At 45.1% G+C, this 144,179-nt stretch overlaps 3 protein-coding genes across 9 annotated transcripts; 1 reads left to right on the top strand and 2 right to left on the bottom strand.

Moving 5' to 3' along the window:
• Window positions 1-65,327: 65,327 nt before the first annotated feature.
• On the top strand, window positions 65,328-127,277 carry LOC109865791 (trinucleotide repeat-containing gene 6C protein-like). 5 transcript variants are annotated; one of them, XM_020454234.2, is made up of 21 exons: window positions 65,328-66,097; window positions 76,907-76,997; window positions 79,074-79,095; window positions 87,007-87,369; window positions 97,966-100,806; window positions 102,501-102,710; window positions 103,238-103,515; window positions 103,768-103,825; window positions 103,939-104,084; window positions 104,384-104,527; window positions 105,504-105,644; window positions 105,808-105,927; window positions 106,811-106,894; window positions 112,654-112,885; window positions 113,092-113,256; window positions 117,888-118,085; window positions 118,303-118,452; window positions 118,781-118,897; window positions 119,544-119,765; window positions 120,459-120,672; window positions 121,070-127,277. In XM_020454234.2, exons 2-21 carry the CDS (start codon window positions 76,944-76,946, stop codon window positions 121,443-121,445), a joined length of 6,135 nt encoding a protein of 2,044 aa, XP_020309823.1. In that variant the 5' UTR covers window positions 65,328-66,097; window positions 76,907-76,943; the 3' UTR covers window positions 121,446-127,277. The 5 variants fall into 5 exon arrangements, with proteins under 5 accessions (XP_020309823.1, XP_020309824.1, XP_020309826.1 ...); XM_020454235.2 differs by having other exon boundaries at window positions 103,268-103,515; window positions 121,070-121,445; XM_020454237.2 differs by lacking the exon at window positions 118,781-118,897 and having other exon boundaries at window positions 103,268-103,515; window positions 121,070-122,534.
• A 3,138-nt stretch (window positions 127,278-130,415) lies between these two features.
• Window positions 130,416-133,962, bottom strand: LOC109865998 (uncharacterized). 2 transcript variants are annotated; one of them, XM_020454527.2, is made up of 5 exons: window positions 133,708-133,962; window positions 132,654-133,010; window positions 132,025-132,390; window positions 131,464-131,567; window positions 130,416-130,946 (listed from the first exon to the last, which is right to left on the bottom strand). In XM_020454527.2, exons 1-5 carry the CDS (start codon window positions 133,760-133,762, stop codon window positions 130,698-130,700), a joined length of 1,131 nt encoding a protein of 376 aa, XP_020310116.1. In that variant the 5' UTR covers window positions 133,763-133,962; the 3' UTR covers window positions 130,416-130,697. The 2 variants fall into 2 exon arrangements, with proteins under 2 accessions (XP_020310116.1, XP_020310117.1); XM_020454528.2 differs by having other exon boundaries at window positions 132,025-132,387; window positions 133,708-133,945.
• Window positions 133,963-137,667: 3,705 nt separating this feature from the next.
• LOC109865789 (BUB3-interacting and GLEBS motif-containing protein ZNF207) lies at window positions 137,668-143,870 on the bottom strand. Of its 2 annotated transcripts, XM_031798806.1 has the most exons (11): window positions 143,665-143,846; window positions 143,011-143,137; window positions 142,771-142,906; window positions 142,457-142,648; window positions 142,139-142,220; window positions 141,884-141,948; window positions 141,170-141,303; window positions 139,864-139,962; window positions 139,043-139,267; window positions 138,662-138,818; window positions 138,124-138,513 (listed from the first exon to the last, which is right to left on the bottom strand). In XM_031798806.1, exons 1-11 carry the CDS (start codon window positions 143,703-143,705, stop codon window positions 138,368-138,370), a joined length of 1,404 nt encoding a protein of 467 aa, XP_031654666.1. In that variant the 5' UTR covers window positions 143,706-143,846; the 3' UTR covers window positions 138,124-138,367. The 2 variants fall into 2 exon arrangements, with proteins under 2 accessions (XP_031654667.1, XP_031654666.1); XM_031798807.1 differs by lacking the exon at window positions 139,864-139,962 and having other exon boundaries at window positions 137,668-138,513; window positions 143,665-143,870.
• Window positions 143,871-144,179: the final 309 nt, after the last annotated feature.

Raw genomic sequence — 144,179 nt, 5'->3', positions numbered from 1 at the left:
TTTATTTTTTAAACGTGTCAGTTTGTCACTAATACGAGGTTGGAGTAATAACATGTTCAGCTACTTAAGACATTGGCTCGCATTAACAACTAAGGAAGAATTATTTACTTCTCTCATTGACTTCTCAAACCCCAAACCCCGGCCTGGTCTGTTTCGCAAGCATTCCAGGAAGTCTCGCAATGTTGCGCATCTGGGTTGAGAAACTCTGTGGTACGACCTTACATAAAAACTGTGGATGGAAATGAAGTTAATGTAATACAATGTATTCTATTTGCGTGCTTTCTAACACACTATTATTGTGCTCAGAACAAGACACTTCTTAATCAACCAGGAACGTCCATCCTTCACTACAAACGGGCTTAGTTGACTGAGGGCCAAAGCCTGCGTGGGCTTACTGGGCTAGTAACATCCTCCACTGAGCGTTCCTTTCCCTTTCAATACTGTCATCTCTACAGTTCTACATTCAGATGGCTAAATAGACTCCTGGAAGGAGATGAAAAGTACATCTTCGTCTCCCTCTAGAGATTTTAGTTGACCCTGGAAGAGGATGAAAATAACTGAACTCATCCTAGAATATATGAAGAGACTATTAGACCTACCTGAACGTCTTCCCTTCTCTTCCTTTCCTCTCAGTGGAGTATAAAAACTGGGGATGAGCTCCTAAAGGCCAAAAGTACACGATCGCTCATTATGGATGAAATAAATATGTTGACTTGAAAGTCCTCCATTTGGTCTCTAGAGAGGGAGAGAGTTGGGGGGATGAGAGTGAGAGAGAAAAATAGATAGTTGGAGAGACACAATCAATAACAATCGGTTGTATTCCTTTCCAAATTGGACCAATGTTACAAAGTGAAATATTACTATGACCACTGGTGCTGCTGTTATCATTGAAGTGTGTATGGAAAGTGGCAGGAGAGAATATCGATTCACTCGTCAAATGCTGTTTGGTCTGTCCTTGTTGAAACGGGGCCCATCCCACTGGGTACAATTTGTGGGAAAACATCTAGGCCCTCTCTATTTTTCTGGGTCTTTGGTTATGGTTCATTCGCCAGATAGTTTTTGTGTGTGTGTGCTTTCAAGTTTAATTGTGTGTGTATGTACGTGTACAGACTGAGTGCTGCTGCAGTCTCAAGTGTTGCCCAGGGAGTGTTCAGTAGTAGCAGCCCTGTTTGTCTTCCAGTGCAGCTCAAACAATGCCTCCCCACGGGCCTCCTCTCAGGGCTAATTGAGAGACTACATAGAGAGGCCTGATAGAGCCACGCTCACACAGGCTCAATTACACAGAGGGAGACACTGACACACACACACACACACACACACACACACACACACACACACACACACAAGCACACAGACACACAATTACATAACCTCACACTATAATCACACCTTTGGAGATGACTGCACTTGATACGACATCAGTGAGTACTCAGGTGTTGGGGTAACCAAATAGTCGATGCATTGTTGTGTGGTGTCGCTGTACCTTCTCCTTCTTCAGTCTGACGAAGGCACTATATATCTGTGCCTTGGGGAAGTGAGTGGATCTGATGTCTTGTGTGTGCATGATGTGTGTGCCGGTTGGCATGCTTTTGTGTTGTGTGCGTGTGTGTGTGTGCGCGTGTGTGTGGGTGTGTGCGAGCGCTCTCGCTATACAGTATATCTCTATCCTCAGCACTCCATAGCCATTAGTCTTGAGGAGAGCTAGTCTACTATCAGGAGAATAATTGGTAGAAACAAGTGGATTAGGACTCATAACAAGGACAGGCAATAACCTCTGATGGATGACAGCGTTCATATTGAAGCCGTTAGGATCCATGGCTTATATTTTCTTCCTTTCGCTGCCGTTGTGTGACTGTGTGTGACTGTGTGTGACTGTGTGTGTGTGTGTGACTTTTACATTACAGTAATAGCATTCCATCCGTTTTGATACTGCTCTGCTCTATGGGATCCAGACTCCTCCTCCTAAAGCAGAGAGGACCGGTCTGGAAATGTCAAGAAATATTTCCTACCTCCAGTGCATTCTGGATTATTGAAAGACACACACGCGCGCATGCACAAACACACATGCCGCTAGAACAGACTTGTTGTCGAGGTTTCATTGCTTCAGTCGTCGCTTCGGAACAATGGCGCCCCGAAAGAAAGACTGTTTAATCAATGGGGCCTTTTTACAAGCCATTTAAGGGGGGAAAAAGCCTGTCCTTTTCACGGGCGACACCCGTGTCAATGCTTACTGTGTTTCAAAGGTGCTTCAGGGCCATTTACGACCTGGTGGCACCGCGGCGTAGCTCTTTGATTAAAACCGCTTCAGTTGAAAAAGGAGCGGGAGCTGTGACACTCCACTGTTAAGTGAATATGGAAATGACCTCCCTGGATTTGTCATTTGCACCCACCACTATAGCACACTGCACGCCAAACAGAGAGTGTGTGTGTGTGTGTGTGTGTGTGTGTGTGTGTGTGTGTGTGTGTGTGTGTGTGTGTGTGTGTGTGTGTGTGTGTGTGCGCGAGCGAGCGCATGCAGTGTATATGAATAGCCTATGTGTGTGTGCAGAGATGGGAGTGAGAAAAGAGGGGGAGCGATGGGATGATGAGCCCTGTGGAGTGGCTTCGCTCTGATTCAAGTGTCCTGTTTTGATTAATTAATCGTCCTCCACAGGCTGGGGCTGGCCCCCCTAACGCACTGCCTCTCCTTATCTCTCAGCTCATCAGGAGAACAGTTAATACCTACAGCTACTGCATGGATAACACACTGGAGGCTGGGCTCATATACACACACACACACACACACACATATTAAGACACACACACTTACATACACCTATACACACGTACTGCAAAGGCACATACAAATTCTGTACACACCACAGATACAGATTCTGTACACACACATACACATTCTGCACACGCACATCACAAACCAACCCGTCAATAACACAAAATGCATCTCTGCATGTCTGTAGGTGCAGTAGGTGAGCTAACTCATTAGCATGTGTGCTTTGTAACGTGTCATTGGCACTCGGATGAACAGTGTCCTCATGACGAGAGCTGCTCATTAACCCCAACAAAACTATTGTCATGCAGTAATGGACCTAATTGTTAAGCTTATCATCATGTTTCTTTCTTGTGTATTAAAAATATATTAATATGGCTTGGTGTCATTAATCAAATAATTGTCTGGCTTAAATTGGTGGGAGTCTTATTTGGAGAGATACTGTAAGATATATTTATTGTATTGGATAGTTAATTATCTGCTGTTGATAAGCATCATAATTTGAATGGATGCTTCATTGGTTGTCACTGTTGGTTTACAGAAGTGTCATTTCAGTACACAACTTAACACGACCATAGAGTTCTTTTGTAATTGTGTAAAACCATTTACTGGTTTTAGATCACAACAGAATCACAACAAAATATAAATACATATTGTAGAAAATAGTAAAAATAAAGAAAAACCTTGGAATGGGTAGGTGTGTCAACTTTTGACGTGTTTGTGTGTGTGTGTACACAGTATCAGTCACTATGAAATAACACATGGAATCATGAAGTAACCAAAAAAGTGTTAAACAAATCAAAGTAGCCACCCTTTACCTCGATGACAGCTTTGCACACTCTTGGCATTCTCTCAACCAGGTGTGCCTTGGCATTCTCTCAACCAGGTGTGCCTTGGCATTCTCTCAACCAGGTGTGCCTTGGCATTCTCTCAACCAGGTGTGCCTTGGCATTCTCTCAACCAGGTGGCCTTGGGATTCTCTCAATTAACAGGTGTGCCTTGTTAAAAGTTAATTTGTAGAATTTCTTTCCTTCTTAACGCATTTGAGCCAATCAGTTGTGATGTGACAAGGTAGGGGTGGTATAAAGAAGATAGCCCTATTTGGTAAAAGACCAAGTCCATATTATGGCAAGAACAGCTCAAATAAGCAAAGAGAAACGACAGTGTCACGACTCCCGCCGAAGTCGTCTCCTCTTCTTGTTCGTTCGGCGTTCGACGTCGCCGCCTTTCTAGCCATCGCCGCTTCATTTTTCATGTATCCATTTGTTTTGTCTTGTTCCCTGCACACCTGGTTTTCATTCCCCAATCAATTTAATGTATTTATTCCTCTGTTCCCCATCATGTCTTTGTGTGAGTTTGTTTGTGTTACGTGGGTATTGTTGATGCGCCAGACTGGATTGTTTGTTCCGTGTTATTTTTCACGAAGATGTTTATTGTTAAACATAATTCTTGTGACTCTTTTGCACGTTTTGCACTTTTGCCTAAATAAAGTGTGCACCTGTTCACACATCTCTGCTCTCCTGCACCTGACTTCGCTACCAGTACGCACACACTTGACAGAGAGTCCATCATTACTTTAAGACATGAAGGTCAGTCAATCTGGAAAATGTCAAGAACTTTGAATGTTTCTTCAAGTGCAGTCGCAAAAAACAGCAAGTGCTATGATGAAACTTGCTCTCATGAAGACCGCCACAGGAAAGGAAGACCCAGAGTAACCTCTGCTGCAGAGGATAAGTTCATTAGAGTTAACTGCACCTCAGATTGCAGCCCAAATAAATGCTTCAGAGTTCAAGTAACAGACACATCTCAACATCGGCTGTTCAGAGGAGAATCAGGTCTTCATGGTTGATGGTCTTCATGGTTGAATTACTGCAAAGAAACCACTGGTAAAGGACAATAAGAAGAGACTTAGGCCAAAGAAACAAGCGCAATGGACATTCGACTGGTGGAAATCTGTCCTTTGGTCTGATAATTCTAAATTTGCGATTTTTGGTTCCAACAGCCGTGTCTTTGTGAGACGCAGAGTAGGTGAATGGATGATCTCTGCATGTGTGGTTCCCACCATGAAGCATGGAGGAGGAGGTGTGGGGGTGCTTTGCTGGTGACACTGTCAGTGATGTATTAAGAATTCAACAGCACACTTAACCAGCATGGCTACCACAGTATTCTGCAGCGATACGCCATCCCATCTGGTTTGCACTTAGTCCCACTATCATTAGTTTTTCCACGGGACAATAACCCAAAACACACCTCCAGGCTGAGTAAGGGCTATTTGACCAAGAAGGAGAGTGATGGAGTGCTGCATCAGATGACCTGGTCTCCCCAATCACCTGACCATAAACCAATATTGGGATGGTTTGGGATGAGTTTGACCCCAGAGGGAAGGAAAAGCAGCCAACAAGTGCTCAGCATACAGTATGTGGGAACTCCTTCAAGTGTTGGAAAAGCATTCCAGCATTGAAGCTGGTTGAGAGAATGCCAAGAGTGTGCAACGCTGTCATCAAGGCAAACAGTGGCTACATTGAAGAATCTCCAATATATATATATATTTTTAATTGTATTTTTTTGTTTAACACTTTTTTGGTTACTACATGATTCCATATGTGTTATTTCATATTGATTTCATTTGATGTCTTCACTATTATTCTACAATGTAGAAAATAGTAAAAATACAGAAAAACCCTGGAATGAGAAGGTGTCCAAACTTTTGACTGGTCCTGTACACACACAGACACACACACACAAATGCTGTGTTTATTTATATATATGGCAAAAGCAAGGTCTTTGTTTGCCGTTTGCTTTGGCAGTGGACATGTATCTGAATGATTGTTTTCATTTATGTACTTGTTGGTTAAATCTCATATGCGCAGTGTTGGCATCCCTATCTGCATTGCGTTTTCACCGTCTTTGCATGCATAACACACCCACACGCAGACACACACCCACTCATGCATGCAAATAGTCATTTGGTGTCGTGTTCTGTGAGTTATCATTTCCATACTATAGATTTCAATAATTGTTTGTTTCCAATTGCTTATTTGTGGTGCCAGCGGTTTAAGCCAGTTTTCTAGTAATCTGTTTAAGTGCAGTTATTCTCAGAATGCTGAAGAGGATTCAAGGAGCGGTGCATGAGGGGTTTGAGGACTGGGCAGGAATATACTATATGGGTGTGGTTAGCCCTGCTCTCCCATCTGTTACACTAGCAACTTGGTGTGATGTCACGGATGTATTTTGACTGTATTATAGTGTTTATGAGAAGTATTCCCTCCAGAGTAGAGTGTTGATTGTCTCTGATGTTTTTCTAGATATTTCCTCCCAGTCCTCTTGGGTTATCAGTAAATACAGCTCATCTTCCCAATTGGTTACCGCTATAATAGTCTCATCTTTTGTTTCTTTCATCGATAATTCTGTATACTGTATGTGCCCCGGCACATTCTTGGCATTTACATTGTTATATGCCTTTGCTATATCTAATTGAAAGGATGTTTATCATTAAGCGTTTTTATTAGGTCCCACTGCTTTTGGGGGAGAGAATCTGCAATAGGCTAAGTAGCAATCATAAAAGCACTCAAAGCTGCATCCATTTTCCAATATGAATCCACAAGAACAAATAAGAATCGCTGATAAACAGCGGAGAGGCCAGGTACATCATTGCGCATGAAAGAACTGTGAAGACAGAAGACACCCATCTCAAAAAGCTCCCGTCTTGATCTTGTTTAGGCACAATCCAAGTTTCCTACCCAGACTAGCCTTCAACACCGGACTAGCCTTCAACACCGGACTAGCCTTCAACATTCTACTCCAGGCTCCAGTGAAAATGGAATTTGAATAACGGGGTTGTAAGCCCTGTGATTTGAATGTTTCATTCTGTTTGGATCAGTCGTGGGTCTATTCTCCACACTTTATAAGGTCTAGAAAGGCACAGTAGCAGGCCAGTCTGGCTGTATTTTTACATCTTATGTCGGATAGTAAATGTCACGACATCATGAGAAAGGGTGGTGAAAGTGCACGTTGACGAGCTTGGAGCTCTCTTATTCTGGTGACATGAAGATTGATCCTGCCAGATCAAAATGATCTTGCACTTTTGTCCAGCCTTCAGAGCACACGTGACAATACCAGTAGCTACACCTAGGCAACATTTATACTGACAAAATCATCAGTGGGTCTAGAGTGGAAAATGTGGTGGAAACCCATTTTAACTTGTACTTTTTATTCTCTTACATGGGAATTGAACTGTTATTTTTATGTGCACTAAGTATTTACGCACACTTTTAGTCCGCAACAAGCCAATTTGATGGAAAACACTCTGATTTGGAAAATGCACATATTGTTTTTATGCAGATTTATTTAGTATTTGCATGAAAATCTGTCGCCAATTGGATTGAAACCTAGCTACAGACACCCTAACAACTCTGGTAAGTGGGCTAGTCCAGTGTCACATCCATTATGCCTCCACATCATGGTTCACCAGCAGCCCCAAACATCTAAAGAATAAGCTACAGACCAACCCAACAAGCTTGTAAGATTTGTACTTAAACTCCCCATCGTACTCATCTGTAGGTTGAGCATTTTAAGTCTGTATCTCTGTTATGTGTCTGTATCTCTATAATGTGTCAGTATCTCTGTAATGTGTCAGTATCTCTGTAATGTGTCTGTATCTCTGTAATTCTAAATGTATTTATGTAAAAAACAATAGGGACCACAATGAAAATAAGTCAACGACTTTATTGTGCACTTGAAAAAAATCTTTACTTTGTGTGTGTATTTTTTAAAATTTGACAAATAAAATCAATCATTCCAAACAGCGTCCATTTGATGAATGGAAAGTGACTTCTGTTACAACACAATTCGATATTGGGTATGCCTACAAGGTAGGGATGTCTTTTCTGTTTGTCCAGATTGACATCATCTATTTATTGTGGTGTTGAAAATGCAAACCATGACATTGAAGTTCCCGAAGTTGGTATGCTTTGTTTATTGGTTGTGAGGTGCATTGGCATAGAAGCATGTTGGTGGAAAATGTGTTGCATATATTTTATATCATTATAAATACGGCATCAAAATGTTTAAAATCTGATTTCCCCCCAGCTGGTCATTGTCTGCAGCCGGCTCTGATCTCAGTGTAATGAAACTGGCAGAGAGAGTGAGCTCCTCCGTGGTGGTCAGTGACCCCTCAACCTTTTGGTCCGTAGCCCTGCGTGGCATCGACTGTGCCACAAAAGAATGCTGAAGTGGCAAGTATGAGTTATTATTTGTGGTTGTAAACATTATTCTATGAGGGGGGGGAGCGTGTCCAGTAAATGATGAACTGTCACTTAGTAAGATAACTTCTTGTAGAAGTTATTTGATAGATTCTCAAATGTATCTAGCCCCTTCTCTCTCTGTGAACATCTGATACCTGGTCAGTCCTTTTTTTTAGGCCAAAGTTTTAAATGTATCGTGAATTGGCTTAAAGTCGATAACAATTTATCGCAGGTAGATCAGGCCTTTTTGGATGCATTCTGTTTTGGTGATATTTGTCCAAACCTTTATGCTGTTATTGATGCAGGTATTTCCTATCTTCCTAGTGTGTGTATTGGTTGTCCTCATAAATATAGTTGTACTTATTGGTTTTTCCATTAGTTGGATTTCCATCGGTCTCCATTTAGGTGGTTGATGCCGGGTTCATCCATTCAATAATTGATTTTAGTTGGCCGGCTAGGTAATAATTAGATTCGATAGTGCTAGTCCCCCCTGCTTGTTTACATCGTTTGATTGTTTTACGTTTCACACAGGCTTTTCTTCCTCCCCAGATACATTTACTCAGGAGTTTGTCCCACTGTTTAAACGTGTTTAGAGGAATAGTTATTGGTCGATTTTGGAACAGGAATACAAATCTTGGGAGGACATCTATTTGAATAGTTTCAATTCTTCCTGTTATTGTTAAAGGTACTAATTTCCATCTTTGAAGGTCCTGTTAAAACTGGTTGTCCAGTGTTCTAAAGCAATACTGATGTAGTTTCGTCAGATCTTGAAGGATAGTAAATTCATAAGTATAAAAGGAGTTTTGATGTCTTGGGGATGTTGGTTGACCTTCCGTCATGCTTTTCCAATATTTATTCTGTACCCAGATACAACACGGTATTGTTTCATCTCATCCATAGAGGCGGGCACTGACTGAGGTATGTTTGTTAGGTAGATAATCACGTCATCTGCCTACATTGCTAATTTGTTGTTTTTCCTGGTCGATCTGTAGACCTTGTATTTGCCAATTTTGTTTCTTATATTTTGAATTAAAGATGACAGACGTTCTCCCCGTCATGCCCCCCTAAAGGCATCCGCATGCTTCCCATCCGAAACAGTCCATATATTATGCATATATTATGATGATTTTGTTAGTTATTGGTCTTCAGCAAAGGTTTTTTTTAGCCGAATTTTGGTAGCCGAACGATACAGTACGTCTCTTTGTGGGTCAGTGATCAACAGTAGGGTTTCTTCATTTAAGTGTTTGTTGTATTTCAATGATAGACTGGTTTTCATTTTTTTTTTATCACTATAGAATACTGCACCAAACAACTTAGTTAAATGTAAAATTGCGAGACTAAGATCTCCTTGGCAAAAACGTAAAACTGCCATAAATTTTCATGTTTTCTTGAGTTATCTCAGATTTATTTTGAGGAAGAGTATACTGGCAACGGCGTCTCGAGATGGACAAACAGTACTATTGCCAACTTTTTTCTAATTTTTCAATCTTAGGTCTTATAATTTATTTAAGGGAGTTATATGAGCACACCTGTTCGGTTCACCTAGCCGTGTTAGGCTGGGCGCCAGCTGAACCCGATTCATGCGGAAGCCTTAAGGAGGTCAAATAGAGCGCGAAATTGTACCATTATCCTTGTTCTGCCATTTGGTGTATTGTACATCATTTGCAGCCAGTTCAGGAAAGTTTCACAAAAGTACAATTTCTTTGCATGTTTCAATGGTGAAAGGCCATGACACCCTGTCAAAGGTGAAAGGCCATGACACCCTGTCAAAGGTGAAAGGCCATGACACCCTGTCAAAGGCTTTATCTGCATCGAGAGTTAGCATAGGTTTCTTCTTCTTGAGCGCGTTGCATTACATTAAACGTTGAGTTAACATTATCACTCAGGAGTCTGCTGGACACAACCCGTTTGGTCGGAGTTTATGATATCTGGAATTATATTGCTTCATTTCTGTTAGATTCTTGACCTCTGGAAAATATCGTTTTTGGTAGTATCAGGTAGTATCAGGTAGTATCAGGTAGTATCAGGTAGTATCAGGTAGTATCAGGTAGTATCAGGTAGTATCAGGTAGTATCAGGTAGTATCAGGTAGTATCAGGCAAATTCATTAGCTATTTAGATTATTTTCGTGAGGAATTTAGTTATTTTGAATTCCTAGAATGTTGGCCCCTTTACTTTGTTTTCTCAGTCTAAATGTTAGTAGTTCCTGGGCCTTTGGGCCACTATCATAATATTTCTGTTTAGTAAATACCGCGACTAAAAAAATCAACATTTTCTGACTTAATTTGGTATTTAAAAATAAATAAAAAAGTTTCGTTTTGGATCAGTCGGTTTCCATTTTTCACATGGATCCTAGAAGAAATTGGAACCCTTCCCTTGGAAATATATTTTTGTGGAAAAAAAATATCCCTGAAAGCATGAATTCCTTTCAAATTAGACAATACACGTAATAATGTAAGCAATTCATACAAAAAGAGAATAACTTTTAACCAGGAGCAGTCAGTAGAAATGAAGTACTGAAGCAAACGGATATTATTGAAGATGCCAGTAATGACGATATGTAGGAAGAGAAGTAATACCAATACCAATAATGAGGATTATGTTCATTGTAGTATTAACGTCACTAAAAGTAATAATATTATTAGGTTATTATAATAATACATTATGGTAACCATAATGTATAGTACAGATTATCATAGCATTCATAATGGCTAAGAGGATTTGGTGTAGGACATATTGCCCGTCCTATACAGTCCTTATCATCACCCAACACGGCGACTGTGGGATGCATACACGCACACGCCCCCACCCGCACAGGTCCAATTCAGCTCTGATTCATACACAGCCTTATGTATTTTTAATCACATAGCCCTGAGCTTATTGGGACGCTTAAAGCGCTTAGATGATATCCCTATATAATGTTGTATGGCTTCCTACAATTGGCGGCTGGTGGTTCTTTAATTTGGGAGAACAGGCTCATAGTAATGGCTGGAACGGATTTAGTGGAATGGTATCACACATCAAACTCAGGATTTCTATGCGTTTGATACCACACCCTTCCAGCCATTATTATGAGCCGTCCTCCCCTCACCAGCCTCCTGTGCTCCCTACGTGGTAGTAGACATTCAGTCTAAGCTAAAAGCTCCCGTTGGTTTTTGTATTGAGCCGGCTAGCCAGGCTGGGCTACTTTACACTGTACAAACCCAGTGCATTAATAAAAATAACAATAAAAAAAGTAATCAAATCTGTAAAAACAATATCTACTTAATGTTGGGGCCCAGGATCCACTGCTAAAAGCCCACCTGATCAAACTGCAAATTAGTCGCCGTGGTAACTTTATTACGGCCAGCCTCAGCGACGGGCACCCATGAATAATTCAACTGCACTACTGTCTGGGAGCTACCATGATTTAATTCTGGTAGAGAATGGTGCGAGAGTGCGTGTTTGTGTATGTCTGTGCACGTTTGTGTGTGTGTGTGTTTCTGACAGTGTGTGTGAAACAAGAGTTTCTCTAACCGCTCTCTCATTGGCAGGCGACCAGTGCAGCGCTAGCAGCACACACGCCACCGCAGCATATTCCTCCCCATCAGGTACAGCACCATGGCAACCCGCTCACTCACCACATCAATCACCCAGTGCCTGTGCCCTTAGAGCAGAGCGGAGAGGAGGAGGGGAGTCGGGAGAGGGAGAGAGCCGGGAGAAAGGGAGAATGATGAAAAGAGGGGAGAGGGTAGTATCCAAGGGCAGAGCTTGTTTCCCCATTACAGGGTCTGTTTTTCTGTGTCTCGGTCCAAAACCAGTGACAGACACACCGTACAAAATGGTGCCAGAGGACAGATGAAGAATGTCTTTAAATGTCATCTCTACACCTGTCATAGTTCTTCATTAACCAAGTAGAAGTGTGTCCTGGAAGTTCCCAGGTTTGAGGGATGTGTGTCAAATGTCCTTTACTTTATAAAACATTGGAGGGAGGATGATTTGCATACAGTGCAGTACATGTTGTATGCAGTGAGATCCTCCTGTGTCATTTACTTCACAGCAATGTAAACTGACCTGGGTACTGTGCACGAGTGTGTGTGTGTGCGTGTGTATACAGGCTACATTATAAGTGTGTGGTGGTGTACTCTACACTCCTATGCTTCCTGACATCTATACCTTGTTTACTGTGTGTGTGTGTGTGTGTGTGTGTGTGTGTGTGTGTGTGTGTGTGTGTGTGTGTGTGTGTGTGTGTGTGTGTGTGTATGCGTGTGTGTGTGGCGGGGGGTTGCTGAGGGTTGCACCCACCGTATCTTGCCAATAATTGAGAAGTGGAATGAGAAAAGGCGGAGGGAGGAGAAAATAGAGGTGGTGGGGTGAGGGGGGTGGGGTGAGGGAATGAAATGGCTTTTCCGCGGCTGTGTCAGTCAGACGTGTGTGTGTGTATTAGGCTTTCTGTGTGTGTGTGTGGTGGGCAAGCGGGGCTGATGTGACAGTAGTGGCAGTGCGTGGGCTGAGTGATGTAACGCCAGGGCAATATCAGTGGCAATATTGTGGGGCTTAGGAGGGCAGGGGACCTGGGGGAGTTAATGGAGCAGCACTGGGTTACGCCACAGCCGCTCGGCAACGCACGCCTCGCTGGGCGCTCGCAATCAGTTCCGCCATACTGACATTCCAACTTCCAACCGGCTCCTGCCTCCCCTCGCCTTCCCCCTCGATAAGGGCAATATTACTCGGGGATAACGCCGGAATTAGTTATCCGCGATAAAATGATGAAAAACGGAGGATCTCAAGACGTGATGGAGAGCCTGGTGCAGGAAGGAGGAGAGGAAGAGACTGTGGGCATTACTGGGGATTGTGATGATCTTAGATATGCAGTAGCTGCTGTGGAGAATGAATGGCCAACGGACAATGCCCTCCTAAACCGGGCTGCCCAGACCCAGCACTGCAAAACCCCTTTACTTTCATTTCATACCTCTTTCCTCATTTTCCCCCATCTGTCCTGAAATGAGAGAGTGATTTGTAAACGACCAGGTCTGATAGGATCCCAAGCGGACAGGCAGCCTGGGTTATTTTATGGCTCTGTGGCACAATCTCCGGGGGTGGCCAAACTCCCCACTGTATGCTTTTATTTTGGACCAATAGACCTTCTATTGAGCCTGCTGCTGAATTCAGGCTTCACTTTACAGACAATCGGGCTTGCTTCCTCCTGATTTAACCACATCTGTGGCATAGTCGTGGGTTTTGTTCAGGTGTTGACTATTGCTTTTATTCCTCATCCACCGTGATAGAGCTACTACTTGGAGGGGGGTGCAATTCAAAGTAGGCTATTATAGACTAGTCCAGCACATGGTAGAATACAGAATAGTTGAGAAAGAGACTGATAAAGGAGAATATTGATGAGACTGCACCTTATGGGATCCCAACCCCAGCTTTGGACCCTGGATTCAATGCAAGCTGAAATGGCACCCTATAGGATGCCATTTCAAGACTAGTGGGACACAGCCCGTACATTTCTGGGAGAAAGGCCCTAGCCCTCACCCTCTGATCCAACAGGTCCCAGACGTTCTCAATCGGATTGAGATCCGGGCTCTTCGCTGGCCATGGCAGAACACTGACATTCCTGTCTTGCAGGAAACCACGCACAGAACGAGCAGTATGGCTGGTGACATTGTCATGCTGGAGGGTCATGTCAGGATGAGCACATTTTTTGTCCATTAAAATAACATTAAATTGATCAGAAATACAGTGTAGACATTGTTAATGTTGTAAATGACTATTGGAGCTGGAAACGGCAGATTATAATGGAATATCTACATAGGCATACAGGAGCAAATTATCAGCCGCTGATACATAGGTGTACAGCACAAACTGCCTCTAACCAGAATAGAAAGAGGGGTGGGAGGCCCCGGTGCACAACTGAGCAAGAGGACAAGTACATTAATGTCTAGTTTGAGAAACAGACGCCTCACAAGTCCTCAACTGGCAGCTTCATTAAATAGTACCCGCATGCTGGTACTCCGGGATGCTGGCCTTCTAGGCAGAGTTGCAAAGAAAAGCCATATCTCAGACTTGCCAATAAAAATAAAATATTAAGATGGGCAAAAGAACACAGACACTGGACAGAGGAACTCTGCCTAGAAGGCAAGCATCCCGGAGTCGCCTCTTCACTGTTGACGTTGAGACTGCTGTTTTGCGGGTACTATTTAATGAAGGTGCCAGTTGAGGACTGTGAAGGGAGTAGTACACAGCGTTGTAGGAGATCTTCAGTTTCTTGGCAATTTCTCGCATGGAATAGCCTTAATTTCTCAGAACAAGAATAGACTAACGAGTTTCAGAAGAAAGTCTTTGTTTCTGGCCATTTTGAGTCTGTAATCGAAGCCACAAACGCTGATGCTCCAGATACTCAACTAGTCTAAAGAAGTCCAGTTTTATTGTTTCTTTAATCAGAACAACAGTTTTCAGCTGTGCTAGCATAATTGCAAAAGGGTGTTCTAATGATCAATTAGCCTTTTAAAATGATCAACTTGGATTAGCTCACACAACGTGCCATTGGAACACATGACTGATGGTTTCTGATAATTTGCTCCTGTATGCCTATGGAGATATTCCATTACAAATCAGCCGTTTCCATCTACAATAGTCATTTACAACATTAACAAGGTCTACACTGTATTTCTGATCAATTTTATGTTATTTTTATGGACAAAAAATGTGATTTTCTTTAAAATAAAATAAAACTTTTGAACGGTAGTGTATATATATTTAAATTGTTGGACATAAGACTGTACAAACACCAGCATATCAGCTCCAAGTGATTTTGATTTTGGAAATCTGTTCCAAAGTTTTCCCACGCACAATAGAGCGATATACACTACTGGTCAAAAGTTTTAGAACACCTACTCATTCAAGGGTTTTTCTTTATTTGAGCTATTTTCAACATTGTAGAATAATAGTGAAGTCGTCAAAAAAAGTGTTCAACAAATCAAAATGTATTTTAGATTTGAGATTCTTCAAATAGCCACACTTTGCCTTGATAACAGCTTTGCACACTCTTGGCATTCTCTCAACCAGCTTCATGATGTAGTCATCTGGAATGCATTTCAATTAACAGGTGTGCCTTCTTAAAAGTGAATTTGTGGAATTTCTTACCGTCTTAATGCATTTCAGGAAATCAGTTCTGTTGTGACAAGGTAGATGGGTAAACAGAAGATAGCCCTATTTGGTAAAAGACCAAGTCCATATTATGCCAAGAACAGCTCAAATAAGCCGAGAGAAACGACAGTCCATCATTACTTTAAGACATGAAGGTCAGTCAATATGGAAAATGTCAAAAAACTTTGGAAGTAAAACCCTTGAATGAGTAGGTGTTCTAAAACATTTGACCCGTAGTGTATGTGATCGTATACAAAAAGATTTGAAATGATTGTTTTTAGTCAAATATTATATATATTTGGCATCTTGTGTTAAATGTGCAGGCTACACATTTTTGTATTATGTTTCGGCCCCCTGACCATCCTCTCAAGAAAAAACAAGCCATATATATATTCCAGGATCTGAAACATTGATGAGACTCAGCACTGTTCCTTGAGGGACCCCACTGCCAGCTATGTGGCACTGTGGTAGAGTAGTGCTTCATCATACTCAGGGATAATTGAAGCGTGAGAGCGGGTCCGGGGGGCCCCGGGGCAACTCAGAGAGGCCCGAGGTAACACCTCACCCAGGCCAGGACCTCCCATGACGCCTCCTCCCAGACCTCATCTGGAGAAGGTGGTGGTGCTGGTCTCCCAGTTGGTCAGGAGGATTTATTGACCATCATTTATCCTCCTAATGCTGCTAACACCTCTCTGGTGGAGCAGGGCTTCAACATTAGTTAGGATTGGGGACCCGGAGGGGACAACAGAGATTTGTCTTCTCCTTGTACCCCTGTGTATCTGCCCCCTCTGCATTGGTACTAGGCGCATGTAGCCTGGACGCCCTAAGAAAAACAGAGAATGTCTGTCTAGAGACTGTCAATCTTGTTCATTCCCGTCTTACAAAAAATGGACTGTACGCTTGTCTTAGTACCCCCAAGTTATTTCTATTATTTTCATATATATATATATATATATATATATATATATATATATATATATATTTTTTTTTTTTCTCAATTCACCCTCAGGTTATATGCCGAGCTTTCATCAACACTCAGTCACTCACTACTGCTCTCTGAAAACACGATGTCATTCTAATTCAAACATTTAGCATATCCCCTCCCAACGGACCCAGCCATGGTATAATGACCATATTGTGAAACGTGTTAGCCTGTGCCATGCAACCAGCTATGCAACCAGCTATGCAGGCACAGAGCATGGGGGCTTGCCAGTTGGCAGAGAGGCGCTTCACGCTGTGACAGCAGTAATCAGCCAGGTCAATCGAGGGATGGAGGAAGGAGGTAGGGGGAAGAGACCTGTGTTCTGTGTCACTCTGTTACACACTCACTTTTTAAATCTGTTAATTAGCGCTCTCTCCATGAGATTGACAAGCGTGTTGCCATGAGATGGCTTATTGGCTGCTAATTAAGAGGGGTTCTTGGGGGTGTGTGTGTGTGTGTGTATGCGGATATATGTGTGTGCATTGAAGGGTACATGAGGTGAAAGCTGTCGGTACTCTGTGAAACAAGCGTGAAAGGTTGAAGAAGAAATAGTTATTTTCTATAATTACCTCATTGTGTCACCGACTGTCACTGATTGCTTTGTTTATTGAGGAGAGGCAGGGAAATGATCTCCTAGCCGGCTCACCGCTCTCTAGACCTCGTGTTTCTATATTTGTCATGATGCATGATCAACAGCCTGAACCTGTTTGTTTTCCTACAGTAAGGGTTCAGTTCAGTTCAGTAGCCCTGACAAGGCGTTTGTTTATGTACAACAAGGGTTCAGCTGATCATGGGAAGTAGAACCGCCTGGTAGTCCTGACAGTGCGGAAAATGTTTCGTAACGACACCAAATTGGTTGGTTATCGCTTATTTTTTTATTTTACCTTTATTTAACTAGGCAAGTCAGTTAAGAACAAATTCTTATTTTCAATGACGGCCTAGGAACAGTGGGTTAACTGCCTTGTTCAGGGGCAGAACGAGAGATTTTTACCTTGTCGGCTCGGGGATTCAATCTTGCAACCTTTCGTTTACTAGTCCAACGCTCTAACCACTAGCCTACCTATCGCCCCAATTTACTCCAGGGTAAATTGAATGGATTGAAAAGGAAGACGACATATGGGAAAAGGAGATTACTTACCAGAAGTCATATACAGTTGCCATATTTAAAATGTCCCTGCTGTTGCATACCCACGCTAAACATGATAGCACGTTTAGCGTGGGTCCTACAGGACCTAGTTTTGTCGCACCTTGACTACTGTTCAGTCGTGTGGTCAGGTGCAATTGGCTCAGAACAGGGCAGCACGGCTGGCACTTGGATGTACACAGAGAGCAAACCTTAATAATATGCATGTCAATCTCTCCTGGCTCAAAGTGGAGGAGAGATTGACTGTATCACTACTTGTACTTATGAGAGGTATTGATATGTTGAATGCACCTGTCTGTTTAAACTACTGGCATAGAGCTCGGACACCCATGCATACCCCACAAGACATGCCACAAGAGGTCTCTTCACAGTCCCCAAGTCTAGAACAGACTATGGACGGCACACAGTACTACATAGAGCCATGACTACATGGAACTCTATTCCACATCAAGTAACTGATGCAAGCAATAAAATTAGATTTAAAAAACAGATAAGAAAACACCTTAGCAACACAAACATAGGCACAGACACATGCATACACACACACACACACACGATAGCATACGCACTATACACACACATACACAGAATTAGTACTGTGGATATGTGGTAGTGGCGGAGTAGGGGCCTGAGGGCAGACGGTGTGTTGTGAAATCTGTGAATGTATTGTAATGTTTTGAAAATGGTATAAACTGCCTTAATTTTGCTGGACCCCAGGAAGAGTAGCTGCTGCTTTGGCAAAATACATACAAATAGCAAGTAGCAATTCAATTTGACCTAGGCACAAATCCACCCTAATCAAAGTTGCAAACGCACCCTTGCCATTGACGACATCACTGTCTCTCCCTGCCCCCACGCGTGCAACCTTGGACAACCCTGGACTCCACCCTCTCCATCGACCACCACATAAGACAGACAGTCGAATCCTAATTCTTCCACCTTCCATACACTTGACACATCACACTTTTTCCCATCTCCTTCTCTTTGTTAAATGTTTTTGTTAAGTCTGATGTTGCTACAATTTAAGTTTTTTCCCCCCAACAATTATAAAGTGACTTTGGGTCCTTGAAAAGCTCCTATCTGTTTGAATTACTATTATTAATCAACCAATTCCCGAAATTAAAAAAGGCTGTCTAACCATAGAGAAATACTCCAAAGAGCCCTCAAACTCAACTCTAGACCTCGAATCCAGTGCCACTGCTTGTTTTGATTGTTCCCTTTTAATCAGGGACTGATTTAGACCTAACACACCAGGTGGGTGCAATTAATCATCAGGTAGAACAGAAAACCAGCGTGCTCTCTCGGACCTCGTAGGGTAAGAGTTGAATACCCCTGCCATAGAGAAACCTCATTGACTCTCAGTCATGTTGGCGTAGGACTAGCTACTCTAGCAGTGTGAGGGCTACATCGCGCCCCTTTTGTCCAGAGGATCACTACTCCGCTGACAGATTCTCCATGGAGACAGAGGCTTTAGCACTATAGCCCTCCAGAGTAGCAGTGTGCTAATTATCAGAGAACGAAAGGCCAGTTTATAATTCAACACAATAGTCAGTGACTTGTGCTTGAGAGCCCCAATGGAAAAGTCTTGACACTAAGATCATGTACTCTAGCTCTCATTCACACACTGATATGGATGCATTTTGAGACATTGCTGTATCGGTGTAAACCGGTGCATTTCTGCCTTGGGGGCTATACGCAGTTTTATAACGGAACCATTTTTTATGGGAAATACTGTAGTCTCCTACACGTGACTGTGAAGAGACTGTCAAATCCATAATTATTTTTTTCTTTCTCGCTCTCTTCCTCCCCACTATGTCCACTCGTACACACACACACACACACACACACACACACACACACACACACACACACACACACACACACACACACACACCATGTGTAATGGATGACCTCTCTCTCTCTCAAGATGGAAAGAAGGGTAGAGAAACAGAAGGGGGAGGTGAAGAACAGTTGGGTGGAAGATGGAGAGAAGGGGTGAGGATTGGTAGAAATGGAGGGGGTGGAATTCAGAGAAGGGAAGAGACCAGGAACGAGGGGGTTGCAGAGATGGAGGGAGCGAGAAATGAGAGGATGAGGCAGGCATGGGTGTCCATGGGGCGGCTGGTGATTAATTAAAACAGAGGACTATAAGCTCAAATGAAGAAGAAGAGGAGGAGCGAGGGGAATGGAGATAGATGGACTAGGCTGCTGCAGCACTGAGATATGAAAGGAGGGAATGAGGCGGGGGGGGTGACTGCAATCTAACCAACTCAATTAGCCGCCGTGCATAAAACAAACTCCTCTTAATCTGGTCTGTCAGACAGATGCACATAGGCAGACGGGCCGCTTCTCGTGCGAGGCAGACACCAGTCACTGGGCTTCTCCGTCTCACTCTCTCATCTCTGAATTGAACACCAGTCACTGGGCTTCTCCGTCTCACTCTCTCATCTCTGAATTGAACACCAGTCACTGGGCTTCTCCGTCTCACTCTCTCATCTCTGAATTGAACACCAGTCACTGGGCTTCTCCGTCTCACTCTCTCATCTCTGAATTGAACACCAGTCACTGGGCTTCTCCGTCTCACTCTCTCATCTCTGAATTGAACACCAGTCACTGGGCTTCTCCGTCTCACTCTCTCATCTCTGAATTGAACACCAGTCACTGGGCTTCTCCGTCTCACTCTCTCATCTCTGAATTGAACACCAGTCACTGGGCTTCTCCGTCTCACTCTCTCATCTCTGAATTGAACACCAGTCACTGGGCTTCTCCGTCTCACTCTCTCATCTCTGAATTGAACACCAGTCACTGGGCTTCTCCGTCTCACTCTCTCATCTCTGAATTTAACACCAGCTCTGGTTTCTAAAGGAACCATTTTATTGCGTCCTCTTCTCTGTTTCTTTCACTCTCTTTCCCCGTCTCTTGACCTTTCTTTCTATGGTACGATACAATATAAAGAAGTGGTGTAATTCTTAATATTAGCATCTGTTGTCCCCAAGTAGAGGTAGAATCTTTGGGCTCGTCTTATCGTCATGCCGGCGTGACGTCTCCCCACTGCCCTGCGTGGCATGAGTGGTGGCCCGTAATGATTGGCAGTGGCCCCGGAGTTTAATTACCCTACAAGAGAGCCAGGCTGGCTAATTAACACGTAAACGAGCAGACTTGCTGACTGGCTACATCTCCGTGACTGTGAGAGAGAGTGGCTGACTGCCCCCCCCCCGACAGGGTTGATGTTGATGAAGTGTTTTGGAGTAACCCTTTGTTCTGCCAACCCCCTTAGTTCCTCATGTCTCAGTGAGGCCCATGAGGAGGAAGGCTGGCGCCGCCATAGATCAGGTTTGGCACCAGCCAGGAGCCATCCCACTCCCTGCCATGCACAACCAGCCATGCCCTACCACAGCACAGAAACCGACCGGGGTTAACCCGTGGCAGTAATGTGGGGCATTGGTGCAGACTTGGCACAGTGATAGAAGCTCATCTAGTCCTAGATAGATGGGCACACCCACAACCCTCCCACTGAGAGGACCAGCCTGCCAGTCTCTCCCCTCTTTCCACTCTCCCCTTTCATCAGAAACCACTTACAGCGACTGGCCTCTCATTGACCTTGCTGCTATAAAGCAATCTCCAGTTAGAAGTTACCCCTAGGCACAGATTTAGAATCATCTCTACCAGGGGGTAAAACGCCAAACTGACTTTAGATCAATGTCATGGGGCAGATTCACCCTACTCCCTATTCTAACCCATACTAGTAGTTCAATTAGATCCACTAGCACCAGTGGCTTGGTCTTAGACCCATTGCAGTGTGGAGCCATCGGGAGCCACACAGAGGATCACGCCTGTCGAACAGCTCCTCTTCCCCCTAAAATAATCTATTACGTCTATTACAGCTGATTTATTACTATGTCATACGCTACAACTAGGGTCCGGAGTTGGTTAGGTTAGCCTACTACCAGATCAGGAAAAACTCTGGGCCCCAGGAAAACAATTTGGGGAATTTTTTCAAATGTATTTAAAATAAAAAACTGAAATCACATTTACGTAAGTATTCAGACCCTTTACTCAGTACTTTGTTGAAGCACCTTTGGCAGCAATTACAGCCTTGAGTCTTCTTGGGTATGACGCTGCAAGCTTGGCACACCTGTATTTGGGGAGTTTCTCCCATTCTCTGCAGATCCTCTCCAGCTCTGTCAGGTTGGATGGGGAGTGTCGCTGCACAGCCATTTTCAGGTCTCTCCAGAGATGTTAGACCGGCTTCAAGTCCGGCCTCTGGCTGGGCTACTCAAGGACATTCAGAGACTTGTCCTTAAGCCTTGGCAGTGTGCTTAGGGTCGTTGTCCTGTTGGAAGGTGAACCTTCGCCCCAGTCTGAGGTCCTGAGCGCTCTGGAGCAGCTTTTCATCAAGGAGCTCTCTGTACTTTGCTCTGTTCATTATTCCCTCGGTTCTGACTAGTCTCCCAGTCCCTGCCATTGAAAAACATCACACAGAATGATGCTGCCACCACCATGCTTCACCTTTGGGATAGTGCCAGGTTTCTTCCTGATGTGAGGTTCTTGGTCACCTCCCTGACCAAGGCCCTTCTCCCTTGATTGCTCAGTTTGGCCGGGCGGCCAGCTCTAGGAAGAGTCTTGGTGGATCCAAACTTCTTCCATTTAAGAATGATGGAGGCCAGACAGCTGTGCCTTTCCAAATCATGTCCAATCAATTGAATTTACCACAGGTGGACTCCAATCAAGTTGTAGAAACATCTCAAGGATGATCAATGGAAACAGGATGCACCTGATCTCTATTTCGAATCTCATCGCAATATTTTAAATATTTTATACATTTGCAAAAATCTCTAAAAACCTGTTTTTGCTTGATCATTATAGGGTATTGTGTGTAGATTGATGACAAAAAGAAAACATTTCTATAATACATTTTAGAATAAGGCTGTAACGTAACAAAATGTGGAAACAGGGAAGGGGTCTGAGTACTTTCCGAATGCTCTGTACATTTGGGTGGGGATGGGCTTCCATAGTTTTACGTGGCTCTGTGCAGCCGGCAGCTACTGCGATCATTCCCCACTGTGACAGGCTGTTACTGCAATTTCAGGTAAAAACGAAATAAAACAAGTCTCAAATATATTAGGAACATTTCTACATTTCCGCTGTTTCAAAAACATCACTCTACCATTACCATTTATACTGTAGGACTGTTGGCTCAAGGAGACAGTTCTATTTACACTGCCCTGCTTCAAGGGGGGCAACTGTCAGGTAAGTGTCGGGGCGAGTGTTGTGCGTTACCTCCTGGCAGTAGCAGTTGAGACATAACAAGTACACAAGTTTACATTTGAGTAATATGTGTAGCCACTTGGTCCTAGGGGCTTCTCTCTGGTTCTTCTAATGATGTACAGGAGGAGGAGGAAGCTTCTGGCTTAATGACTGGGAACACTGGGAATATTCAGCACTGCTCTGTCTGGAGTGCTACACACTAATGAGAGAAGGAGACTGAAGCAGCATCTAAAATGGCTCCCCATTTCCAATATAGTGCATTGGCCTCGGGTCAAAATTAGTGCACTGTTTAGGAAATGGGATGCCATTTTAGACAGCACACTGAGCCTGTTCCTCCAGCTCTATGAGGTCTACGTAGGACTGTGGTTGCTGTGTGCCTGAGTGCATGCGTGTTGGAGGTTTGCGTGTCAAGACTGATGTTCATTCACACTCGTGTTGGATGTTTTGCGTTGGCTGTCTCCATGTGTGCAGACTATAATGCATGTAGCTCCCCTGCCCTCTGTGTTAGTTCTCTCTCACTCTCTCGCTCTGTTTATTCATTCTCCTCACGCTACCCAAAGCTCAGGGCCCAGCCACTGTGCCTCCATTGTTGTCAAGACAACAGCACTCTGCAGCACTGTGTGTGTTTATGCCTGCGTACCAGCAGACCTGTGTTTATGCGTACCTTGACGGAGTGTGTTCTCGTATGGTAGCCCTGTATTTCACTCCAATCAGGTTACACTAACAGGGGATGGTTTGATTGCTGGATCATTGGTATGTCACCTCAACGTAACCTCAACGTGTACCTCTAATGACAAATCCATGCTATATTTCTGTAGTTGGATAGATACTGTTAGGTTCTGAACTAACAGAGTAAGAAATCAATCGGATGACTAGGAAAAGCTCAAACCAAGTTTATTCCCCTACATACAGCTGCAAATGGAAGGTATGATTACACAAGCATATATATTTATAACCTCCTACTAGGCGGGGTCAATTCCTTTCACATCTAGACAGCCAAAACACCTCTGTTGCTAGGCAGAAACTGAATTGGCTCTTCTCACTGGTGTAGTCATGGCCCTGCCTGATGCTAGAACCTTCGTGGGCGTGGCTGTATATGTGTGTGAGATAGGACTGTAGTAGGAGGGTCGTTTGGCTCCCCTCCCAGAGGTTTCTTCTCACTTCATCTGTTGACTTGACCTCGAGCCGAATTCATCACTCCGCCCTCGTTCCACAGCTGGCCTGCCTTTTCAGGAACTGAAGCTAGACTGTTGCCCTTTGCCTCCCTCCTTAGCAACATTGATATTCAACAATAACTTGTTTGAACAGAATATGAACTTTCTGTCTCGGCCAGTAACTTTCCATACACCAAGTTCTCATCCACCCTGTATTTTCAATTAATTGCGTCGTTGTGCGCTCGTGCCTCCAATGGCAGCCTCCAGCTTTGTGTGTGACCCTTAATTGTAATCATTACCCATGAAACATGCCCAGTGCCTCTGAGTGTTCAATTGTACACTGGGCTTAATTATGGGAACCAAGTTAAAAGCTGCATTACTCAACAGTCTAATAGAGCAGATACTGGAGTGACTGGCGAAAGCGGCAACAGCAATTACTCACGTGTGTGTGTGTGTGTGTGTGCGCGCGGCGATTCAATAGAGCCTGTGCATCATTTACAGAGGGGACATGTGAAGATGAAAGCACGTAAAGAAACAGCCGCAAACACACACACACGTACACACAAACAGATCTGAGCTCAGGCATTAGGAACAAAGGTCATTGGTGCCACAGGGGGATGGATAAAAAGCAATTATTCCAGATGGGGCTTCAGTACCTGGGGCCAGAGCCTCGCCTCTCCTCCACAGTAAGTAAGGCTGTGTGTGATCACACTGCAGACCCAGGGAGGGGTACACACACACACACAGAGCCAATGACACACAGGCTGCAGCAAAAAGAGCTGCCTCTGCTCTCTCACTCCCTCCCTCCCTCTCACTTGCTAACACTCTTTCTCTCCCCCCCCTTCACTCTCTGCTCCCCCTCTCTCTTTCCTTTTCTCCCCTCTCTCGTTCTCTCGCTCCTACCTCTCTCTCTGTCCATCTCCTCTCTGTCAGCGCCATGAAAGTCAGGCAGGCCAATTTGACTTGAAGAGAGAGGATCGCTCCACGATTGTTTACTTGTCAGCGAGTCCCAGGCCTGGCTGATATAAATCTTAATATCCTATTTAGGGCTTGTATTCATCATCCAGGCTGATTTATTAGCAGGACTTCCCCTTAGATTTATCAAAATAAATAAGAAGCTGAGGGGCTGTAGCCCGCTGAGCAAATTAAAGCAAACATTAGATGATGCATCCCAAATGGCAACCTGTTCCATATAAAGTGCACTACCTTTGACTGGAGCCCAGTAGGCCTTGGTCAAGCGAAGTGCACCATAATGGGAATAGGGTGCCATTTGGAACGAATCCTAGATAAGTCAGGGTGGTGTTGTGGTGGCAGAGGGACAGGGTGAGAGGAGGAGACGAGAGACTCTTAGTTTACCTCCTCTCCATCTCTATCTCTCCAATCTAGCCCTTGACAGGCAGGTGCACCTGTTTAAAGGTTTAAATGGCTACTAGGTCTCTGGGAACACATTAAAACAGTAGACCGAAAGAGGAGGAATGTGAAAGGCAAAGAGGTAGAGAGAGAGAGCGGTTTGTGAGATCTGCAAATTTGTTTAGGGATTTTCCTTTGTTGGGAAGAGGTACTGAATCCTTAATCCACTCAGAGGTAGATGTGTGGGGACGGGTAGGGAGGAGTGTGTGTTTGTGTGTGTATTGATTTGCAACACGCACTGTGTGTGTGTGTGTGTGTGTGTAGGAGACTGTAAGCGCACTAATATTCCAGTATCACACATAAAGGTGGGAACCTTGCTGGGAGGGCTGTGCTGTTTACACTTTAATCCTTAGAGGACCCTTTGGGGAGGAAGCGATCGCCTGTGGGGAGCTCACACTCTCAGATCCATGAAAGCACAGATGATACACCTTTCAAAGCCAATCGGACATACAGTATGAACCAGCCCACACCACTCTCTGGGGAGCCCTCTGTGTGTTTGACTGCAGATTGCAAGCAGGCGCACAGCCCTGGAAAGGAGGGAGGCAGGTGGAGGGAGAAAATGAAGGGGAGAGATGGAGAAGGAGAAAGCATTCAAATGGGAGAGAAGGATACAGAGAGAGAAGGGAAAAGAGAAAGAAAGGGAGTGGGAGCAAAAGGGAGAGAATGGAGAGAGAGAGAGAGAGAGAGGGGTGAGATGAGATCAGGCTTATCAATCGCCGGCGGAGCTGCAGGGGAAATGAGCTGGGAGAGACGAGGCCAGTGAAGAGGAAAGGCAGCAGTAATCACACTGGACCAGACGCTCAGGGCTAACAGGGGAGGGACACACATACTGGGCAATACGCAAACACACACACACACATACACTCTGGCACACAGATGCATGCACGCCAATACACAGTGCCACACTCACATGCACACTTTCTGCCCTGACAGTGTTCCTCTCTGCCAGTGGGCCGTGAAGCTTCAGAGCTGAGGTTATTCTGATTCCTCTCTGCTTTCTGCAGTCTATAACACAAGATCCTATCACAGTGGACATGAAGAAGGCAGGCAAGACTCATGAAGGATGGCTAGCTGTTACTCACTAGCCAGAGAAGACTTGCAATATCTCCAATACCACATCAATTCTGTTTTTACAAACCAATAGAGGACCATTACATTTTCGTATAGTATTAGAGATTGTATAACATTATTTTTTAAAGCTATGGCCTCAAAGCATCAAGAGCATTCTTCTGGATGGTAGGCAAGAGACAAGAGGTGTTAGATCCAAATACGTCCATTTGTCACAAATCTGTTCATTTGCAATGGAGATCAAACACTACTAATCAGGAATCAGATGCTCGTTTGTTGGGGCCAGCTGCTATATATCGATTGGTCAGTTGGTCAGTCTGCAGTCTATCAATCCGTTTGCAATGAGGTGATCAACATCCAATTGGAGCGAGCCAGACTGGGTCCCTAACCCTTGACCTCTAATCTATGACCCCTGTCCTGGTTTGGTCCTGTGGGAGTCTGGCGTGGGGGCACGAGACTTAATCAATGGTGGGTTAGGAGGGGACAGTGTCTGGACCAATTGGGCTCCCTAGCTAGGATCCCCAAAAAACATTGGACTGACCCGAATGGCGAGACAGCCTGTCAGTCAATCTATCTCTCGCACTCCATATCCTCGTGTACCAGTTCACTACAAATGTGTTCTCATTTGCGGTTCAGTGTGGAAGTAAGACTATAAATATAGACACAGCTGACGTGACCGGTTCTGCAAAACACATCTTTACCTGGTATCCAGATCTGTCAGTAGAAAACCAGCTCTCATTTACAATATTGGTTCCACAGTAACGACAGAATGAATAAGGAGCACTGAGTAAAGGAAGTGCCATTGAGAGCCGTCCTCGAGTCCATTTGTGTATTATAGCTTCAGCTAGGGAAGAAGAAGAGAGAGGTCAACTTCACCTCGCCGCTCTCCTACGTCTAGGGATCTAACCTTTCGCCCCCATTCTTTCCCATCGTCCTCACCCACATTCTGTGGTCCCCCGCCTCCCCCAGTTGGGTCAGCTCCGTTCAGCTCTCCCCTCTCCTCCCTCTGAGGATCAAACCTGTCATCCCCTCCTCACCCCCTCTCCCCCTCTCCCAGCCTCCATTGTTTCATCTGTCTTGGAGGTGACAGGCATCTGTCTCCCCCCCCCTGGTCTAATGAGCCACTAACACAGGGGGTCAGATCCTTTATGGAGATGAGCTGACCCAGGGGTGAAGAGGTGAAGGACCGTGCTAATAGGATTTGCTCCTGACCTCCCCCTCCTATCTTTTCTATCGCTCCATTCATCCCTCCATCACCTCCCCCATCAGCGTAGACCTGCCTAATGAAGGGGCCAATATGCAAAGTAGGGCGGGCCACTGAGGACGTCTACTCATCTCATCCCTCCTCTCCTTTTCTGTTTCTTTTCATCCTGGAACCGTTTGAAGGTCTCTCCCCCATTTTCTGTTTCTTTTCATCCTGGAACCGTTTGAAGGTCTCTCCCCCATTTTCTGTTTCTTTTCATCCTGGAACCGTTTGAAGGTCTCTCCCTCATTTTCTGTTTCTTTTCATCCTGGAACCGTTTGAAGGTCTCTCCCCCATTTTCTGTTTCTTTTCATCCTGGAACCGTTTGAAGGTCTCTCCCCCATTTTCTGTTTCTTTTCATCCTGGAACCGTTTGTAGCTCTCTCCCTCATTTTCTTGCTCCTTTCGCCACCTCTCGTCACCTCTTCCGCCGCGTGGCCGCTATCGGAGCCGTCTATCTCCCCACCTGGTCACAAAGTTTGTTCCTCTGTATCCCCCATCAAATGTCCTGGCTCTCCTTCAGCTCTGCTCTGCATCAGCCAGTCATCTATTCCATGTCCAGCTTTGAAATGCAGGCAGATGTTGATGGCCCAGGGTCTAAGACGAAGCCACCATTTTGTCTCTGCTTTTAAAGCTTTAAAGAGTGTGTCTGAAGTGGAAGTACCAGTCAAAAGTTTGGACACCTTCTCATTCCAGGGTTTTTCTGTATTTTTACTATTTTCTACATTGTAGAATAATAGTGAAGACTTCAAATGAAATCAATATGAAATAACACATATGGAATCATGTAGTAACCAAAAAAAGTGTTAAACAAATCAAAATACATTTTAGATTTTGGATTCTTCAAAGTAGCCACCCTTTGCCTTGATGACAGCTTTGCACGCTCTTGGCATTCTCTCAACCAGCTTCAATGCTGTAAGGCTTTTCCAGCAGTCTTGAAAGAGTTCCCACATATGCTGAAGAAACTTTAAAATGTGGAAAGTAGTAAAAATAAAGAAAAACCTTTGAATGAGTAGGTGTGTCCAAGCTTTTGTGTTGATGTTTTATTGTCACATACACGTATAGGTGCAGTGAGATGTGTTGTTGGAGCACATCAACAAACATTTGTTTTACCTTGTCGGCTCAGGTATTCGAACCTTGTCGGCTCAGGTATACTAGCCCAAGGCTCTAACCATCAGGCTACCTCTCGTCACACCGTACGACCACACACACACACACTCTCTCTCTCTCTCTCTCTCTCTCTCTCTCTCTCTCTCTCTCTCTCTCTCTCTCTCTCTCTCTCTCTCTGTCTCTCTCTCTCTCTGTCTCTCTGTCTCTCTGTCTCTCTGTCTCTCTCTCTCTCTGTCTCTCTCTCTCTCTCTCTGTCTCTGTCTCTCTCTCTCTCTCTCTCTCTCTCTCTGTCTCTCTCTCTCTCTGTCTCTCTCTCTCTCTCTCTCTCTCTCTCTCTCTGTCTCTCTGTCTCTCTGTCTCTCTGTCTCTCTCTCTCTCTGTCTCTCTCTCTCTCTCTCTCTCTCTGTCTCTCTCTCTCTCTCTCTCTCTCTGTCTCTCTCTCTCTCTCTCTCTCTCTGTCTCTGTCTCTCTCTCTCTCTCTCTCTCTCTCTCTCTCTCTCTGTCTCTCTCTCTCTGTCTCTCTCTCTCTGTCTCTCTCTCTCTCTATGTCTCTCTGTCTCTCTGTCTCTCTGTCTCTCTGTCTCTCTCTCTCTCTCTCTCTCTGTCTCTCTGTCTCTCTCTCTCTGTCTCTCTGTCTCTCTCTCTCTCTCTCTCTCTCTCTCTCTGTCTCTCTCTCTCTGTCTCTCTCTCTCTATGTCTCTCTCTCTCTCTCTCTCTCTGTCTCTCTCTCTGTCTCTGTCTCTCTGTCTGTCTCTGTCTGTCTCTGTCTCTCGGCGGTGCGTACGATACCAGCGGCCCGTTGTAGAACGACGGGTCAACCTCTCTGGGTAGCAGCTCATTTAAAAAGTAAAATGGCTGTGAAACATGCCTCGTTAGCTGACATATTTTATCATTTAGTCAAAGCCCAGGATGATTTTTACCTTCAATGTCAGAGGAAAGCTTTTGGGACTTTCTGTTGCTAGGTAAAATACAGTGATTGAAAAAGAGAGAATGGGAACTCTTCATTGGTCCAATAATATGCAGAGGTACTGACTGTATAATACCAGTTTGCGAAACGTCCTATGTAAACTGCTCCGGTTTAGGGGATTCCCAACCCATTTACAGCATCCCAAATATGCCCCCTGATTAGCTCCTGTTAGCAATGTAGCCTCATTCACAGCCTGTGCTAATCCCTTAGCATTACGCTAATGGCCCAGGAAACACAGCTAATGACTTTCAATGCAGATTAGCATCCGCTACTGGCAGATGTTTATCACACACGCTGGGGGTATGTAGACGATTATAAAACTTGTATGCACACATGAGTAGCAGTTTTTGTGTAGCATAATGTATGGAGATGTGTTATGTGCTCACCAGTAATGTTAGCATGAAGTCATCAATCCCAAAGCAGCGTATCAATTGTGGCTTTTGAACAGTGGAATCCAATCCTAACTGCAGAAAGCAGTTTCCTTATCCATTTTTGTCATCCGTACAGACAGGGCTTGGAATGGAATGATTGGCAGATGTAAGAAGGCCTAATCAGAGGTGTGTGTGTGTGTACACTTTAATGTGCATGTGTGCTGGAGCAGACAGGCGGGTTTATGATGGCTAGTCTGTGATGTGTGTGTTCTAAAGGCGAGGGTGTGTTCTTTGTCCGACAGCCATGGCATGTGTGTGTGTGACAGATAGTGTGTGTGTGTGTGTGTGTGTGTGTGTGTGTGTGCAGGCCTCCCACAGGGCTGTGGAGAGGAGGCCACGGGAGGGGGGCATGTTCTTGTTTGAAGTCAGCCTCTCTTAGACCCCTGTGTGTGTGCTCCCCTGCATGCAGCGTGCTGCCTGGTGATAGATAGTCGCTGAAGCCAGCTCTGACGTCCCCATGGGATCACTGATTATACAGCTGCTCCTCCGGGTGCGTTGTCCCTCGGACCAGACGATCAGAACCCCTCAGATCCAAAGACCGATTTATTTATTTTTCTCAGAAACTCTTTATACCCCTTCACTTATTCCACATGTTTGTTGTGTGACAGCCTGCATTTTAAATGGATTACTTTGAGAATACCCCACAATTAAAGTGTTTATAATAAAAAATATATATATTTTTACTTTTTGAAAATGTATTGAAAATGAAAAGACAGAAATATCTCATTTACATTTAGTATTCACAGCCCTGAGTCAATACTTTGTAGAAGCACCTTTGGGAATGATTACAGCTGTGAATCTTTCTGGGTCTCTAAGAGCTTTCCACACCTGGATTGTGTAAGATTTGCTCATTATTCCTTTCAAAATTCTTCAAGCCCTGTCAAATTGGTTGTTAATAATTGCTAGACAGTCATTTCCAGGTCTTGCTGTCAATGTGTGATGTGGGGTGGGCATTCTATGTTTTGTTTTCTATGTTCTCTTTATTTCTATGTTTTGGCCGGGTATGGTTCTCAATCAGGGACAGCTGTCTATCGTTGTCTCTGATTGGGAATCATACTTAGGTAGCCCTTTTTCCCTCCGTTCTGCGTGGGTAGTTATCTTTGTTAGTGGCACTATAGCCCTGTAAGCTTCACAGTTGTTAATTTTGTTTGTTGTTTTGTTGGCGTCATTCCATAATAAAGGAAAATGTACGCTCACCACGCTGCACTTTGGTCTACTTCTTTCCAACGGCCGTGACAGAACTACCCACCACAAAAGGACCAAGCAGCGTGGTAAAAAGGAGGACTGGACATGGGATGACATCGTGGACCGCAAAGGATCCTGGACATGGGAGGAGATCCTGGTCGGAAGGGATCGCCTTCCATGGAAGCAGGTGGAAGCAGCCAGGAAGGAGGAGGCAGCTGGTAAAGGGGCCCATCATTACGAGGGAACACGGCGAGCAAGGAAGCCCGAGAGGCAGCCCCCAAAAATGTTTTTGGGGGGCACACGGGGAGGCTGAGTCAGGTTGGAGACCTGAGCGAACTCCCCGTGCTTACCTTGGCGAGCGTCGTACTGGTCAGGCACCGTGTTATGCGTTGGAGCGCACGGTGTCTCCAGTGCGCGTTCACAGCCCGGTGCGCTACCTTCCAGCTCCCCGAATCGGCCGGGCTAGAGTGGGCAACCAGCCAGGTCGGAGGGTGCCGGCTCAGCGCATCTGGCCGCAAGTACGTCTCTACGGCCCAGGATATCCTGCGCCGGCTCTGCGCACTGTGTCTCTGGTGCGTCTGCACAGCCCAGTGCGTCCTGTGCCTGCGCCCCGCACGTGCCGGGCCATAGTAACCATCCAGCCAGGACGGGTTGTGCAGGCTCTACGCTCGAGACCTCCAGTGCGCCTCCACGGCCCAGTGTATCCTGTGCCCGCTCCCAGAGCTAGGCCTCCTGTATGTCTTCCCAGCCTGGTGAGTCCTGTGCCTGCTCCCAGAGCCAGGCCCTCCTGTGTGTCTCTACAGCCCAGTGATGATTCATGACAAGAAGCCTCCAGTGATGATACATGGCAAGAAGCCTCCAGTGATGATCCATGGCAAGAAGCCTCCAGTGATGATACATGGCAAGAAGCCTCCAGTGATGATCCATGGCAAGAAGCCTCTAGTGATGATCCATGGCACGATGCCTCCTGTGATGAAAAGCTCCCCAGTCCTTAATGATTACAAGCATACCCATAACATGATGCAGCCACCACTATGCTTGAAAATATGGAGAGTGGTACTCAGTAATGTATTCTATTGGATTTGCCCCAAACATAATACTTTGTATTCAGGACAAAAAGTGAATTACTTTGCCACATTTGTTTGCAATATTACTTTAATGCAATGTTACAAACAGGATGCATGTTTTGGAATAATTTTTTTCTCTACAGGCTTCCTTCTTTTAACTGTGTCAGGTAGGTTAGTATTGTGGACTAACTACAATGTTGTTGATTCATCCTCAATTTTCTCAGCCATTAAACTCTGTAACTGTTTTAAAGTCCCCATTTGTCTCATGGTGAAGTCCCTGAACGGTTTCCTTCCTCTCCGGCAAATGAGTTAGGACGGACGCCTGTATCTTTTCAGTGACTGGGTGTATTGATAGACCATCCAAAGTGTAATTAATAACTTCACCTTGCTCAAAGGGATGTTCAATGTCTGCTTTTCAACCCCTCTACCAATAGATGCTGTTCTTTGCAATGCATTGGAAAGCCTCCCTGGTCTTTGTGGTTGAATCTGTGTTTGAAATTCACTGCTCGACTGAGGGACATTACAGATAATTGTATGTGTGGAGTACAGAGATGAGGTAGTCATTTTAAAAAAAGCATCTTGAACGAGTGAGTTCATGCAACTTATTATGTGACTTGTTAAGCAGATGTTTACTCCTATACGTGTTTAGCCTGTAACAAAGGGGTTGAATACTTATTGATTCAAACCATTACGACTTTACAGTTGTAATTATTTTGTAAAAATGTTGAAAAACATGATTACACTTTGACGTGCTTGTGCGTGTGTAGGACAGTGACAAAACATTTCAATTGAATCCATTTTAAATTTAGGCTGTAACACAACAAAATGTGGGAAAGGTCAAGGGGTGTGAGCACTTTCTGAAGGCACTGTGTACATCCTTTTGTTTCTATCTAAAAGGTGTATATGGACCGTTCTCACAACCAAAGACACCCTATTGGTTGGACTGACAGCGTCAGTCCTCTGTCTCTTCAACTGAAGAAAACATCATCTAATACAATTTCATGATATACACATGATACATGATTTACCCTTATACAAATATACATTGAAGTGCTGAATGATAGGCTTATGGGAGTAAAAGCAGTGCTCCGTGGGTAAGCTCTGAGGAGGACTATTGTAGCACGGCCACAGTTTGGGCCAGAGCAGGGGTGTCCTGGGAGACGCCGTCAGGGATCCACATCCCCACACGTTTCAGATGAGCCTCTGTAGAGAAATATCATTCATGTTCACCCAAACGGTTGTGAACATTTCAGTGAATTACGTGGCTCTTCTATCCAGGGCTGTTTGTCTTTCCTCTGATTGTAATGCTGCCATGATACGCTCCACATGATCACCTGTGCCGTTGTGTGTCATCAAGTACAGAGTTCAGTCTGTTTTTTTTTTATGCCGGAGGATTCAGTTGTGAGGATGATCAAGAAGAAAAACTCTGACTGATTGTCCACCAGTGAGCCTCTGGCCCAGCATGGGTCACCTCTTTCAGACCAACTACACAGAAACACACTGGGCTTCGTGATCAGAGCAGGCCAGGGCTGTGTGTGTGTGTGTGTGTGTGTGTGTGTGTGTGTGTGTGTGTGTGTGTGTGTGTGTGTGTGTGTGTGTGTGTGTGTGTGTGTGTGTGTGTGTGTGTGTGTGTGTGTGTGTTTTAATGTCTCGGTGTGTGTTGGCCTGTGTGCTCTCCTATGTTTTTTTAGTTAGCCCTTCATTACCCTTTTTTACTATACCTAATAAATCAAGGTGGGTGGGGTATATCTCTGGGTGTGTTGGCCTGTGTTATTTGTCCGTTCTCCCATGTTTTTGAGTTAGCACTTTTCTAGTACCTCTCTGTACAATTCCCAATGGGGAGTTTTGGGTGCTCTGTAATGACCATCCAGATGGACAGATCCAACCCAGGTGAATAGCTCCATGAAATAGAGCTCCCAAACAGCCGTCATAGAGGTAAATGCCCTAGTCCAATCACAGGGCCTGATTTCACTCCATTTTAGGCTTGTCATGTATAACTCCCCTCGGTGGCGTCCTGATTGTGGCCCAGTTTCTACAGGCCTCAGTACTTAGTCCTGACACAAAGCAGACATGATTGTTAATGGAAGAAAGACTAGCTAGCTGCCTTCAATGGAATTTGTTGGAAGGCCATGAATAGCTTCTACAATCACCCCATTTTTAACATTTCCCCTCCAGTCGTTTTCAGGGAAATAGGAGGGAGAAAATGGCGGAATGAAGGGATGATTTTAGAAGCCAAAGTGGGGTTGTTGTATTCATAAGTGCTTGGTAATAACGTGGAGATGGGATGTTGGGTCGCTAATGCACCTTGGGTAATTGCTCTATCCACACTAGAAGAGCGTGCATGAAGCCTTTTTGACGAAATCCTATTGTAAACCTATCTACTCTCTAGCTAGCGTGTCAGTATTGGGTTCAAGCCACATTTGACATCTTTCAAGAACTTTGAGTGTTTTCCCTAGCCTGCTTGGAGTGTTAGATGGGTGGGGTTTGTGGCTATTCTATCAGTCCATTTAAGCCAGGCAATCTCAATCAAGCACAAAATAAAGCATTTTAGATTAATATTTTAAAATAGTATTTGAAGCCAAGTGGGTTGAGAGAAATGAATATTCCTTGAGGGTAAGGACACTGAGAGAACGTCACTGCCGGGTGTTTCTTTATAATGATGCCTGAGTAGGTCTTATTTGTTTAGCGTTCAACCTCATACATCCTCAATACACACAATATAATTGCACTAGACTAGAGCTCTCCACTCTACAACACACACACACACACACACACACACACACACACACACACACACACACACACACACACGTGTGTCCTTCTGCGCTCCTGTTCACGATGGAACCAGGACAATAGTGCTGATTATTAGTGAGTCCGGCTGGTCTGGGAGAGAGAGGCTCAGAAGGGCCCTATACACCCAGCTAAATGGGCTCTTCTCTCATCTCTCTGTCTTTTTGTTTCCTGCCTCAAGAGCTCTGTTTACCTTCCCTCGTTCCACAGAGAGAGAGCAGGAAGAGATGTGGAAAATAGGAGATGACTGGTTGGCACTCAAGTGCTAATGCTAGTGTGTGTGCGTGTGTGACGTGCATACGTGTGTTTATTTTGTGAAGAACAAAATATTTTAAGACCACTCTTCATTCTTGTTTTTTATGCCGCAGTGGATAAAATTGTTTTGTGATGTAATGGGAACCCATTTACTTGTCTGCAATTCTGAACACTGCACCGAAATTAGCCTGAGAATGTAGTCTTGCATTTTTGCGTAACAACTGCCGGTTGTTGTCTAGGTAATTAAAAATATATTTTCATACTGTATATATATATATTTTTTATCCATCAATTTCAAAACTATACACCAAAGGTATATTACTGTCAAAACAAATATTTTTCTCTTTCAAATATTGCAGCTAATATTTGTTGTTGTCACATCATAACTACCAGACTGGGTAATGCTTGAGGTTTTGTACTTAATGTCAGAAACCCTGGTTCCCCCTAGAGGATGATTCTAGGCTTGTTTAATTAGTTGACTGTGTTCTAATTGGTGTCTAGAGTGCAGAAAACAGTTCCACTCTTTCTGTATGAGCTAATCTCTCGGAGCTTCTCTCTCTCTCTGTCTCTCTCTGTCTCTCTCTATGTATGTCTCTGTGTGTGTGTGTGTGTGTGTGTGTGTGTGTGTGTGTGTGTGTGTGTGTGTGTGTGTGTGTGTGTGTGTGTGTGTGTGTGTGTGTGTGTGTGTGTGTGTGTGTGTGTGAGCTCATCATTGAGAGAAACATGCATTTAGCGAAACACTTGTTTTCTGTGTGTTCGAGGAAGTGGGTAAGTAATATGATTTTTTTCAAATATGCAATATAAGTCTGAAGATTGACATATTTCAGTGTGCCTTTCAGCAGGTTAACACTGTGTTTGAATAGCAACTAGATATAGTCAGAGCTACACCCAGTGCCTTCGGAAAGTATTCAAGCCCCTTGACTTTTTCCCCATTGAGTTACATTACAGCCTTATTCTAAAATGGATTAAAAAACAACAATTTGTCAGCAATCTACACACAATACCCCAAAATGACAAAGCGAAAACTGTTTTTTAGAAATGTTTGCAAATGTATTACAAAGAACTGAAATATCTTATTTACATAAGTCTTCAGACCCTTTGCTATGAGACTCGAAATTGAGCTCATGTGCATCCTGTTTCCATTGATCATTCTTGAGATGTTTCTACAACCTGATTTGGAGTCCACCCATGGTAAATTCAATTAATTGGATATGATTTGGAGTGGCACACACCGGTCTATATTAGAGGTCGACCGATTATGATTTTTCAACGCCGATACTGATACCGATGATTGGAGGACCAAAAAAAGCCGATACCCATTTTTAAATTGTATTTATTTGTAATAATGACAATTACAACAATATTTATTTATTTTATTTTAACTTAATATAATACATCAAGAAAATCAATTTAGCCTCAAATAAATAATGAAACATGTTCAATTTTGTTTAAATCATGCAAAAACAAAGTGTTGGAGAAGAAAGTAAAAGTGCAATATGTGCCATGTAAGAAAGCTAATGTTTAAGATCCTTTCTCAGAACATGAGAACATATGAAAGCTGGTGGTTCCTTTTAACGTGAGTCTTCAATATTCCCAGGTAAGAAGTTTTAGATTGTAGTTATTATAGGAATTATAGGACTATTTCTCTCTATGCCATTTGTATTTCATATACCTTTGACTATTAGATGTTCTTATAGGCACTTTAGTATTGCCAGTGTAACAGTATAGCTCCGTCCCTCTCCTCGCCCCTACCTGGGCTCGAACCAGGAACACATCGACAACAGCCACCCTCGAAGCAGCGTTACCCATGCAGAGCAGGGTGATAACTACTCCAAGTCTCAGAGCGAGTGACGTTTGAAACGCTATTAGCGCGCACCCCACTAACTAGCTAGCCATTTCACATTGTTTACACCAGCCTAATCTCGGGAGTTGATGGGCTTGAAGTCATAAACAGCGCAATGCTTGAAGCACAGCAAAGAGCTGCTGGCAAAACGCACGAAAGGGCTGTTTGAATGAATGCTTACGAGCCTGCTGGTGACTACCGTCGCTCAGTCAGACTGCTCTATCAAATCATAGACTTAATTATAACATAATAACACGCAGAAATACGAACCTTAGGTCATTAATATGGTAGAATCCGGAAACTATCATCTCGAAAACAAGACGTTTATTCTTATCTAACGGGTGGCATCCATAAGTCTAAATATTCCTGTTACATTGCACAACCTTCAATGTTATGTCATAATTACGTAAATTTCTGGCAAATTAGGCGGCCCAAACTGTTGCATATACCCTGACTCTGCGTGCAATGAACGCAAGAAGTGACACAATTTCACCTGGATAATATTGCCTGCTAACCTGAATTTCTTTTAGCTAAATATGCAGGTTTAAAAATGTATACTTCTGTGTATTGATTTTAAGAAAGGCATTGATGTTTATGGTTAGGTACACATTGGAGCAAGGACAGTCCTTTTTCGCGAATACGCACCGCATCGATTATATGCAACGCAGGAACGCTAGATAAACTAGTAATATCATCAACCATGTGTCGTTAACCTCTTGAGTGTAGGGGGCAGTATTTTGATGTTTGGATGAAAAACATACCCAAATTAAACTGCCTATTTCTCAGGCCCAGAATCTAGAATATGCATATAATTGTCAGATTGGGATAGAAAACACTCTAACGTTTCCAAAATTGTCAAAATATTATCTGTGAGTATAACAGAACTGATATTGCAGGCAAAAACCTGAGGAAAATCCAAACCGAAAGTGTTGTTTTTCCTGAAAGCTCTCTGTTCCATAGCATGCTTTCGCTCCATTTAAAGGGATATCAAACAGATTCCTTTTCCTATGGCTTCCCCATGGTGTGAACAGTCTTCAGGCATAGTTTCAGGCTTTCTTTTGAAAAAATGAGCGAGAAAGATCACATTGCATTGTATGGCTGGGTGCCAGCAGCGTTTTGCATGCGCAACAGCTTGGAGCAGACATTTCTCTCTCTCTCCTATTGAAGAAGCTACAGTCCCGGTTGATATAATATCGATTATATATTGTAAAAACAACCTGAGGATTGATTATAAAAAACATTTGACATGTTTCTACGAACATTCCGGATACTATTTGGAATTTTCGTCTGCGATGTCGTGACCGCTCGAGCCTGTGGATTTCTGAACATAACGCACCAACCAAATGTAGGTATTTTGGATATAAAAATAATCTTTATGGAACAAAAGGAACATTTATTGTGTAACTGGGAGTCTTGTGAGTGCAAACATCCGAAGATCATCAAAGGTAAGCAATTCATTTTATTGCTTTTCTGACTTTCGTGACCAATCTACTTGGCTGCTAGCTGTTTGTAATATTTTGTCTACTGAGAGAGATGTCCTTACATAAACGCTTGGTATGCTTTCGCCGAAAAGCTTTATTGAAATCTGACACGCCAGGTGGATTAATTAACAATAAGCTAAGTTGTGTTTTGCTATATTGCACTTGTGATTTCATGAAAATGTAATATTTTACGTAATTTAATTTGAATTTGGCGCGCTGCAAATCAACGGATGTTGACGAAAATGATCCCGCTAAAGGGATGGGTGCATCAAGGGGTTTTAACTAGTGATTATGATTGATTGGTTGTTTTTTATAAGATACGTTTAATGCTAGCTAGCAACCTACCTTGGCTTACTGCATTCGCGTAACAGGCAGGCTCCTTGTGGAGTGCAATGAGGCAGGTGGTTAGAGCGTTGGACTAGTTAACTGTAAGGTTGCAAGATTGAATCCCCGAGCTGACAAGGTAAAAATCTGTCGTTCTGCCCCTGAACAAGGCAGTTAACCCACCTTTCCTAGGCCGTCGTTGAAAATAAGAATGTGTTCTTAACTGACTTGCCGTTAAATAAAGATTAAATAAAGGTGTAAAAAAATTGGGGGCCAAAACGGTGTCTAAAAATACCGATTTACGATTGTTCTGAAAACTTTAAATCGGCCATTCCGATTAATCGGTCGACCTCTAGTCTATAGAAGGTCCCACAGTTGACAGTGCATGTCAGAGCATAAACCAAGCCATGAGATCGAAGTAATTGTCTGTAGAACTCTGAAACAGGATTGTGTCGAGGCACAGATCTGGATAAGGGTACAGCATTGAAGGTCCCCAAGAACACAGTGGCCTCCATCTTTCTTAAATGGAAGAAGTTTGGAACCACCAAGACTCTTCCTAGAGCTGGCCGCCCAGCCAAACGGGGGAGAAGGGCCTTGGTCAGTGAGGTGAACAAGAACCCGATGGTCACTCTGACAGAGCTCTAGAGTACCTCTGTGGAGATGGGAGAACCTTCCAGGACAATTATCTCTGCAGCTCTCCACCAATCAGGCCTTTATGGTAGTGGTCAGACAGAAGCCACTCCTCAGTAACATGCACACAAGACTCTCAGACCATGAGAAACAATATTCTCTTGTCTGATGAAACTAAGATTGAACTCTTTGGCCTAAATGCTAAGCGTCACGTCTTTAAGAAACCCGGCACCATCTCTACCGTGAAGCATGGTGGTGGCAGCATCATGCTGTGGGGATGTTTTTCAGTGGCAGGGACTGGGAGACTAGTCAGGATCAAGGCAAAGATGAACAGAGCAAAGTACAGATATCCTTTATGATAACTTGCTCCAGAGCGCTCAGGACCTCAGACTGGGGTGAAGGTTCACCTTCCAACAGGACAACAACCCTAAGCACACAGCCAGACAATGCACGAGTGGCTTCAGGACAAGTCTCTGAATGTCCTTGAGTGGCCCAGCCAGAGCCCAGACTTTTCCCTGATCAAACATCTCTGGAGAGACCAGAAAATAGCTGTGCATTGACGTTCCCCATCCAACCTGACAGAGTTTGAGAGGATCTACAGAGAAGAATGGGAGAAACTCCCCAAATACACCAGAGCCCCTGTTCAGGGTACCCAGTTGAGTTAGGGGGGATAGAGAGGAGGACGTTACAGGTCTGTGCTCTAGCTGTGAAATGGGGCTGCCCCATGAGGCCTCCGTGATCACCCAGCCGTAGCTGTGTAAACACACACAACACACTACCTTTCCTCCCTAGTCCCAACACAATCACACATGGGTTTCTCAGGCCATTATCACGACAACAGCGATCAAAAGGCACCGGGAGCACGGAGGGGGTCTCCCTAATGCGCTTTCCCCCCCAGCAGGGAGCTGCCTCGGCTGCATGCCTTGCCTACCCCCTCCCCTGTAGGCGTCCACCAACACATTGCGCTAATTGGATTAGCGGTGATAGTAATGCACTGCTGGGCCTTAGCGCAAACTCGCTAATAAACTGTGCGGGAGAGAGGGTAAATTAGCCCAATTTGTGAAAGGCAGATTAATAGAGATTATGAGTGGATGAATTAAGTAAATCTAGCTAAGACCCCCTGTGTGACGAGAGGGGTTTCTCACCTTGATATACTGAAAGGGAAGAGTACTCTAGCAACGGACTGTGCGCGATGCTTGTGATTATGACAATGATAATCAGGATTATATCAATCACGTTAGCGTCGTAGCCTAATCAAATCGTGTGTACTGTGTATGTGATTCATTCTGAGATGATATATTTGCATATGTTTGAACGCGTTTATGGTTTAATGTGATTCAATGTCATTATCGCGCCATGTGTTAGTTTTGATTGTCGTTCATGTAAAGCGGATGTTTTGTTGAGATTGACTCCTGCCGTGGGATTGTTTGGCTCAGTCTCTCTCTGGCTTTCATTCTCTTTCGGTCTGTCACTCTCTTGCTCACTGTCACTCCTGTCTCTCACTGCTCTCTCACTGTTTTCATACCTATCCAATGTGCAGGCACATTTCATTATCCTTCTCTCGCAGCAGACGTTCCTATTCAGAGTGGTGTTCCCAGAGCCCAGCCTTGTCAACAGACAGAACAGACGTTCCTATTCAGAGTGGTGTTCCCAGAGCCCAGCCTTGTCAACAGACAGAACAGACATTCCTATTCAGAGTGGTGTTCCCAGATCCCAGCCTTGTCAACAGACAGAACAGACGTTCCTATTCAGAGTGGTGTTCCCAGAGCCCAGCCTTGTCAACAGACAGAACAGACATTCCTATTCAGAGTGGTGTTTCCAGAGCCCAGCCTTGTCAACAGACAGAACAGACGTTCCTATTCAGTGGTGTTCCCAGAGCCCAGCCTTGTCAACAGACAGAACAGACATTCCTATTCAGAGTGGTGTTCCCAGAGCCCAGCCTTGTCAACAGACAGAACAGACATTCCTATTCAGAGTGGTGTTTCCAGAGCCCAGCCTTGTCAACAGACAGAACAGACGTTCCTATTCAGTGGTGTTCCCAGAGCCCAGCCTTTTCAACAGACAGAACAGACATTCCTATTCAGAGTGGTGTTCCCAGAGCCCAGCCTTGTCAACAGACAGAACAGACGTTCCTATTCAGTGGTGTTCCCAGAGCCCAGCCTTGTCAACAGACAGAACCAGGTTTCCCCAACTCTGCTTTCACTTCCATTCTCTCCATCCATTATATAATTGTTTTATACACTAGTCAACCTTTTTCTCTCCATATCCTCCTTCCCTTCTTTCTCCTTGACATTTTCTGGTCACCTTGGTTGCTTGTCCTTTACCTTTAGTTTCGGCTCAAGGTAATATCTCACGTTCTGGCTGGGTGATTTATTTATGATTCATGTTTGTGCCTCTTACACACACATACATGTGACGTGCGCGCGCACACACTCTTTCTCAAGGGCACACTTGCATACAGACATTCAAGCACACAAACACATTACACACACACACATTTTCCCTCAGTCTAGAGTCTACAGTGCCTCAGTCTGGCTATGCACACACACACACACACACACACACGTGTGTTTCAGACACTGGCTCCAGGTCATTTGGAGGGGTCCAGGCTGGGTCTTCTGAATGTTGCGAGTCTGTCTGGCCTCCAACCCTCCCCTCTCCCAGCCCGCCTCCCCTCTCCCACCCTGCCTCCCCCTCACTCCCCCCTGCCTACCGCTCACCCCCATTCCCCATCATTAGTCAGCATGGCCAGGAGTAAATGAGAAGGGATTGAGCGAGGGGGAAAGACGTGGAGTAGGATATAAGGGGACAGGTTAATGTCACGTAATGACTTTGTCAGAGGTCTGCCGTGACAGGTGGCCCAGAGCAGCAGGCCATCTCAAATGACTCCATTGGATTACTGCTACTCCATTTTCACTCATGTCTACGGTATGTTGAGGAATTGCCACGCTTTATTTGTGTTGTTGAGGTTGAAGAAGGTGAGGAGTCTTTTTGCTAAAGGCTCTTGTTAGCATTGTGAGAACAAAGTCCTTAGTCAGTGCAGGCTTAGCGAGTTTGCTGTAGATGGCAGCATGTCTCATACCAGCTGCACTTCTAACTTTACTTTTCCTCATTCTAATACACCTGAGTACCTTCATAGACAAGTACATAGACAAGTGCATAGTACATTTGGGAGTTAGCATTACGTATCTGCCTAAAGAACGCCACAATACCCAAAAGCCCTATGGAGGGAACACATATATAAACTTCAATTAGTGATTGGTCCAGTGACAAAATTATGTAGGGATCCCTCTCTCTCTCTCACACACACACACACACACACCACCACCACCACATCCCCCACAACAACATCATGAGCTCGCTCTCCCTTCATCAACATTATTCTCCCTTGTGTGTGATGAAATAGCCATCTGTCACAAAACCCAGGTGAATCCCACTTCAAAAAGCCATGGGAAAAAAATGAACGGAGAGACATCCTGCCTCCAGGCTACCAGCAGCTCAGACAAACTCAGATCTTATAGAAACTGAAATTGCCTTTTTAATTAATTTTTCTTCTTACTCATCCTTTTCCTTGTTCTTTGAAGATATCATTGCAAACTAGTTAAGCAGAGAGGGAGAGCATGTCGACTATGAGACAATATTAAATTGTGTTACGTCGTGCCTAAGAACAGCCCTTAACCGTGGTATATTGGCAATATACCACACCCCCCCGGGTCTTATTGCTTAAATGTGTCTGCCTTTCTAACATCTATTTGTCTTCTTCGTTGTGATCCTTTTCTGTTATCTATCATGTGTGCTGTGTAGAGATCCCACATGTGAACACCCAGACACAAAGGGGCGGCACGTAGCCTAGTGGTTAGACCGTTGAACTAGTAACTGAACCGTTGCGAGATCGAATCCCCGAGCCGACGAGGTAAAAATCTGATGTTCTGCCCCTGAACAAGGCAGTTAACCCACTGTTCCTAGGCCGTCATTGAAAATAAGAATTTGTTCTTAACTGACTTGCCTAGTCACTGTTTTCTCCAGCAATGGTCTCCTCCAAACCTTGAATGAATCATTGTCTATTCCAGTGAGTGCCAAGGGTCAAGGAACCTCAGATGGTGGTAGGGGTGAGGGGGTTTTGGGAGACATTAATTCAGTATTATCTCATCACTCCTGCTGTATAGATCAATAGAACACACACACTCCCCTCCGCATGGTCTGTACATTTTATAGTCACACCATGATGGACCTAACTCTCTTCCACAATCAGCACTTGCCACATGGTAGGAGATCAATGTTTTGATTACCCACAGAATGGTTCTCTCTCTCTCTCTCGATTTCTCCCTCTATCCTGTTCTCTCTCACTCTCGCTATCCCCCGCTACTCCCTCCGACCTTATCTCACAAGCATAATCAAATTGCCAGTCGAGGTGGCAGGTGGTGGTGGGGAAAGCAGCGAGAGAGCGAGATGTGGGAGGCAGAGAGTGGGAGAGAGAAAGAAAGGGAGAGAGAGTTAGGTGAGACTTCCACACAGACAGCAGGCTCTCTTCTCCAGAGGGAAAGGTGTTATAATGGATGTAGACAGACGTTCCCTGTCAGCGTTGTGCTCTCTCTCCGAATCCAGCCAGACTCTCATCTCTGCATTTAACACTCCTCCCTCCCTCCCCATCCCTCTCGCCATCCTCCCTGCCTTTCTTTGCCTGTTGTCTACCTCTTCCCCCTCCACTGCACCAGCCTGCCTCCCTCCACCACTGCCTCTCTCCTCTAGATCTACATATTCTCCTGTAATTGACATTTTCCATTTGGCAGCTTCTATATCGGCTGCCAGCCGTGAAATGCCCGTTGCCTTGGTAACCGTGCTAGTGAAGACCCTCGGTGCTTGGCAAGAGAGGTCTAGCTGCCCTGCCTCCCTATGTAGTGCACTACTTTTGACCAGAGCTCTATAGGGAATGAGGTTCCATTTGGGACACAGCCCCTTCCCTAACCTGTCAGAACCAGAGGCACGCAGGCGGCGGCCCACTTAGGGAATACTTAAGTTCCAAATAATCATGAAAGGTATTATCAAATAAGGGCATATAAGCTAGGGTGACCAGACATCCCAATTTTCCGGAGACAGTCCCCGTTTTTAGTGGCCTGTCCCCGGCTGGAGCTGTCCCCAGAAATGTCCCCGTTTTTAACTGCGTTAAAGATATCATTAAAGATATCATTAACTGCGTTAAAAACAGACTGAAAAGTGAAATAATATTTTACGTGGCAAGAAAGACAGGGCAGCAGAGTCTACCGGTTGACGTCTCAATCGCGTTGTGCTTGTTTTGTCCAGCGGAGGGGGCTGCTCGCTATAGCAGCTTCATTCACTCTTCTTCTTCTACTAACTACTTGCTCGCGATAGTTTTAGAAAAAACTGCTGTGGAAAACTCGGCCAGAAGCTGTCAAGTGAATCGACAACATCACCACAAACGTTTTTTTCAAGCCAGGTAAATTACACTCGTTTGAGATACTAGCTAATGATGTTATTATATAGATAGATGCTCTGCTTTATAAGGTTTTAAATAGGTTATGCTAGCTAACATTAGCTATGTCGACTAAGTTATCTAGCTAGGTTAGCTAGCTACTGTCATGGTAGCTAGGTTAAAAAACGTTCACATGTAAACATGCAGTGGACGGGCTATTTTGAAAATATGATTATATTAAATGAATGCACAATTGTGATTTATATTTATTTGTAGATTACAATTTGAATGGTTTGGCATAAGTAGTGTGAAAATATATTTTGACATTTTCATGGATAACATTAGCATAATGTTTAGCATTAGCATGTTTTCTGTTAGAGAGTGGAGGAAGGAGAGGAGGAAGACTGGATAGGAAGAAGAGTAAAAGAGAGGAGGTGGAGTGGAGTGGAGGAAAGATAAAGATATGATTACAGAGCCTGCCAATTTATTATTCCAAACAATGTTTTTGAGATAAAATACAAAAATGAGGCAAGCAATGGGAATCTGTTAAAATATTTTGGTTATCTAATAGTGTACTATTTATTATTAAAGATTGGAGAAGAAGAAGGAAAAATTAAGGGAGTGAAAAGAGGGAAGCGAGGAGAGTGAGGTGGAAAGGAAGAAAGATCAGGAAGACGATTGGAGGAGAATGAAAAAGTTGAGAGTAAGAAGAGTGACACAAGGAGAGTGAAGAAGAGCAGACACAACGACTCTTTCCAAGAAACGGAAATGCCATTTTAATGACAACATGATGAGAGAATTTCCATTTATACGCTCAGGTCAAGACGATAGAATGGTTAACTGCACCCTTTGTAATTCCTCTCTTTCAATTGGCAGCTGGGGAAGAACGGCAGCGGTAGAACATCAGCAGACTAAAAAGCATAAAGCCTCTCTGATTGGCCGTGTTGGTTTGCCCTCTGTCACCACATTCTTCATGAAGGTAGAGCCTTCCCAAGAAGAATATGATTTAGCTGTGCAGGAGGGTGTCTTTGCATACCACACTATGCAACACAATCATAGTTACAGATCTATGGACTGCACAGCACAACTGACACAAAAGCTTTATGAGCCGAAGTTTACATATGCTAGGACAAAATGTGACGCCACAGTGAGTAACGTGTTAGCACCATGGGCAACTACTTTGGTAACACAGGACCTTGACCAGGTTGAATTTGTGTCCCTGTCCATTGATGCGTCCAATCATAGACATGTAAAGCTGCTGCCAATAGTAGTCAGATATATGGTGGCAACACATCTGTGGAAACATGCTTGATTGTGTTGAATTGAAAGGAGAAACAGCAGAGGAGATTGCAGCTAAGGTCCTGGTGGTCATCCAAAAATGTAACCAGCAAAACAAAGTCGTGGCATTCTCTGCCGACAACACACATACCAACTTTGGAGGACTGAATAGGCTGGGGAGGGTCAATGTCCATACCAAAGTAAACAATGCTCTGCAGTGGGAGGTGATTGGCTGAGGTTGTCCTGCCCACATCATTCATAACACAGCTGTTCACAAATGCTCTCCATCCAACCTCACTGAGCTCGAGCTGTTTTGCAAGGAGGAATGGGAAAAAAATTCAGTCTCTCGATGTGCAAAACTGATAGAGACATACCCCAAGCGACTTACAGCTGTAATCGCAGCAAAAGGTGGCGCTACAAAGTATTAACTTAAGGGGGCTGAATAATTTTGCACGCCCAATTTTTCAGTTTTTGATTTGTTAAAAAAGTTTGAAATATCCAATAAATGTCGTTCCACTTCATGATTGTGTCCCACTTGTTGTTGATTCTTCACAAAAAAAATACAGTTTTATATCTTTATGTTTGAAGCCTGAAATGTGGCAAAAGGTCGCAAAGTTCAAGGTGGCCGAATACTTTCGCAAGGCACTGTAGTTGTTTTCTCTGTCACAGTGTGCCTGTTAGACTAAATACACAAAACCGGAATTGTCCCCCTGTTTTTTTATCATAGATAATAACATTGGATATTTTAATGATATATTGACCACCGAACTGGAAATGTCCCCGGTTTTAATTTCAGAAATCTGGTCACCTTAATATAAGCTAATTCAAGGAATTAATGAGCTCTCTATGAGCCCAGAGGGCATGGGGGGAGAGTGTGTGTGCAGTGTGGAATGTTAGCATATAATCCATCTATATGCACTCAATAGCCTATAAATGACCTTAGATGTAGTGCAGTTGGTTGGATTGTCCTGGCTAAATCTGTCTTTGTTAGCTTGAAGGTAGCTTTAGGATGCATATACATTGAGATACAGCTCAGATGCCTATATTGTTTCTCTTACACTGGTTGTCTTTTGTCCTTATCTTGGTTCAAGGTTGTCCATAATTGTAATCTCCATATCCCCTCAGTTTCTCACTCCCTCTCTCTCGCTCTCTCCATCCCCAGTGTTTGGAACAGAGAAAATCAATAGCATCGCAGAGCTCATCTGTGGCTTTAATTACACTAATACCAATGAATGGCAGCTCAGCCAGCCAGTCAGTCATTCCATAGCCAGCTAGCCAGCCTCAACCATGCTGTGCTTCCTTCCAGTTACAGGCTTCGTACCAATGTCCATACTAGCATAACACTAAGAACACCACTTAGGAGGATTTACTGATAGATCTGAGTAATTAATCCTGCCGACTACGCCAATGTATGCCCTATACATTCTTAAGTGGTATGGTATTTTTTTGTGGATTTTGTCAGATAGACATAGACTCTCAGGTCTCCCAAATCCTCCAGACTCAAGGCATTAGTTCCAAATGAAGATTAATGTACCCAGCAGTGGTAGAAAAAGTACCCAACTGTCATACTTGAGTAAAAGTAAAGATACCCTTAAAATAAAATGACTCAAGTAAAAGTGAAAGTCACCCAGTAAAATCCTGCTTGAGTAAAAGTTTAAGTATTTGGTTTTATATATACTTAATTATAAAAAATAAATGTAATTGCTCAAATATACTTAAGTATCAAAAGTAAAAGAATAAATAATTTAAAATTCTTTATATTAAGCAAACCAGATGGCACAATTTTCTTGTTTTTTAAATTTATGGATAGCCAGGGGCACTCTCCAACACTCAGACATAATGTACGAACTAAGCATGTGTTTAGGACGTTCTCTTGATAAGTGTGTGAATTAGACCATTAGAGTACGTTTGGGTGTCAGGGAGAATCTATGGATTAAAAAGTACATTATTTTCTTTAGAAATGTAGTGAAGAAAAGTTGTCAAAAATATAAATAGTAAAGTACAAATACCCCAAAAAACTACCTAAGTATTTTTACTTCAGTACTTTACACCACTGGTGCCCAGTGTGGGGCGGACCGGAGACACTCCCTGTGTCATAAACAGTAGTGGTAGTGTTGTGGTGACATCACGCTCAGCACGCCACGCCAGCAAGAGAAATGACCGTAAGTGGGAGGAGTCCATCACATTTCACACTGACATAGTCGAGGTTTCTCTTTCATTTATTCTATCCCTTTCTCTCTTTCCCCCTCATTTTCTTATCGATCAAAGAGATTCCTGTAAATCCCTCTGAGTTCGATATAGTTTCATGATAGTAAAACACTTTTTACTACAGTGATTATCGATTATATGTTAACTTGGAATATCATCCAATATCATTTTTCTCAGCATAGTGTACCGTCAGAGTAATCCCAGCTAACGTTACCTTTCTAAATTCTGTAAAAATACAGTTGCTATCATAAATGAAGTTTTATCAGGTCAAAATAGTGTAACGGTAGGGCTTATACTGTAACCCTTGCCTTGCACCTTGGTATCACACTGAAAACTCTGGGTCTAGCCTTATCACAAGACTAGACCCACTTCCCCCCACCCCAGATATCCCTCCATCCCAGGGACTCAACTGTTCAAACCTATCCTAACCGGGACAATTTGATGTCTGTCACCTCCTTCCGGTTCCCCTCTGTTCAATTTGCCGGTGTGAGAGGCGGACACGGCAAGATGTGGAGGTGAGGGGGATTGAAAAAGGAGATAGTCAGCGGGACCGGAACACGCCGACATCTCCGTGCCGCTCGGCTAAATTGAAACTGGGAGATTGCCATCAGCGCAGAGCAGGGCCGCATACATACAACCAGCTGATGCAGATTCCCATCCCGTTGGGGGATATGTGCGGAGTGAGTTTCTCCAATATGCACACACACACACACTCTTGTCATATCCTGTTCAAAAAGCTTCCCATTGACTAACACTGCAAGAGACACGTACCATCTTGCGAATAGACTGCTGGTATAGTAAAGTGAAGGTGAGAATGAATGTTTAGTTGCGCAAAGGGATTCGTTCTGCAGGATGAAGGATTGCATGTTTTTCTGACCACGGGGAGTCAAGGAATCGAGCTCCCGATAATTAGTTCAGCGAGGTTCTTTTGTGTCGGTCACCAGCGTTCGTTTCTACCCCTCTTACCTCACATTCCCATCAGACCTACCATTTCTCTAATCAACTTCTCATTCAGTTCAATTAAAAGTGCCACCTGTCAGTCTCTACCCCCAGGTGATATTTAGGTTGGTTGAACTAACAGTGGAGATTTAACTACCAACGGATTTGGCTTCAATCAGGCTATTCATATAGTATGTTCCAAATGGCACCCTTTTCCTTTAATGGTGCACTTCTTTTGACCAAAGCCACAATGGGCCCTGCTCAAAAGTAGTGCACTACAAAGGGAATAGGGTACCATTTGTGATGCCATTATACTCTCTCTATACCCTAACAATCCCCCAGCCTCGTTCACTCACAACATTGGATACACACACCACCCATAACTCATTCCCTCTCCCTCTCCTCCCCCCACCCTCGTATCCCTCTTTAATTAGCCGTGGATTAAATTAAAGGCTATATGTTCTCGTTAATTGATTTATCTTGAGAGTCTATAATTACAGGTTCTCAATGGAGAGATTTCCACGGTGTCGCTGCGAGCAGAGTGTCTCGTGTGTGTGTGTGTGCACTTTGTGTTCGTGTACGTGTGTGCTCTGATCACCAGCAAAAGAATAGTATGCATTGTTTGAGGCACTCGGAGGTTAGCAGCCCACACAACACTTGAAGTGGAGAGAATAAAAGGAGGCCGCAAATAGATGTCGCTGCCGCGTGCGTCGTAATGAAACACAATTATGGCTTTATTAAAGGATGTAATTGCTTTGTTGGAGCGTCTCAATTATGTCCTTTGTTGTGTGCCATTCACCCACTCTAATATTCAATGCTCTGTTTTAACCTCTGTTGACCCCTCCCATCTATCAGGTATTGTAGTAGGATCCGTAGGTGGAAATGTAGTCATTGTTTTGTTTGGAGAGCGGGGTAGACTTCACTGGTTCAGGGACAGGGTGGTTTGTTGTTGTACAGTGAGAACTCTATAGGGAAGTGTCACTGGCGTAGACCACCATGGAGGGGTGGGGGGGTGGGGTGGGTTTAAAGGGGTTAAAGAAAGGGGGTGATGAAGGGATGCAGCTCTGATGCTAAATGTTTTACGCCACTGGTTTCTCACTGCGGAGAAATTGCAGGATTTCCTCTACTAGCCTCTACTGTGGAAGTGAATTTTCCCCCCTGCCCGTCTCCCCTCACCTCTGTCCCTTCCTCTCTCCATGCCTACTCCCTCGTCTCTTCTCTGTTTTCTGACAGAGCAGTGGTGGTTTTCTGTTGCAGGTCCATCCTCAGAACTCTTAGCAATAGAGACATGTAGTGAGCATATCCAGTGCTACTGCCCATATCTAATCCCCCTTCCAGCTTTCATCCCTTGCCCAGATCAGTGCCCAGAAACTGGGCATGGCAAGGGATCTCAGCAGCCAGCTACACCCTCATGGTCTGGTCCCTGATCTGTTATTGCTATGCTATCTGTTATTGCTCGCCAAGTTGGCAAGAAGGCACAAACAGATCTGGGACCAGGCTATAACCCCCTCACCATCCTGTCAAGGAGAAACACCCAGCTCTCTTCGATTTTACACTTTGCCAATTTCCCTCCATCTGTCTCTACCTCTTTCCTCTGTCGACGGACGGACAGATTACAATTTGTGATAATTTCCCCCACCCTTCTCTCCTCTCTCTCCGTTGACGGACAGATTACACTGTGCGAATTTCCTCATCCTACTCTCTGCTTCCATCCTTCCCTCGGCGGACGGACAGATTAGGACGTCTTTAACAGCATGTCGTTATCCGTCTGCTAAGTGACCGGTGATTAATTGTCAGTTATTAACGTAACTGGGGGATTGTTCTCCAGATACGCGCAGCATCAATGTCTGATTCAACTTTAATAGGCCTCCACTTCCTGCGCATGGATAATGTGTCATTTGCAAAATAACCCCTCCTAGACCATTCATGTAGACTATTCACGTTTTTCTGGAAAATCCCAGACGAATGTGGAATTGGGGCAACGTGCCAGGGAATAAGGAAAGATTGACCAGAGAAGGCAGGATTTTCTCAACGCTCTGATAAGACGCCTTAAGGAAAAGAGGGAATCTCACAGTTCACGTATGTGTGAAATCCTTTTCTTGGCGTCATTTCTGGCATAATCTCCAGGGATATTCCATGGAATCATGGAATTTTCAGGTATCGTGAGTTCTGAGGTGGTCATGGCAATCCATGTTGGCGATTACATTCATTTGTAGATCACAAACTGGCTGTCTCTTTCCCTTAAATCATGGGGAAAAGGCAAGGCACCATATAGATATAATGGTGAGAAAATATGGATAAAAATAGTCCCCGGATTCAACTGGTCCCCCTGGTTCAATAAAAGTATCTTGGTAGCACTGCTTAATCCCATTGATGGCCTTGGGAGGGACGCTCTCGGTTTCTAAGTTGTCAAACCCCTCCCCCCCTCACCCAAACTCCCTCCCTGTACAGTATCCCCTCTCCACAGGAGGTTGCTGAGGGGAGGATGTCTCATCATAATGGCTGGAACGGAGTGGTTGGAAATGGCATGTTTGATGTATTTGATACCATTCCACACCTCCATGCATCCACCACCCAGCCGACCCACCCCAGACATCCATGTTGCCTCATGCTACTCTACTCCCACATCTCTCCTCATAAGCTTTCTATCCAACCCACCCCACCCAGACAACCACATAGCTCTGTCTACCCCACCCCTCTCCTCATCACCCTTACCTCCATCTTCCCACCCAGACATTCACACCGCTCCATCCCCACCATCCTTCTCCCTCGGGGGGCTTCTCTCTACTACCAGGGCTCTCTGCTAGCCAGCAGTCTGTCGTTCTGAGAAGCAGTGGAGATTATCTCTGTTACTGCGTGGAGGAGCTGCTCTACAAACAAAGGTAGCCATGCGGCCCTGGCTCTGGTTGACTCCCAAATGGTAACCTATTCCCTATTTAGTGCACAACTTTTGACCAGGGTCCCCAAAAGGGAATAGGGTGCCATTTGGGACTCAGCCGACATCTCTGCTCTGCAGTGGAGGCTGTAAACAGTGTGCCACTAAAAATGGAAACCCTCACCGGCTCCTGTCTTTGAAAATCCAACTGCTGCCAACAATTAGCGGCGGACAAACCTATCAGGGGTGTTGCTTGCCATGTTACTGGGAAGAAGAGAATGTATTGTAGTCCTGTAGTGCTACAAGATACACACCTTCGCAACTAATGTTTATGACTGCTTAGATAGCCATAGCCACAACAGGCATTTAGTAATGCATTTTTGACATTTGCACAGGTGGAAATATGTCAACGTACATCTGCATCTCACATGAATTGCTTATTCTATTGTTGTGCAATTACGGCAAATTAGCAGACGCTTCAATCAGGGGAAGAGGGAGGGTCGTTAAGAGGCGTCGTGTTGTGCAAATGGTAAACAAGTGTTACCTTTACGCATGCAAATAAAGGTGTTTTTATGCCCTCCTCTTGCCCTTGTACTGGGTATGTATTAGTGACCACAGCGAGGCATTTGTCTCCTCGTAGCGAGGCATCGATGCAGAGCTGCTAAAGGGGACGTGGTTTGTCATGCTGCTGCTGGCTGATGCTAAATGTTTCTTTTTTTTTTATTCCTCCTCGGCAGCTCAGATGTGGCGGGCGGCGGTTTATTATGCAGCTGGGTTATTATCTGGAGATGGATGCCCATGCCACCGTGCTGTCACTCTCTGACCGGGGGATGGAGGGAGGGAGAGAGAGAGAGGGTGTAGTCAGTGGAGGAAGGGTGATAGGATAGTTTTTTTTTTAAGAGAGCTAGGCAGGAAATGTGCAGCTGGAAGAGGCAGGAGCAGAGGCGTGAAATTGGCACTGCCCCCTCCATTTGCCCCCTCTCTCTCCGCTTGCCAAGGAGCTGCTGACTGACTGGAGGTCTGACTGACTGGAAGGACCGTAGATGGCTGGCTGGCTGGCTTACTGGCTGGCTTACTGGCCGGCTGGGCTGGGCTGCAGCGGTGAGGTTGTTGCTGTGCTGCTGATGGGATGCATCCCCCTCTCACCCCCTTCCCCCACCACTACAGCCTGGCAATAACTCACCCTAATTGCATTTCGTAGGTGGTGCTCAAACACAGAGCGCATGGCAGAGCAGTGTGTGTGATGTGCAAAGAGTTTAATACAGCAGGATTTGTGGGAGCCGTAATGGAAAGAAGGGCAGAGGTCCAGCAGGGACACATTACTGACCTTTTAGGGTTGCATCCCACAGGGCACCCTATTCCCTATATAGTGCACTACTTTGGACCCTCCAAATGCACTGGTATTTACGACACACACACATAACCCTTTATCTAACCTGTTTGCCAAAGACCTTGAAGTGTACCCTCCTCTAGGGCAAGAGTGGTGCCTTGTGTCTTGAGTATATATGGCACATACTGTATATCAGGACCTTGTAAAAACAACGTAATGTCATTATTTCTCTCTTTCTCTCTTTTTCCCTTTCTTTCTTTCTCTCTTTCTTTTTCTCTGCATGTATGGGGACCTTGCAACCTCAGTGACCTCTTTCTATCGTTTTATCACACATACTTTGACTTCTGGACAGCCTTCTTAATCAGTGTCAGTGTAAATCAGGAGCGGCGGTGTAATAAGCTCATCTGGGCTGTGAGGTGACATATTCTCCATGCCTTGACGCCTCCCGTGTGTTTTTCCTCATAATTAACGCATCTAATCCATCCCTCCTCCTACCATGAGTACATCATGCACACACTAGACCTCAGCTCTCCCAGGGTGCATTGCTGCTCCCACGTTGACTAATGTTCCCAAGATATTTTCTCTCTCAAAAACCCAGTGAACCGGAATGAATCTACTGTTAAGCATTTAAGCATACTATGCATGTATTATATGACGTGAATTATGTGACATCACAGGGTTAAAAATATTCAGCATTTATTAAGAATTTATCACGTGTAAGTTACACATTTATTACACTATACATATTAAGTACGTGTTTAATCACACCACACACACACAAGCTCCTTTTATTATCATAGGGATCGATATCTTCAGCAGTGTTTCGCTCAGACCATGCCCCAGCCAATTGACTTTGCATTGATGCCTGGAGCGCGAAAGAGAAGAACAAACCTTTTTCTTTTGTTATCTCCTCTCTTCCTCAGTTGTTTTCTTTGGTCCAAGGTGTGGTGGATTCAGACCCCTGTGAAGCCCGTACTTCTGCAAACCTACAATTTGTCTTTGACTATATATCTCTCTCTCTCTCTCTCTCTCTCTCTCTTCCCTCTCCATCTCCCCTTCTCATCTATCTTCCCTTCCCCTTTCTGTCACTCTTGCTATCCCGCCCTTCTCTCCCTCTTTTCCCCATCTCTCTCCCTCCCTCTCTCTCTCTCGCCATCCCTCCCTCCCTCTTTCTCGCCTGGCATAAGGTGATGGAGGCGGGGTGTGTGTGTGGGTCTCGGGGGAGCACGCCTCAGGGATTATACAGAGTGATGCCATGAAAGATTCATGACGATCCGGAGTGTGTGTGTGTGCGCCGACTGGAAAAAGAGAGCAGGGAGAGAAGAAAGGCGAGAGGGGGAGGGGGAGAGAGAAGTGAGAGACAAATTGATGGTGCACAGCAGGACTGGCTTCCAGGCTGAGATTACAGGCTTCTCCTTTGACCACAGTTGGAGGTGGCCATCTTGGTTGGACAGGCCTGCGGTTCACTGCACTGGCCACTGAACCCCTCACACACAAAAAAAACACACGTACACATCAAACGCATGCAAGGGTCGCACACGCACACTACTGACTCACATAACCTATATGCCCTCTTTCTGTCAGCTATTGTTACTGAAGCATTGTCTCTAATGGGCTTTCAAAATAGACCGTAGGCCATAGAACTCCATGCTTCTCTGATGGACCAGTATTGAATTCAGAGCAGACGGAGAGAGCAGAGGGCGTCTGCTGTACTAACATGTGCTGTGATAATGATGGCGTTAATCAGGCTGGCACACTCTCTGTGCCCGTGCGCCTGTCTGGTCCATTGTGCGTCCCAAATTGCACCCTATTCCCTTTATAGTGCACTACCTTTGAAGGACTATAAAGGGAATATGTTGCCATTTGGGACGCATCCTATGAGGTCTGTGCCAAGCCGGGGCAGACTGAGACTTTGGTTGCTAAGAGCTGCCATAGCCAAAGGAAGCATGGTGACAGAGCCAAGCCAACACAACTCTATTCATAAGATTGTGACATCACTCTGGTAGTCATCTGGGAATGGGTATGAGAAAGGAGGAGGAGGAGGAGGAGGAGGAGGACTCGTGTTGTGTCTTTGAAGCAAACATAGAATGTTGATGTGTCGGTGTCCATTTAGGATGTGCTTGTATTCTTGTGTGGTTGTAAGCAGGCTGTATGTGTGTTTGTATTTGTGTGTGCCAGTATGTGTCTTCGGGAGTCTATTTGTCACTGGTGTAGAGAGCAGTAGGCAGGAGGCAGTCGCAGGTTTAGAACTACTGAATTTATTTAAGCACCATAGACCAAAGTGGAACAAAACCCAAACGTTGTTGTGCTCAAAATATATCTTCATAAACAAAAAGCCACAGGGACCCAAAGTGCAAAATATAAAGTGCTCAGGAAATAGTAGGAGAGATTCCTCTCAGGAAAACAAGTAACATTTACGATGACCGACAAAGACAAATGGCAGAGGGAGTATATATACAGTGATAGAGTGGGGATTGGAACCAGGTGTGTGTAATGATGAAGAGACAAGTCCGGGCTTGATGAGTGAAGGGCGTTTGCCAGCAGTAGGCCGGCGACACCAAACTGGATAGGAGGGGGAGACCAAGCGAAGGCTGGTGTGACGGGTGTGCGTGGTGTTCCATACCACCTCGGCGCCAGAACCAATCGTCCACCGCAGAAGCCTCTATCTGACTCTGGTGCCTGGGCCGGCTGATAGCGTAGAACACACTGAAAGGGTGTGAGGTTAGTGGAGGAGGGACAGAGAGAGTTTTGTGCGCAATTCTTCCCAAGGCAGAAACGCAACCCACTCCCCCGGCCGGTCCTGACAGTAACTACGAAGGTACCTACCCAGTTCCTGATTTACCCTTTCCACCTGCCCATTAGATTGGGGACGGTACCCGGAGGTGAGGCTGACCGTGATCCCCAGTCGTTCCATGAAGGCCTTCCAGACACGGGAGGTGAACTGAGGATCCTCTGGGATCCCGTAGTGCCGGAAGACGTGAGAGAAGAGAGCCTCAGCGATCTGCAGGGCTGTAGGATAGGGACGTGGGTGGCCTGGTCCAGACTTTCCACGGAGGTGTCACATATTGACACAGAGAGACACCACCCATGACACTCCTGCGACCATCCCAACAACCTCCTCTCTGTCCACGACATACTGGGGTTATGCAACTCTGGGTCTTTCTTTCCTGTGGCGGTCCTCATGAGAGCCAGTCTCATCATAGCACTGGATTCAAAGTTCTTGACATTTTCCGCATTGACTGACCTTCATGTCTTAAAGTAATGATGGACTGTCATTTCTCTTTGCTTATTTGAGCTATTCTTGCCATAATACGGACTTGGTCTTTTACCAAATAGGGCTATCTTCTGTTTACCACCCCTACCTTGTCACATCCCAACTGATTGGCTCAAACGAATTAAGAAGGAAAGAAATTCCACAAAGGTACATCTGTTAATTTAGAGTGTGCGAAGCAGTCAAGGCAAAGGGTGGCTACTTTGAAGAATCTCAAATATAAAATATATCATTAGGCTTCTCTCTCTAGCCTCTTGAAACACAATTGTATTACGGACAGTTTTGATTACATTTCAGATTAGAGCCACAGCCACCGCGGAGAGCACAGCTTTCACCAGGGAGTGAATTATGCCGCCGTTACCCTCCTCCAGTTCGTGGGGGGGGGGGCGTCCCACTATTCCTGTGACCGCAAAGGAAAGCAGCATTAATCAAAATGACATGGTGGTGGGCAGAGAGGCAAAGAGAGAAAGAGGGGAAAGGGATGATATTGCTCACCACAAACCCCTCTCCCTTTCCATCTTCTCTGCATCCCTCCCTTCTCTCTCTGTGCCCTGAAGCCCTGGGGTTCCTGGTGCTGCAAACAGTGAATTAACCCATCTCAGACCTCTGTTAATGGACTCCTGAATATCAGCCCTAGCCTTTGGATATGCCACCTACATTTATATGGGAGCGGGAATGACTTGGCTGCCTTTTGGCGGATAAAAGCCGTGTTGTTATTGATTTGCTTGCCCCTCGCATTGTTGTTTTGTTTGTGTGTGGGTTACTTTAGTTAAATGTTTATGGAGATGTGGTTTGTCTTTGTGTGCGTAATATGATTTCCATCCATAGCCATAACATTGTAACTCTGCCAGCTATTGTGAAACCACAGCACGTCCCACCAACATTGTGTACAGTATGTGCCCTCAAGTCAAAGGTCAAGCCACTAAGCCCACAAAAAAATTCATCTCTCCTCCCTCCACCGCCATCGCTCCTATTCCAAAACACCCACACTCTCCCTCCACACCAGCCAGGCAGCCAGTGAAAATTAAAGTCAACAGCTGTGTGTGTGTGTGTGTGTGTGTGTGTGTGTGTGTGTGTGTGTGTGTGTGTGTGTGTGTGTGTGTGTGTGTGTGTGTGTGTGTGTGTGTGTGTGTGTGTGTGTGTGTGTGTGTGTGTGTGTGTGTGTGTGTGTGTGTACAATACACACGGCAGTTCTGTGGCTCTGTGTCAGTCAATACAGGCTGATCGATGACGATGGGGCCCTGCTGGGGGAAGGTGTGTGTGCGTGCAGGAGCCCTGGCTGGGTTAATATGTGGACAGTCCTCTGCAATGATGATGCTATTGATCTGGTGGTAGATCATATGAAGGTTAGGATATGTTGTCTGTTTGTGGAGGCCCAGGTAGTAATACACAGTAATACACATTGGCTTTCATTGGACAAGTGCCACCTTTTCTAATAGAAAGCTTGGAGCGTTTTGGGGAGTCCAATGAGGACAAAGACGTAGAGCGTGCGTGCAGACACACACACTTAATTTTCCCCTCTGTTGTAAATCTGTTAGTGGTTGAATCAGTTGTCTATTCCTATAATCATAGATTTCTAAACCAGAAGCCATGTTTGCATACAAAACAAATGAATCCAATCCCATTTGAAATACATCTAATAGGCTACATTTGGCTAATTTCATTGGTAGTTAGAGGAACATGGTATTCTATAAGAGTAGATATTGTTGAGTTGAACCTTAGTTGATTGACAGCTCTCCTGTCCCATCCCCAGGTCATTATCATCGTTCCAGTGGTTTGCCTCTGCAGGTTGATGAAACAGATACAACGCTTGTGAGTACTTCATTATTCATTTGAATCCATAAATGCAATTAATTAAGCTTAAGTGTGCAATAAATCTGATTAGCCAGTCGGTTCCCAGAACACCATAAAATCCACACAGGTCTTATTCCCTTTAATTAATTTGTGGAGAGGGCGGGGGCAAATACCCATGCATACGTTAATGTATGCACACAAACACACACATAGTGCTTGACTATGACTGAAATAGGTCCCAGTACTCATTTTGGGTGCCGGTACAGTTTATATTTAGGTACAGGTGCTCCACAATAATATTCTATAACAGGAACAAGAGCTCTAGCAGTACTCTGCTCCAGTGAGCTCCTACCCAAGTCAAGCACTGTACACACACCCACTCTCACACACACAAACAGAACGGTATACACACATTCACATGTACACACACACACACACACACACACACACACACACACACGTACACACACACACACGTACACACACACGCACACAATATGCAAAGAGCTATTCATTGGGGATGAAAGATAAGCTGGGATTAATGTATGCTAATATTAAGGGGCACCACGAACAACAAAATATGCAAGGTCATCAGTAAACCTGAAGTGTAATTAATAGATGGAATTAGCAACGAAAACAATAGGGCACTTCAACTGCTTATTGATAAAAATGACACGTTGGAAAGGAGAATAGAAATGGGCTTATTAAATGTGTTGACAGCAGTTGTCCCAAAAATAAAGCTTGAAAAGAGTTTTTAATGATGCTGTGCGTTGGATGAACCTTCCTTTCCTCTCTTTTGCCACTCTTTCCATTACTCCCGTCTATGCTGTTTTGTATGATCCTTCATTATTTCTGAACACACTCCCTCTCTCTTCCTCCCTCCTTTCCTCTTCCACTCCTCCTTCCTTCTCTTCCCTCTCCCTGGCCAGTACTCTCTGGGGAAATTACCACAGCTCAGAAACGCTGTCCTACTGAACCACACTGCTCCACTCTCCCCTCGGCCCATATAACACACCACCAGCACTACAATACACACACACACCCCTCCCTCAGTCGATACAGTCCCCTAGGCCTGCTGCTGTAACCGGCTATTCTGTAGAAGCTCTGCTTGTTGTTGTCCCCTGTATAGAAATTGAATCAGTCACCCTGTGGCCAAGGTCCACTATGCACTGCACAGGTGAACAGGCTCTGCCTCTCTCTCGCTCTCTATTCCAGATTCTATTCCTCTCACTCTCTTTCACATATTTTATTGGCCTTGCCCTCTGTTCTCTGGGTAATTCACTGTAATCTTTATAAGGCCTATAATAAAAAAGGCTCTGTCCACCTGATATGTATGGCAATATGCTTTCTAAAGTCCCTCTTCTCACATTACAATGGTATGGCCCTCAGAGAAGATGACAGTATAGGTTATATGACAGCCCTACCACTACTACAGTAAATGACTAGTTTCACGGTTTCTACAAAGCATTACATGGGCTTGCTCCTACCTAATCTCTCTGATTTGGTCCTGCCGTACATACCTACACGTACGCTACGGTCACAAGACGCAGGCCTCCTAATTGTCCCTAGAATATCTAAGCAAACAGCTGGAGGCAGGGCTTTCTCCTATAGAGCTCCATTTTTATGGGATGGTCTGCCTACCCATGTGAGAGACGCAAACTCTGTCTCAACCTTTAAGTCTTTACTGAAGACTCATCTCTTCAGTGGTGTAATGGTTTTCTTCATCTGAAGGAGAGGCGGACCAAAGCGCAGCGTGGTGGTTATTCATATTCTTTAATTTATAAAGAAACTACACATGAGATAACTAACAAAAACAACAAAATGTGAGAAAACCTAAAACAGTCCCATCTGGTGCAAACACAAAGACAGGAACAATCACCCACAAACACACAGTGAAACCCAGGCTACCTAAGTATGATTCTCAATCAGAGACAACTAATGACACCTGCCTCTGATTGAGAACCATACTAGGCCGAAACATAGAAATACCCAAATTATAGAAAAACAAACATAGACTGCCCACCCAACTCACGCCCTGACCATACTAACTAAATACAAAACACAGGAAATAAAGGTCAGAACGTGACAAGTTGGTCATATGATTGAGTGTAGTCTGGCCCAGGAGTGGGAAGGTGAACGGAAAGGCTCTGGAGCAACGAACCGCCCTTACTGTCTCTGCCTGGCCGGTTCCCCTCTTTCCACTGGGATTCTCTGCCTCTAACCCTATTACAGGGGCTGAGTCACTGGCTTACTAGGGCTTTTTCATACCGTCCCTAGGAGGGGTGCGTCACTTGAGTGGGTTGAGTCACTGATGTGATCTTCCTGTCTGGGTTGGCGCCCCCCCTTGGGTTGTGCCGTGGCGGAGATCTTTGTGGGCTATACTCGGCCTTGTCTCAGGATGGTTGAAGATATCCCTCTAGTGGTGTGGGGGCTGTGCTTTGGCAAAGTGGGTGGGGTTATATCCTTCCTGTTTGGCCCTGTCTGGGGGTGTCCTCGGATGGGGCCACAGTGTCTCCTGACCCCTCCTGTCTCAGCCTCCAGTATTTATGCTGCAGTAGTTTATGTGTCGGGGGGCTAGGGTCAGTTATATCTGGAGTACTTCTCCTGTTCTATCCGGTGTCCTGTGGGAATTTAAGTATGCCCTCTCTAATTCTCTCTTTTCTCTCTTTCTTTCTCTCTCGGAGGACCTGAGCCCTAGGACCATGCCTCAAGACTACCTGACATGATGACTCCTTGCTGTCCCCAGTCCACCTGGCCGTGCTGCTGCTCCAGTTTCAACTGTTCTGCCTGTGATTATTATTATTTGACCATGCTGGTCATTTATGAACATTTGAACATCTTGGCCATGTTCTGTTATAATCTCCACCCGGCACAGCCAGAAGAGGACTGGCCACCCCACATAGCCTGGTTCCGCTCTAGGTTTCTTCCTAGGTTTTGTCCTTTCTAGGGAGTTTTTCCTAGCCACCGTGCTTCTACACCTGCATTGCTTGCTGTTTGGGGTTTTAGGCTGGGTTTCTGTACAGCACTTTGAGATATCAGCTGATGTACGAAGGGCTTTATAAATAAATTTTATTTTATTTGGATTGCTAAATGAATCTTATACCTGTAGCAGCATGGAATGATGTTATGATTTGTATTATTGGTGCGTGGAGCTTTGATAGTCACCTCTCTATTCAGTAGGGTGAAAGGCGCAGAGTTGGGGACACTCAGGCTCTAGTTTGGTTGTTGTCTCTTGGTACTCCCATGTCAGACTGATCATCGCTGTAGCATTTAGCATACGTCAAGTCATGCCTTTGGAAATGTCACTTCGAACGGAGCGGCAGCCACCGTCTGCATTTTGATTACTCCTCTGCGTAATCTCCAGACTGGAGGATTCAGGATTCATGATCAATACCAAAAACCTGGCCTATCATCTATCATCCTGCACCAGACAGGGAACCAGTGATGGGTTCCTTGTCTATTGCATATAGTGCATTAGTTACAATTTTCTTTACATTATTTTTTATTTTATTTAACCTTTATTTAACTAGGCAAGTCAGTTAAGAACACGTTCTTATTTACAATGACGGCCTAGGAACGGTGGGTTCAGGGGCAGAACGACAGATTTTGACCTTGTAAGCTCGGGGATTCGATCTAGCAACCTTTCGGTTACTGGCCCAATGCTCTAACCACTAGGCTACCTGCCGACCCAAAATACAAAGTAGTGCACTATATAGGGAATAGTGTGCCATTTGGGGTCAAAAGTAGTGCACTATATAGGGGATAGGGTGCCATTTTGTGTCAAAAGTAGTGCACTAAGGGAATAGGGTGCCATTTTCAGACGTAATGACAAGGGAGGGAGTGTAAACAAAGATTCACTTTTTGGCTCGTCGTTCAGTGAATTGTTTGGCTTTTCACCCGGTCATATTTATTTTGTTAATTCCTAATTCCACAAACTAAGGCAATTAACTGAAAATTGGGAGAGGGGCTTTCGTGTCGTGAGAACTGATCAATTGTAGACTTTTTGGAAAAGCTGGATTGTCATTTATATGTACTTTTCTTCTGACCTGGTTCAAGATCTGTTTCTGCAGTCTTGACAGCTTGAATGTTTAGCTCTCCAATGACCATAGGAGATGGCAAGACAGCACAAACAGATCTGGGACCAGGCTAGTATTCTTCATCATCATAACACATGGAATATCTCTGTCTGTTTCTTAAAGAAACGCCAAACCTATTGAGATTTGCTTTGTACAATTGGTTCCTGATTGTGTCTGTCTCAGTTTTGACTGTCTAGAAATGTTTCAGAAGGGAGTGATACTTCCCCTCATGGCAAGCATGTTTAAAGTATAACATTTTTAAAATGTTAAACTGTAGCCAAAGCACATGCATCAAATATACATGTAGCCACAATAGTGTGTGTGCGCAGATATACAGTAACTTGTGTGTGGGAGTGTCTCTCTGCTAGCAAGATCTCACGGCAGGCAAGAAATGAAAACCTTCTGTGGAACACACGTGATTGAACTGGAATTAAAACAAAAGACATGATCACAGGGTGCTTAAATGAAGAAAAGAAAGAATGGGAAAGAAAGACTGAGGAGAGGAGTATCCCAGGAGAGCAGAAGAGAGGAGAAAGTGAGTGATTGCCAGCGCCGCAGTCCATCCGCCTCACCTCATGTCTGGATTTCCTCTTAACAGAATATCAACCAGACCTTTCTCATTGCCGCCCCTCCATCAGATGGCTAGCTTAAATGTGAAAGCAATTAGGGAAATTGGCCCAAGTCAAAGAATCATCCGAGACACCTAAAAAAAAAGAATTGCAGCACTGATTAATTATTGTCCCGAATGGCACCCTATTCCCTATGTAGTGCACTACTTTTGACTGGCTCAGTGCACTACTTTTGACCAATGTAGGGAAAAGGGTGCCATTTAGGATCTAAACTCAGAATAGATGTCAGTTGTTTACCCTTTTGTTCTTCTCTGCATTCACGTCCAGCTACTTGCCACTCACTATTAAAGTGGGAGGTGTGATGGTGTCCTACGTGGGGGCATAGATCTCCATCTCTCGTTTTAAAGTGCACTAATGACTGTGTGGTGAGAGTTCTGCAAATGTGGATGTTTGTTCTGCATTAGCCTGCCTGGATGGCAGGCTTGCTCTGATGCTGGCAGGTGCTTGCAAAATGCACTCTACAAAAGTGCAGTATTGTAATGTGAATAACCTCACACCTACCTACAGTATATACAGTGACCTCAAAGTATTGGGACAGTGGCACATACCCCTCCAAAATGCTAACCTCCCCTGTTATTGTAATGGTGAGAGGTTAGCATGTCTTGGGGGTAGGATATTTGTGCATCAAATTTTCTCACTCATGATTATTCACAATTAATTCAGGATTCATGGTAGCATCCACATTAAAGTAGAAGTGTTTAGAAACATATATTCTTATTTACAATAAAATTGAGTCTAAAATGACAATACATGATTTACAATTAATTTCTACTGGGCACAAGATAATCAGAAACTTAACCAAAACAAATAGCAAATGCATCCAACAAATGTGTAGTCACAAGTTTGATGTAGTCATTGCCCTCTGAATATTGGACTAAAATACTTAATTTTTTACTACTTTAATACACATGTAAGTGCATTTGTCCAAATACTTTTGGTCCCCAAAAATGGGGGGGGGGACTATGTACATAAAGGGTTGTAATTTCTAAACTGTTCACCCAATATGGATGAACATACACTCAAATGAAAGTTAACAGTCTGCACTTTAACCTCATAGTTTTACTTTTGGAGCTCACTGTATGTGTGGCAGTATTACAAGTTTGTTATCACATGAAAACTCCAAGGAATGCAGCCTTCTCTGCTCACCTCCCTTAACCCCCAAGATTAAACAGCTGTTTTTCCCATTCAGCTAGAGTTGGCTTTCGCAATAGCTTTGCGCAGCTTGCCTTGAATAGGAAGAAACTTTGTCTGGGTTCTGGCTTTCTCATTGACAGTCTCTGCTGTGATCTATGGGGCTGTGCAGTCTAGTCTAGGCTGTTCTCACTGGTCAATTCTCCCCTTTGTGGACCACAACTTTGACCTATTCCCACTGTGTGCATACTGCACGATGCATGGTCATTTCCATAAGAAAAGAGGCATCGAGAATGAGTTGGGGCCACAATCCTTTCTTGAATCCGAGAAGCAGAACAAGGGGAATAGTCGTCCATCAATCAATTGTCAATTAGTCTGGAATTGAAATATGCTCCTTCTTGGTGGACTTCATGTGACTTCAAGATTTTGAGGAAGGTAATGTGATAGAATCAAGGGCCCTTGTAAAATTATTTATTCTTCTAGCATAAACTTCTAATTTGCAAACTAATCACATACTATTTTGATACATTATTGAAATAATTTAGCCTTTTGTTCACAGAACTAAATTTGTTATTTTGCATTGCCGTAAATATAAACATAGGCTGTGTAAATCACCAATAACAGAAATAACCTATATGGTAGTCATTGCCACATATTTACCACACATATGCAACTGAATAGTGTCCAAGGTAGGCTGCAAATAAAACATGCTCTATTTTATCATCCTCTATCTGTCCATGTCCATCATTTATTCTAGTGAGCAAATCAGACTGCCATTGTCAAGGGTACGACGGGGCGGGATCATGCTGTGTTGTTAGTGGGAGATCACGTGGATTGGCTGCTTGGGCATGGGGGCCACTTCCTACATTATTTCTGCTCAGAGGAGAAGAGCGAGCGGTCTTAGTTTGAACAAAATGGCTGCAAGAACGCTGTCAACGAGAGCTCACTGAACGCATTATGACTGTCCACTCCTACATTTGGATTTTTCGCGAATGTATTTTCTTGGATTCGTTTTTCAATTTGCATTCGTAGTAGCAAGGTCGTCGGTCAGATGTTGTTGCTAACCTGCTAGCTCCTCAGCTAGCGGCCTAAACACAACTTATTTCATTTTGCACTTTAACCCAAGTTGGCTAGCTAGCTAGCAATTTTCGTCGACAATTTACTGAAATCTGCCTGTTTTCTTTCATGTGCAAATGACTCCTTACAACAGTCGATGACTAATGCCAACTAGCTAACATTAACTCCGCTACTTTTTGAGTCGAATTGTTTGTTGCTTTTTCGTTTTCTATAACGTCATACTTTTGACGTTTAGCATTGTTTTGTGTGGCGAAAATTGTCCTTTTAGTGCATCGTTGCGCTAAAATACAAAGTTCTTGCTGTGTGTTTGTCAAGTATCGATCTCGGTATTTTTTGTTATGAACCTGCTCTAACTGTTATCCAGTCAGTCAGTAAGCCCCATGCAGCAGGAGAGCTGACGGTGGCTAATGCTAGCTAGCTGGATAACTGCGAAGATTGAATTCCTGATTTGTCATTTAAGGGTATTTTTTTTTCGGGAAAACGCACAGCAGAATGCTTTTCTGCATCTTCTGCCATGCACCGACATTGTATTGAAAGCTGCCAAAGCTCAACGTGTGATTACGCAAGGTAATGAATACTTTATTGATATCCAAAACCACAGCTTGTTTGACAAGCGGCCACATACATTGTGTTCTATTATTATGTGACTGGAGGACTAACACTACCGTTAGTGTTGTTCTACTCTTCCAGTTTTCATAGTTACGTTGCTTTTATTTACTAACTTATATTAGCTGATGACTTGTAGCAATACCTTCTGGGAAAGGGAAACGTCTGCTATATTATTTTGCTTTAGTCAACGAGCCAATGTCAATGATAGTAGCTAGGCTGATAAGACTTGATGCCAACAAGCTGAAGCTTTAAATATAACTACAAGTGTAGCGTGCATTGCTGATCGGCTTAGTTTCACGGTTATAAAGAATTTGATGAGAACTCGTTAGTAACGTTAGCTGTTATTGACAGGGGTTGCCTTCTCTAAAACACACCATGATTTATCCATTGGTTTGGATGGAAATGCACGAGAGTTTTGTTTTCAGAATCGCAAACCAGGAGCACCAGAGGCAGGTTATATCATCTAATTAACGGTCAGTTTAGCGCGGGTTGAAATGGCACTGGAATGGACTGGCTGTCCTCATTCGAGTGAATACAATTGTTGTAGGAAAAGCGCAGATTTTGGGAATACTTTCCATGTCAAATAAGTCAGTTGACTGTGTCATATTCATCCTGGAATATAGGCAAAAGGCATATACCCCCACACACCGTCATATTTGAGACGTTCATTATTCCTCTGTTGATTCCATTCCATCAAATTGCTACAATAATGTGGACTGCACTGTGCTGTGTTTGTTTATTTGTTAGCCATCACTACCCCCTTTTCATACAGTAGAGGAAGATATGAGTTGTGATTGATCGCTTTCCCCCTACTATCCCTATGCATCCTCCCATCCCAAGGTGCTGGAGTAGATCCTATAGCCTCCACCACCCATCTTATCTCAATCTTCACGCACCAGTGGGGCAATAATGAAATGCATAGCGACCGGGGAGTGGGGGACATGGTGGGTATATAGAATGCTTAACGTGCTTACCGGGGAGGAGTGTGACCATTTCATGTCAATCTGAAGGCTCTGGCTGCCAATTGGTTAACGCGCTGCAGTTCTTAATCAGTTTGTGAAGATTCCGCCCTGCGACGCCCTAGCCCAACTGACAGCCCCCAAACCGAACCCTACACCCCAGCAACCTTTCTCTCCCTGTGTCAGGCCACCCCTGTTCAACCCCCCTGGGCATTCATGGGGGAGGGGATGGGAAAATTGTCAAGACGTTTTAGGGGTCTGTAAGCACTCAGTGGAAGTGAAAATGGTCTGTGGGGGGGTGAAGGGGCGTTATGTCGGTTGCCATACTGTTTGGTGGCTTAAGGTTTCTGCATGCTTTGGTTCAGCTGGCCGAACGAGTGTGCTCGCATACTCTCTTAAATGACCTTCACTTGAACATTTTAAAAAGGATGAAATGGTACTTTGTCCCTCTGGAGATGCCGTAACCGTATACATTCCTCAAAATAGTCTGAATGAATCTAGGATAACTCAACAAATGTTGATGTTTTTGCCAAGGAGATCTTAGTCACGCAATTTGACATCTATCTAAGATGTTTGGTGCAGTATTTCTCAAGTGTGTTTTTGAGAAAATACTGCACCGCACATCGTTTATGGACAACAAACACTTAATTGAAGAATCCCTACTGTTGACCGGCGAAGGGATGTAGACTTCAGCTCTGCGAACAGCCGGGAAAAACCCGTGCAGAAGACCAAAACGAGAAAAAAAAGTCTCAATTGTCATCATGTATGCACAAACTGTTTGTGATTGGAAGCATGTGGACACCATTACCCTCTCCAGACAACAGCAGGTGATATGGCAATGGGGAAGGAAGGGGCAGTCTAGGGACTGACTGGGCATGTTGTCTTAACATAATGAGGATGTTGGCTACTTATGACGTTCCTGTAACCTACAGGTGTTATTTCGACCTTCAGTTACACAATGTTATTTCTTTTCCAGGAAAAAAGCATTCGTTTATTAAACTATTTGACTTGACTATCCTGGTAGATGTTATAAAACAGTGTAGAGCTGTGCTTGGGGAATGAAATGTGCATGGAACTGGAGAGGGAGCTGTTTCATTACCAGACTGATTACGACACGTTTGTTTTGATTAGTCTTGTAAAGGAGCCGAGGGATGGCTGCCTAGCAACACTACACCAAAACCCTTATCTCCTGTTCAGAAGGATCATTTGTTTGAAATTAGAGTGAAGGCTGCCTGAGGCGGATGTAAAAATACAAGCCGCTTTGGATTCTCCGTCGATGTCCTCAACAGCCTTGCAGACAAAACGTCATGAGCAGAGTAGGCAAACCCACGGGGTGCCATTTGCCTCAGTCTATCCATCCAGATCCCACACTGATCTCAGTCTCGCCCAGGCTTCTGTGCACCGCTGCAATACTAAGCCTGGCGATTACGAGCCTTTAAAAAAACAAACACACACAGGCCTGATGGATAACATGCTCTCTCTCTGTGCCAAGGGGTCGTCATGGCTGAACCTGGTCGGGGGCTGGCGGTAGAGGGGCGTCAACAGTGAAATCAACTTAATTCAAAGAAGGCTACTGCCAAACCCATTATCCTATAGCACACAGGTGTTCTTCATAAGTCCCGGGGTAAAGCTTGAGCCAAACAGCTGTTGTCTGACTGGTGTAATGTAATCAAAATTGGAATGAATTGAAGATCTTTCAATGGGGTGGGCGGTGGTGGCTAGTTGAGTTCCTTTCCTGCCAACACTTGTAAGTTCCTACAAAGGCAGTCTTCCTCGAAAGTAAACAAAATCAATATGTCATTACTTCAAGGGGAGTCGGCCTCTTGTGTGTGAGGCCAGGAGAGGTTGAACGTGGGAAATGGAAACCCTTCCGTCAAGGACCCCAGTGCCATAACCGTTGCTTATGTGGATGGGGTGGGTGAGGTCGATCGGCCAGGACCCCTAGTGTAGAAGGCTGTAACTTACTAACTAACCATGGTGCAGCCTGCCTGCGCTCGTCTGGTCCATGTGAGAGGGGAGGGCCTGGCAGGGGCACAAGAATGGGGGTCGGGGTGGGGAGCCCAGGCAGGAACTGTGTCTGGCAGCGATCTAGGGGAATGTCCAGTCGGTTTCAAGGCTGGGGCTGGTGGGGGCCTCCCTCTCCTCCTCCCTGTTATGTTGGCTAATTGGAGAGACGTGAGGCAGAGGGGCATCATCACATGTAGAGGGCAGAGAGAAGCTGGACTGAGCGTACTGTTTCTGTCAGACTATTAGACAATGTAATGACAACTTACATTTGGGATAGCCCATGTTTGTTGCAGTTATGTGGATAACTTAAGTTATATTAGGCTACATGCTGTGGGATAAGTCTTGTGTGTGCTAAGGCTTTTCCAGGTTAGGTTGAGACTTTGTTTATTTTGAACATACCTGTCAAATCCCCACCTGCATCTTCATTGATGCTTGTCTGAATCAGCCCAGTGACATGAATGGCATTCATACTTGGCATAGTTTGACTGCATAGTGTTGAGTGCTTTAGCACACATGGCAATTGAGTCTTTTGAATGGCAAAATATTTCAACATTGGCTTGCATTTCCAGTTGGAGTCCATGTTTGTTTTTAGCCTACATGCACCTCAGCTATTTTTCTCAGCCTCTTCCAATACTTCATAGATTTCCATGAGTAGAACACGGCACAAAATGACAAACAGCTTTTGCAATAAGCTACTTATGGTGTAACTTCAGTACCTTGATAAGATGCCCTCTTTGTCCTATTGCACATTAGCTAAATTCCCATCCATCTTGACAGCCATGAAGGTATTAGTAAGTTAACAGATCCCCCCCCCCCCCCCCCCCGTCTGTCTCCTCGCAGCATCTTTCAAACACATCAGATCTGAGCTATATTATTTTTCCTCTTTCTCAGACTGTTGTGCAGACTGTTGTGCTTTCTTGTCTCTCTCTGCTGTGGTTGGCAGCAATGAAAGGCAGACAGTCAATGTCAGAGCAACCTTGAGGGAATGCAGTCAACTGGCTCCATTCAGGAGACCAACTGTTTGCCTTTTTCTTCTGTCGGTTTCATTTGGCTGAGTCCTCAAGGCTTTGACAGTTTTATTAGACTATAGTAGTACCGGAACAAGACAGTCCAATGCCTAGTTAGTAGATACTAGTCTTCGCTTTGCAGCTTTAGTTTACATTCGTCTTGGTCCTGATAAACATCTTGATCTGTATAGTTATCTTGATTTAGTAATAAAAACAACATCATTAACAAAAGCTGAAGTTGTTAAGGTTGCTCCAGCACTGTTGTCAACCAGCCAATGTTCCACTCTATCTTGAGTTGCAGTAGAACGACTGTCTCACAAATATACCCACTTTTCTCTCACCTCTCCAGTGGCCTATGTGGCTTGTCAACTCAGCTGAAGTACAGGTTACCAGAGTACAGTGCTCTACTAAGAGCTTTTCTCAATTACCGTTATGGTCATGTAACTCTTCTCAGCCTAAGAAAAAAGTACTAGGTTACTTTTCCTTATTGTCAGCGTCACGGTCCACAATCCACATTTCTCTGGCTGCTTTTAGACAGGCAGCCCAATTCTGATATTTTTTCTCTCCTTCTGACCAATCGGATCAGCTTCGAAAAAGATCTGATGCGAAAAGACCAATTAGTGGGGAAAAATATTAGAATTGGCCTGCCTGTCTTAACACAGCCATTGACAGCCTTGTCCTTTAGGCTCCCGAGTGGCGCAGTGGTCTAAGCCGTCACTGCAGATCCTGGTTCGATCCCAGGCTGTATCACAACCGGCCGTGATCGAGAGTCCCATAGGGTGGCACATAATTGGCCCAGCGTCGAGCGGGTTAGGGGAGGGCCTGGCCCGAGTAGGCCGTCATCGTAAATAAGAATGTATTCTTAACGGACTTGTCTAGTTAAATAAATAAAATAATAAAAGTCTAAAAACTGACGGACTCCCCATGCCTTCTCTATACATTGCAGTATCCCCGATAGTCTAGTCTATATGCCTTCGGCACAACAGAAGCTTTTTTATCAACTTAAAGTTGGAGTTCTTTACCTAATGAACTGCCAGAACATAAGTTCCCTGTTGACTTGGCGAGGAAGCAGCTAGCGAAGACATTGACGTCTAATCATTTCTAAAAGAAAACTTCAAAGGAGTTTTATTCTTAGCTTTCCGTTGGGCTCTCGCCGCCAGCAACCAAGAGTATGAAAACCACCCCCCTCTTTTCCATTAATTGAGTCAGCCCAGCAGCATAGTTGAGATAGCTGTTTGTTCCCACTCATAAGGGCAGGCGGCATATTTCCACATGCTGATCTCCACCTGGCTTTAAAGCAGCAGGGCACTGGTGGCTGGAATGAGCAGAATGCTCCAAAACTGAGATTGACACTGTTTTTATTACTTCCGTTGGGGAATTTACAGGCGTGTTTTCCCGTCCGTCAGCATTAAAGCCGCAATGAGCCGTTGAAACAATAACAAAGCCAACTCCCCACCCCGGTTTCTGTAAAAATCTGAGGGGTGGGGCTGGAGAAATGTAACCACCCTCAAATTCATAGACAGAGCGATGGATGCAAGGACTGACCACCCATGACTTCAAAATGTACCTTTTTTATGCATGTTTTGAGGCTAAATAGTGTTTACATTTACTTTGTTTACAAACATTGAATTAAAACAAGCTTATTTTTGGTTCTGATGTGGTACGACAGTTAAACTACGGGCATGAGGCATTTCTAAGTATATTTCTCAAGAATCAATGGGTACATATCATTCATTTAGAAGTGTAAGCCGGACTAAACGAAGGCTCGTGCCAGAGCTGGTCAAAAGCTGTGCACTTTATAGGGAGTAGGGGCTCTTGCCAAAAGCAGTGCACTATATAGGGAATGGGGTGCCAGTTTGGACACAGCCTAAGACTACGCTAGTCTCCACAGTCTTTAATGGTGGCTGTTTATTTACTACTCTGCAGCCAGGTTGTGGGTAGCCGCCCTGGATAGTGGCCATGTGAAAGGGCTCAGGAGAGCTGTGGCTTTCCTAATGCCTGGCTGCAGGAAAGCAAAAGGAAGGGTGATGGAGACTGTGATGGCTTCACCCCCCCTCTCTTCCCTTCCTCATCCTCCATGGCTTTGCTCCGTTGTTCGTTCGTGCAGTGGCAGTGTTAGCCGGAAGGGCTCCGGAGCATGCCGCAGCACTGTTTGCCTTGCGGCCATCGTGGCAACCTTGTCTCTGTGTCAGGGACGTCTAGTTCTGCTCTGCACACTGCCCTACAGCCTGAGCCGGGCTCGCTCTCTCTCTCTCTCGCACGCACTCTCTCGCCCCCTCTTCTCCTCAGGCTCTCCTCCTTGCTTGCTCACCCAAGGTGCGTGGATATAATTAAGCTTCTCTTTTCTCCATATCTCTCTTTCTCGCCTTCCTCTATCTTGCTGTGTTTTTCCTCTGCTCCACAGTGAGCTTTCACTCTCCCTTCGCAGATGCTCTCCTCTCTCCCTCTCTGCTCTCTTCTTCTCCTATCTCCCTCTCCCGACGGCTGTCGTTCTTAATTGGTGTTGCTCTGCCTGTCTTTTCATCCTCTGGTTTTCCTCTCCTCCTCCCCGGTGTGAGCAGCAGCTCCCGCATCTCTCTGTGAACATGTCTCAGACTCCCTGTGCCGCTGTGCGTATCTCTCTCTCTCTCTCACACACACACACACACACACACACACACACACACACACACCAGTTAATCCCTCTTAACAAGCGCTGCTATTTTTGTGTAGCAGGATCCTCACAGACCATATAAGTCTTTCCTCCCTGTTATGCTTTCTGTCTGCTTTGATTCTGGTCATGCAGAGTTTATATGCGGCACACAGATGGAAGGAGACCTTTGCAATGCGACGCCCTTGAATGCTCAAGTCGGCTACTATTTTTATCCATACACAATTGTTAGACGTGTGCTATAAAGCGGCACAACAAATCCATCTGTATATGCGAAGAGTGTAATCCAAAAACATGGGGAAGGGCGATATAATGTATCTAGGCTATAGGTCTTCCACAGTATCCAACACAGGCATATGACACTGTATAGACTTACTAGACTGGAGTGCCAGGCAGGTTCAGAGAGCGCTGCTTCACCAGAGTATGTCAGCTTGTCGCTCGCTGTGTGGGGTACCTCTGCCAGGCAGGTGTAACTTGATCCCCAGCCAACCCAACGTGTCAGCCTGACTCTGGGGGTGACTGTGTCAGCAGCTCAGTGGGGACACAAGGGCACAGTCACACTGCCCTTGTCATTTCCCCTGAACTGGTGCCCCGTCTGTCTGCATTGCTATCTCTCAATCTTGTTCTGTCATTGGACAACTATGCTATTTGATCATCTATACTGTACATTTCTCTTTCTCACTTTTCATTCTCTCATCCCCTTTTGCTTTTCTCATTTTCTTCCTCTCACCTGGCTCCCTTGAGGGTAATTAGAAGTGAGAAGCAGGGCACCATGCTCACCACCACCCCTTGTGACTCTGTCCTGTCTCTGGAAGGAACTCCTGTGAGAAGGAACTCCTGTGAGAAGGAACTCCTGTGAGAAGGAACTCCTGTGAGAAGGAACTCCTGTGAGAAGGAACTCCTGTGAGAAGGAACTCCTGTGAGAAGGAACTCCTGTGAGAAGGAACTCCTGTGAGAAGGAACTCCTGCGAGGAGAAGGAACTCCTGCGAGGAGGAGGAACTCCTGCGAGGAGGAGGAACTCCTGCGAGGAGGAGGAACTCCTGCGAGGAGGAGGAACTCCTGCGAGGAGGAGGAACTCCTGCGAGGAGGAGGAACTCCTGCGAGGAGGAGGAACTCCTGCGAGGAGGAGGAACTCCTGCGAGGAGGAGGAACTCCTGCGAGGAGGAGGAACTCCTGCGAGGAGGAGGAACTCCTGCGAGGAGGAGGAACTCCTGCGAGGAGGAGGAACTCCTGGGGCAGACAGAGCAGTTGCTTCAGCGTCGTAGCTGAAGACAGTGCTGTCTGTCTTAGTCTGCACAATTATGCTGCTTTTTTGGCTCTTTTCGGATTAGGCCCAGCTGCTAGTTAAGTCTTCAAATTGTACTGTGCTTTCTAGGATTTAGATTGAATGGCAACTACTTTGGGTTTAGTCTGAGACAGTTACAACACTAAGACTCTGTTAGGGACAGAGCACTGGCACTGTGCTGTCATGTTAAATCTCTGGCTCAGACCAGACGAGTAGAACATTGACTTGAATGGGGATGCCTGTTCTATTGAATCTATTTCTATGACGGACATTAGTGGACATTCGGCACAATAACAATGAATGATTTTCATTTGGTCTGTGCTGCGGTGCAGAAATGGATATCTGTGACATGATATTTTGGGAATAGCCTACATAAGCTACATGTTTTATTTAACCTTTTATTTTGACAGGAAGTCATGCTGAGACCACGGTCTCTTTTACAGACGAGTCCTGTAATTACCCAAAATATAGGCTGCACATCAATAAATTAGGTTTCGATTTCCAATGCTGCTCCTATGGATGAGTGGGGCACAGCAGTGAACAATGGCTTGTTATGATCTTGGATACAGGACCAGCCAGGTGGTTGTACTGTACAGCGTGGTGTGTTAGGTCAACCTCTACTAGCCTGCTACCAAAATAGACCGACCATCATCCTTTATCAGTTTCCTTAACCGTGTATTATCTAGGAATATGAGGTCAATAAATAAATAGGCGTGGTGTACTATTATTGTCATAACCCTTCCCCCGCTTCCGTCTCCTCCGTCATGAGCTGGCCCACCAGATGGGCTGTATGGGAGATCCCATGTTAACAGCTAGGACGGCGGTAGGCTAGTAGTCACGAAGCAGTAGATGGACTGAGTCGGAGGCTCTCTTTCTGAAAATTCCAGCACACAAAGGGTTCCGCCGGATATTTTTATGTCCCGATCCAATGTCCCCTTCCCCCTCCTTCCACCCCTTCCTATTCTGAGGGTGATTTCAACATTCAGAACAGTGCCAGCTAGCCTGCCCCCCTCCCTTCCTACTTTTTGGACTGGTGCCAAGGAATATCAGAGCAGGGGGGATGGTGGGGTGAGATGCCAGTTACACTGACTGGGCATTGTGATTGGTCTAAGGGGTGGGTGAAGGGGGAGTGGTAGCCTATGGGGTTGTTGGATTGTTAGCGCCCTGCAGGAGCGCTGGTCTGGTTAATAGGCAGATCTGAGAGAGGAGACACTATTGAGCTTCTACTTATTACCAGGCAGAGAACCAACCAGCCTTTCTGCCTGATTAGATAGTAGTGCACCACACACAGTTCCCCCTAAAAATGAATAGGTGTTTGATAGTGAGTTGTACTGTCCTCCCTCAGTCATTACAGCTGTATTCGTCCTCTCTCAGTATTCCCTACTGTTAAGCAGTACACTAGCTGTACTGTAGATTGACAGTTGTTAATGGACATGCCTGCCAATTTCTTTCTCTCGCAATCTCTTGTCTGTCTCCCTCTCTTGCACTCTCTCCATTTCATTTAAGGGGCTTTATTGGCATGGGGAAACATGTGTACATTGCCAAAGCAAGTGAAATAGACGATAAACAAAAGTGAAATAAACAATAACATTTACAGTAAACATTACTGTAAACATTACACATTACAGTTCCAAAAGAATAGACATTTCAGATGTCATATGTCTATATACAGTGTTGTAATGATGTACAAAAGGGAAAATAAATAAACAAGTTGTATTTACAATGGTGTTTGTTCACTGGTTGCCCTTAACTTGAGGCAACAGGTCCTTCACTCTCTCTGTGTCAGAACATGGCTGTCCCTGTGGACATTCCTCCCCACCATTACTCACTCTTAGCCTGCCTCTGCCTGTCACTTTGATTGACAGTTCCATTCCCCTACCAACAGGCAACACACCGGGAGACGGGCCTGTCATTACTCTCCGTTCATTATTATGATAATTCATCAATGTATTCATGTGCCGGCCCCTATGGACACTGTCTGCAGACACTTTGTCTGAGGCTGGAGGAACTCCGGTCAGCTCCTGTGTGTGTCAGTCACTCAGGCACTGATAAAGAAAATGTTTGTTTATGCCCTTCGTATTGCTGAGGACAGAACACAATGGCCGATTGTGTGTGTGGAGGGAGTTGAAGAGTACAGTGAGATCCCAGAGTCCCACGATAGTATGCTGGATTTGCAGTGAGAGGAACAACCAGGCAGTTGGAAGCTGTCTAGTATTGCCCACACTTGAGTTTCCCCATTGACCAGATAATAACCAGAATGTCCACTGTGAGTGGCACTTACTTAGCTGGCAACACTGACCAGATTGGAATGGCTAGCCTGCATTAGCAGGCTTTAGACACACAAACACACGTACGTACACACACACAGGCTCCCCCAGTCCTCTCTTCATACCTTTAATAGTTTCCAGGAACCGTCACCAAACTTCAGCCAAAACAAATAAAGGCTTAAATAAACCACTTTCTCTCGCTGGCTCTCCAGCTATCTGGTCTCTCCTTTGGCTGCTTGGCTGGCCACTGGAGACAGACTTTTGGAAAGGCTTTGAGTTTGTTCTTTTCTCATCCCCCCCATCTCTTCCTCCCATTTCTCCCTCTGTCAGTTTCTGGGTGTCTCTCTGTTGTTCCCCACCCCCAATCTTTCTCTGGCCATGAAGGAAATTGCATTTAAGAAGAAACTCAATGTGTTACTTCTGAAATGCTGAATGTGCTTGGCGTCTGAAGGTCTTCTCTGGAAAAAGTTTGCTAGCTCTGACATTGACCTCTAAGCAGATGAAAGGGAAATTGTAGCTCTAGGTTTCTGAACGTAAAGCCTGCTGCTCCTCTCTGCCCTGTTCTGAAAACCTCTCCCTTTCTGTTTGCAGCTGAGAGAAGCTAACAACACGAGAAGAGAACCATTTGATGGAAGAAAATAAAAAGCAAGACAAGACCAAGAAGGAAGCTGCTCAGAAACAGGTGAGTTGTGTGTTTTAAGTCTGTCTCTGTCTCGCTGTCTCCTCAAATCGAGTACCTCCTTCTGAAAAATGTCTCCATCAGTCTACACCTTCTCCCTCCCCCCTCTCCTTCATTCACCTCTGTTCCCCAGGTAGGTGTGTTCAGTATAGTCCATATATGACTGAGTGTGGGAGTAACTCGCTAGTTTATCCTCGTGGATTATCCTAGGGCCGTAACCCTGTAGGCAGCTCACTGCCAGGTGTATGGACTCTATTTAAAGACGGATTAGAGCTGGCACAGTAGCTACACACACTGCTCTGTTGGAAACACTAGCCTGGCTCTGGTAACCAAGGAGATGTTGCTGTCGCACATAGACACACTCCATTCACGCACATTCATACAATTGTACACACAGGCATATAAAAACACAATGATATACACAAACATACACTAGAGCCCGACAGATAAATCGGTTGACCGATATTATCGGACGATTTATTAGCCTTTTTTACAGACAAATGCGCTGATATTATATACGTAGAATGAACAAATACGTTTTAAATGTTTGCCCGAAGAGGGCACTCTAAGAGCTGCTCCTTGAACATCCTTCAGGACGCGAGAGATTGGGCATGATGGCTTTCCACAGCCAGCAACGGCGTATTTCAATGAGTTTCAATTGCTTGGTAAAGTGTACCTTTGATTATTTATCAAAGGTACACTTTACCAAGCAAGGGAGCCCTGTCCTCATCGTATGCTCACTTAGCTAGCTAGCCAGCACGGTAGTTAGCCTAGCTAGCTAGCTAGGAGTCTGTGCTACTTATGTAGTTCTTCTAGCTAGCAATCTGTGCTACATATGCGCAAACACTGGACTCACATCAAAGTGAACACTGACTAATGCGTGAGATATCCGTGAACGTGTGTGACTAAAACCAGTGTGGCAAGCATTTTCCTGCATGAACGTTTTCAGTCATCAGCGCGTGCCATCTGCAGTTGAAATATATACATACATTTTTGTATTGAATAACAGTATAATTCACATTATGGTTTCAGTAAGAAAACATTTTTATAATGTACAGCTAGCGTGTGCTTTGCAAGGTTGCCATAGTGTTTCTTTACTTACCTGTTGTAAAGCACTGTAGGGAATCAACTCAATTCAAATGCTGACATCTAGTGGCGACATTAGGAACTTTCAGCCTTTTTTTATTAATGTGCTTGTGGTGCTTCAGCACAAACACTTCTGCATTCTTATCCACTGATCTTACATAGGTATAACTTAAAGTTGTACCTACGGTCAACTGAACAAGTGTTTGCATTTACTTTTGTATTCATAGAGGATATAGTGGCTTTTTGGTGGTTATATAAACCACAAATAAAATGTTATTTTATGTTCATTTGAATATTTCGTTAATAAATAATAATTTAGAGTATCTGTTAAAAAAAATTTAAAAAATAAAGTTTTTCATTCCACCTCCTAAAAATAAAAAACATTGGAACGTATATCGGTAATCGGTGACCTTTTGCCTCCCTAGAATCGGACCCAAAAATCCCATATTGATCGAGTTGCTAACATACACATTTGCACTCAGACAGATTAGACAGCCTGTAATTATCACTTCCACTAGCCAGCAGCCATGCCAAGGCGCTTTATAGCAGGCGTCTTCCCAGGTGGGGTTGTTTTGCTCTTGAAGACGGAGGTGTTTTACCTTGCATGTCTAGTCAGGCCCACACAGCCTACTGCCAGTTGTATGTCTCAATGTCTCAGATTCCTACATTTTCAACTCATTTCAATCTGATTTTCATTTGCGATATTTAGCCATTCTCGTTGTATGACTATGTGATTTGTGGGCTGCATCCAATTTGGCAGCCTGCAATGTGATGATCTACTGGGAACATAATTTCTCATGTTTACTTTGATTGTGAGTTTAACAGTTTCTTTTCCTGTTGTGTAAAAGTACACACGTTCCTTCCTGTAATGCGCTAATGTTTTAGTTAATGACAAACTTTTATGACATGCCGTTTTGCTAGCTCCACATTAATCATTGAACAAAAGCAACACGTTTACAGCTGTTGACTTCTCTCTCCCTGTGTGTCTTCTAGGCTGCTGACCTGAAAACCAAAGGTGAGTGGAATGCCTAACTGCCACTCATAGCTGCACAGCTTTTTTATTTTTTTAATACTTGAAAATGATTGACCCACACGGCCCTAATCGGCTCTGATTTAAGGGAGGTCATATGAGCCATAAAGGTGTGTATATATACAGACAAGGGCTGTGTAGTAGCAGGACCCCTGTAACCTACAGCTATCCAGTCAGTCCAGTGTCCTCTAACACACACTGATGCACAGTGACTACTCCTCTGAGATCAGCAGTGCTGCCCAATGATTTGTGAGGCGGGCACCCAGGTGGGAGCTCCTAACAGTGGGGAGAAGGGGGTTTGGGGATGAATGGGGAGGGTAAGGAGTTCAGTCAGTTCCAGGGGCGACAGTCTTTAAGGGGCATCTTGCCTCACGGTACCTTGTTCCACGCTGTCCCAGCAGCATGTGTGCTCACATCGGTAGTATGTTTGCTATTTCTGCGTCCGTTTCCATTTGCCGCGATTCTTTACTTTATTTAATTTAACCATTTAACTAAGCAAGTCGATTAAGATCAAATTCTTATTTACAATGGCGGCCTACCCCCGGCCAAACCCTCCCCTAACCCGGACGACGCTGGGCCAATTGTGCGCCGCCCTATTGGACTCCCAATCGCGTCCGGTTGTGATGCGGCCCGGGATCGAACCAGGATCTGTGGTGATGCAGTGCCTTAGACTGCTGCTCCACGTGAAATGTTTCCTATTGTATTTAGCCAACGAATTAGTCTAGCGTGTGTGAACAATCTGTGTCATTGCGTGTGAAGAAGCCAGGGGGTCGTTGTTAGTGCGTGTAGGTGTTAAACCCCTGCAGGCAGGCATTAGACAGATGGGGCCAGGGCTTTGGTCCTCTCTAAAGCCAATTAGAGCATCTGTTCAGGTTGCGCTGGTCAGCACCTCGCCCTCTAAAAGGTGTGTGTTTGTGTTACCAGGGATTGGCCCCAACACACACCAGGCGGTCTAACCGCTAACTAACAGCCCTCGCCAATAGCCATTGGGGATTGGTCCGTTGGCGTTGTGTAGAGGTCAATGGCCCTTTCTTGACCTCTGACCTCATTTAGGTCTGTGTCATTATCTCTGTGGGGGGGGGCTCTGCCTGGTGTTGGTGAGTCACCCAGTGTGAAGGGACCATTTTAAGCCGAGGGGTGACTGAGGGTGTCTTTCAACAGACTGAGAAGGTTAGTTTGAAGTCAAATGACAGAGGTGTAAAATCTGAGGGAGGAAGGAAGGAAGGAAGGAAGGGAGTGAGTGAGTGAGTGAGTGAGTGAGGAAGGAAGGGAGTGAGTGAGGAAGGAAGGAAGGAAGGGAGTGAGCAAGGAAGGAAGGAAGGGAGTGAGGGAGGAAGGAAGGAAGTGAGGAAGGAAGGAAGTGAGTGAGGAAGGAAGGAAGGAAGTGAGTGAGGAAGGAAGGAAGGAAGTGAGTGAGAAAGGAAGTGGGGTGAGTGTGTTCAAGCGTCAGCCAACAGAGAATAGGACCAAAAAGGAACTTGTAGAGCTGAAACTAATAAATGGACACCGTATAGCCTACTTTCAAAGTAAGCAAGAGAGTAAATGTTCTCCGCTCAATCTGCTGCAGGGCCCACTAAGTAGCATATGACTGTTTTACTTCAGTTAGCATCCATGTCACTAAGATCAGTAATGCAGCTGTGATGTCTCTTCATCCATATTAATGATCACTCAAACATAACATGGAATAAAGATTTGGTTTGTACACCCCCCACCCCCAGCCTCATCACCTCTCCCGCTTCCTCCTCCCTTCCTCTCACGTTTCAATTTGTTTGTGGTAATCGATCTTGCCTGGCGCGTTCATATGTATGAAAATGAGATAAAGCGCTGTGGAATTAACTCCTGTGCCCCCCCCCATTAGCCATGGAGCTCCAGTGAGACGGGGGACCAGCCACCAGACTTCCCCCATCCAGGCAGTCCCTGTTGGGGTAGAATGAGAGCGCCTCAGCCCTCTATTAGTATGGAGGGCAAGGGAACGCTGATTATTCCCCACAATCAAACCCCATCGTGCTGCGCACACACAATAATGCACAATGCCCCCCCCCCCCCACACACACACACACCTAGCTCCCCATCCCTATAGGGACCGGGAGACTCAATCCAGTCCAGTTCTCCCTGTAATTGGAGAAAATGCTTAGTGTGGATCTTCCCAGGCAAGGATATTCTTTTAAAGCCATTGCCACACTAACTTTCTGTATGCACACGTAAACACACACATTCAAAAAGTTATGAGAATACACGGAACTGGCCCAGAGTGATGCAAATGCAATTCATGGAAACAGGTGGCGTCTTCCGAGTTTTCATGAGCGAAAGCCATCAGTAATACCCGGGTACACCTGACGCATTCTCTACCCAGCCCTGGTGTGATCAGAACAACAGCGCCTGCCTTTTTAAAGTGTTAAGGAACTAAATGTAATGCGTGTCAAATTTCCATCTACATTTCCCATGAAGGCGTCGGCATGCTTCAGTTCGGCTGGCTGCTAGCCGAAGTCGGCTAGGCGACCCGAGCGAATGTGCTTGCATACTCCCTTAAGACATCCGCTTGAAAAAGAGAAAAAAGCGGCAATAGTAGTACGCATTGTCCATGTAGAGACGTTGTCGCCAGTATACACTTCCTTAAAATAGCCACAATTAATCTGAGAGCTCTTAGTTGTGCAATTTTTTACATCTAAGCATGATGTTTGGTGCAGTATTTCTCAATGAGGAAATGGGCAGGAAAAGGAATTGTCTCTCGTTGAATCCCTACAGTTGACCAATCACCGACGAAGGGGCGTGGACTTCGGCTACTGACTTTGGCTTGCCTCTAGAATAAAGAAAAATTCTGTGCATCGAACTGCCCCAAAATAACCTTACCAAATAAAAAAAATTCACAAAAACGTCAATGTCGTCATATTATATGCACATACTCTTCCGAACTGTTTTCGGCTGGGAAGTATGAGGACACCTTTACCCATGCTGTTTTCTCCCCTTCCCGGGAGACCCCCACCCCCTGCCCTGCTACCATGGCGACCCTCCAATTGCCACGGCGACTGACATATTTACACCGCGTCACCGCGGCCACAGGAGAACTGCATTATTTCCACACGGGAAACCGGACCACATCGCATCGTCATATGGATTAATTTGCGATTTCACATTCAATTAATTGTGTCAACACTTTTTAGTCGTATTTCTTGAATCGCAATCTAATTGGGGGATAATTGACTTTCCCGTGGGAGGGAGGGGCGCCGTCGCCTTCCTGTGTCGAACTGCAACATTTAATAAATACTCTAAATTAATAGTGAGTGACTGGGTCCTGGTTTACGTCCCATGGATTTATGGATGCGAAGGATAATTGTTTTCTCTTTGCTTGCATGTCAAGTTGAGGGGGTTGATTAGGGGTGGAGAGGGGGGGATGAAGGGAGGGGACAAAGAGAGAAAGAGATGGGGGGGGGGGGGTTTCTGCATGTATTCATGTTGGATTATCACTCACACGCTGCAGACAGAGGCAATTCAATACCCCCCCAGTTATACCACAGCTGAGAGGGCTCATGTCACATTTAAAGGCAGATTAATAGTGAAGTGTATTTGCTGATGTTAATGGCGTTTAACGAAGAGGCTTCTTTGTATGGTGGAGAGGGTGTGTGTTGCTGTGCAGGGACTTCCTGGTGTGTCTGGAAGAGGCAGTCTTTTGCTTCAGGTTCTGCCTCTTCATGTCCAAACCACCATTCAGCCATTTCTTTGTGTTGACGAGGATTTACTGACTCATCATATCTACGTGGGAAGCATTGGCTTGGTGGTATACACCCGACTCCTAAGGCACGTGGATAGAAGCTGTCCTTGTGCGCATATCTAGGATCAGCTTACCTTCTCCTCACCATAAGGTGTAGAAAATACACATCTGACCTTAGATCAGTCTTTGGGCAACCTTCTACTTTGGATAAACTGTATGGATAAGGGAAGACTGACTGAATCGTATCTAAGTGTGGGACTTAGTGTTATCTACCCATAGTGAATTCTAACAAGCCATCTCTATGAATAGTCTCTATGGATCAACCAGACTCCAAAAACATGTAGAAAGTGTGGAGAGAATGGGTCGACACTGCTGAGATGAGCCCTCTGCTCATTAGCGTGTGTGTCGGGGGTGGGGGGGGGGGGGTCACAGGAGGCCCACAGAGCAGAGGTGCATTAGGCATGGGAACAGTGCTTATCTCCATGGTGATGGCCTAGTACCCAGGGAAGGGTGAGGGGTGGAAAGCTGTGCCTTTTTAGTCTGTGTGGGGGGTTTACTACTGACAGATGGAACCTCAGACCCCCCCCCCCCGCACTCTCACAAGAGACTGTCTGGGTGTATCTTAACAAGCAACCATCCCAACTCAAAGCTACTGCTCCTTCACTACCACAAAAATCTATAGCCCCTCTTAACCTTTAGTACTGTCAGTTCTCTCAACTACCCTGTAGCACATAAAACAAGGCCACTAAACACACACCTCATCAGTCAAATGGTTAAATCTCCGCCACATCACGTCTTTCCAACGTGTTTCTTGGATGTCTTTTTCATGAAGTCTCATAACGTTTGATTTTCAAGTCCTGGAACTCAATACAGGAGGTTGAACAACCTCTTCTGTAGTCCACTTGTGTGTTCCACACACAGCCCTCCCCCGCTGTAAACACAGTCATCACACAATGGCAGCACGTAGCTAACCTCTGACCTGGGCGATTCCCAGAACCCTTCAAAGCCAGGCGCGCTCACTCCATCACCGAGCCAATCACAATGGCTCCTTATGCACCAGGGCCTGCCCTCTTGACCATCATCCTTTTCGCTCAGGCCTTTTCTTCTCTTTCGGTGTAATTAACCATTGAGAGTGGGGGACAGGAGGCCATAATTACACGTTTGGCTAGGAGTGATTCTCCATTGAGGGTTTAATGGAATTTACAGTGCGTCTCATTATAATGGTTTATTTAATTGACTCTCCTTTGCACATCAAATAGTGTTTTTAAGGCTTTAGCAACCCCAAAGGGTCTAGTATTGCAGTTTGTTTGCTCCCCATCTCGCTCTCACACTCATTTGCACTCTCTAATTCTCTGTACCATTCTCTGACTCGCTCATTCTCCATTCATTCCCTATTTCATTCTCTACCTTTACTGTGCCTCTCGCTCTCTGGGTGTTCCTACTATCTCTCAATCTCCCCTCCAAGTCTTTGGTGTATGACAGTGTCACACGTATCACCTGCTATCTCTCCCATCAGATATGCAGGTGAATCTCCCATATATTAAAAAAAAGAGAGAATTATCTCACAAATGATGGTGCTAGGGTACTTGACTAGACAGCATTTTAATATGGCTTTCTCTCATCCTGGTGAAGGGATTTGGTTTCCCCTCGCCTCGGAAATCTCCCACAAAGCACTTTAGCGTCCGTTATGGATTAAAAAGGAACTCTTCCCCAAAAAGGAAAAGACTAATGTTTTGCTCAATCTCTTTGTTTTGAGCTGAGACGTCCTATCGCATCGTAACCGCCACTCATGCTCACACACACTCTCTCGTGCACACACACACACACACACACACACACACACACCTACTCTCTCCCGAGATTATTCCAAAGATGGCTACACATTACCCAGCTGGCTGGAATAACAGCAATTTCACATCATAGACTAGATGAACTGTGATCATTTACACACACCACATAGTGCTTTAATAGCTATTTCATTGTGTTGTAAAAGCACCCGTGTTGTCATAAACGGAGGCTACTGGAGAAGAGAGTGGAACACACACCGAACCCCCGACACACTCGCATAATGTGGGATATCCACACTCACAACGTACACCCACACACCCTCCCCCCCTACGTCATAGAAGCTGTGATTCATAGTGAGAGAGAGGCTGCCGGCCTCTGTGTGAGCAGTAACAGCCCAGCAGTCCATCTGCTTCCTCTAATGGATTCAGAGCAGCAGTGAACAATGAGAGAGGCTGAATTGGATGAACGGGGGGGGCACCAGAGAAAGGGAGGGGGGGCGAGGGACAGGTTGAAGGGAGAGAATGCAATGGCTGAGCGGAGGTAGAAACTGAACAGGAGAGGGTGGGCATTGTGAAAGGCAAGAGAGTAGGACGAAGGAGAGGGAGGCAGAGAGGAGCAGGACGAAGGAGAGGGAGAGAGCCGAGGGGTGGGGTGGGTTGTGAGGACGCAGCACCCTGCCTGCTGATTGGCTGTGACTGCGTCAGGCGGGCGTGGGCTGAATTGAATCAGATATGTGCGTCACCCACTGCCTGCCTCAGCTCCCAACCAGCTAGCTAGCTCCTGCTGCTGGAGGGTCCAGCTCTGACCAGAGAGGGAGGTTGATCAGTATGCAGTTTGTGTGAGTGCGAGAACCTGGCTGTGTCTGCGCGTATTTGAAGAATATTGAGAGTGTGTGTGTCAGAGGCACAGGGTTGCACAGCTCATGTGCAGAGGGTGCTCTCTTTACAGAAACGGTGTTGGCAGTGGGACAGGCCATTGGCAGGCTGAGGGAATACGTGGGCCTGCCTGCAGTGTTTGCTTTAACCCAATGCTGCTGTAGCGCAGGACAGCTAGTCAGCCACATCAGTCCTCTACTGTTCTTTTGTGTGGGATTCTACACAGTCCCACCCTGTTAGATTTCTCTGGAGCCACAACTTGGTCAATATGAACCAATGACAGATAAGCTGCAGTTGTCCTAATTGGTCAGACTGCTATGACCTCGAATGTCATTGTGTGCATTTGTATGCGTGTCTTGGCACGAGTCCTGACGGTGGCTCCTGTGTTCCCAGGAGAGTGACATCTGTTCCCTGCTAATCTGTTCCCTGCTAATCTGCATCGCTCCTGTGCCAATCCATTCGCTTTCTCTCTCGCGCTCCCGCTCCTCTCTTGGCTGTCTATGATTGTCTTCTCTCTTTTCTTTCTCCTCCCCTGAGGCATAGCTGCCAGCCAGTTGTTTTTAAAACCGGCCTATGAATTGTCCTCTGTAGCCACCTAGGGAGTATAGAACCACAACAAACAGTATTCACAGTCACCAAACTGATGTAGCAGCTCAGCGCAGCACTGAGGTCAGGAAGTGTTGTGAGACAATATGGCTGCCGTGCTCTTCTGCTCAGCATGGACAGGGAGCATACCATATCAGATATGTAGGGTGTTAACCTCTTTCCAATGCAGTTGCTTAATGCTCACACACGCTTGTGCTCCATATGCCTTGGTGCGGACACACACACACACGCGCGCAGACAAACACACACACCTGTGCTTCCGTAAGCCTCTGTGCCTTTTCCACTCCAGCCCTCGCGGATAGCTCTTAGCCTGTCCACCCAGAGGGCTCGGCTAAGCTCCTTTTAGCTACAGTAGGCTGACCCAGTAGGTCCTGCTAGTACCGACTGCTAATACCACTCAGTCTGGGCAAGGCTTGATTAGAGGGCTGTTCTCTCTGGGGAACTAATAGACCGAAGAATGCACAGGGCCAGGCAGAGGTGAGTGTGTGTGTGTGAGAGAACTTGCCCTTTCATGTTGTCTGGGCTGTCTGTCGGTGGTGTTCAAGCACAGGCCGGCTCATAGTGAAGGTTATTACTAAGACGCTACTTTGGAAATGCTAACCACGTTTTGCTTGATTTCTCCTTAGTAAATAAGGGAAATGTTTTCAATCCATGTTATACGGGTGTCAGATATTTGGGGTGTAATGTTTTTGAGACTAAAACCTTGCCATATGTATTTAAGGTTAGAGGTCATTTAATGTTTCAACCTGTGAACATCGGTTCAAATGATCAGTGTGTTCATGTCGCACTCGATCAGGGATATAATACTAACCTCATTCAACCAACAATGTTGTCTTGTAAAGTACAGTGGATTAGTGATGTGTGCTGTGCAGCATTAGCTAATACCTTGCTTCCTGTGTTGTTTGCGTCCTCCTCCAGAGCCAGCTAAGCCCAGCCCCGGTCCCCTCCACCACCCCACCACCTGTGTGACCCTGCCCCAGGCCTCACACCCCCCCTCCTCGTCCTCTTCAGTCAGAACCAATGGGAAGCGCGCCCCCCCTACCACCCAGCAAACACCACCGCAGCAGACCCCACCTCAGCCTCCGTCGTCGTCCTCAGGCCCCCGCTACCCACCCCGTGAGGTGCCCCCGCGTTTCCGCCAGCAGGAGCACAAGCAGCTACTGAAGAGGGGCCAGCCACTGCCAGTCGGAGCCCTGAGTAGCCTCACCGTGACCCCTGCCTCTGACCCGCTCACCCCCGGTGCCCCCGCTGCTTCTTCCTCCACAGGCAAGCGCCACACAGGTCAGTTCCCTGCTTATTGCGTCTTACCCTTGGCTCCTTGGCTAGATCTGGTTCCCCAGTAGGAATGTGTCCTGTTTCTCCGTGTAACTTGATAGAGAAGCTGATGTTACTAAATTGGTCCCATGACATGAAGTGTCACAGGTCATCGTGGGAGATGGGCGAGGCTGTTCAACACAGGGCTCTACGCTGACCTTTACAAGGCACACGTGTGCGCTTAACATGAAAGAAATGTAGGCGCACACAAATACATTTAGGAGCGCTACGAATAATATTTGAAATATTGAAGCTATAATCCCAAAATGTTCTAGGAAATTCAAATTCCAGGTCGACAGCAATTATTTAGGCCCATATGCGAGAAATGTTTGCGGTGTTAGAGCCCTGCAACAGGTTGAGGAAGAATGGAGCGAATCGCAAATCCGTATGATGGGTCCATCTGTGGGTCAGTCCAAAAAGCCTTTTTGTTACTGCCCCTGTTCTCTCTATACTCGATCACTGACATTGGGGAATTGATGATGGTGTTACTCTGAGAATCTCCTCCACTCTGACCCATTGGTTCACCTGTGTTTCTACATGGGCTCTGTGCACTGCAGAGAGGCTTTCGCTTGACCCTATTGAAATATGGCCGTGGTGGTGTTGAGCCACTGAGTAGGTGCTGTGGCGATTGGAGAGCGCTCGGGACTTTTACCGCCTGCGGTCACCTTTAAAAAAAAATGTAATAAACTCCCCAGCGACGGGGTCTGTGGACTGCGGAGAAACCTGCCAGTGGGCTTTAATTTAGGGCGAAAGAGAGCGAGTGGGTGGACAAACAATATGAGCCTTGAGTAGATATTTCTCCAGCATCGTTTTTCCTCCAGTTAGGCAGTGGAGGCGTGCTGTCACTGCAAGCTGTCTGGGGAACTACTGTGTTAGCCTACCGTCTTCCTTTCTGTGCCTTGACCCTGCAGCTTTTCTCTGACCGCCACCGGTCTTCACATCCCAATGGAAGGTAGTTCAACCAACACCTCTTATCTATTCTCTTTTATTGACGTGGTTTACCTCCGTGTTAAATGCAGAACATGCAGATAACCACACCGTGAATTGTTGTACGGCACTTAGAGGCGGAGGGAGACGAAGAGCTTGCTGCGGGTGTCTGTTCACATACCGTTTTATTTTACTCCTCTCTACCCCTCCCTCTTTGGTGCTGTCTTCCATTACTGACTCCCATGTTTACTCTGAGGGGGCTGCCTGCAGCATCACTGTAAACACAATTTCTCTGCAGAGCCCTGGGCAGCACAGGGCATTACAGACAAATGTTGCCACACACACACACGCACTCAAGCGCACACACTGATGGTCTGATAACCTTTTTTTCTTTTTACTGACTGGCTGGACAGCTCTCCCAGGGGCCCTCTGCGCAACACCGCCCCAGGCAGTAGAGGCCCGAGCTGGGGAAGGCTTTAAGTCCCTGGGGGTCCCTGGGGGCTTCTGATCAACTGTCCTTCCCTCTGTCTGCCTTGTCATAAATAGCTTTTTTCCCCTACAGCTGTACTCTACTGCCAATTACAGAAAGAGATACAACATTAGTTATGGCATTGACTGTAAGGAATACAGATTTGGGATGGATGCAGTTTTGAGAAGCATGCATTTGATTTCGGTATCGAGCATCACTCATGTTTACGAGGAAACGTTTTTTTTTTTTCCTGCCCGCATGGTACAAAATTCATGCAAACGTGGGGCCAATCTAATTTGTCCCCAGGCTGAATGTGCGACACTATGTATGTAGATGAGCTCTGCTTTTGTGGTCAGCTTCCCTTTGACCTCCCTGCTAGTGAAGTCATCATGGTTCACAGTACAGAGAGGACACGCTTCCAGCCCCAAGAGGCCTGCTGTGACTGGACAAGAGTCAGTGAGGAGATCCACTGTTACTGCCTTGACCCAGTTAAGTCCTCTCACATCTGTCTGCCCACAGGCCCAGCTGGCTACACACTAGGCCTGGATGGTCACAACACAATCAACCAATTCAATAATGAATTAATTTTATCTGACCATCTGACCAAAAATGCACAAGACTCGAGTGAGAGAACAACAATGCATTAAAAATCATAGTGAACACAAACACAAGTCATAGGCCTATTTCCATTGTGGTCCTCATTAGACACAACCCCCTCCCCCCTCTCCAATACAACAGCTGATGGCATTACAGCCCAGTGAGTGCTGCAGCCTCTATGGCCTTCGTCTTGTAGCATAGCAGGTGCTGTAGTGGGGGTCTGAGATGCAAGCCGTGCTGTGGGAAACGCACTCAGTCCTCTACAACAGCTGGTTCATTCATGGCTCTCTGTCTCCTAAGCCCCTGGGTGACGTAGCATGTGGCCAGAAGGAATACTGTTGGCTAGATGTTGTTAACATGCGTTGGCCCTGCCGCCCTTCTCATTTGGGCCCTTGGCTTTGTCTTCAAATGCCTGGATGGGGTGGCATATTTGTTATTTTGATTCCAGTTGCAGACATAGCGTGTTTGTCTGCGCATAAAGACCAATACGTAACACGTCCCATTGACGACTGTTCAGCCAGGTATTCCCATCAGTGATCACTGCCTAATGTGCTTTAGCCGTAAGGCTATTCCTTTGACCATCGTTGTCAGGGCCACGTAAGTGAAGAATGTTGAGGTGCAGTGCTGTGAAAGTATTTGCCCCTTCCTGATTTCTTTGTTTTCTTTCACATTTGTCACACTTCAATGTTTCAGTTCATCAAACCAATTTTAATATTACACAAAGATGACACAATGCAGATTTTAAGCAATACATTTATTTATTAAGGGAAAAAAGCTATCCGAAGCTTTGTGGTCCTATGTGACAAAGAAATTGTCCCCCCCCTTGTTAAAATCATGAATTTACTGTGGTTAATCACATTTTCTGCAAAGCTGAGTTTTCAATTTCACAAGCCACACCCAGGCCTGATTACTGCCAGACCTGTTGAATCAAGAAATCACTTGAACCTGTCTGACAAAGTGAAGTAGGCCAAACGATCTCAAAAAGCAAGACATCATGCCGCGATCCCAAAAAATTCAGGAACAGGATTACAAAGCCATTTCTAAAGCTTTGGGACTCCAGCGAACCACGGTGAGAGCCATTATCCACAAATGGAGAACATTTGGAACAGTGGTGAACCTTCCCCAGGAGTGGCTGGCCTACCAAAATTACCCCAAGAGCGCAGCGACAACTCATCCAAGAGTTCACAAAAGAACCCACAACAACATCTAAAGAACTGCAGGCCTCACTTGCCTCAGTTGAGGTCAGTGTTCATGACCCAACCATAAGAAAGAGACTGGGCAAAAATGGCATCCATGGCAGAGTTCCAAGGTGAAAACCACTGCTGACCAGAAATAACAATCGCGTCTCACTTTTGGCAAAAAACATCTTGATGATCCCCAAGGCTTTTGGGAAAATATTCTGTGGATTGGCAAGACAAAAGTTAACCTTTTTGGAAGGTCCTGTTACATCTGGTGTAAAAGTAACACAGCATTTCAGAAAAAGAACATCATACCAACAGTCAAATATGGTGGTGGTGTGATGGTCTGGGGCTGCTTCAGGACCTGGACGACTTGCTGTGATTGATGGAACCATGAATTCTGCTCTCTACCAAAAAATCCTGAAGGAGAATGTCCGGTCACCAGTTCGTGACCTCAAGCTGAAGCACACTTGGGTTCTGCAGCAGGACAATGATCCAAAACACACTAGCAAGTTCAAACGCTTGATTGCAGTTGCCGAGGGTGGCACAACCAGCTGTTAGGTTTAGGGGGCAATTACTTTCACATAGGGCCATGAAGGTTCGGATAGCTTTTTTACCTTAATAAATAAAATCATCACTTAACCCAAGTAAACACAAATTGCAGTTATCTTTGTGTAATATTTAAATTAGTTTGACCTGAAACATTTAAGTGTGACAAATGTGCAAATCAGGAAAGGGGCAAATACCTTTTCACAGCACTATATGCAGGACACTGATTCCACTAGTCAATGGAGTTGGCCAGACTAGGCTAGAGAGAATGCTAGCCTCTCTCTCGCCCGCCCCGCTCTCTCTTTCCCCTCTCCTCCAGCCCCTAGTGGCCTCATTAGCCCAGACTCTGCCAGGGAACCAAGAGGAAACTACCTCTCTGGTTTTAAACCCTCCTGTGCCCACTCTCACTCCTTTTCTCTCTTTTTTCCTCTCTGTGTGTCTCCATTTCTGGAAAACAAACCAGAATCTTTGGATCCCGGAGACCGGAACTCAGAAGTTCCTGAAAGGGGAAAGAGGGTCTATTCTGAGGACAAAGGGGATTAAATGGTGCATTTACTGCTTGTGGTGCGTCACGGTGCGGTTTGGCAAGAGATAATGTGGTGAATTGGCAGTGTTGAATGAATGGGAGAATAATGGCATCCGGTTCGGTCCCATTCGTGTGGCTCCTGGCTGCATTTCACAGCTAGCTCCAAGGCTACGCTATTGCTCAAGATGTTGATTACAGGCACTTAATCCTTTTTGGTGCACCGTGTCTTTCTTTTTCTTCATACATGCCGTCTCTCTGTGTCTCTCCCTTTGCCACTGTCAACCCCTCCCCCCTTCTCCCCGTCACCCTGGCTTTCATAGGGAGAGAAAGGCAGTGTCTAACTTTTGGCTGCCTGCTAGTAGCATCCTCATTATCAGCAGCAGCCTGATCTCCTGGTAGTTGTTTCCCCGGCAGGGCTAGCATCAGTTGCCTTGTCTTATTCTGAGTAGTAGGCTAGTGCTCTATGATAGGAAGCTGAGCTGCTATATGAAGTGATTTTGTAGATGTGTGCGTGCTGTCACAGCACTGCATCTTTGGTATCAGGGAGCTGCATCAGAACCAAAGAACAGAAGCCGTATTGTTTTTTCTGTCGCCACTATTCATTCAGCGAGCACCATCGTTACCCACTGCCCTCCTAATTGGGACCAGAATGGAAGCAGCTAGACATTACTGACGGCTGAACAGAGACGGAATAGAATTGTCCCCATTTTTTTCCTTGTTGCCTTAGCTTTGGTTTTGTCCCCCGTTTCTCTCGCACAGACACTCACCTTTTTCCCCGACACAGGAAGATTTCTCACTAATCTATTGGAATGCCTACCAGAAATAAGGTTGTACAGAGTTGTAAGGAAAAGAGTGGGCAAGGTTGAGTAGACATACACATTACGCAGCCAGCCAGCCTCAATTTCTTGGCATCGTATCAAGGAAGCAGTTGCGATGCTTTGCAGCGAACAGTAGCAGACATATTGAATGGAGGATGGCGATGGCTGTAGCGCCTCACAGCATGGTGTTGCAGCAGCACCACCTCTCTTCAGGTATTTTTCCACTCTACCCCTGACCCCCTTCTTTACAGCTGCCATCAGCTCTTATCTCTTCTTCTCTCTCTACTCCGGGGTTGTTTTGTTTCGCTCGTGGAGTTGTATCTGTGACGGGCAGTGACGGAAGAAAAAAACAAGGCTGAACTGCACGCTTTTCTATGTATTATATGATTGATTTATCATGCAACCTATTATGCCCCTTCAGAGAGAGTGTGCGAGGGGGGGGGCAAATAAATGAAAGGGAGAAAGCAGAGGGCAGAGCGAGACGTTCTTGCTGCAGGCAGCAGCCTCTGAGCTCTTGGCTGAGTTTCAGGTCTGCCCGATAAAATGGCGTTCCTTGCTGCTCGGCGGGCTTGAAGACAGACAGAGGGAGAGGGGGAGCGACGCTTGTGTGCGTTAGATACTGCTCAAAAAAATAAAGGGAACACTTAAACAACACAATGTAACTCCAAGTCAATCACACTTCTGTGAAATCAAACTGTCCACTGTTTGAAGCAACACTGATTGACAATACATTTCACATGCTGTTGTGCAAATGCAATAGACAACAGGTGGAAATTATAGGCAATTAGCAAGACACACCCAATAAAGGAGTGCTTCTGCAGGTGGTGATCACAGACCACTTCTCAGTTCCTATGCTTCCTGGCTGATGTTTTGGTCACTTTTGAATGCTGGCGGTGCTTTCACTCTAGTGGTAGCATGAGACGGAGTCTACAACCCACACAAGTGGCTCAGGTAGTGCAGCTCATCCAGGATGGCACATCAATGCCAGCTGTGGCAAGAAGGTTTGCTGTGTCTGTCAGCGTAGTGTCCAGAGCATGGCGGCGCCACCAGGAGACAGGCCAGTACATCAGGAGACGTGGAGGAGGCCATAGGAGGGCAACAACCCAGCAGCAGGACCGCTACCTCCGCATTTGTGCAAGGAGGAGCAGGAGGAGCACTGCCAGAGCCCTGCAAAATGACCTCCATCAGGCCACAAATGTGCATGTGTCTGCTCAAACGGTCAGAAACAGACTCCATGAGGGTGGTATAAGGGCCTGACGTCCACAGGTGGGGGTTGTGCTTACAGCTCAACACTGTGCAGGACGTTTGGCATTTTCCAGAGAGCACCAAGATTGGCAAATTCCCCACTGGCGCCCTGTGCTCTTCACAGATGAAAGCAGGTTCACACTGAGCACATGTGACAGTCTGGAGATGCTGTGGAGAACGTTCTGCTGCCTGCAACATCCTCCAGCATGACCGGTTTGGCGGTGGGTCAGTCATGGTGTGGGGTGGCATTTCTTTGGGTGGCCGCACAGCCCTCCATATGCTCGCCAGAGGTAGCCTGACTGCCATTAGGTACCGAGATGAGCTCCTCAGACCCCTTGTGAGACCATATGCTGGTGCGGTTGGCCCTGGGTTCCTCCTAATGCAAGACAATGCTAGACCTCATGTGGCTGGAGTGTATCAGCAGTTCCTGCAAGAGGAAGGCATTGATGCTATGGACTGGCCCGCCCGTTCCCCAGACCTGAATCCAATTGAGCACATCTGGGATGTCATGTCTCGCTCCATCCACCACCTCATCAGGAGCATGCCCAGGTGTTGTAGGGAGGTCATACAGGCACGTGGAGGCCACACACACTACTTAACCTCATTTTGACTTGTTTTAAGGACATTACATCAAAGTTGGATCAGCCTGTAGTGTGGTTTTCCACTTTAAATTTGATTTCCATTGATCATTTTTGTGTGATTTTTGTCAGCACATTCAACTATGTAAAGAAAAAAGTATTTAATAAGAATATTTCATTCACTCAGATCTAGGATGTGTTATTTTAGTGTTCCCTTTATTCTTTTGAGCAGTGTATATGTATGTATACACACACACACACCTAGCAGCCTTGCAGGTACATGGATTGACATTGTGGGTGTTAGCGTCAGTGAAACAATGAGCTTTTGTATGTTAGGTTAGCGGTTAGCTATCTCTGCGATTTGACTGAAAGGCAGGCAGGTGTACGGCACCAAAACAATGGCGTTGAAATGGTGCCAAACCTACCAAAGCAAAATCCTGCCAAAGACACTGAATCTCTCACACACCCACACAGGGCTCTCTGTTGGAACGACTCCTAAAATATCCACGTCATGCAAAACCTCATTGGTTGTTGTGGGCGCTGGCCACTGACATTAGATGGTGTGTACTGACTTTGATGTGTTTGTTCTCGAAGGCCATGAGGAAGAGGTTGTGGTTCAGTTGTGGGTTTAAGATGTTACTTACCGGGACTATTTAAATCAATTGAGAGTTATGATCAATGTGGTATGGATATATGTATTCCTAAGTGAACAAAGCCATAGAAAAGTTGTCCCAAATGGCACCCTATTTCCTTTTTATAGTGCACTACTTTTGAACAGAGCATGTAGGTTGCTTACATAAGTATCCATGGTGTGCTTACATAAGGATCACTCAGCCTAATGCACTCTTTTGTTACATGGCTGGTCTGTCACTGTGCATTGTGGGATGTGTCTTGGAAGTGTAGCTCAGCTTGACCCTAGATGCCCCAGATGTTATTTTCTATTTGTGCAGTTTTGAAGGAGGGAGGGCGGGACCTAACGGCCGGCAGTGCGAGGGGCGGGACCTAACGGCCGGCTGACTTGTTTTTTTTTTCTCTCAATGTAGTAGGAGAAACTTTTAATGGGAAATCTTTTTTCAACATTGTTGAAGTTAGGATTTGAGATGGGAATTTTGTGGTACCTCTGGTTACACTTTCTAGGAAGTGTAGAGCTGATTGCAGACTCTCTCTCCTGTGTGTGTGTGTGTGTGTTCCTTTCTACACACACTGACGACCTTGTGTGATAAGGCAGTCTGAGAAGAGGAGATAAGTATGTTGAGGGGAAAATTGCATTTGGAGGGACTCGGAGGCGCGTTGCGCTGTATCTTAAGCCTAACCACATGTCAGTCAGTGTGTGTCTCAAACGGAAGCTAGTCCCCCACCCACTATTTGACAGGATTGTTTTGACCATAGCTTTATCTGTGATGGATAAACTCCAGGCAATCATGCAAATCACGGAACGGTCTGATAGAATCCAGTGGACTCCAATAGCGAGCTAATAGAGAAGGTAAGAATCTCCATTTGAAACGGGGTGATGACCAAATATGACCCACCCCACTGTTTCACACTGTCTAAGGAAAGCCAGAGGCTATACGTTTTCTAAATGTCTAAGACGACTTTGACATTGTAAATGCTTTTGTTTCATAGATAATATAGCTAGCAATGGGATACCATTTATTTTTGATATAACAATTGATGAGCTTATTGGATTTGTGAATTACAAAAACAAGTAGATTATAAGAATACAGCCTTCAACAATGTGCAGTTTCATAACGTAAGCAGGGTTGAGGTCAATCTCATTTCTATTCAGTCTGAATTGACTCGGCTTGAAATGCAATTGGCCCCGACCCTGCGCTAAAGTCATGAAGACGAGTGGGAACAACCGTGTTCTTAGGTCCTCTCTGTAGATAAGACCCGTTTTGTGGTTGGCTTTGCATGGTGGTTGGTGGATCAATACCTCCTCTCTTCTCTCCAGCAGCATTAATAAGGCCATTGATTACCTGCCTATTATTAGTTGTTACCGGGACTTGTTTTTCTCATCGGCGTTAATGAGTGTTTGTCTGTAGGCTGAGGCGATGTTCCACAGTGTGGGCTAGACTTATCTTGTTTTTCTCCTGCTCTTAGTATGAGGGAATATATTAAAATAAGCATTTGAAAGATACAATTGAAGAAGGCAGAGTAATGTGTGTACTCTGCAGTAAGGTCGACCGATTATGAGTTTTCAACGCCGATACCGATTATTGGATGACCAAAAAAGCCGATACCGACTAATCGGACATAATAGCCTCAAATAGCCTCAAATAAATAATGAAACATGTTCAATTTGGTTTAAATAATGCTGTGTTGAGGAAGAAAGTAAAAGTGCAATATGTGCCGTGCCATGTAAGAAAGCTAACGTTTAAGTTCCTTGCTCAGAACATGAGAACCTACGAAAGCTGGTGGTTCCTTTTACCTGGGAATATTGAAGACTCATGTTAAGAGGTTTTAGGTTGTGGTTATTATAGGAATTATAGGACTATTTCCCTTTGACTATTGTATGTTCTTATAGGCACTTTAGTATTGCAAGTGTAACAGTATAGCTGCCGTCCCTCTCCTCGCCCCTACCTGGGCTCGAACCAGGAACACAATGACAACAGCCACCATCGAAGCAGCGTTACCCATGCAGAGCAAGGGGAACAACCACTCCAAGGCTCAGAGCGAGTGACGTTTGAAACGCTATTAGCACGCGCTAACTAGCTAGCCATTTCACTTCAGTTACACCAGCCTCATCTCGGGAGGTGATGGGCTTGAAGTCATAAACAGCGCAATGCTTGACGCACAACGAAGAGCTGCTGGCAAAACGCACGAAAGTGCTGTTTGAATGTTTACGCGCCTGCTTCTGCCAACCACCGTGTCAAATGTGTCGTTCTGCCCCTGAACGAGGCAGTTAATCCACCATTCCTGGGCCATTGGAAATAAGAATGTGTTCTTAACTGACTTGCCGTTAAATAAAGATTAAATAAAGGTGTAAAAAAAAAAAATCTGCCAAATCGGTGCCCAGAAATACCGATTTACGATTGTTATGAAAACTTGAAATCGTCCCTAATTAATCGGTCGACCTCTACTCTGCAGTCTGCACAGTATCAGTGTCGCTGGGTCTAGTGCTTTGTGGGGACCTGCTGGAGCGTAGGGAGTGATGGAGGGAGCCATCTTGGTTTCATTCCAATAAGTGAGCAGCTTTCCACTTGGGCTTCCCTTCACAGCCACAGCTAGGGAAGACTGATGGGCCTCTCAGTTCAGGAGGAGCAGGTGGGAGGAAAGGGAGAGGGTTCCATTTCACCCACTCACATAGAGGGAGAGTAGGACGGAAGGAGTGTTAGGGGGAGTGAAAGTAGGAGAGGGAGGGCTCCTATCGCTCACCCAGCCACTCCACATCTGACTGCCCCAAAGCAGGAATATATGGATTTGCCATAGCTAATAGGATATGGGGCACGGTCTGCTGTACATTCTGATTATGGCAGGCATCTGACTGGAGAACAGACCAGGAGAGCGTGACTGTCGTTCTCCTCTGACTGCTGCCATGTCGGATGGTAACAGTTTAACCAACCAAGGGGAGACAGTACAATGACTTCTTCTAGGAGCTGAGGGAGTTTATTACATGGTATTCTCACTCACTCACATATATATATATATATATATTATTTCTCTCTTTCTCCTCTAGACCTGCCCTTCCAGAGTGGTCCTGGTGCCCAGTATGAGAATCCCCACTGGGGAGCCTTACCACCAGCCACTGACCGCAGCACCACCAGTAGTAGCTGGGATCAAGTGATCATTGACGGGAGCGACACCGAGGCCTGGCCCTCCATCATTCGCAGCAGCGACAGCCGACCAGCGAATCCTTCAGAATGTGCCACAGCCGCTGACTGTACAAACCCAGAGACCAGCAGCAACATGAGCATAGCCGCGGGGGCTACTAGCCAGCAGGCCCACTACCCCTCTCTCAAAGCTAACGTCACTAACATGATGCAGCCTGGCGGTGGCCAGGGAGTTGGAGCCATCGGCAGCAGGGGCTGGGGCTCCGGATCAGGCCCCATCACCATGGGCCCCACTGAGGGAGCCAAACCCGATGGCCTAGGGCCCAACATGGGTCGGAGTGGAGGAGCACCCGGCTGGAACTCCCAACCCAGTTTTAGCCTGAACCTGAACCCCAACGCCAACCCCTCGGCCTGGCCCGTGCTGGGGCAAGAGGGGGCTGGAGGTGGCACCAACCCCGCCTCACTACCTCCCAACGGCAGCCTGGGCAACAGTAGCCTGGGAGGGGAAGAGAACAACAGCAGCAGCACCTGGGGAGGAATGATGAGCCCTGACGCCCCGTCCTCCAATAAGAATGTGTCTTTCAGCAGCATGGAACATCCTAACCTTAACACTGACGTACAAAACAGCCACCACACTAAGCAGCCACTTAGCCCCATCCACGGCCTGCCCGGCTGGGGTGGCCAGTCCCCTACTGAGTCCTCCCAGCTCAACGGAGACACAGGGAGCTCCGTCTGGGGCAACGGAGACACCAAGACTTCCGCTGACTCCAAAAACTCAGGCTGGGACTCGGCACCCTCCGGAGGCATGTCCGGCTGGGGCCACTCTGGCAGCGGAGGAGGCGGGAGTGGCGGTGGAGAAGGAGGCTGGGGAGGAGACTGGGGGAAGCCCTCCAGCGGTGGAGGCGAGGCCAAAGGAGGCTGGGATTCCTCAGATGGCCCAGCCCAGGACCAGCAGGTAAGCTCCTGGGGCCAGCCAACCCCGGCCCCGACTAGTGAGGGTAGCGGAAGCGGCGGCAGCATGGGGCGCTCCCACCGCAGGGACAGGACCGGTAGCGAGGACGGAGGCCCCCCTCCCCTGCCTCGGCAGGACCTGGACCCCCGGGTGCTCTGCAACACAGGCTGGGGCCAGACGCCCGTCCGCCAGCACACCTCCTGGGAGATGGAGGAGCAGCGCGCCGCCAACGAGAGGAAGACCAGCGAGATGAGGGGCGGTGCTGGAGGGGACACTTGGAAGGGCTCCAGCAGCCCCTCTTCCGGATCCCCACCGGACCCCCGGAACGGGGGAGCCAACCCCAACCTGGGACCATCTCAGAGGCCAGGCTCAGGGGGCTCCGGAGGCAAGAGCGAAGGCCCCTCAGGCTGGGGAGGCACTCCACCCTCAGGCTGGGGGGAGCAGCCTGTCAACAAGGCCCCCAACGGTTCGGTCAGTGGTTGGGGGGAGCCCATGGCCCAAGGCCAAAACACCACAAACAATGGCCCCAAGAGTGGAGTTCAATCCTGGGGCGTCCCTGAGGGGAAGTCCTCCCCTACCTGGGACGCCGGGCCAACCAAGACCCAGCAGAGCCAGTCCCAGAGCTGGGGAGAGGGTCCCAAGTCCTCCCACGGCTGGGGCTCCGGCCACGGAAGTGGCAGCCGTGGCTCCAATGGCTCCAACGGCTCCAATGGAGGAGAGTGGAGAGAACCGGCCGAGGTGAAGAAGAATGGATCCTCCAGCCACATGTGGGAAGGAGAAGGAGGAAATGGACGAGGAGGAGGAGGGTGGAAGGACAGCCCCAGAGGAGGTGGAGGAAATGGGGGCGGCTGGGCGTCAAAGCCTGCCCCTGCTGTTGGAGGTGGTGGCTGGGTGGAGACCCAGCATCCCAACGGCCCAGCACCAGGATGGGGCTCCAAGCCCCAGGAAAGCCACAACGGCCCAGCACCAGGATGGGGCTCCAAGCCCCAGGAAAGCCCCAACGGCCCAGCACCAGGATGGGGCTCCAAGCCCCAGGAAAGCCCCAACGGCCCGGCACCAGGATGGGGCTCCAAGCCCCAGGAAAGCCCCAATGGCCCAGCACAAGGATGGGGCTCCAAGCCCCAGGAAAGCCCCAACGGCCCAGCACAAGGATGGGGCTCCAAGCCCCAGGAAAGATCCAACGGCCCAGCACCAGGATGGGGCTCCAAGCCCCAGGAAAGCACCAACGGCCCAGCACCAGGATGGGGCTCCAAGCCCCAGGAAAGCCCCAATGGAAATAGTGAAGGTGTTGGAACAGGAGGAGGCAGCATGGGGTCCTGGGGCGGCCCTGCATCTGTAAGGCAGAGTTCCAACCCCGGCTGGGGCCCGGGGAGCTCCGGAGCCAAACCCGACCCAGCGATGGAGCCCACCGGCTGGGAGGAACCCTCTCCTCCCTCCATCCGCCGCAAGATGGAGATCGATGACGGCACGTCCACATGGGGAGACCCCAGCGCCTACAATAAGACCGTGAATATGTGGGACCGCAACAACCCCACTGGAGGTAACGGTAACCAAGGCAACGCCCCCACCCAGCCGCCGACCAGCAAGAGCAACGGAAGCATGGCCGTCAACAACAGCCACAACCACTCCTCCGTCCCCCCTAGCAATAACAATCACCATCACATGAACCACCACCCGCACCACGGACAGCCCCCGCCACACAGCCAGCACCACGGCAACAACAATGGATCCCCCAACACCGCCGCCCCGCACCAGGGCAGTGGACCCCAGGGCAGACCACCTATGGCCAACCCAGGTAAGAAACTGACCCCACTCACTTTTCTGAAATGTCTGTAAAACTGGTTATTCTGCACCGCTGTAATGTATTGTGGTATTCGCCCTGTGATTCACCTATACTGGAAAGACTACAAGTGAGAGACTTATGTCTGAGGAAATATCCAACTTTCAAGCATATATTTTTATAATTTTGTAAAAATTATAATTTTGTCATTGAATATTGGTGCGATTCATCGCTTTTTTTAAATAACAAATTGAGCGACATGGTTCAATTGTTTAAATTACATTTTGTTTGGGGTTTTCTGTGAGCTCAATGTGCACATTGCACAGTTTCTTTAGATATCAAACGGATGACACCCGAACTGTGCGACGTGTTAGGGAGTTTGGTAATTACCTACAATGACCATAATCCATTATGTGCCTCCTTGTCCTGTCTGTTTCTTTTACGCCTGCTACATAAGAGACCGAAGAATGTGTGATCAAGAGAGAGTTGCATAGCAAGGTCTCTCGACCTGAAAATGTGCCATCTAAGTGATTGATAGCTGCTATTCAGCAGTCATTATAGTATACCTTTATTTACTTTGAAGAACTACTAAAATAGTGGGTTTGTCAGACAGTATAGACAGCAGCTCTATAGAGATGAGATTATCACTTGGAATTAAAGTGAAATATTTGAGTAACGTGAATGAAGGTTCATAAGCAGTTAATGGGCAGTCACTACCATCATGGGACTTTTATTAATTGTTTTATTCTATGTTGCAGCATTCAACCCACATAATGCATAATGTATTCAACCCACATAATGCATTTAATGTTAAATTATTGGAATTGAAAATGTGTAGAAACCGAACCGACCTTAAAAAGCACTAATCGCTCAGCATTCTAGAACATGCACAGTGCCATGGCTTTTCAAGGCACCCCACTGCAAAGACAAACGCTTCAGTGAAAGCCGACTGTGGCACTGTTCTCGCTGAAAGGTTATGGATGAGTGAGACCAGTGCCCCCTGCTGTTTCTCTGTGTACAACCCCAGTAACCAGAGACTGATCAGCCAGGCTTGGCACACACTGCTCTGGTCTGCCTGCTCACAGTGCTCCTCGGTGGACTCAGCCAGCTCAGACAAGAGGGTCTGGGAGCTGGGCCAGGAGTGAAACAGTCACGGCTGTCCTCTTCTGCCTCTCGCCCTCTCTCTTGGCCGGACTCTTCTGTCGTAGGCTGAAAGCCCTCTGACTATATATAGCAGCATCATGGCACCGCATCAACCTATGCTTGCGTCCAAAATGGCACCCTATTCCCTATATAGTGCACTACTTTTGGCCAGAGCCCAAAGGGCCTTGGTCAAAAGTAATGCACTATATAGGGAATAGGGTGCCATTTGGTACACAGCCATACTGCCCCTGATTAACATGTAACAACTTGGCTCACTGTTTTACAAGGAGGAAAAGCCTGAGGATTGAGAGTAGAACGGGGTGTAGTGCAAGTGAATGAATGCAAGCTAGCACACACTGTTCCTCAGTAGTTTTATGGTTCCATTTTCATCAGTAATGGAACCAGTTGGCTGGCAGTAAAACTAGACTGACAGACTGCAACTGCTAACAATATGTCTGTTGATCACTGTTTGCTGGTCTTTTAAGTGAATATACTTGCAATAAAGTGACGCACACATCACTTTAAAGCATACATTTATCAATATGTCCTTCCCTCTCTCCTCCCAGGCTGGGGGGAGCTGCCCAGTGTCCAGCAGCCCAAGCCAGAAATGGCATGGGGGGAACCCGCTGGCCCCTCTCCTGCAGTGGACAACGGCACCTCTGCCTGGGGCAAACCCCCCGGTGTTCTTGGAGGCTGGAGCGATGGGGGGCACGAGCCCAATGGACCCTACAGGAGGGGCAACAACGGACCCTCTGGACCTCCACCCTGCAAGCCAGGTTAGGCCCACACACCGTTGGTGTACAAACATGGTTAACACTCACTTACTCATCAGTAAATAAAAACTACTCTATTGTGTTTGTAAGCACCTGAAAGCTTCTGTTAAAGATTTGCTTTTCTAGATGTCTTGAAGAACACGGTGTCACTGCTATTTCTGCTATTGCATACATTTTTATACTAGAAGGCAGACAAGAAAAGGAGGGACTTGTGTGACAATACTGGCACCAAGTGGTTGCATTCCAATTGCACGCAAAGGGGTTGCCCTTGATCTTTGCAAGCATTCAAAAGTCAAATCAAAGTGTATTGGTCACATGGTACAGTGAAATGCTTGCTTGTCTACGTGCTAAGGTTAGACTCGACTGCAGTATACTGGTACAGCAGAAACACAGATACTAGGTTAGCTTGATACTACTGTTTGGGCACTATTTGGGCACTACACTACAGGCACTACAGTCAGATTTCAATGAACCAGCTATATTATAACCAGGGACTTACTAAATCACTTTTACTTGGTATTCATATCCAGGACATTTACCCTGCACTGCTCCTCTTCCAGCCCCCAAATCTATGCAAGACGGCTGGGGAGGCGGGAGGGAGGAGGAGATGGGCATGTCTTCTGGCCAATGGGATGCTGACGCCGGAGACATGTGGAACAGCCCCGCCTCCCAGGAGAGCAGCACCTCCTGTAACTCGTGGGGCCAGCCGCCCAAGAAGGGCCCGCCCAAGGGCAAGATGGGCAACCAGCCAGACGAAGCCTGGATCATGAACCGTCTCATCAAGCAGCTCACGGACATGGGCTTCCCGGTATGAATGTGATTCGTTTTGCAATGTCAGAATTAGACCTGGGTTCAAATACTGGGGTGTGTGTGTAAGGTTTTGGGATAATTGTTTTGTCCTTTAAACCAGGCAATTTCAGTCAAGCACAGATATGAAGTATTTGAAATGATTTCAAATTGTTTCAGAATCCACACATTTAAATGTATGTATCAAGCATGTAGTCAGTGTATTGTTGAAGTTGTCACTGACTGGGTGTCTCGTGTTGCCATTGTGTTACAGAGGGATCCTGCCGAGGAGGCTCTGAAGAGCAACGACATGAACCTGGACCAGGCCATGAGTAGGTTTTCCCTGTGTGTGTGTGTGTCTGATTGTGTGTGGGTGCACATCTACGTGTGTTTCTGCTTGTTGCTGTGTATGCGCATTCCATATTTATCTGACCTCTCTCCCAAGGCGCTTTGTTGGAGAAGAAGACTGAACTGGACAAGCGGGGCATGGGCATGTCGGACTACAACAACGGGATGAACAAGCCATTGGGTTGCCGTCCCCAGGCCCTCTCCAAAGACCCCTCCTCGGACCGCAGCCCATTCCTAGACAAGGTACTTTATGAATGCCACTAGCATTGTATCAGGAATCGATAGCCGTCATGTCCAATAGAAAGACAGCTAGTGAAAGACATGTCCATTGACGAAGGATGAAACCACAAACGCATGTGCCTATGAATGGTGAAAATACAGGGGTCTTGTTTCAGTCCCACCTTTTCTTATTACCGCGATTGGGATTACGAGAAGTTGACAGTATCCTTTGTAAAGCGTGCCATACACACAAAAAAGTGATTGATTTAACTGAAATGATTTACTGGCTGACTGATCTCGTCTCCCCTCCTCCCTGGTTCCAGGACGGTGGTCTGTCAGACGACGCCCCCCCCTCACCGTTTCTGCCTTCTCCCGTCAGCCTGAAGCTCCCCCTGATTAACAACCTTCAGCCTGGGCTGGCCCTGGGCTCCCCGGGGCTCAACATGCAGAACTTGAACAACAGACAGGTAAGGAGGGGAGGGGGGGGTGAAACGCATGCGCTGCACCTCAGTCTCGTAATGAGGTAGCCCTTCCTGCGATTAGTGTCGCCCTCGGCCCTATTATGGCTAACGGTTAAGACGTTGGTTCAGGTCCCGTCTGTGACACACACACACACACACACACACACACACACACACAAACAAATAGATCACAAACACTTTTAGTGTAGATAAGTATACAGTAGCACATACACAACCACACACACGTGCTTACATGACAATCTCTCACACACACACACTTCATGAACCCATTGCCAGGAGCTGGAGAATAGAGGGGCCTCGATATGCGACACTAAAGGGAGAACACTTTGAACGTAGTTGAGAATTCCATTCAGCTCTCCACCACTCTCTCAAGGGTCGTTACGTCCGTAACCTTGCCTGCGGAGCCCATTGAAATGGCATAGTTTTTGTATCATCAACTTTACACAAAGGAGCTGCCATAGAAATACAAGTCCTTTTATAGAACATAAGAGTCCTTGAAAGCCCAACAAAGCACTGTAACTCTGTCATAACAGTATTGAATTGAACAACTTCTTGTCTGACACTGAACATAATTCTCTTTACTACATAAGTCCCATTTTCCTTTTGGCATATTGCTGGGGGAATTTAAAGAGCACTATCATTTAATCACAGTCACCATTTAATCCAACTGAATGCACTCCAAATGTGCCAGTTTCTCCAGTATTGGTCAGTGGTTCAATGCGGTAGACCTTAGGTTTTCAACTATTTTCTTTCAAATGGACCCTGGATGATTTGGGAAGTGGTGGAGAAATAGCTTGTCTTTATTTGTGTTTTCTCTGAGACTGTGTGAGCCAGAGTTGTGTATTGTGAGGGACATCCTATTCATCGACTGTCTGGAGAGAATGAGTGGATTGAGTGATTGCCATGTCAACTCTTATTGACGTTTAGTCATTTCCTCTCGTGTTTGTGTGTGTGTGTCTAGATGCAGAGTGGAATGTTGGGCAGTAGTGGAGCAGCACTATCCCGGGCCATGCAGCAGCCGCCTCCTCAGCCGTCAGTGCCGCCTCTCGGCTCCTCCCAGCCTAATCTACGCGCTCAAGTGCCTCAGTTTCTCACCCCTCAGGTACACACACACACACACTATGCCTCAGCCAAGTTTCTCTCCGTTCACACACACCATGTTTTCTGTCCCCCAGCCCCAGGCTCTCTCCATGACTGCTTTACTCTGTTTTAAGATATTTTGAGATGTTCTGAACAACTCATCTGTCTCCTTGTCCTCCCTCCAGGTTCAAGCACAGCTCTTGCAGTTTGCCGCAAAAAACATTGGTCTGAACCCTGCACTTTTAACCTCACCAATAAACCCTCAACAAATGACCCTGTTGTACCAACTTCAGCAACTGCAAATGGTGAGTACAAGCCAAAGGCCCCTGTCTGCATTAGAAACAGGGTTCGTACTCCCAGAACCAGGCAGGATGGGCCTGTCTGCATTAGAAACAGGGTTCGTACTCCCAGAACCAGGCAGGATGGGCCTGTCTGCATTAGAAACAGGGTTCGTACTCCCAGAACCAGGCAGGATGGGCCTGTCTGCATTAGAAACAGGGTTTGTTCTAACCGAACCAGACCGGATGGGCCTGTCTGCATTAGAAACAGGGTTCGTTCTAACTGAACCAGACCGGATGGGCCTGTCTGCATTAGAAACAGGGTTCGTTCTAACTGAACCAGACCGGATGGGCCTGTCTGCATTAGAAACAGGGTTCGTTCTAACTGAACCAGACAGGATGGGCCTGTCTGCATTAGAAACAGGGTTCGTTCTAACTGAACCAGACCGGATGGGCCTGTCTGCATTAGAAACAGGGTTCGTTCTAACTGAACCAGACCGGATGGGCCTGTCTGCATTAGAAACAGGGTTCGTTCTAACTGAACCAGACAGGATGGGCCTGTCCATTAGAAACAGGGTTCGTTCTAACTGAACCAGACCGGATGAGCCTGTCTGCATTAGAAACGGGGTTTGTTCTAACCGAACCAGACCGGATGGGCCTGTCTGCATTAGAAACAGGGTTCGTACTCCCAGAACCAGGCAGGATGGGCCTGTCTCCATTAGAAACAGGGTTTGCTCTAACTGAACCAGACAGGATGGGCTATTCTTATTGTATTTTTTATGGACACCCTCAGGGGTACCCCAGAGTCTTTTGGATAAGGTGATGACCCTTTCTCTCTTTCTCTTCGTCTCCCTCTGCCTTTTGCTCTCTTGCATTGACTCTTTCCGTCTCTCTTTCTCTCTGTTTCTAGGCGTACCAGCGTTTACAAATCCAGCAGCAGATGATGCAAGCTCAGCGCAACGTCTCGGGCCCCATCAGACAACAAGAGCAGCAAGTAAGAGGCCCCTGTTTCAAACCCTATACATTCTCATCACTGTGTGACCCTCTGGGTCGTTCCATTTGATTACAATCACTTTTTGATTTTGAACTAAACTTTCCATATTTGCCCATGGTACAAGTGGTCAGAAAGTGAGAAGATGGAGGTGCTCAAAGTTGACCCATTTTGCATACCCTACCTACATCCATGTCTTCATCACTGGAAAAGATAAACTGTTGAGCGTGATATCATTTAAAAGCTTACAAACTAGTATCAAGTATAAAAAAATGACATCCTTTAATGTTGTTTATCTAAAACCTCATAACCTCGATTGATTATATATTTTTATTTTTTAGCGTTTTTGTTTTTGCATTTCGGACATATGTTGTAGCTTTGACCCGATTTGACGTCATCTGAGGTTTTTTTTTTTGTGCTCGCAATCGATTGAGACAGCATGCTCTTGAAATCGAGGTGTCATTTCAATCCTAGAAACAGAATGGACATAACCCTTCAAACCGGTGCAATTTAGCTGGTATATCATTGACATTTGAATTGAAATGTTTACTTCCAATTGCTCCGACAAAGATGGCCACTGGTCCACCCACAATTGAATGTCAACATAAAACAAATAATAGAACAGACATTTATCTCTGTTTCCTATGGAAGACTTAAAGTATAATGTAAAACAACTGATCTATCCCATTCAAGTCAACATTCTGATGTGTGGACCTGCTACCATTTTGAAAGTTGACATATTAAAATGTATTCCCATTTCAGAACATCCACCCTGTGTTGAAGAGCATGGTGTCTCAACCAATGGCAGGCACAACTCAAACACCAAAGATAATATCAAAATCGGGTCTAAGCTACAACATCTCCAAAAATAATCAGCGTGCAAAGTTTTTGATCATTGACAAAGTTACAATTACGATTTAAAGAATCTATAATACCGTAGATATGTGCTACAAATTGTATTGTTTACGATTGGTGTTGAACTCGACCGGATATGCTGACTTAAAGTTGCGTGTGAGTCAGGGGAAATGTGTTTGTCAAAAGCACCTCCAGTTGCTGAAACTTGCTATTTCTCTAGAATGTATGGAGAAGTGGTTACAGAAGTTGGTTGCTTGTGTGGTTGGATCCTTTTCTTATTTTTTCTTGCAAATTGAGAACTTCTGTAAAATAATCTGAAGACACTAAATCAGGGATTCCCAAACCCTTTTGGCACGTGACCCCATTTTGATATCTGAAAGTTCTCGCGACCCCAACCATGTGATTAACAGTCAATGTTTACTTTTTTAAACTGGGGCCATGGCAGTCAATTGCAAAACATTCTGACAGTATTTCTGTTTTGTATTCTCAACTCACCATCACATACTTTTAATGTGGGGCTATGAGTCAATTACAAGTGAGTCTGACATAAGATCAATTATGTCACCACCACTAATGACATAGGTGTGCTTGATGCATGTCGCATCTGCGCTTCTCAAAGTCGAGAGCTGTGGTCCACAGTGCGCACCTCATCTCTCCTGTCACATCCAACCTGGATCGATATTTGTTTTTAATGCAGACGAACGCACTGAATCGGCGTACTATGAGTTTTAATTCTTGGAGGGAGACGGCACGGTATTCTTTTTGAGTCAGGAACCGAAACTACTCAATAGTGACCCGTGAATGCGTTGTCTGCAACATACGGTCACATCGACTGCATGGTAAGGCACGACTCCTACACCATCATTAAGTTTGCAGACGACACAACAATGGTAGGCCTGATCACCGACAACGACGAGACAGCCTATAGGGGGGAAGTCAGAGACCTGGCCAGGTGGTGCCAGAATAACATCCCTCAACGTGATCAAGACAAAGGAGATGATTGTGGACTACAAGAAAAGGAGGCCCAAGCACGCCCTCATTCTCATCGACGGGGCTGTAGTGGAGCAGGTTGAGCGCTTCAGGTTCAAACAAACTATCATGGTCCAAACACACCAAGACAGTTGTGAAGAGGGCACGACAAAGCCTATTCCCCTTCAGGAAACTAAAAAGATTTGGCATGGGTCCTGAGATCCTAAAAAGGTTCTACAGCTGCAACATCGACAGCATCCTGACTGCCTGTTATGGCAATTGCTCAGCCTCTGACCGCAAGGCACTACAAATCAAATGTATTTATAAAGCCCTTCGTACATCAGCTGACATCTCAAAGTGCTGTACAGAAACCCAGCCTAAAACCCCAAACAGCAAGCAATGCAGGTGTAGAAGTACGGTGGCTAGGAAAAACTCCCTAGAAAGGCCAAAACCTAGGAAGAAACCTAGAAAGGAACCAGGCTATGAGGGGTGGCCAGTCCTCTTCTGGCTGTGCCGGGTAGAGATGTTCAAATGTTCATAAATGACCAGCATGGTCAAATAATAATAATCACAGTAGTTGTCGAGGGTGCAGCATGTCAGCACCTCAGGAGTAAATGTCAGTTGGCTTTTCATAGCTGATCATTAAGAGTATCTCTACCACTCCTGCTGTCTCTAGAGAGTTGAAAACAGCAGGTCTGGGACAGGTAGTTGAAACTGGAGCAGCAGCACTACAGAGGGTAGTGAGTACAGCCCAGTACATCACCGGGGCTAAGCTGCCTGCCATCCAGGACCTCTACACCAGGCGGTGTCAGAGGAAGGCCCTAAAAATTGTCAAAGACCCCAGCCACCCCAGTCATAGACTGTTCTCTCTACTACCGCATGGCAAGCGGTACTGGAGTGCCAAGTCTATGACAAAAAGGTTTCTCAATAGTTTTTACCCCCAAGCCATAAGTCTCCTGAATGGGTAATCAAATGGCTACCCGGATGTGTGCCTCCCCAACCCATTTTTTACACTGCTGCTACTCTCTGTTTATCATATATGCATAGTCATTTTAACTATACATTCATGTACATACTACCTCAATTGGGCCGACCAACCAGTGCTCCCGCACAGTGGCTATCCGGGCTATCTGCATTGTGTCCCAAACACCACCCGCCAACCCCTCTTTTACGCTACTGCTACTCTCTGTTCATCATATATGCATAGTCACTTTAACCAGATCTATAGGTACATACTCCCTCAATCAGCCTGACTAACCGGTGTCTGTATGTACAGTGCCTTGCGAAAGTAGTCGGCCCCCTTGAACTTTGCGACCTTTTGCCACATTTCAGGCTTCAAACATAAAGATATAAAACTGTATTTTTTTGTGAAGAATCAACAAGTGGGACACAATCATGAAGTGGAACGACATTTATTGGATATTTCAAACTTTTTTAACAAATCAAAAACTGAAATTGGGCGTGCAAAATTATTCAGCCCCTTTACTTTCAGTGCAGCAAACTCTCTCCAGAAGTTCAGTGAGGATCTCTGAATGATCCAATGTTGACCTAAATGACGACTGATGATAAATACAATCCACCTGTGTGTAATCAAGTCTCTGTATAAATGCGCCTGCACTGTGATAGTCTCAGAGGTCCGTTAAAAGCGCAGAGAGCATCATGAAGAACAAGGAACACACCAGGCAGGTCCGAGATACTGTTGTGACAAAGTTTAAAGCCGGATTTGGATACAAAAAGATTTCCCAGGCTTTAAACATCCCAAGGAGCACTGTGCAAGCGATAATATTGAAATGGAAGGAAGGAGTATCAGACCACTGCAAATCTACCAAGACCTGGCCGTCCAGGTCAGAGATGCAGCCAAGAGGCCCATGATCACTCTGGATGAACTGCAGAGATCTACAGCTGAGGTGGGAGACTCTGTCCATAGGACAACAGTCGTATATTGCACAAATCTGCCCTTTATGGAAGAGTGGCAAGAAGAAAGCCATTTCTTAAAGATATCCATAAAAAGTGTCGTTTAAAGTTTGCCACAAGCCACCTGGGAGACACACCAAACATGTGGAAGAAGGTGCTCTGGTCACAAATTGAACTTTTTGGCAACAATGCAAAACGTTATGTTTGGCGTAAAAGCAACACAGCTCATCACCCTGAACACAACATCCCCACTGTCAAACATGGTGGTGGCAGCATCATGGTTTGGGCCTGCTTTTCTTCAGCAGGGACAGGGAAGATGGTTAAAATTGATGGGAAGATGGATGGAGCCAAATACAGGACCATTCTGGAAGAAAACCTGATGGAGTCTGCAAAAGACCTGAGACTGGGACGGAGATTTGTCTTCCAACAAGACAATGATCCAAAACATAAAGCAAAATCTACAATGGAATGGTTCAAAAATAAACATATCCAGGTGTTAGAATGGCCAAGTCAAAGTCTAGACCTGAATCCAATCGAGAATCTGTGGAAAGAACTGAAAACTGCTGTTCACAAATGCTCTCCATCCAACCTCACTGAGCTCGAGCTGTTTTGCAAGGAGGAATGGGAAAAAATGTCAGTCTCTCGATGTGCAAAACTGATAGAGACATACCCCAAGCGACTTACAGCTGTAATCGCAGCAAAAGGTGGCGCTACAAAGTATTAACTTAAGGGGGCTGAAATAATTTTGCACGCCCAATTTTTCAGTTTTTGAGTTGTTAAAAAAGTTTGAAATATCCAATAAATGTCGTTCCACTTCATGATTGTGTCCCACTTGTTGTTGATTCTTCACAAAAAAATACAGTTTTATATCTTTGTTTGAAGCCTGAAATGTGGCAAAAGGTCGCAAAGTTCAATGGGGCCGAATACTGCACTGTTGCCTCGCTACTGTATATAGCCTGTCTTTTTACTGTTTTATTTCTTTACCTACCTATTGTTCACCTAATACATTTTTTGTGCTGTTGGTTAGAGCCTGTAAGTAAGCATTGTATTCAGCGCATGTGACAAACAAACTTTGATTTGACATCACAGCTCGGTCAGCTGTTCCATTTCACTTACCGACCCATCAACTGATCCAGGATCACAAACGGATTTCGCTGATTTGGTCACTCATCTGTATCCTTTTTTTCCCCTATTTGCCCTGCATGATTGCTTTCAGTTTCCCAAATATGTCTGTTACATAGGCAAGGAGACATGTTTCATTTTCAGCTAAGTCTGTTTTGTTTTGTTTTTTTACATCCAATGCCAATGAAACTTCCTCTCAATTTAAAAAAATAAATCTTTCCCACACTCCCCCTCGATAACCACCAAGCCTCGGTTTGAAATGGAACATTGTCATGCTCTGATCCCATATCGCCACAAAAGTTTGGGAACAGGCATGTGCGATGTAGTTTACAGTCGAAGTTACCTGCTGCGTATCTGAGTTCTGCGCTCTTGCTGCCAGTTGCTTTCGGTGTACCTATTATAACTCAGTGGGTGTATCATACAATGCATCCATATGGTCGAGGGAGACTCAATCATAACTAGAGTGGAATCAGTTTTTCGTCAATATAGCCACGCTGAACATCACCTGTGCTGTTTCATGCTCGGGAATCGTGAGACAGAACAATATGTCCTCGTGTATAGCATCCCCTGACAAAAGTCAATGCACCTCGGCCCTCAAAGCTAACGTCCATTTGGAGAGAATAAAGTGGAGAGTTTGAGTCTTTCAGTCAGTTTCCTCTTGATTGCTAACTATAGCATCAATTCAGTGTTATCCATTTTCATAGACCCCTAGTTTGGGAACCGCATGCACTAAAGGCAGTCTTTTCCCACCAGATAAGTGACTGTTGATGAGGTGCTGATTGTAGGAGTCATGCCACGGTCTGTTGGTCTTGGTCATTGTAACCTTATGCCCTCACTCTTTCTCTCTCCTTTATCCCCCTCTTTCTCCTGTTCTGTTTCTTTCTCAACCCCCCCCCCTCCAGGTTGCACGTACAATCAATAACATGCAGCAACAGATCCAACAGCACCAGCGTCAGCTGTACCAGGCCCTGCTGATGAAGCAGCAGCCCCCCGGCTCCCACTCCGGCCTGCACCCCGGCCAAGGCAAATCAGCCCTGGACTCGTTCCCAGGCCACCCCCAGGCACTGGGCCTTTCCGACCTGCACACCAAAGAGCCGCAGTCTTCTCCCAACTCCTACAGCCCCTACCCCCTCTGTGAGTCCAGCACTCACACTGTCACTCACACTGTCACTCACATACGCACTCCTTCAGCCCCTACGCTCTCTCTACATATCTCACAAACAAGCTGTTTGTGTAACTAGTAAGCCTTAAATACGTCAGTATAAGTCCCTGCAATGTCTTTTATCTATCTGGTTTGTGTTGAGCTGTGTATTGAATGTTAAATGTTTTCTCTCTCTTAGCTGGACTCAATCCAAACATGAATGTAAACTGCATGGAGGTGGGGGGCCTGTCCATGAAGGAGCCTCCCCAGCCCCAGTCCCGTCTGTCCCAGTGGACCCACTCCAACTCCATGGACAGCCTCTCTGGAAACTCCTCCCACATGGAGCCCAACCTCAATAAGCACGGTAGGAGGAACATTAGGAACTTTGAAGTCTCATTTAAATTCTGTTGTTCCCTCGGGGGGTGGGGGGGCAATAAATAAACATATATGCACGCTGTCAAACAAGAAATCAATCTATTAGTCATCTCGGTAGAAAAATAGGGTTTTCTGCTCACTTAGTCGATTTTCTTCCCCAACATAGTGACTTATTTGACTCGCTCTGAATAACATTAACGTATTTCACACCAACTCTCTCACCAGCCAACAGACATTCTCTGGGTTTCTTTCACACGGTTTTGCATTCACAACAGACACGTTAACACTGGAAATTGAACGTGTGAGCCACAAACACCACCTCCCCTAACCTCTCCCACTGTGGCGCGAGCAACAAGCTGCCGTTCTGCCCCTTATAGTAATCAACTTGTACCAGTAAACAGGGGTTGTTATTACTCAAAGGCTTTTGTATGTTTCCACATATCTCAGTGATGAAACGGTGTGGGAAATCTCAACTGGAAGTATTCAGTATGAAATCAATGGTTTCTCTTTAGTGCCTGACATTGAAAATTACTATTTAAATCCATTTCTATTTCTCAAGTGATGTCTCACGTTGATATTCATCTGGATGTATCCTTGCGACCCAGTGTTCAGTGTTTTGCCCTCCATACTCCACTAAGAGCAACACTGACAACCACTCTTACTTTGCCATGTTTTTAAGCCTTTATGATTGAGACATCTATATACATTACCAGTAAAAAGTATGGACACACCTACTCCTTCAAGGGTTTTTCTTTATTTTTACTCTTTTCTACATTGTAGAATTATTGTGAAGACAAACTATGAAATAACACATGGAATAATGTAGCAACAAAGTGTTACAAATCAATATATTGATCTTCGATGCAAAGCATATACTGCTTTCTCGGCAGCAGGCCCAAATCCCTGTCATTTGCACGAAGAAAAGCCTGAGAAAAGGGGGGAGGAGTTCCGGCAGCCTTCTGAGAATTCATAAGCGAGTGAGCAAACCCCCACTGCCATCCCGTTCTATTGGCCAACGTGCAATCATTGGAAAATAAAATCGATGACCCACGATCAAGATTATCCTACCAACGGGACAGTAAAAACAAATGTTTCATTGAGTCGTGGCTAAACGACGACATGGATAATATAGAGCTGGCGGGATTTTGCATGCACCGGCAGGACAAGAAGCTACCTCTGGTAAGACGAGGGGTGGGTGTGCCTTTGTCAATAACAGCTCTTGCGCGATGTCTAATTTTTTGTCTCAGGGTATTGCTCGCCTGAGGTAGGCTATTGCTCGCCTGAGGTAGGCTATTGCTCGCCTGAGGTAGGCTATTGCTCGCCTGAGGTAGGCTATTGCTCGCCTGAGGTAGGCTATTGCTCGCCTGAGGTAGGCTATTGCTCGCCTGAGGTAGGCTATTGCTCGCCTGAGGTAGGCTATTGCTCGCCCGAGGTGGGCTATTGCTCGCCCGAGGTGGGCTATTGCTCGCCCGAGGTGGGCTATTGCTCGCCCGAGGTGGGCTATTGCTCGCCCGAGGTGGGCTATTGCTCGCCCGAGGTGGGCTATTGCTCGCCCGAGGTGGGCTATTGCTCGCCCGAGGTGGGCTATTGCTCGCCCGAGGTGGGCTATTGCTCGCCCGAGGTGGGCTATTGCTCGCCCGAGGTGGGCTATTGCTCGCCCGAGGTGGGCTATTGCTCGCCCGAGGTGGGCTATTGCTCGCCCGAGGTGGGCTATTGCTCGCCCGAGGTGGGCTATTGCTCGCCCGAGGTGGGCTATTGCTCGCCCGAGGTGGGCTATTGCTCGCCCGAGGTGGGCTACTTTATGATAAGCTGTAGACAACACTGTTGTTAGGTTCTTTTCAGAGTAAATAACTCACGGACACTAGAGAAGCTTAACCAAGTTTAATTCTTCCCAAAGGGTCGACACAACTGTATTCCGACAAAAGACATAGCTTCCCCCGTGGTGGTATTCATACCCCACTTTGGGTGGAGTCTCTTCCTTATCTCTAAACATTGCATCCTTCCTGCTAAGCAGGGAACTAAGTGATATGAGCCTTCAACGGTTTCTCCCCTTATCAGTACTGTCACATGATTGTTTTCCCTGTACTCAGCCCCTCCTAAGCTTTATTATGGCATACCTCATGTCTCTTGTGTAAGTAATATTCCTATAACAATGTTCAAAGTTTACTCCAGACTTCCAACACTATCTACCAAGAGTTCTCATATTATTCCTAGCCGGCTATTTAACACCACCAAACGAAGCTGGCACTAAGACCGCTCTCAACCAACTGTATAAGGCGATAAGCAAACAAGAACATGCTCATCCAGAAGCGGCGCTCCTTGTGGCCGGGGACATTAATGCAGGCAAACTTAAATGTCACGTGCAGCCAGAGGGGGAAAAACTCTACCACATTTACTCCACACAGAGATGGATACAAAGCTCTACCCCGCCCTCCCATTTGGCAAATCTGACCATAATTATATCCTTCGGTTTACAAACAAAAACTAAAGCAGGAAGTACCAGTGACTCGCTCAATACGGAAGTGGTCAGATGACGCTGATGCTACGCTATAGGACTGTTTTGCTAGCACAGACTGGAATATGTTCCGGGATTCATCCAATGGCATTGAGGAGTACACCACCTCAGTCATCGGCTTTATCAATAAGTGCATTGACGACGTCGTCCCCACAGTTGACCGTACGTACATCCCAACCAGAAGCCATGGATTACAGGCAACAGATGAGCTAAATGCCTACTTATGCTTGCTTCGAGGGAAGTAACACTGAAGTATGCATGAGAGCACCACCAGAAAAACAAGTGATAGCCCCACTAAGGGGCAAACCAAGTGGGATGGTGTATCGCTGCAGAATACGGTGGTAGCCATGCTGCCTCTTGATTCTAGCCATCCCGGATCCGGGATCGTGAATACAGCCTCAAGCTCATTACCATAACGCAACGTTAACTATTCATGAAAATCGCAAATGAAATGAAATAAATGTGCTAGTTCTCAAGCTTAGCCTTTTGTTAACAACACTGTCATCTCAGATTTTCAAAATATGCTTTTCAACCATAGCAAAACAAGCATTTGTGTAAGATTATTGATAGCTAGTGTAGCATTTAGCTCTGTTAGATAGCAAATGTTCAGTTTTTCCTGAAAGATTCTTTGTGTAGGAGAAATCGCTCCGTTTTGTTCGTCACGTTTGGCTACCAAAAAAAAAAAAAAAATTCAGTCATCAAAACGCCAAACTTTTTTCCAAATTAACTCCAAAATATCGACTGAAACATGGTAAACGTTGTTTAGAATCAATCCTCAAGGTGTTTTTCACATATCTCTTCGATGATATATCGTTCGTGGAAGTCTGCTCTCTCCTCTGAATCACATGGAAGAATGCTTGCAGCTGGAGATTACGCACCAATTTCGACAAAGGACACCGGGCGGACACCTGGTAAATGTAGTCTCTTAAGGCCAATCTTCCAATGATATGCCTACAAACATGTCACAATGCTGCAGACACCTTGGGGAAACGGCAGAAGGTGTAGGCTCGTTCAGGGCGCATTCACAGCCATATAAGGAGACAAAGGAAAACAGCGCCTCAAAAATTTTGCTCATTTCCTGTTTGAAGTTTCATCTTGGTTTTGGCTGTAGCATCAGTTCTGTGGCACTCACAGATAATATCTTTGCAGTTTTGGAAACGTCAGTGTTTTCTTTCCAAAGCTGTCAATTATATGCATAGTCGAGCATCTTTTCGTGACAAAATATCTTGACTCAACAGACCAAAGGACACATTTCCACCGGTCTAATGTTCATTGCTCGTGTTTCTTCGTCCAAGCAAGTCTTCTGATTGATTTCCTTTAGTAGTGGTTTCTTTGCAGCACTTCGACCATGAAGGCCTGATTCACACAGTCTCCTCTGAACAGTTGATGTCTGTTACTTGAACTTTGACGCATTTATTTGGGCTGCAATTTTAATGTATTTTTTTTCTTTCTATTCCTCCCCAATTTCTTGGTATTCAATTGGTAGCTTAGTCTTGTCCTATCGCTGCAACTCCCGTATGGACTCTGGAGAGGCGAAGGTCGAGAGCTGTGCGTCCTCTGAAACACGACCCAGCCATGCCGCACTGCTTCTTGACACAATCCCGCTTAACCCGGAGGCCAGCCGCACCAATGTGTCGGGAAAAAAAACGTTCACCTGGCGACCATGTCAGCGTGCATGCTCTGGCCCGCCACAGGAGTTGTTATAGGACAAGGACTTTCCGGCCAGCCAAACCCTCCCCTAACCCAGATGACGCTGGGCCAATTGTGTGCCGCCCCATGGGTCTCCCGGACGTGGCCGTCTGCGACAGAGCCTGGACTCGAACCAGGATCTCTAGTGGCACAGCTAGCACTGCGATGTAGTGCCTTGGTGGACTGTAATTTCTGAGGCTGGTAACTAATGAACTTATCCTTTGCAGCAGAGGTAACTCTGGGTCTTCCTTCTGTATACCATCCCTACTTTGTCACAACACAACTGATTGGCTGAAACGCATTAAGAGCGCTGATTAATAAGGCACACCTGTTGATGTGTCCAAACTTTTGACTGGTACTGTATGTATTTTAAATGTCTGTCGAATGAATTAATGAGTTCCTTTGACTTGTCCTAGGTGCCATATCTGCTGCTTCTAACCTGGGCCCCCCCGGAAAGCCCCCCCACATGGATGACTCCTACAGCCCATACAGTATGAGGGGTGGGTCTGAGTCTCCCACCTCCCCCCTGGTTCCCCCTGACAGCTGGGGCCAGGGACCAGGAAAGAGCCCCAAGGATCAGATCACCAATGGAACGAATATCAACTGGCCCCCAGGTTGGTAGAGAAGACCGACATTTCAATCAGATCAAACATTATTTCACACGTGATCCTGACACACGTTACTGATAGAGGACAAAGAAAAGAGATTTAAACTCTTCTAAACTGTTTTGATTTTAGAGAGAAAAGAAAGATTTAGAAAGTGAAAAAATCTGATTTAAATTCTTCAGTTTAAAGGATAAATAACCATTTGTCCTCCGTGTTGTCTCCTCAGAGTTCTGTCCAGGCGTGCCCTGGAAGGGCCTGCAGAACATTGACCCCGAGAACGACCCCAACATGACCCCAGGAAGCGTTCCCAGCGGCCCCACCATCAACACCAACATCCAGGACGTCAACCGCTACCTGCTCCGGGACCGCAGCGGAGGTGAGGAGGGGGTCAATCAGAGAGACGGGGTCTGTAGTTAGTTGGCTTTAAGATACACAGACTGTATATGCTCCTTAACAGGGCAGGTCTCTGCTGTTGATTCTCAATATTGACAACTTAAGCTTATATTCTCATATATTGACAACTTAAGCTTATATCTTATTCCTTTCCATGGCACTGAAGGGGTTACAGTACTACCTCACTTGTTGTGACCGTGTCATCCAGTAGCACAGGCCCTGTTGTATTTATACACGTTCTTTAAATCAAGTTGTACATGTTTCTTTCCCCACCACCCCCTCTGTCCATAACAATGGGCCACCACGGCTAGGCTCCTCCCCTCCTTCACCGCCTCAGAACGGTGCTCTGCCCCCTTCCACGGACTGGCCAGTCAGTGGCTGCTACACTAGCTCTTTCAGTCTGTCCTCCCCGGATGAGGAGAGTGCAGGTACAGATCACAGCCCCCTATGTGGACATGCTGACCCATGGTCCTCAAGCTTGACCCCCCCCCCCCCTAATTACCACCATAGCAACACACCTTTATCCTATTGTTTGTGTGTGGTCTGTGTTTGTTGAGTGTTACGGTAGATAGATCCTTCTTTTGCCTAATTTAATCCTACTACCAACTACCCAGTGCCAGTGTATCAAGTGCTCTACAATGTGATTGCATTGTATTCCTCATGGAATGAAAAGTTTGAGTGTTTGAATCAAGAAATGCTTTGAATGTTGTGGCCCTAGACCCCTATTCATAAGTATGTGTTGACATGACATTTTTGTTGCCATTAAGCAACCCACTGAGAATTGCTATGAATACTTGAAAAATGCCCCCCTTTAAATGTCTGAGTGGATCTGCATTCTCTTTTTACATTCATGTTTCCTGTAGTCCTCAATGCGTTCTCCATTATGACTCATATAAACCCATGAAGTCAAGATTGAGGTTTCTTGTTGATGAACAACTGTTAATAGGGGGCATCTTTTTTAAACTTTGCATCTGCCCAAAGTTAGAGTTCGAAGAATCTGTCATGGTCTCCATCTCTACAACAGGATCTCATAGGTTCCCCTCTTCTCTTTCTCTCTCTCGCTCTCTCTCTCAGGTAAGCTATCTGACATGAAGTCCACCTGGTCCCCGGGGCCCATCTCCCACCCCTCCCAGGCCTCTCTATCCCACGAGCTGTGGAAGGTCCCCCAGGGGCCCCGTAACAACACAGCCCCTTCAAGGCCACCTCCCGGCCTCACCAACCCAGCCAAGCCCTCCTCCACCTGGGGGGGAAACTCCCTGGGCCTGGCCCAAGGCTGGAGCAGCTCGTACACCTCAGGTGAGATGCCACAGTACAACTCCTCAGCCTGAAATATAGACCGGGGGAGTTGCTCTGTAAGAAGACTGGAAAGACTTAAACCTGGTAATATACCTAGTAGAGGAAAATCAGTCGTTTTGAGATCGATTGAAAACCATTGACTGTGGATTTGAGCTGACCTTACTTTGTGCTGTGTCAACATCCTACCCTAACATAATGTTTTTGACACATTTGCCTCAAGAAGCATAGCGTAGGACACCACAAGCATGTAATGTTCCTAGGTGTGGTTGTTGTAGAGTGATTCTCCCCCGTGTTTTGTTTTGAGCTCCTCTCCTTGTCACTCGCTGGTGTAAGGTGGAGCAATTACACACCCCGCTGTGGTTAGAGGCCCTTGTCATACTGAAGTCTTGCGGCTTACAAGAGAAGACTTAAAGGACTGTTGTCATGGCTTCAAAGAGAACCTAAACTGTGTGTGACCTTATTTTGGCATGAGTCCTAAGGTCACACTGAGGTGGTAGTAGTACAAGTGTAAAAGTGCTTACATGAGACGATGCAAATATGTTGTTTTTAAATTTTAAAAACAATGCATAGATAATGGACAACTTATGACATGCATACAAATATGTTGTCATTAATAGAAGACCAAAAATGATTGATTTACATTTTGTGAGGACCTGAATATTGACTGATCATGTTCCCCTCTGTTTCTCTCAGAGGGCACCACCTGGAGCACAGACAGCTCCAACAGGACCAGTAGCTGGCTGGTACTGAGGAACCTCACCCCCCAGATAGACGGCTCCACCCTGCGGACGCTGTGCATGCAGCACGGCCCCCTCATCACATTCCACCTCTTCCTGACCCAGGGAAACGCTGTGGTGCGATACAGCTCCAAGGAGGAGGCTGCCAAGGCCCAGAAGTCCCTGCACATGTAAGACTCCCATACTTGTAGGGAAAAAAACATGCATCGCCATGTGGCCGGTGACTCATTTTCTTCTTGAAAGTCCAATATCTTGAAAACTTGACTGCTGACATGAAAACGCATTGTGGGACTGTATCAACAGTGGACTAATGAAAAAACCCACTCAATCTTTTGGTATTTTTCTTTCACCCATACTCTATGCTGTTTAGGGTAGTGATTTTCTCCGTCTGACCTAAAACGAAACACAAAATATTGTCTCAACTTCTAGGCTATACACATCTCACTGACAAATTGTCAAAGCCTATAAGGTAATACTTGTACTGCACTTCACCAAGTGTAAGAAAATCCATGTTGATACTGTAACACTAGTAAGTATGTGATGTATAACTGAGCCCTGTCCTCTTAGGTGTGTGCTGGGGAACACCACCATCCTGGCAGAGTTTGCTGGGGAGGAGGAGGTGAACCGCTACTTTGCACAAGGCCAGCAGCAGCTCCCGCCCACCACCAGCTGGCAGCCCAACCCCGGCACCAATCAGACGCGCATGGGAGGAGGCGGAGGTTCGCAGCATCACGCTATTGGCCATCACTGGAGCAGCGGTGGTGGAGGCCTGGGGGGAGGAGCCAAGACGGGTGGAGGCGGAGACCTCCTGTGGGGGGGCGTGCCCCAGTACTCCAGCCTGTGGGGGCCCCCTAGTGGCGATGACAGTCGCGGCGTCATCGGGAGCCCCAACCCCATTAACACGCTGTTGCCAGGCGACCTGCTGAGTGGAGAGTCCATGTAGGACAACACACTAACAAACCAACCATGAGAATGGATGTTTCAATGCTAGAACAGACAGTGGAAAAATAATAATAAATACAGAAATACACAAAAAAAATTACAATGAACAGGAGCAAAACCAAGCAAATCATGTGGCGATAATCAGTATCAACGGAACTGTGAATCGTGTACCGGAAGGCTGGGGGCGACGACACAAGACTGCTGACCCCTACACCCTTCGGTTTTTACGTTTTCTTCTTTTTAGTTATCTTTTTAAAAGGGGATTTTGTTTTTAGTATTTGATAAATTGTTGGAAGCAAACAAAAATGAAATGTCAGACTCGATGAAGAGAGAACCGTTAAGTGTTTTTAAGTTTCCATGAATATCGCACATTCTGTGTGAAGTGTTTTTTAAGGAGAAGCAATCGAAAAAGCTGCCATTTTGAATCTTTCCTTTGCCCACAAAACTCAAAATTGATTTGAAAAAATACCATTCCCAGCATGCCCGTGGCCAATGATGTGGTTCAAAGACCTTTTACTTATGTTATTTTTTTGTTTCCAAGCACTAATATTCGCCTTAAGTGCTCTACTGCGGCCCAGGTCCTCCTTCAATCTCAAGCCTTTTCCATTGTTTTGAAACTGAAGGAAAATTGTATGAGTTTAAAAGCTTGCACAGTTCCCATCTCTGAGCCAGTGAATGGAACAGAACAAGTGTGATCAACCAAGGTCGTATTCACTATGAACGAAACGGAAGCAAGCGTAACGAAACGGAAGCAAGCGTAACGAAACGGAAGCAAGCGTAACGAAACGGAAGCAAGCGGACCGAAACTGAGGGACTACCTGAACTTTGTCCAACAAGAAAAGCTTGTTTTCGCATGCTGTTGCAAAACATTTTGCCACGTGTGCACTAATCAATACGACCCCCCCCAAGTCACTCGGCAGTATGAGGCCTGTCAACACTGACCCAACCAATCATCAGTTAAAACCTTTTTGTTTTTTCGTCATGCATTTGTTCTTAAAGGGATTTACACTGCTGTTTTTGTTATTTTTGTATATCCAGGCGCATTTTTATAATATCTATCGCAACATAAACTGAGATTATTACACATCGACCGACCTAGCTGCGTCTGTTTTGTGTGTGTGTACTTGAGTATATGTCGTCTGGAACCTAATCATTCACGTCTGGGAGTTCAGATTACCACTGCTCAGAACTACGACTTCAGCTATATTCACCTAACAGGACTTACAGATGCTTCTTGTCAATTAACATTATTAGTTGATTCCGTTGTTGACCCTCTCGTCCCCATTATGGTCCACCAATTTCTGGAAACGACAACAAAAAAACGCTTCAACTTGATGTGACAGTTACATTGTGCAATATATACGCCACAGACCCTTCTTCCGTCCACACTCAAGTCAAAGCAGGAGCTGGTTTCTTTACATTTTTCGTTCTTGATTTGTATTGTTGTTGATCAAAGCAAAGAACTTAAGAACTACAGAAACGTTACCTTTTCTCATTTTTGATTCCCACCAGGCCACTCCCTAAGAAACTGTTGCGTTAAGTTTTGCGGAGAGGAGGAGCGAGGATGGTGTTACTATTATAACTGTGCGTTCAGAAACGGTCCCTGCAGCCCTGAAACTCCTCATATTGAACTGGGGTACATGAGAAAGCCCTTCCTCTCTGCGTTGCCACACCGAACAGGGTGAATCCAGATGGGGGAGTCACTGGAGGGGCACAATACCAAATAAGAGGGGTTTCTCCTAATGCAGTAGATCTACTACGAGTGTTCCTTGTATTTGGTACTGTACAAAAATGTAAGAGCGACTAACCTTTTGTCTATATCAAAGGGTTTTATCATAGCACTTATGAAGAAAGCTAAACGCTTCAACTTGCAAACCAATAAATCAGACAGATGGAGCAGCAACTTTGAAAACTGAAAAAAAGACAAAAGAGACTGGCTCTTTTTGTACTGTATCTATACTTGGAAATAACTTCTGGTATTTGTTTGTTCCTCTTTGGTCCAAGGACTTGTATGAACTTTGAAATGGTAGCAGGATGAAAAAAAAAATGGAAATCTACTTTTATCTGAAAAAAATATTCTGCAGTGCGATTTTTTTTCTAAAGACATTTTCTTTTAACTATATCAAAGTGAATATCACTGTTACTCCAAAATGTTTAGCCTTTTTCTTGTCTGGAGACACTAGACATGCAATGTTACCTGTCTCCGGCCAACGGTCGGTCGGAGTGGGGAGGGGGATGGTCACGGTCCACTGAGTGCCTCTCTGCTGTGGTGCCCATGGCGACGGTCGCTAGGCAAGGCTACCCCCCACAGCAGCATTTCCTCCTGGGCTTGCACCAAGCTCTCTCATTGGACACCCTCAGCCCAGCAGGAAACCACGCTCCCTCCAAGACTGGCCAATCAGCACGGAGCTAGCTAGCTAACGACCGCGCCAGCAGCACTCAACCTTGTCTCAACCAACCCTCTTAATTTCCCCTAATCTTCTTTCACACAAAGATCACTTTAGCTGGAAGTCAAGAGACAGTCAAATTTCTAGAATTTTGCCAGTGTTTGATGCATTTTATTTAGTTTTCATTTGACGTTGTGTATTTTTTGGTTTATTTTTGTCTACATGCAGTGGTCTTTTCAAGGTGGCTGCTTGAAATTAGCCCTTTTCACTGTTCATATGCAGAAACACTTTGGTCAGAGGTGCCTCTGTATGTTCATCCTGTGTATTGAATGCAAACGAGGATCAATACTACAGCCCGTCATTGATTGTCTATTATTAGTTAGTATCTTAACTGATTGATTGATCATTGCTTTGTTTTGGACAGTATGCTGTAGTACTTCCAGGTAGTATCTCAAGATGTGTAAGTTAGACCAATAGGGTGTCTCAGATGGGTGAGTGTGTCTTGCCTGACCCTAGCTGCTCCACCTGGGTTCTGCCAGGGCTGTCCCCTCGCCCCCTCACACAGCTGCTACGCTACACCCTCCTCCAGTCCCCTCCAAAGCAACCATGGCCCTCCCATTGACCAGACATAAAAAGCGACTCAGTTCTGTTTCTATGCAAAAGACTAGAGGCTGCGGACCCTTTACAGCCAACATGCCAATCCTGCCCTAAAGATTGAGCACCGACTCGGAGCTAGAACCAACGACCTCCTGATGTATGTACACTTCAGCACTTAGAACATGTCTGCTCTTGGTCCTTATAGCTGGGTTTAAACCACAACACTGTCGTATTCCAAACTTCCACCCTCTATAGTACCACTGGAGTGGAGGTATAGTAGGCCTCTACTGTGCTGAAGAAGACTGATCTCCTGTCAGCTTGATCTCAGGGTAGGAGACGACGTAAATCGATGCAGCTCTCTCTGTATGTATGTCCTTTTGCTGTAGTGTAAGAGAGCAAGTTCTACACTAACTAATGGCAAGCTGTGCAGTAGTAGTACTATAGACTTGTATTGGCTGGATAATAGTTTTTTGGGGGAATGGAATAGTAATGAATTCCCTTCCCAACTATGGGCCTACTGTAATGTTACAATGTAGAGGCCAGTGTTATCCTATGTGCCAATACCAAAAAATATATAGATCTATAAAACTAGCCCATGTTATACGATCTGGAGAAAGAGCTCTTCTCTCTGGATGGAGGATCTTTGATAACCTTTGTGATGGAGGATCTTTGATAACTTTTGTGATGGAGGCAGGGGGGCAGGAGGGATTAAACAGATGGGTGGGGGCAACACACCTCATCCTGAACTCCTGAGATAATATGGTTGTGTCTCAAATGGCACCCTGTTCACTAGGTAGTGCATTATATAGGGACATAGGTGCCATTTAGGCAGTCTTTGCTTTAGTGGGGAATGCCCCGTTGTTGAGGATAAAATCTTTACTGAGTTTGCGGGATCCAAGTATGCTACGGTGCACAGTCAGTTTGACGGGTAATCCCGGGTACATATTTTTTTAAACCAAAAATGAAATTCTTCAAGTTTAATGTCATTTTTAATATGAAGTTTGACACAAAATCTTTAAAAAAAAAAGTTTTTTTTAAAGTACAAAAATCAATAAAAGATCTATAATATGTTAACTAAAGCTCTGCACTTCTAGCTGAAATGTCTCCAGTCCTCTAGCTTCCAGAATGCAGGTTGGGGAGCCTTTTTGTGGATGCTATATTTTATCCTATTTGTTAGTGTTTCCGCCCAAAGCGGGCCCACAACTGTATATTTCCACAGACCCAGATGGCTTCGGGCCCACTGTATCAGCCCAGGTCGCTCGCCTCACTGCGTCTGCGGTGGGCAACGAGAGGGGGCGCATTTCAAAAAGGTACAAAAATTCTTAAAACTAAAATGGGATAAGGCTACCTTTTGGGACTCTGAGGTGTCCTGCAGCACACTAGCAAAAATCACTATTGCCTGTTTCTGTAACTGCCTTGATCCAAACTCAGAGACCAATTAGCCGGGTGGGGGCCTCCAAACGTCCGCTCTGTGTGTGGTGCTGCACCAGCATTGAGGTGGCACGCCGTGCACTCTCTACAGCTTAACTATAGATAGATTGTGTGTATATACACATATGGATATGTACGTATGGTGTGTGGTAGGTAGCACATCAACAGACACCTTGGATCTCAACCTCCTAAAACCTTTTGTTCCTTTTAAAAGGTCTGGGTTCAATACAAACTGAAAATGAGCAATATTTATTCCCCTCCGGAAATAAGTGATCTGAAGGAAATTAAATGGGGTTAGGGGTTAAACTGGTACTTGATGGATCATGAGTAATGTCTTTCCGACTTGGAGTTGGATATGCACGTTCTGGATTTATGAACATATTACAGTAAGTACCTTGAAGTACTTGTACTGTATGTGAGTGAATTTGTCTAAACAACCCAACCTGAAATCACCTGTTTTTTAAATGTATACTTTCCCAGCAGAGAAAAATATCATTAAACATATCAACACAAAAATACACAAATACTTGAATCAAGGAGCGCCAATAACATAATGTGAAGTCTTTTGTAAAAAATATAAATTTTAAAAATTGTTTAAAAAAATAAATAAAAGTCTGACTTGTACACTTCCAAGCTTTTTGAGGTCATCAGTTAAAAAAAGATATATAAAAAATGATTTAAAAAATATTGGAGAAAAAAAGTGCAAAAATTCTTGTGTGCTTGAAAGTCAAATGTATGTGTGCAAACGACTGTGTGCTTGGCAGGCTTAGGACTGCTGTCATGTTCCATTCAGTATGTTGTGTATTGACATTGTTGTCTTGTCCTTTTATTCAGTTTATTTTTTTGCTTGTCAACTATATTTTGATAACAATGTCTATCTTCTAACATGGCACTGAGTGTCTTCTACCCCTCACTCAGCTAATCGTAGACAAACGAGACTAAGTACTGAGGGGAGAGGGTGATAATTCATGTGTAAATGTTTACTCAAGGACTTAATGGGGGAAAAAGTTTTTGTTTTATCTGTAAAATGTTTATCTACCTTATAGTGGCTTTTTATTGTGGAATAATCCAAAACAAGGATTATCATTGAGTATTGCACCATTTTGTTCTGATTACATACAAATGTAATGAAAAAAAGACTACAAAAAATGAACAATCTAAGATTTGTGGCCATAGATGGTAGGACTAGAAATCCCCATGTTAACTTCATGGAGAAATGGAAAGGGATTATGTGGGGATGTGAGTTTGTTACAGGACTCATTTCAGAGGTGCCTATTTTTATTTTTTTTTGCAAAGCCATCTGTCGTTTACAAACATTTTCATTTGTCTGAAGTTGAGGGAAAATGAATTTTATAATGTTGAAAAAGACAAATTCCATCTTCCATCAAATGAACATTAAACCAACTTTGCAAAATTAAGATTTATGCTACTTTCAGAACTCTGGGATTGATCAGTGTTGTCGTATTTCAAATTTTTTTTATTTTTATTTTATGTCGACAGACGTATGTATTGATTTATTTGAATTTTGTCTTGTAAAAAGGCAACGCAATCTGCTTACTATCTTGCACACTCGTAAAGATGTGGATCTTGTCTCGGGAAGGCCAGGATTTCCAGAGTTCAAACTCCACCATTTTTATTTAAATTTGAGAGTTTTAAATTAGAATAAATTTGAGAAATTGAACTCCAAGCACTGAAAGTTAGGGATTTAAATAGAATATGAAATACCATTGATTCTAAAAAATCTGTAGCGGTTACATATTTACCAAATAAATGACTGAAAATGAACTTTTTGAGAGAGAAAAAGTGGAGTTTACATGTAAAATCGATGTAGAAATGGCTTTACATTGAAACAAAAATTATCAATGGTTTTAGTTTTACTTATGTATTTTCTTTGAGGTTCCATCCTGTAATGTTCGGGAGCATTGTGCATTACTCTTATGTCTCTGTTCCTGTGGCAGGTATTCAATGAGTTAAGAGTTTCTAATGTCTAATAGATGGGTTTCAGAAGAAATATTTGAAGTGGAGGGGGGGGGGGGGGGGGCTGGTTTTTAAAGGCTCATGATCTATGCACAAGTGGGAGGGAGTGTCCAGGCCTGCTTTTCTCTTGGGGCCCAGGACTGGTACTCTGGGGTTCAGGGTTTGATGTAGGGGTGTGTCATTGTTGTGCTATGTTAGATTTTCTTCCCCCTCATCAGATTTATGGCAACTTTATTGCTTCACCATGCTGTGTAATCCTTAACCAATGAGCGCTTATCCTTCTGCTAAAGCACTGTGGGTTATACTGAGAAAAAGCCCATGACTTAAGGCAATCCGGTTTTTGTAAGGGGGAGGAGGTGGTAATCTGCCTATCGCCATTTTTATTTTAAAAAAACGTTAAGGAGAAGTGTCTGCTGAGAAAGTTATGGCTTTTAATGTTTTTTTTTTCTCCTCATAGAATGTAATTGTTAATGATATGCACCGGAAAAAAACATGTTTCCATAAGTTATGGCGCTTCTTTCAGACTATATTAATAAATTGACATTTTTCTTGGCTGTTAAAAAGTGTCTTGTCGATTTTCTTGTGTAGTCTTCACTGTGGGTTTGATTTTTCACGTGGACATTTAGTAATTAATGCACCTCTAGAGACAAAGAAACCACAGCATTGACACAACCCCCAGAGAAAGCTAGTAACTAGATGCGGACGGATAAGCGACCTTTAGACAACTCACCCACACAACTATTGAGACACACCACTAAGGAATCCACTTAACTTTACACTTGAGAAGCACCTCTTGTTAAAAGTGAGTTATTTTTTTTTACTTCTATTTTAGCTAGACGCTCATTGGTGCAATTACAGATTTATACGCACACGACGCAGTCAAGGACTAATACGCTTGACTACACCGCTCGCGTTGCAAAATAAATGTAGAAATCTGTTATTCAATTACTGTTCGCGTGCGTCTGCGTTGCCAAAGGCTAAAATAGAACTTTCTGGCACAGATCACGCTGCAAGTCCTGTCTCTTCCATCTCATTGGCTTATAGAAGCGGGTACCCACGTGCCATCTTCAAAGATGAAAAAGCCTGGAGGGAGGAGAGATGACTAGAAATGATTCGGTTGACCGTTTTATGTGTGGATTAATTGGAGGAGTAGAGGACCTTGTGCATTTCAAGGAAAACAACAACCTAATGTTTCTATCCCAGGACAAATGAGCTAGCAAGCTAACTAGCTAAATTGCCATAAATGTTTAATGCTTTTTGACCTGTCCCCAAATGTCATTGGTTCAGAGTTTGTTTTGAAATCTGTTATTAAATTATTGCACCCACACTGCTTGCATGCGCCAACAGCTAAAATAGAATTCAGTTCAATTTCTGACGCAGATTGCGCAGCAAGTCCTGCCTCTCCCATCTTCCCATTGGTTTATAGAAGCAGGTACCCACGTGCCATCTCCTCATTGGTTATACCCACGTGGGTGACTGAAAGACGAACGAGGTCAGTGGCGGTAATGCACCTAATTTATGAAAGTTGCCAATTGCAATATAAAGTCAAGAAAAGCAAAACGGTTGACCGTTTTATGTATGGATTAATTGGCGGAGTAGAGGACCTTGTGCATGTCAGGTAAATTAACTTAATGTTTATATCCCAGGACAAATTAGCTAGCAAGCTAGATACATTTCCATACATGTTTAATGCTTTTCGACCTGTCCCCAAATTAAAATAATTGGTTGAGATTGTTTTGATATTTTAACCTGCGTTTGGTGTAGGGGACAAAATACATTTATGCACTATGGCGCACGCGCGCAACCGGTTTGGGTTCCGTGTAACGTGATCAGAAATCTTAGCAAGCAAGTACGGCACATCGAGTCGTATAACGTTACCAGTTAATACTATAGCGAATTGGTTAGGTTACTCACGTTAGCTAGCTGTCTGACTTTGTTAGCCAACTAATTTTCAAACAATTAACTCAATTATTTGGATAATGTTGCTCAACATCTGGCTAGCTAACAGATAATTCGATCCAGCTGCTACAGTAAGTACTATAGCAAGATACAATGCTAACAATACTTGTTCCACCACACTTTCTCCTCAAATTTTCCAAATGCAAGTTCTTTTTCGGTTACAGCTCCTGAAGTAAGTTTCACCTTCTCACCTACCTCTTCGCTATCGTTCAGGGGACGCGCTGTTGTAACTGGCAAACTGCATTTGAACCCTACTGCTGTCTCTCCAGAGCGCGGCATTCTGTTGTCATGTGAACGATTGGTTGAGCCGCGCCTCACTCGTTCGCTTAACAGCTAGTAGTGACCCAAACTTTTCTCATCTGATCTACACGATTCACGTAGGTCACCTATTTTAGATTCAAAACGGCGAATTTCGCAATAAGGTGACTAGTTGCATCCCTGAAATTGTTTTTGTAAGTCCTGGTATAATGGGATGGCCACGATTCTTGTCTGTTTCCAGCACTGATCCAGCAGAAATATTAAGCCCATCTCCATGATTGGCAATAATAACAGTTCCCTGTGGACTGGACAGTGAGGAATGGGCATGGATACATGTAAATGTCAAAATAATACAACACTAATCAAGACAAGTATTACACTTTATTTAAAAAAAAATGGAATACCATTCCTTTAAAAAAGAAAACGCTACAACATTCAGCTGCCAGCATTTACATAAAATAAAAAACATCCTTGATTAAAACTCAACAGCATTTACAGTACAACAAACTAAATTAGGTGGGCTAAGGTGGATGTTGGTTGTCCAAATTGAAAGTTATGTGAGTAAATTGTAGTTATAGTTCAGACTCCAGTTTATAAATGAATAGTTAAACACAGTGTTGGTGAGATTGGGCCAACCTCGTTCCTCACATCTCCCCAACAGTTTCAGATACTAGCGGTACCCCTTCAGGCCTCTCATAGTGGTTTTCCTGTCGAGACCTCAGGGGGGGGGTGTCATAGGCAGAAGCATCCTTTTCCTCCAGATGAAAGGGAGGCCTCGGGTGGTAAGAGGGGGACACTTTTCCATTCCGGTTGGGGGGCCGCACCCCGACCATCTCCTCGTAGATGGAGACCTGGTGGGGCTGCGGTTTGACACGGTCGCCTCTGGTCTTACCCTGACAACAGTGGACAGAAGCCAATCAGAGAAGGCAGCAGGTGAAAACAACTAGTGAAACTAGTATCTTTCCTGTGTGAAATTCTGTGAATAGTAACAGGATGGATGTTTTGATTCAAAGTGGCATCCTTCCTCAATTTGATGTGTTTGACAAATCACTGGTACATTGTCATACCGGTCAGAAATCAGTGTTATGGTACTGCCAACATTTGTCACTTGAGGAATACAGTAGCTACCAAATGAGTAAGTATCTAAAAACATTACAATATCATGTCTCCCCAGTCTACAACCATAGAGGTTACAGGTGTGGCTGTAAAAGGTTAGAGTGTGGCTTTATAAACTCAAAGCGAATAATGGTTTGTGATTTCAAGAAAATGTATGAGAATTTTGCAGAATGTGAGGTTGTAATGCTTTTTAAATTATAGATTAAAAAAAACTGGATTGGCTACCATTTCTATAAATAAAATTGTGTGTGTCAATCGTTGTGTCCATAGTGAGTAGGTTACAGTCCCACTCACATAATGAGCCACTCCCAGGGCCATAACGAAGATGAGTAGCAGCCCCACAGTAGCAGAAAGGGCATAGAGCAGTGGAGCGTAACCCGCACAGCTACACCTAACATCTGGAGAAACAACAAAATCCAATATGTGGTGTCAGACTTTAAAGCCTTTCACAGAATGTCAGCTCACTACAGGAATTAAAAATACATTGACAACCCTTCAGATACTGTGTATGGTGAACATTACATGAATTACTAATAGAACATTGTCTGTTTGATAATTGTTACCTGGGTTACTGAATTGGCTACTAGAGTTAATAAACAATACAGCGTCATAGAAACAGCTTCCACAGATAAACTGGACATTTTCTGGCATGAATTTACAGTTTAAAAGGGAGAGTTTGGGATTTTGGCAGATTAATTTGTGGATACCATTTTATGTCTGTGTGCAGTTTGAATCATTGCGCTAACTCTAGCTAGTATTGTCTCGCGAAACTACCGCCGACTTCCCCTTCATACTAGACGCAGACAAAAATATCCATGAGTTTATCTGACTCTGGGGAAGTAGATAAAGACCCACCTTGCACAGATACAAAGTATACGTGTCTCCCTAGCCTGGCACTGTTGTCGGGCCTGCCGGGGAGCAGCAGCTCACAGCTGTAAAAGGCGCTCTCTTCCGGCTGCATCTTTAGCAGGGTGAGGTTGTAGGCCAGGCCGCCCAGCCCCGTGCCCAGGTGAAGCCTTTCTTCTGGGGGGAACGAGGCGGAGGAAAAGGGGCGCTTTGAGTGGAACAGCACCTCCACTGGAGCCCGGCCCCACCGCCTCTTCAGGCATACCCCTTCCATGGCCGAGGGGATACCGTAGGGGGCGAGGCAGGGGAGAACAGCTGACCCCCCGGCGCACGTCTCTATTAGGCCTACATCCATCTTGCTGTCTGGGGCATCTTCTCCACATGGGAAACAAACACTATAACTGTCTATGAGGTTGTGGGAGATGAGTCTATTGCTATAGCCAGGGCTATTCTAAAGGAGGAAGCAGTGGCAGGATGCATAACATGAACAGTGTGGCTCAGCTATGGCATCTGGAGTAATTAACAAAAAAGGGGGAAACTGGCAGGCTACTGTGACTGACACATCATGATGTCAACAACTCCACTCGCAGCAAGAAACATTAATTAAATCAATGGAGGAATCCATAAAGAATACTCACCAGCATCGACAACGTACAGAAATAACTCCATCTTGCTTGGAATCTTTTGATCTAAGCTGGAGGAATCGGGGAAGACAAACTCACAGTAGTAGAGGTCTGTGTCTGTTCCCTTCAGCTGGCTGAGGGTCACGTTGACCCGGTGAGTACTCGGGTCTCCCGTGACATGGATGCGCTCTTTGACGTCAGGGTGAAACACAGGGTTTTGTTCAGTATACATGAACAGGACCTCTCTGTTGGGCTGCAGCCACTTTCGTTTCAGGTAGAACCCAATGGGCTTGGAGGCACTGAACTCAGAGATACAGTAGAACTCTGTAGAGTCACCCTGCGTTCTCTCCAGGAATTCCATTTCACAGAACACTAGGAGGCAACATATAGGAAAGTAATACAACGTTAGCTCCCCGTTTTTATTTTACTTTTATTTAACTAGGCAAGTCCGTTAAGAACAAATTCTTATTTACAATAATGGCCTCCCCCGGCCAAACCCTAACCCGGGCGACGCTGGATCAATTGTCCTCTGCCTTATGGGACTTCCAATCAGGGAACGCCTCTACCACTGAGATGCAGTGCCTTAGACCACTGCGCCACTCGGGAGCCCCGTTAGTGTCATTGGTCGTTTTTTTGAATGGCTTGTTTGTGATCATAAGGGAATCCCATTGTACTGACAGCATAGTTTAGCTCTCCCTAGCCTGGTCAAGAAAGCACCTGCATAATGATCAACGTAATGATTCTGGAACAGTTGCAGGGCTCTGGTTAGACTACACCAAACAAGTGCTGTTTTGATAGGCATTAAAACTACTCCCTAATAAAGTCATCCAAAACATGCAATGGCAGAAAAAAAATTTGCACCACAGGTTGATGGCACCTTAATTGGAGAGGACAGGCACGTGTTAATGAGTGGTATGGTATCAAATAAATCAAACTTGTGGTTTCCAAGTGTTTGATGCCATTCCATCCACGCCAGCCGTTATGAGCCGTCCTCCCTTCAGCAGCCTCCTGTGGCCAACAGTTCCCAATAAACTAAACTCACACCGAAAGTTACAAAAACACAACTTACCCAACACAGTACATGCCATGAGCAGCAGCCAAACACCTGTCAGATGAAAAGTCATGACTTCCCTTGTTCTTATATGATGCTATCACACTGAGCAGCATGCAGTGAGCCTCAGACATAAGTGGAGTAGTAAACTAGAATTATTGAGTGTGGTTCACTGACTGGGGGGGGGGTCTCAGCCAGATGAGGGGAAATTGGTGACTAGTTACAGGAAGTTCTAATATGCTCCACTCCAAAACGTAACGCTAAAGAGGAAGAGAAGTTTCTAAATGACTATCACTAGTGTCACAGCAAATAGCCACGCCCACCATTACTACAACATAGATCTGCAAAGATGAGATGGTTCTGCAAAATACTGAAGCCAGACAAAGTGTGTTGACCTTATACTAAGATAATAAAAATACTGAGTTCTTAGCCATTGGTAAAGCTGCAAAAATCAGTCAATTTCAGCCAAATACTGCTACTAAGAGAATATATTTAGGTATCAACCAAACAACTTCAAAGTAACTAAATGTGTTGGTTTATAAAATGTTTAAAAAGTTGCAACATACAAGACTAACTGTTCACTGTAATGTCGTGGGAGATATTGGAAACAGTTATTTTGAGAAAGTCAAGTTCACGACCCAACCACACCATCTAGTGGTACTCTTACAAAGATGCTTCAGATGTGTCCTGTTCCTGATATAAAATGGTTTTTAAACAATAGGCTTGAAAAAAAGACACTGAAAATTGTACAGTATATACACATGATTTATTATACAGTGAGTGTTGATACAAAGCATTTGGATTCTTATATTAGGATACATGTATGCACATCAGCAAGGGGAGAGCAACTGTGATACTGCCTACATGGTCTTGTGAAATAACATGTCCATTTGCTTTATGTGAAATGTATAGTTAATGAACAAACAGGCACAAAGGTTGAACAAAGGTTCCCTTTAAAAGGGATGTTGACAATTTTTTATAAGTGGGGAGATTAATTATAATGGTGAAGCTAATCCTAGTAACAGCTTTATGGAGTATTGTGGAGTAACAGTATTAATGACAGCAGCATATCCGAGACAGTTGAGCATTGTTTACGAAAGTTGGAAGACTAGTTCGGACTCTTGTTGAGAGAACAGGTCAAATACTATAATCCATAATTATTAATAATCTATTCATCTGTAAACAATGATCATAACTTGGGGAAACCTTTTTTTTTTTACCGTAATATTGTTGAGTGTTTTCAAATCCTTTGACTTTTTGTACTTTGTGTTCCAGCCTGAATTTAAAAATGGATTCAATTGAGATTGTCACTGGCTTGCACAATGTCAAAGTGGAATTGTTTTAAAAAAAACTTTATACTAATTCATTCAATGGAAAGCTGAAACGTCTAGAATCAAAGTATTCAACCCCTTTGTTATGGCAAGCCTAAATAAATTCTGGAGTAATTTTGTTTGCTTAAGTCACAATATAAATTGTATAGACTCACTGTGTGCATTAATAGTGCTTAACATGATTTGAATAACTACCTCAATTCATGTACCCCACACATACAGATAAAAGGTTCCCGAGCCGAGCAGTGAATTTCAAAACAGATTCACCACAAAGACCAGGGAGGTTTTCAAATGCCTCGCAAAGGGTATCTATCGGTAGGTGGGTAAAATCAAAAGCAGACATTTAATATCCCTTTGAGCGTGGTGAAGTTATAATACTTTGGATGGTGTATCAATACACCCAGTCACTACAAAGATACAGGCATCCTTCCTTACTCAGTTGCTGGAGAGGAAACCGTTCAGGGATTTCATGAGGCTAATAAAACATTTGAGTTTAATGGTTGCGATAGAAAACTGATGATTGATCAACATTGTTACTCCATAATACTAACCTAAATGACAGCGTGAACAGGAAGCCTGTAAAGCATTTTTTAAATGTGGCAAAGAAATCAACTTTATGTCCTGAATACAAAGCATTATGTTTGGGGCAAATCCAACAACACGTCAATGACTACCGCTCGTCTTATTTTCAAGCATGGTGGTGGTGGTGGCTGCATCATGTTATGGGTATGCTAGTCGTCGGCAAGGGCTAGGCAGTTTAGGATAAAAAAGAAACAGAATAGAGCTAAGCACATGAAAACACCTAAAGGAAAATCTGGTTCAGCCTGCTTTCCAAGACACTGGGAGACAAATGTACCTTTCAGCAAGACAATAACCTAAAACACAGGTCAAATATACACAGGAGTTGCTTACCAAGAAGACATTGAATGTTCCTGAATGGCCTAGTTAAGAGTTGACTTACAAATCAGTTTGAAAATCTATGGTAAGACTTGAAAATGGCTGTCTAGCAATAATCAAATTGACAGAGCTTGAAGAATTAAAGATTGCACACCTGGATTGTATTATATTTGTGCAAAGCTCAGACTTACCCAGAAAGACTCAGTTGTAATGGCTTCCAAAGGTGATTCTAACATATTGACTCAAGGGTTGAATACTTATGTATGAGAGATGCATTTCATTTTCAAACGTGATTTCACTTATTATTATGGGGTATTGTGGGTAGATCTGTGAAGAATCTATTTAATCCATTTTGAATTCAGGCTGTAACAAGGGGTATGAATACTTTCAAAGCTGATGTGAAATCCTACTTACCAAATGAGTGGGATAAAAATGTGTCCAGTTTCCACCGAACAGCCCCCTTCACCACCAGACAGAAAGAGGCAACAATGGCACACCACAGCATTCAACATTCATTACATTTGTATGCAACGAAATGGTGTCACAAATCTTGAGCAAGTACTTTAGAATAACTCTACAATACATACAAATCTTGGAAAACACCCAAAATGCATGATTTCAGATTCAATAACTAGTTACTACTAAAACGGTACATCCGGTGCAAGATACAGCCACACTATGGTAAGGGAATGGGTACTTACAGATATAACTGACCTGTTTCGCAAGAAATCTGTGTTTTAGGCTGAAAAGCAGATAAGGACATTACCATCAAAATAGACATGGGCTTAAAAAAAAAAAGTATAGGTTTTTCGATTTTAATATGCTATGCAGTGTTTCCCCTAGTATTTTTTTCCAACAGCGGTGGCAAAGTTAGCGTGTGGGGGTAGTGGGCATTGCAAAAGACACATTTTAGAGGCCCTCCTCTCAGCCAGAGAAACTGTAGCTGTTCTAAAGCAAGTTTACTGCAATTCTACACATTTTGCCATGAATATTTTGCCGTTTTAAAGCTAATTTCCTGCAATTCTACACATTTTGCCATGGCTTATGCATTGTTCTTAATTTATCTAAAAGACTCAAACAAAATCAAACGGGGACCTATGTCATGACATTTTGGAATTTTAGATACTCCGACTGTCTAGTTATTTTGGCGATTTTTAGTTCAAAAACATATTGCTCCATTATTGTTTCTATATTCCTGGTTTTAGTAATTTAAATATATTTTTTTGCAGTGGTGGCCACGGTTTAGCAGCGGCGTTGTGCTGCTGCTAAATGCATATAGGGGAAACACTGATGCACCATAGTGAACGAACACCAAATAAGGACCTCTGACTTGAAAAGCTAGACAACCGGAGGACATGAGTAGGTGGTTTAGGAAAAATACACCTGACATCAAGTAAACTGTATATTTATCATCAACTACTCACACACACAAACACAGCATAGAGCACTTGCATGCAAATGTTAGTGAACCTAAGACGAGGAAGGTAAACTAATTCAGGGTGCAGGTATTAAATGACTGGATTACTGTTAAAGAAGGTCTAGGCTATAAACTTATCTGCATCAATACAATTTGTATATTAAAACATGTTTAAAAAATACCAGAGACCTAGAAAGGTGATATCCTATTATTTGAGCAATATTTCATAAATACAACATTTATGTACAAACCTTCATGATGAAGGTACTAACCTTCATGGTACAAACCTTCATGAAGCCTCATCCCCATCCACGGGTCAGGAAGAAAACAGTGTTGGATTTTAAGTGAGTTTTATTACAACATAGATTGTTTAAAACAGTACAGAGAATAAATCCACACAAGTTACCCTTTTGATCATGGAATAAACCTGAAATAAGAATGAAGCTAGAGACTGATAATAATAATCCATAGATCTGGTGGTAAACTCCTAAACAGTTGGAATCATCATCATCATAAAGGAGGACCCTCACCAACCATATGGTTGGGGACAGGGCGTCCAACAACACACAAAGTGTGCTGTGAGGGCCTCGTCACCGACTTACTCTACACAACAGAAAATCATATATTTACAGGAAACTTGCCTTTTTGTAAAGGGGGGGGGGGGTACGATCATGTTACTCCAGCAGCGAGCAGTCAAAATAATATGAACCATATTTAACACACTTCACTTCTACAAACCTGAGTGAAACATGAGAAGAAAAACACCATACATGTATCAAATCTGCACAACGACAAAGTTGTCATTATCAACAAGTTGTTTTGTGTGTTTTGTTGTTTCTATGTTTTTTCCCCCATTAAAGATGTCATGTTAAATGTCCGTGTGCTGCGTATATATATTTTTTTTCATCAATACTTTTCTTCACCATCACTGGTTGGTCTTACTGCTCATTGGCTTGGGCTAGTTTTAAAAAGCACAAGGTGAGAAAAGGTTTAACCACCAAACCTAGTGAGGGGCCAGGTCGTTGCGACTGCTTCAGTATCGTCCTGCAGGAGACATGACGGGGGGCCTCATGCCCATGGGAGGCCCTCCTTGGTATCCCATCGGAGGGCCCTGCCCATACGGAGGCATCCCGCCCTGCATGTAGCCAGGCATGCCCTGGGGGGGACCTCCATACTGACCTGGAGGGAAGAGGAAGTATATTGAAACATCACAGTCACAATGCAAGCAAATGCAAAAAACCCATGTTTTGACTGGTATGATACTTGGGTCTTTCGTGCCATCAAAGGCTACAAGTTTCTGGTCTAGTGATGCCATAATGTCTCCTACCGTGCATGGGGTGCCTCATGCCAGGTTGCTGGGGGGGCATGCCCTGCTGTGGGGGCATCATGCCGCCCACGGCCGCCACAGGAGGGGCAGACATGTGGACCTGCCCCTGCCTGGGCACGTTACGCTGGTACCGGGGCAACTGAGCCCGTCGCTCCTCCTGTTACCGGGCAGACAAACACAGAGAGGATTCTTAGACAGGACGCAACACTAGCCTATCCCTTTCAGTGCAACGGCAATGACAAATCACACAAGTAACTCAATTATATTAGATTGAACTAATTTGCTTTAAACTAATATTACAAGTATCAAAACAGATAAATGTACTTTATCTCATTCATTACTTACTGTTTAAGGGCAAAACGCAAAGCAGGAGCAACTTACCAGTGAGATATCCTCATCAGGGTGGATCAACTTACTGGTTGCACTCATGGTGGTGAGGGTGGCTGGCTTACTGGTCACTGTGGCGGGGGGCTTGGCCACAGTGTTACTGGGGGGGTTGGAGGAGGAGGCCGAGGACTGGGTGTAGGCGGGGAATGTTGCTTTGGGAGGGTCAGAGGAGGTGGAGGGCGCGTTGTGGGGCACAGCTCCAGAGGCACTCTGCTGGGCCTGGGAGACAGGAAGGAAGAGGCACCGTCAGATGGGTGAGCGACTCCTCATAATCACACACAGATTACAATGCTCTCCTCTCATAGGAAACAGTTATTTAGACATTTGACCTATTGATTCCTTAGAAGTGCGTTCTAAACAGAATTTGTCCCATGATTTTTGATCACAAAAAGATTGGTTGATTCCTCAGATTTTTATAAGCAGAGTGCACTGTACATCTAACGCTGAACCGATTAGCACTTTAAATGACTGGAAAATATCAGGATTCCACAGGTGGTTATATTCATATAAAATTGCAGTTTGAAAAAGTGATTGAAACATCAGTTCAGCTGAAACACTCAAGAAAAACTTGTCATATCACATATTGCTGATGAGCATTGCATTGTGCGAAATACCATCTGAGGAAATCATGCTAACAAGTCAGGGGAAGGGAAAAATGACTCAAATGCAAGCTGTGCCTAAACAAAACACATATTTAAATCACCAATCCAGTGCTAAGAATACTAAGGCAGGCCACACACAGGCAACCAAATCAAGCGGATATGCTGCATGCCACAAGCGTCTATGGGACATGGGAGTGAAAGAGTCCTGCCTACTTGTGGAGTGTTAGAGAACAGAGGCTTAGAGGCAGCAGACTGAGAGTCTGCAGTGCTACTGGGAGAGGCTGTGATGGTGTTTGGAACATGAGAGCCCATCTGCAGCATAAAGAAGAGAGGCAGAGTGTGAACAACACTAGCAGAACCTAGAGTGAATACCAGCAGCTCTAGAGAAGAAATCGAGAAGAGGGCAGTTTGATAATGAGCTATAGTTGACTATTGTTCCGTACTATGGATGCATTACCGATACAACTTTGCTATTGCGGCGCCATATTAGGCTTGGACGGTATACCATATACCGGGGTATTTGGAAATAGCCACAGGATGGTTTTTCAATATCATTGAAATTATTTATTTGGAGATTGCATAAATGTGAATATTTGTTGCTACATTCCAAGTAAATATCTACAGTCAACTTGTGCAATATATTAAGAGACAATGTTTGAGTATTTCATTTCACCTGTCAAATCATTTTTTATTATGAAGCTTACCGCTAGTACCCAGTCACATGGTGTTTGTTTGCAAGCACACAATAATCAGGATCAAAGCCTTGTGAGTAATTCATTGTTGTGCAGCACACACCAGGTGATCAGGTTACAGTATGGAATTCACAACTAAATGTTCACCAGCTAGATGTTTTATAACTTAAGTAAACTTTTAAGTAAAATGTGCTAAATGCTCTGTAGCTGTACATCTGGTTTGCTAATTTAGTAGCTAGTTAGCTATCTAACTAAGTGGTTAGCTTCTTACAAAATTAATTATACTGCCGGTAACAGCAGAAAACCCCCTCCTGGATCAAGAGCCTTGCCGTCTAATAATTGTGTTGTGCATGCACCAAACTGTAGCATATCTAAGTTACTTTTATAACTTTGTGAACTGGGATGTCTCTCCTGAAAACAGTTTAGGTCAGAGGCTGTCTAAATGTTCACGATGCAAAATCCCACAGAATGATAAAAAGCACATGTACTTGTTAGCATTGCTAACCTTTGAATTACAAAAGCTCAGCTGGGGTTTGAAAATAGTGCCCCTTGTGATCAGTGCCGGTATTACCAAATATACCGATATGGCACATGTTCGGTATGACAATCTGGATACCGCCCAAGCCTACTCCCCATCATTAATGATGATGATACTCTGATAGTATGCATGTGCCTGAGATGAGCGCACCAGTATAACCATCTTACTACAGAGGAAATCCTCTTGGTGTCCATTGAATAATTCACCAGTTAAAATGAAGGTAAACCAATGAGACAGGTATGACAAGCTACAGCTCCATCCCACCTCGCCTCTAGGCAAGGTGACCCACCTGTACTGCGCTGGGGAACAGGGGCTTGCTGACGGCAGCAGGGGTTGCTGCGGCGGGCCTGGGCATCCCTGCCGGGGTTGGGGCCTGGGCCATGTGGGGAATACCAGGACGGTGACCCATGTGAGGTGGCATTCCTATAGACAAGACATCAGGTCTCAATATCAAATCACAGTTCTTTCTCAAGGAGTTAGGGGAGCAGATGGTTTCTAGGTCATGATAGAATGTAGTGAACATGATTTTGTGCTACTAGAGCCAGGACGATAAACCGAAAATGATCGACATCGACCACTTATCGTGGGCATTTTGCTGATATCGTTCATTACCATAAATAACCTATAGGGCCCTACTAGAGAAATTTGATGTTTCAGCAAACTTCTTTTGTTTCATATAGGTGATTGATAACTGAACAATCGATAGCGACAACATTCAAAGTAGTAGTATTTTTTACGGGTAATATTAAAACAACGGTGGTGCACATTCATGTTTGAAGCTTATCATTAAATAGTTTTGTCCATGTCGCCCAGCTCTATGCACCATTCTATTCTTGTGAAATTGTCAACTCGCTCACTCACAAGCCTCATATAGGAGAATAGTCCTAGATCAGAGGGGAGAGGGCCGCGGTGCTGTATCCCGTCAATGCCAGACCACCCCACCGAGTACAGATTGACTGGAGTAAGGGAGGGGAAGAGGAGTACCTCCTAGGACAGTGCTTACCTGGCGGCATACCGGGCATCCCTTGCATCATTGGAGGCATCATCCCTCCCATCCCGTGCATCATGCTGTATGGAGATCAAACCAACAGGTGTGAGTTACAATCTGAATGATCAAATCTAACTGTCTGAAGCTTAAATAATAAGTCAGATTCTGCTACGATGGAGCAGTTCGGGGCGACATTTAACTCCTGCAAAGAGTGAGCAAACGCATTGAGATGAAAATGTCACCCACTGAGTAGTACGAGTTAGTACTCACCCTGGTGGCATTCCGTGCATACCAGGGGGCATCCCATGCATCATGGGCGGGACACCGTGACCTGGCATCATAGGGGGCATTCCTGCATTGGGGAGAAAAGGGAAAGAACTAGATTTTAAACACACCAGGTATAGCTTATCATCCATTATATGGCGATGAAGGGAATGTATTTTTTTCCAGTTTGTGGTTTGTTCAGAATGGGCATGATTCATTCACAATTCAGAGCAGTTGAACATTTTTGCCAATCATCATTACTTTGATGCAAATGTCTTACTGGCAGAACAGAGCAATCGCATGGCCATTCAGCCCATGTTCTACCTGAGTAAGCTCCTGGTGGCATGCCTGGAGCCCTGGCCCCAGGGGGGATGCTGGGCTGGGCCATGGGAGGGACATAGCTAGCCTGGGGCTGGGCAACAGGCATCTGCTGCTGAACGAACGAAGGGCCTGGAGCATCATCGTCGTCGTCATCCTCGTCAGAGTCGTCCTGATTCTGCTTCTTCTTTTGGCTCTCTGAACACAAGGGGGTATTTTAGCCACACAATATTTGTTTAACATGATTTGTTGTGGCTGTAGATTTCTATGGTCTTAACCCCCCCCATTTACAGATGCAGGAAATGTTAACACTAACTAACCCTGCTTTTGTTCCAATGTCCGTCTCCTCTCCTGCATATCCTTCTCTGGAATTCCTTCCATGCCATAGATTTCCAACTCTATGTCTACCCTTCCAGGTATAGCGTTGGGGACCCCGTCGATGGTCTCTTTGTGAACCTGAAACACACACGACCCACACCATCAATGATTCATATCACAAATAAAAGGTATGACAACACAGATGAATGAATAACCAACATGTTGTTAATGTGAATACCAACCTGCATACAGTGAATTGCCAGCCCTGGACCAGTGTACAACTTCTTGTGACATATATGGCACTTAAAATGTTTGGCCTTTTGATGTTGGATGAGGATCTTTTCATCATCGAAATCTCGATTACAATACCTTCAAGTTGTGAACTAAGGAAATGTCAGAGTATAAACTAACGTCAGCAAGCTAGCTAGTTGGTTTCAGTTAATTCAATCGATGGTGCTCCCTGCTATTAACGTTACTCCTTTATTTGAACGTAAGGTATAGTTACTCTTTGAGCACAACTTCTGACCACCATCTATGACAGACAAAGTATGCCGAGTAAGCGTCAAACTGGGTAGTTGTAGATAGCTACATAATGAATACAATAAGTTACTTTGCTAACTAATAAACCCGCTGGCTAGTTAGCGAACATACCTAGATTTCCGGTATAAATGTTCGACAATGTACACCATTTAGGTTAACTTTGTTGAGATAAAACTAAAAGAGAATGTTGTAAACTTAAATTGCCACAACAATATTACAAACATACGACAAAGTATCAAAAGTCCGAACGGGTCTGGTGAGGCCTACAGTATCTTAGTAGCTACCTTGCTAAGCACTCGAGCCCTCACTTTCCTTTCATGATTTGCGTTTGGTCTATTCCCCAAACCAAAGGATACCAGCACCATGGCTTCATCTGCTTCTTCTTCTTTCGCCCCATCTTTCAGATAGTACTTGGAAAGCTAACGTAGAATAACAAACACTGAAATTCGTTCTTATTATGTCATAAACATTAGCGACATGCTGTGTGACAACGCCGAAAATGGCGCTTCTTCAATTGGAGGAAATGGATTATGATTTGCACCCACAATGCTGTGCTGATGGAACACGTGCACTAAACAAAAGTGATTTAAATACGTCTTTCCAGCATTTTAACGAAGTTGTACATTTTGGGCGATTTGATCCGATATAATCGGAATTTAATAATCACACCACATTTTCATATTATCTTATGTTTTTCTGCTAATTTCGCGTCATTTCAATGTATTCTGTGCTGGTGTAATAACTGTAATGTCCACATGGGCGCGACATTGCACCATACTATTGTGTGGTGATGAAGGCGTCAATGCTGAAATCAATTCAAATGTAGATCCATGTAGTCAATGACTGAGACCTGCTGACTGATATCGTGACT

The sequence above is a fragment of the Oncorhynchus kisutch genome, linkage group LG20, assembly GCF_002021735.2.
Source record: "Oncorhynchus kisutch isolate 150728-3 linkage group LG20, Okis_V2, whole genome shotgun sequence".
NCBI classification, from domain to species: Eukaryota; Metazoa; Chordata; class Actinopteri; order Salmoniformes; family Salmonidae; genus Oncorhynchus; species Oncorhynchus kisutch.
This window is presented reverse-complemented; position numbering and strand designations above follow the sequence as displayed.

Coding starts and splice junctions, on each gene's coding strand:
- LOC109865791 (XM_020454234.2), top strand. CDS start 76,944: ATGGAAGAAAATAAAAAGCAAGACAAGACCAAGAAGGAAGCTGCTCAG. Junction 112,886..113,091: donor CTACAGCCCCTACCCCCTCT/GTGAGTCCAGCA, acceptor TCTCTCTCTTAG/CTGGACTCAATCCAAACATG. Junction 120,673..121,069: donor GCCCAGAAGTCCCTGCACAT/GTAAGACTCCCA, acceptor CTGTCCTCTTAG/GTGTGTGCTGGGGAACACCA.
- LOC109865998 (XM_020454527.2), bottom strand. CDS start 133,762: ATGACTTTTCATCTGACAGGTGTTTGGCTGCTGCTCATGGCATGTACT. Junction 132,391..132,653: donor TCTGTACGTTGTCGATGCTG/GTGAGTATTCTT, acceptor TCCCATGTGGAG/AAGATGCCCCAGACAGCAAG. Junction 130,947..131,463: donor CCCTGGGAGTGGCTCATTAT/GTGAGTGGGACT, acceptor CACTGTTGTCAG/GGTAAGACCAGAGGCGACCG.
- LOC109865789 (XM_031798806.1), bottom strand. CDS start 143,705: ATGGGGCGAAAGAAGAAGAAGCAGATGAAGCCATGGTGCTG. Junction 143,138..143,664: donor CAGATGAAGCCATGGTGCTG/GTATCCTTTGGT, acceptor CACAACTTGAAG/GTATTGTAATCGAGATTTCG. Junction 141,304..141,883: donor GATGCCCGGTATGCCGCCAG/GTAAGCACTGTC, acceptor TCTTGTCTATAG/GAATGCCACCTCACATGGGT.